The sequence below is a fragment of the Homalodisca vitripennis genome, chromosome 5, assembly GCF_021130785.1.
Source record: "Homalodisca vitripennis isolate AUS2020 chromosome 5, UT_GWSS_2.1, whole genome shotgun sequence".
Taxonomy (NCBI): Eukaryota; Metazoa; Arthropoda; class Insecta; order Hemiptera; family Cicadellidae; genus Homalodisca; species Homalodisca vitripennis.
In genome coordinates this window covers 24,874,322-25,006,484 of record NC_060211.1, presented here as the reverse complement: position 1 = coordinate 25,006,484, position 132,163 = coordinate 24,874,322, and the positions used below count along the sequence as shown (strand labels likewise).

Genomic DNA, 132,163 nt, shown 5'->3' with positions numbered 1-132,163 from the left:
TTCTACAACACCCGAGGCATGGGGATGAGCCCCTCCCCTCCAATTATTTTCAACCATACATTTTCTATTTCTTTAACATTCCTTCTCTATGCCCTTGTCATGTCAAGACACTTGACAGTTTGAGCAGTTCTGATATTACAAAAGTAAATATAATTAATAAAAAATCTCAGAAATATTTTTTAAGAAATAAATATTTGAATTGTTAGGGCAGGTTGATTCAACAAAAAATGTCAAACTAATTGATCTTAACGAATTATTTCTTTTTATAATAGTTTAATTGTACTGTTTATTAACTGTTTTCCCATAACTTTATTTGTGAAAGAAATACACTGGAGAAACTTGTTAAAAACTACTAATGTTTTTGTAGTACCCATACATCATATACATACTAAAACCACTTTATGATGTACTCAAAAACTATTACTTTAACATTAATTCTGTTAGATAAAACAACTCATTTTCAAATCCTAAAATAACTTTACTAACCACTTGAAAAATTTACCACATTTTAAATGTAAATTTGCTCTACTGTATAGCTCGCTTTTTATTCATTTTATTTACACTTTAAATATTACTTTGAGCTAATATTGTACAGTTAAATATATTATCATCATATATTAAAATCAACCATATTTTCAAAAATTTATTTTCCAATGTAGCTGAATAACATTTTATAAAAATAAAAGTAGGATATCTGAAAGACATGTATTGGGTGTAGCAGAATACCTTCTGAAATTATTTATTCTTACATAACAGAGATTAGAATTGGTTTCTTTGATTTCCCATTGCCATGGGAATTTCTTTATCAACATATTTTTTATCAGCCCATCCAGTAAACACAAATTATTAATTACATAGATGCAAATTCATGAAAACAGGCAGGTACTTAAATATAATATATTTTTAACGATTTTCTGTTAATTGAATGAACATAATTACATTTTTTATTTAGGTAAGTATTTCATAACTGGGGCAAAATGGTTCAAATAGAAAAAATGAATACAAAATTAGTTCAATAATGCTAAAAACTTTTACTAGTATTTTTGGAATAACTCTTGTCTATAAGGTTATAAAAGTGGTTCACTGTAACTATAATTTACATTTAAAATGGTTATTTTAGTTAGCATTTACTAGTAAATCATATATTAAAACAAGAATAGATTTAAATTTCCAGGAAGTAAGTATTTAAAGCCACTAATTATAATATTCAATTTTGAGTTCTGAAAAGCAAAGGAAATCACCACACAGCAAGAACCTTTTAGTTAAATTCATACTATTGTCAATAAGCAGAAATATTCTGCAGTCAGTCTTGAACTAAATTTAACTCAATTAAATTAAGATATTCAATTTCAGCATAAAGTTAGGTTAGGATCAGACTAAAGTTGACAGCAACTCTTAGAGCCATATTATAAAATAAATTTTATTTGTATATGTAAAAATAGTATTTATCATTGATATTACATCTCATTTTCTAAGATAGAAATTCATGTGAAATATCTAATTTAAATAATAGTCAGAATAATCCTTGAGGTTATTTACAGATTGTATAACAATTTTTTTTCTACTTTGTCATTTGCATTAAATTATATCACTAAAGATTTTATCCTTTTCAGTCTTAAAATACTCTATTCACACATTTATACAGTAAAGAAAAATTACTTGGCTGTGAAAAGGTGTTGGGATGTCTATTATTCACATGTGTTTATAAACAACATTACCTGCATTGATAACTTATATTTCCTCGATAATCGCTTCTCTTCTTCAAGTATATATACATATGTAAATAATTACAATGTGGTTATATATTGTGTAAATGAATTAGATACTTTGATAGGCTGAATCATATTGATGTAAAGTTGATTTTAATTATATATATACATAGATTTAAACTGACCTCCTCAATGTATATTATCCTGTTTTCAAAGGAAACAGCAAACACATAGCAATCTTTAGGAATCTAAGTGTACTGTACTCATAGCACAAAACTGCTGGTCACTATTAGGCTAAATGCATACAGAAGATACTGTGTAATTGTTATTTAGAGGCATACAAGAGCCTGTCTTAACACTGTGTAAGTCCGCAGTGTTCAACTATGTTCTTTGTTTAAAAAATCAAAATTAGCAATTACACCATCATAATAATAACTGTAAAAGATATTGCAGTGTCTTTAAAAATGTGTTTCTGTTTATCTGTATTAAGCCCAATGGCCACTTTCAATTTATTAATACTATAATGTTTAAACAGTATTGAAAACGGTGTGCCTCGTTCTTAACATGTGTAAATCTCTAATTATTCAACAACGTTTATTAATTTGATTGTAAAACTAAGACGATTTTTTAAATAATTCATTAAAGAAATTTTAATTCTAATATTTCTTGAAGGCATACATTTGTTCTCAGTAAAATACCTGTTTACGCCTAATTGTGCTATAGCCATAACTTCCAAGTTTCTTTCAGGCTTACTTCATTCTGAAAAACCATTGACAAAATGGAATAAATGTTTAATTATTATTCTTCTCAATTAGTATACAGTTCGGTACGAGGGATTTTACTAATTTCAAAACAGTACATGTTTAAGGCACATTTTCAGGATTAATGAATTTCCAGTGTATAATTTAATTTAAGTAAGATTATTATGTCTAGTCAACCATTGATTTATGATATGAACATATAAATATATATATAAATAAGCTCGGCCTGATACCTCATATATCATAAAATACATATTTATGCAGATTTTCAGTTTATCTATTAGAATTAAATAAATAGGAATAAATTGTTATTAATAAATAGATTAAAACTCGTTTTAGTGTGTTTATTTTTTGTGCTAATAAATAAAAATGATGTTGACATTTGGTATGTATGTACTTTTTTTTTCCTCCCATACTTCATCATTTTCCATTACATTTATGTAATATACGACAGGGACGTAGCCAGGAGAGGGCTCCAAGGGGTCCGGACCCCCCAAATTTTCAATTACTTTTTTAGTAAACGATTATTTTTTAATAATTCAGTATTACTGACGTGTACCGCTTAATGATCGTTCTCAACATTGCAACGGGTCAAGAACTTTTTAACAAAATGAGGAATGAGCGGTTGACTGCACTTACCTTACTTTCTGTTCACTACGGAAAACTATCAGTCGTCTTGACCCCCCTCCCCCCAATTTTTTCCTGGCTACGTTCTTGACCATAGACTTTTCTTTCTACCATGATTTGTTGACCTGTATATCTTGGTCAATTTTGGAAACTTATTTATGGAACTTAATCAAGTTTGATTGGCTGATACAGTAATTGGTTTTATAGGACTTTAATATTCAGACTAGAACTAATAACTACTAGAATGGCACATTGTATTGCTAAATGGTCAAATGTAAGGATAAAGAAAATTATCCAATTTTTTCAACACATTGTGGTATAAACTGATCACTGAGAACAATTATCAGTGCTTTATGCAACTAATCAATAGAATTGGCAGATATAAAGAATAATAATGATTGAACCGAGTTAACACCCAGTAAATCCTTCAGTTCTATCAATGACTTAATGATAGTTCTGCCTAATGAGTTTCGTGTATGATATGTTTGCACTAATAGGGAACTATGATATCAATAACATTTAGCAAGTGTTCCTTTACAATGGAACAACAAAAAATGTATTTCAATAATTTGTTTAAAAAATAATTTTGAACAATAAATTAGATAGGTTTTGATGCTTACCAAACAATCTCACTTTTAAAGCTCATAGACACTAACTAACAGATGAACTGAAGCACTTACCGAGTGATCAACAATCTCACTTTTAAAGCTCTTAGACACTTCACTAACAGGTGAACTGAAGCACTTACCGAGTGATCAACAATCTCACTTTTAAAGCTCTTAGACACTAACTAACAGGTGAACTGAAGCACTTACAGAGTGATCAACAATCTCACTTTTAAAGCTCTTAGACACTAACTAACAGGTGAACTGAAGCACTTACAGAGTGATCAACAATCTCACTTTTAAAGCTCTTAGACACTAACTAACAGGTGAACTGAAGCACTTACCGAGTGATCAACAATCTCACTTTTAAAGCTCTTAGACACTAACTTTAACAGGTGAACTGAAGCACTTACAGAGTGATCAACAATCTCACTTTTAAAGCTCATAGACACTAACTAACAGGTGAACTGAGGCATTTACAGAGCAATCAACAATCTCACTTCTAAAGCTCATAGACACTCTCTTTCACAGGAGAACTGAAGCACTTACAGAGCGATCAACAATCTCACTTTTAAAGCTCATAGACACCCTCTTTAACAGGAGAACTGAAGCACTTACAGAGCGATCAACAATCTCACTTTTAAAGCTCATAGACATTCACTTTAACAGGTGAACTGAAGCACTTACAGAGTGATCAACAATCTCAATTTTAAAGCTCATAGACACTAACTAACAGGTGAATTGAAGCACTTACAGATTGATCAACAATCTCACTTTTAAAGCTCATAGACACTAACAGGTGAACTGAATACTTACAGAGTGATCAACAATCTCACTTTTAAAGCTCATAGACGTTCACTTTAACAGGTGAACTGAAGCACTTGCAGAGTGATCAACAAGCTTAATTTTAATATGATACTATTATACCAATCGCTCTGGTATATAGAATAATATTATAAATTAGTATGAATATCGTTAAAGTTGCCTAGCCTGCCAAGGAAGAGAGACAATAAACAAAAAATGAAATTATTAATATATTATGAAATATTTGAATATCTTAGAATTGTATTGATAGTGTGCAATTCTGAAGGCAAGCAGATTTGCTTGATTATATGAAGGATCAAGGAAGTAATTAAAACAGGTAAAAATGAAGCCAACAGGGATTCTTTAGAGTCTGACCTACTGAAATTATGCTTGAACAATTATGTCAATGCTTTGTGTGGAGGCTGACCACATGCTTTAGAACCTATCAGCTGCAATAAGTTGAGGGCCTTTGCTAAATTCAGGAGAAATAGATTAGGATGAGTTCAGGAGTGATTCCAGAAGGACATACATAAAGTAAGTGTTTTCTTGTGATAAGAAGTACAAGCCATCTTACTCTGAACTGAATATTATTTTTCGAAAGTAAGGGAATAACTAAATTCGTTAGAAAATTGTTTATTATGATTTTTATTATTATGGTATATTACATATACCTATATATATCTACGATTGGCTATGTAATACGAGTTGTGTAATCGGTAACTGTACCAAAAAAAAACTCAACCAAACAAGTAGAAACTTGGTAAAATAAGTGATCTTGTAAAATTATCTTGGCTATATCCGTTGGCAAGCTTGGTCTGCCATTTAGTTTCAACATGACACCCATTCAAACTTTTAAATAAATTTACAACTACGTTATTTATTAACAAAGGCAAAAACTAAGTGTTTTGGAATTGAATACATATTTCCTGAACTTTTTGTAATAAACAAGTTTTTTGTATCACAAACAGTTTCTGGGGTATTGATTACATGTAAATTCCATATGAATTTTTCGATAACCAAAATCTGCGGAAAGAAATGCTGAAACAAGTACAAAAATTGATCCTATAAATATCTTGGCTAAGGTCATTAGCCAGCTTGATACATACTTTCGTTCCAATATGGCCGCCTTTTCAATTAAAGAAATTCGTAAATCAGTTATTTACGACAAAATAGAAAAGATGTTTTGGAATGCATATAACATTTCCCAAACTTTATATTATAAGCAATTTTTATGTATCTCAAACGGTTGTCAATATACTGAGTACATGTAAACCCCATCAGAAATAATTAATATTTCAGCTGTCATAAAATCTACCTATTTCTTTCAACTGAGCTGGAAGGACTATTTTGTTAGAAAGCAAAAGATACTATTTCATATACGTACTCAATAGGATATTTACCAAGTACAATATGCTAACAGAGAGAAGAGCACTGAATTTTCAGCCACTTGGATTCTTTATCTGTTCAATATACCGTACAATGTTAACATTTCAGATACAATATATCATTTTCTTCTATCACAATTCGACATTGACATCAATACAAATCTCCAGAATTACCCTTCTGGAGAATAAGTTTATCCTCTTCTATTTCAAGGTGAACATGGGAGTTAAAAATTTTTCTAAAAAAAAAAACGGCACCAAAAAATGAGTAATGCTGGTGGTATGACAGCCTCCTGTTGAGATGCCATGTTATATACCACCACTCTGAAATAGGGGGTACTATAATAGGCAATAGGTAATAGATTTTTATTTCTCAGTCAATACATAATGTACATAGAGAATTGTCATAGATTTCAATATAGTCATAAGGTAATCATTAAACATTTGTTTAAATAGCACAAAGTTGACCAGTTCTTAATATAAAGATTCAGTAAGAAGTTTAAAACATTGTTGACTATAAACTATCATAATCTAAAACTACTATTGCAATTTAAAGTAATTAAAAAAACCCTATTTTATATGAAAGGGTCATAAAAAAATCATTTACCGAATAGTATGCTTTCATTAACAAAGTAATTTTTATTTCTTTTAAAAACCTTTTGCTGGACACCAATTCTTTGTTGCATTTTAATATTTTATTTATTATTTTACAAATCATATAATTTATTGATTTTTCAAATTTGGAAGAGCTATGTTGTTTTATCTATATAAAATTATATTTGGTTTATTGGCGTTTGTATCACAAGAAAAATTATTTTGTGTTTTGTGTAAAGTTTGCATAACTCATACAGGTATAAACTTGATAAAGTCATGATTTTTTATTCCTGAAAGGATCAATGGGGGTTTTTTTTATTAATAATTTTTACAGTTTGTATTAGGAATATTCTGTTAAAACTTAAAACTTACTAAAGTTGTTCATCCCCAGATTCCTATATCATAGTTTACCAAACTTTGAAACAAAGCAAAATACACTTTTATCAATACTTCAAAATTAACGGTGTTTGATAATATTTTTAATGAAAAACAAATTGAATTAAGCTTTTTTGAAATTTGTTAAACGTAACATGAAAAGTTCAAATTAGTGTCAATATGAACACCCAGAAATTTAGCATTAGTGGACTCAACAAAGTTGGCATCAGTGCTATTTATGATTAATCTTCCAAATTTGATTATGTTTGTTTTATTTTCATTTAGCTTCAATGCATTTGTAGAAAACCAGGTTTTCAGGTTTATGATATACTCGTAGTTTGTAATATTGGTATCCAGCAATTGAGAAACCCTCTCCCTGACAATCACTGATGTGTCATCAGCATATTGAACAGTTCTTATGTTATCAGCATTAATACTTTTAGGTAAGTCAGCTACAAACACAAGAAACATTAAAGGGCTTAGTATTGAGCCTTGAGGGCATCCTGTATGACTTACTTCCCAATCAGACTCAAAAACTTTTCCTGAATTTGATAGCTGCACTTTTTGAGGTATCTAATTAAAATAGCTTTGTATGAGGGTGAGTCCTATACCTCTTTGAGTAATTGAGTAAATAATTTTCCATTTTTTTGTTAGTAATAATTTCCGGTCCATTGAGTCAAAAGCCTTTGACACATCACATAATATTCCAGCTGTACAAAATTTAGAATCAACACTTTCATAAATCGTGTTTGTAAAATTTGCTAAGGCGTATTGTTGATAAGCTTTTTCTGGAACCAAATTGTTCTTTATTTATTACTTTATGTTTATCAAAAAATTATAAAAGTCTGTTTAAAATGATTCTTTCATATAAGTTCGAGAATACTGATTGTAAAGAATAACTGTCATGTTACCTTGGAAGAAAAGGAATCTAGTTCTTTTCCAGCCTCCTAAAGTAAATTACACTTATCAACCAACTCTCTCACAATTTGGCACTCCACATCAATAGGGTTGTCCAGATGTAAGTCACAAAGACCTTGTTGTACCCAGTGTCAAGAATGTAGACAGGAAAAAATTTAGGGGGTCAAGACTACCGATATGTTTCCATAATGGACAGAAAGTAAGGCAAGAGCAGTCAAACGTACATTCCCCATTTTGTTCCTTAAAAATTCTTGACAAGTGTCAATGTTGAGAAGAATATTTTAGCAGTGCATTCCAGTAATACTGAATTATTTAAAAAATAATAATCACTTGCTAAAGAAGTAATTGAAAATTTGGGGGGGGGGTCCAGACCCCTTGGACCTCCATGCTGGCTACGTCCTTGCCCAGTGTAGGCTCAACTGGAAGGTGTAAACCAGTGAGAAGTGAACCTTCCTGGAGGAGTACTTCAGAGGTCCTTTAAACCTAAGTATTTTCTGGGATGTGACATAAAGCTATGCTTTACCAGACTTACAGATATCACCAGCAAAAGGCAGAGAATCAACCAAATGGCTCTCACTCTATAAGTTCATCATCTCATGGCAAGTTTTATAAAATTACATCCACTACAAGTGCTGAAGAGTTAAAAGTTGGTTCTAGGGTCACTAACCTGTTGGCCAGCCATTGCATTCAGTTCCAGCAAATTACTCATTCCTTTGAGGAATGGGGTTTCTTTCCTCAGTACTAGAGTGTAACAGTTAACACTACATCTCCAAAATTCTCTAAAGATTCGAACCCTGAGCAGAAATATTCCAGCAAGTGACTGGTACAACTTGGGAGCCAATGGAAAGATTCATGTTTCAGCTTTTCCCTTGTTATTTTAGGCTGTATATGTGTTCCTAGTAGAATAACAGTGTTGGAAACCTAATATTCAACTTAAAAACCATGAAAATAATTATTACTGTAATGGTAGTCTTTTGGTAACTCTATTTTGTGGGTTACCCATACTGTATATCATTTCTGAAATTTAAAGCAGAAAGAAGAAACTTCTTAACCAAAGCATTTTGGGCTGAATCTTGAGATGATTCAAAGAACACAAGTGTTAACACCAGTGCGATATTCAAATATCAGAAATCGCACTGTGAAACCGCACTTCGAATCAGAAACCGTACCATTGAAAATAAAACATACCAGTAATGTTTTATTAAATTTGTAATGTTATGCACGTATACCTTAGAATTTATGTAATTACTAGGCTTGTGTAATCTAGGCTAATGTGCAGTGTTCTGATTACTTTAGTTCATATTAACTTAGTTAATGGCCCTATATTTTATAGAACATGTAGTGTTCTCAAATTTTGTTTAACTTAGACACAATATATTGTATGAAAATTAAATTTATTTATGAATTAATTGAAAAACAATTGTATCTATTGCAACAAATTTGGTTTTTGATTACTACTGTATTTACAATTTTGAAATATTACAAAATTTATTCTACTACAAAAAATGTACAGTACAATACACATTTTCTGAAAATAGATCAAATTTATAATATTTATTATATAATAATATAAACTCATATTTTAAGTTTGGTTGTATTAGCATAATTGTTTATTAGATGCACTTCCATCACTATTGAACAAAAAACAATTTTTATTTAAATCACATATTAGGCCACAGAAATATGTATACAGAGTGTTCACAAAAGGATGTCTCCAAATTCTGTTGCTGATAGTACTTCTATGTAGATCATTCCATGTAGATTTAATTGAAAAAAGTACTGTTGGAATTGTTATAAAATCACCAAATAGTTGGTACCTTGTACATTTTTTTTATAGCTATACTGGTATTTTTTATTTGACTTTAAAAATGTTCAATAGGCACCATTTGTTAGTATTAAATAAAATCACACCATTATTTTTTCCCTCTTTTTATTACTACTTTTGTGCAAAATTAGTATCTGTAGCTTTACTAGTTCTAGTTCAACAGATATTATTTTTTTATGAAACATACAAAATGGTGGCTAGCAGCTAAACGAGTACATGTAGATCTCATGAGAATAAATAAATAATATTTCAGTTGTCACAAAACCTATTAATTTTTCCGGCATGCTGTTTCATTACTGCGGTTTATATCACTACACGAACATTTTGAGACACTTACAGATGTTGGAAAAGCAAAGAAAAATAAACATAGTAATTCAAACATCAAAAGAAGCAAACAATGTACACTTCACTCTCTAAGTGATATTAAATGCTTACGCGATATAAGTATACACAGGTATGTACTGTATTACAGCCTAGATATATAAAGTGATTATTTTAGTTTTACCTAATAATATTAACTGATGCAATTTTAAATTGAGATCTTATTTGGTCTGAGCTTGAATTCTATGTTGTTGCCTATTATTTCGAGGGAAGGTTTTTTCTGCCAAAAGTGTGCATGCCAAAGGTGTCGCTGAAGCCACACTGATGGCCAAGGGCATTTTTTATTGGTGCATTCACATACCGAATCGTTCAAGATGATCTGAGCACGGGAAAGAATCAATCAGAAATGCTCCTGGCCATCAGTGTGGGTTTTGGTTAGCATCACCCCACACTTCTAGCGAAACATGTTGAACATTAGACTTAGACAAAAATATTGTAGTTTTATTCCACTTATTTGTTGTTTTTGAGTTCTAAGTATTAGAATAACCAAGCTATCATGTGTCATATTAATAATCTTAAAATTATAGAAATGTACATAGACTGTAACTGAAATTTTTGAAAGGTAGAAAAGAAATTGAGTAGATAAATAACATTTTATTAACACTAATTAATACCACTGTACAGACCTATTTAGAATGTGATTTAATAATACTTACGAGTCACATTCATAATCTAAGATTACATTAGTTGTTTCAAATTTATGTTCAAGCACTTCTAAAACTTTTTCTTGTATCCAGTCAACATCTTCTGGTGGACAATAGTCATCTTCACTTGATCTGGAAATTGTAACAATAGTTGGTGAGCCAGGTAACAATTGTAAGAAGCTTGAAAAATGTCCTTCAATCATCTTAGTGATCTCTTCCTTACTGGAAACATGCTCGGGCAGCCCTGTATCATCCCAAGTGCAACCAGCATCGTGAATCATTCCCCAGTCGACACTGTTGTAACAATTTTTTATTCTGTCTACTAACATTTCAATCTGAAAAATCGGTACCAAATCTCCACTAAAGCCTTCTAGATTTCCATGTTCCTCAACATACAACCATGCGGATGACAACTGTTCTAATTTAGCTTTTCTGATTTCAAGAGCCTCTTCAACTGCTTGCAAATTGGTTTTATCAGGTATAGACAACTGATATATTGGTTTCAGTTCATCATACAAATCTGCATTTTTATAGAGTTCTTTAAAAGGGTTTCGAGTACTAAAAAAATCTAGATCAATGTCCAAAATGAATTGAGTTCCTTCATCCAAAAATCTTGAAAACAGTGTTTTGATTTGATTTACGCCTGCATTTATTTCAGTGTTAATTTCATTAGTTTCGGCAATCACTTCATCAGTCGGTAAAGTGAAAACTTCAAGCTCTATCTCTTTAATATCACTAAGATTTTCTTCTTTACAAAACAAAGTATCTCCAAGAAAATAATTTTCTAAGCAAGTCACTTTGATTTCGTTACTCTTTATTTCTTTCCCAATTTTAAATCTATGATTTCCTTCTGATAATTGATGCGCCCAAGAAGGTTTTATCCATAATATTTTGCTAAAGTGTCCGGCAAATGCTGCAGGGAGGATCCAATTTTCAATACTTAATGCACTAAATAGTTCATATTTATCAAACACAGTATCCGCATTCATCCCTTGCGGTATCAACATATCTGGGTGAGAATCAAAGTGCAACAATGTGTTTCCCATTAAGGGTAAATGCTTAGACCCTATACACTTATAAATGAATGGAAGCACTTCATTGTGATCTTCTACAACAAATATTGGGATTTCTCTGAAACGTTTTAAACTATAAGTAAGTTTATTATTATCTTCCGACTGTCGTTTACTCATTATTAATGAGTTATTGACACTTTGTGTAAATTAAATGACCACAGCCTTATTACCTGCACTTTCCTAATAAACGAGGCATACACTATTTATTAACTAACTTAAAATTCTACTCTTCGTAAGTCAACAATATCATTGCGAGGTTTGTGCTTTTCTTATCATATTAGTAGAATAAGTACATGAAACATCCAATAACAGTGAAATTACTTTGATAATATTTCACTTGAATCACTACTCAAATGAACGTAACCTCAAACTCATTCCAAAGCTAAAGCTGAAATTTAAAACAGCGGTGTAGCAGACGACAGCATTTGTGTAAATAGTATAACCAGGTATGCCAGCGTCAATACAAAAATTGAATTGACCACAAACCAATTTGACTCATTTAGTTTTCATTCGTTATTTCGGTATGAACATTAACGAAAACTAACGTGGAAAGAAATATAGGTAGAGGATACAAAATTCATGGGATTTCTTATATCCTCTTATAGGTTTTACCTTGTAAATTCAAAATATCAGCCTCGGGGGGTACTTGTGATTATTTCTCTCAATAGTGAGATGTATAACCTAAACTTAATGTTACTATATTTGGGCCATTTGGAGTAAACTTACGTTGTACACATAATTCGTTACTATATAATTTCGGTCCAGTCTTGTTACGTATTGGTAAACAGGTTGTATTTATTAACCAATATGTTTTAGATGATGTATTAATATAATGGAATATGACATACTTCGTTTGAAACAATAACACTTGTTCCTTAATTCTGTGGCCACGCAATACATGGCGATTGTTATGATCTGGATGTGTGTTATTCCATGTAGCTCCTATTGACTATATCAAAGTCTAGGAGCCGAAATCCAATTTACACTATAAGCACACAACCTGGTTGTTCTTGAAATAGATAGTTGAATTTTTCATAAGATAAATCGATCATCAGCCATATTAGTTTTGGCGGAGGTCGAAATGGGAAAGTATAGGAAGGGTGGTAGATATGGACAGATATTGATTTCTCACATTATTTTTTATTTGGATAAAGTGAAGACCAACAACAGTTAGACACATCAATAATAGTTAATATCAGCAACAGACAACTAGATAAAGAGAGTGTAAGTTGCCACTTTTAAGGGTATGTATATATGTAGCTGACGCTTATTTAACATTTACTAACGTGTCTGATAATTGTTGTTAGGTTTAAAACTAAGAAAATACGAGTTTTGCACAAATTTATCCTTTCATACTTATAACCTTTTTGGTACCCTGTTTCGAACACCTAGCATCAAAACTAGCACGGTTGATGATCGATTTCTTCCTTAAGGGAAATGATTCTATCAACTTTTTTCTCTGTTAAACCTCACCGTTAGATACGCCAACTTCGAAGTACACAGTTTTTAAATATTATTATTAGTGATGTACACTATATTTATCATGTCTACACAGGATTTGCCCTCCCCAGGATTTGAACCCGTGATATCTTAGGTAGAGAGCCGAGACTATAACCATTAGTCTAATTTAGTTATGAAAGTTAGCATTGAAAATGTAGAGCTTAGTTATGGTCCTTCTTGTCGTACAGAAAAACTCAATTGAACGATATATGCTGGAAAATGAGTTAACGTCACTATTCAGTGGACAAAAGAATATTCCTTCAGCCTGACAATGACACGTTCCTGGAATCGAACGTATTGCGCAACTCAGCACAAGGACATCAGAGAGGGCACCCAGCCTTACCTGAATCACATCTAGTTCCTTGTATATTCTTGACCTTGACACTGAAAAATGCTAATACCATATGCACGTCTGGACAAAATGGGCCATCTTCCAGACTGAAGAAAATCGAAATAGGAAACTGTTTTAAGAATATAACTTGTAAGAAAATGAATTTTTTGCGAAAAATACAAAGTGCCTTTATGTATAACATGACAATGTAAAAATATTATCTTTTCCGTTAGTGTTGTAAAACTATATGGCTCGAAGATCCGTCTATACGCGCCTCACGGAACGCGTCAATATTGCAACACTCAGTATGTTTGCAATTGGCTCGAACAAGGAGGATAGTGACACGTTAAAGTAGTGCTATCGATTTTAGGTTTGGAAAATATTGTTTATGTACAATTTATAGCTCTTTAAAATAACATCTCCGTATACAGAAAAAGATGAAAAATATTTAGAGCATCATGCACGATATTATAGGCGTTTAAATTATGCAAGTTAGGGCACCCAAATGAAAACTGTTGAAGATGAAATGGGAAATTTTTACAGTAGGTACACGAGTCATAGCTTCTGGGAGTGACAGGGTATTTTTTTATTTGTAATGATGATATATAATTTCCTTAAGTCTTAAATGTATAACCCCTACATGAATACAATTTTTTCTCAATTTTTATTAACATTCAAATCAAATCAAATAATTTATTGCCAAGGACAAAAACATTTTGTATTAGCATAGTCAAGTATTTTTAAAGTGAATATTATCTACATTCTTATGTCATAAAACATTTACAGTATACAAACAATGCTCAATAAGTACATTCTTTACATACAATTGAAATATATTACATTCTAAACTTCTAACATTTAAAGGCAGATGATTGAAAAAATTTAAGAATAACACAAGTAATTCCACCGACCACATGTTGCAGACGGCGCGGCGTGCGCACTATTCTTCTGGCGCCATGAGCACGGCCACACTGTAACAAGGAATCCTTTGTGCGCGGGCTAAAATCCGACACGAAATGGATGACATGGACCTTGTAGAAACCGCTCGTTCGTGATGCGGTTCCTCGTACTAGCGAGAATTCTACGAAACGTTAACTCGGGAGTCTGTCGCCGGCTTTACACGTTCAGTTTTGTGCTTCTGTCTCGAAAAATACTGTAACGGCGCCTCTCTGGTCGTGGTTGATTATTTGCGTGAGTTAAATGGCAATCTTACCGAACAGCAGGAAGTCCAGGCCGTTCTCCATGTGCAAGTCATGCCTCTTCGATTCTCTGGGCTGTCACTCGTAGTTCACGAGGTAAAATGATACACGTTGAAGATGTGGCAGAACAAAGTTAATCCTAGAATGTTCAAAGGACTTCTTCGATCAATTTTACTTTGTACGTCTGTTGAGTTTAGAGTAGCTTTGCATTTACTCCGCTAATATCCAAAAGGCCAAACCACAATATTTGGAGTCATTATTTTCAGCATTGAGTTTGTTTTCTTCACTATCACTGTCTTCAAGAATGGTTGGCACATTTGAATAACAGATATTAAAATCTCTATCATCTAGTAGTCTGTTTATTTTGTGACTCATTTAACGAGTTTTCATATTCAGTCAAATGTTACACACACTAAAGCATAATTATTTTATAAAATATACATAAAATCTTAACACTGAATTTACAGATAAAGTTACTCATCTTGTTTGGTGGGGTCAGTAGTGATCGCAGACACTCACGTAAGGTCGTTTGAAGTTTAATTCTGCAAATTATACTTCCTTTGAGTTAGAGGGAGGTGAAATTATGATTTAGAGCGATCTACATATCAGATAAAACTAGCTGGAATGTAGAGAAGAAATATTACTGAACTTGCAATTCTGGGCAATAAAAGTCAACTAACTTTAGTTATAATATTTTATTAAAGAAATAATAATAATAATTCTAAAATAAAGAGTAAGCAAACTAAAAATTCCTCACAAATACTGTAGATATAAATTAGATAGCCACTTAGGCTATGTTGAAGTAAAAAAAATAGTTAACATCCTTGATTCACTATTTCAAATTATAATAAATATCTAATTGAAATACTGAAAATAAAATAACATGTTTTGCTTTTACTTTTTAGCATTAATGGCATGTAGCCTATCCTCTTTGATAATCTGATTGTAGAAAGTGCCAATCATCTTTCTCCTCAGTACCCTTTACTGGACGTTTTAATGATCTTCACCAAATATTGTCGACATTGTGAATATTGTGCTACTGTAACTCCAGCTTCTTATCTGACAACTACTAGATAAACCATGACGAACTTACATTTTTGTCTGAAACATGTCAAGCAGCCATATTAGACATATCAAGAAATTCTAGATGTAACTGTGTAATAAATAATACACTTGTTATGGTATTTAAAACTTACTATAATTACTAAAACATAGTGATGAATAGCAACATATTTTATCCAAAATAAATGGTGCTATGTAACTGGTGGTATAAACTTTCTCTAATTTACTAAATTTAACACTAAAAAAGTTTCCTGATTCAGTTCTTAGACACCTCCACTATAATCAACCAAACCAAGATTTTTGTTATCAAAAGCTACCTTTCAATTGACAACTTTGAGGTATTATTAAAGAAACATTAGCATTTCAAAGAAATAACTGCCTTCTTCTTCTTCTATGGGGTGGCCTACTGCCATGCACTTAAGCCTCAAGGGCCTTTTGTGCACCCCGGAAGCACACCATGAGGCCTACCAGTCTTTGATTTCAGCAGTTCCACAAACCGCCGAAAACAACCTATCAGGTCCTCCTGGAGAAATTCACCACCCTTGTCCAAACTACCAAAGATGGCATACCGCTCCCTTACTATTGAAGGGCAATCAAAGAACAAGTGTTTGGCAGTTTCATCTTGCTCATCACACATTCTACAGAGCGGATCCTCCTGAAGGATGCCGACTCTGTGAAGATGCTTCCTCAGGTGACCATGCCCGTGATCAGACCTATAACCCGAGAAGACATTGATCTATTTAGGGAGAGGTCAGACGCCACTCGGGAGGAAGGTGACTAGTACCATTCTGCTCATTCTCATGCCAACCACATAATAGACTGATACACCAGCTTTACTAGCAATCATATTAGTTTCATAACATTATTGACAATACAATGATTTCATCAGCAAATCTGATTATCAGCATCAGGATAGTATTGAAAATCTATTTTGGCCAGCAAGCATAACTTGCAATACTCAAAGTAGTAAAAACATATTTCCTCAATAACCCTACCTCTTAATTTTAATCGTATAATGATTAGCTACTTCCCGTAAAGGTACACTAAGAGGAACTCCATGTTGATTGTAGCAGCAGTCCGCTGACCGACAGATGCACCAAATTCCTCTAATAAACTAAGATCCAGTAACAGCGGAGAGACACTCGAGAAAGTGCAGACATTTTGTGCTATTCCTATAGCAATATAATCCAGCGGACGGCAACCACGGAGGGTCTGTTGTGCCTTTAACCATTATGTATAATGATGAATAGTCAAGAATCAGATAGATGAAATCAGGGATAATTAGAAAAAATATGGTCAGTGGAGTCCAAATGCTACCACACAATCACCTCTTAGTTCTTCCTTATAATGCTATGACAAAAACCATACCTTTGAGAGGGATTATCATCTAGAATTGAGTATCAAGAAGGAAAAGAATGGGTCATGGACCAAACTCAGAATTGATAGGTGAATCACTAACTATTTTTCAGGCATAGACGTGAACAATTAAAAAATAAGCACATAGTGAGGCAACGTCACGCGGGCCTGTCCATTATATTGGTTGCCGTCAACTGCACTCTGGTGTTTCCTGGTTTAGTGAGGTGATGTTACATGACTCTTACACTCCCAATGTCTGATAGAATATACATGATAAGCACCATCTCACAGCAATAGTAACTAGAAGCAAAAAGTACTGTAATAAGTAGAAGTACACCATACCACGTATTGTTTAACAGACTTCATTGAGGTTGCATGCAAAATTTCAAGTCTTTGATTCATTTCATTAGGTTACATGTGACATACGTTAAAATTTCATACAATTGTATGCAATTTGTTTTAAAATTTATTAATTCTGAGATTTTCTTGTAACCACTATGGTTACTTATAAAATCAATGTAAAAATGTTTGCTAACACCCTAACAAATCCTATGGAATGGCATGCACCATCATCGAACAATAAAACATTACATATTGTCGAATATGATAATTTTTTAGTGGCAGTCCTTTGCGGTTTTTGTTTTAAGTACTATTTATGCATTCAGTTTCATACACCTGACAAAGAAGGTAGATTTCAATCCTCGAAACGTAATGTTATACATTTTGTAATAAATAATGATGACAATGTCTGAAATCCTATTATTCTTACTAATAATAAGCACACACTATTTCAAATGTAAATTTGAATCTTTTGCAAGGCCCCACAAATAAAACTTTTATTAATGGAGTCACCTGGAAATGAAATCTTTGATTTCAAAAAGCCTCGCACAAAATACAAATACATTAGAAAAAGTATGTGATTGTTATAAGTTGGATTGAAGGCTTGTAGAGTTAAATTGAATTAGATTTTTATGGTGATAACAAAACCCATCTCTTGGTTTGCGATTTTTAGTATATTTTGAATATTGCTTTATACACTTTTTTTCCTTCTTGAAATAAACTTATTAATTTCTTGATAATCTGTATTAGTAATGTTAATAACTGGAAACATGCTGATATTTAGAATCTTAAAAACAAAATACAGTTGGTATAACACAAAATGTATGATATTACTGAGCAGCTTTACCTGGCTAATGCGACGTTGTTCTCATGTGATTGTATTGTTCCAGAATGTATGTTATCCCATCAGTTGTTTGCCATTACCAAGCTCATGGTCCATAGGAGCGGGTTGTCAGTCTCAATGGTAACAATGCCATTGCAGGTCTTGCTGTACGTATTGCAGGAACTTATCAAGCCTCCAAACTCCATCTTGTCTTTTTCAAGATTCCACTTAAGCCCGGTGGAAGATACAACACACGATGCTCCCGAGTGGTATGAGCCCACACTTGGCCTCACACTGTACGAATGACAGTGGCACTTGTATCTCGTGTGACCCAGCAGGCAGTAGCCACGTCAAAGTCTCCGTACTGAACAGGTACAGTCTGACACAACTGTTGCCAAATATTTCTGATGTGGTATACAAAGTATTTAGATTAGACATGATGTGGTCGAGTCGTCCTGAATCTTCTACTATTACGATAACACTGTCAAGTTCATTCCTAGTGACTTTCACTATCTCCTCCAAGGCTTTAGTGAAGTCAGTTTTGTCCTGATCTGGAGTAGGTATTACAGTGACACCATTCTCTTTGCACTTTGCAAGAGTATCTGGTTTAATTGAGTCAAAGTCTCCAGAAACGAAATCTGGATGCATCTGCTTAAGTTCAGATTGGCACTTTAACAGTGAGACGAACTTGTACCACCTGTCTGTTCCCCCATCGGCTGTTGCTCGTAAACAAGCTTTGTTCCAAAGTTCAACAACATATTTGGCAGGAATATTGATGGGGCGATTGAGAATCAAGACGGCAAAGCGTCCAATGACATCGTTTATATGTCCATTAAATAGTTTTGGTACTTTCCAAACAGTTACCACCATGTTGGATATTATTAATTATAACAGTTGACTTCTTTTTCAGCTTAGAGAGTTGTCCAGTCCCTTCTCATTAACTTTCAAGAATACTGCAGGTCTAATTGGTCCCTGAAAAATATTAATAAAACTTTACCTACTGTACCTGTTGTATTAACAGTCAATTGTTGACTGAACACAGATATAACAATTTTTTCATTTAAATTGAGCAGTTTTTTATGTCTATGACCTTTAAAATACAGCAGATAACCAATTATTCCCCAATCATATACAACGAGTGCGCTACAGAGCTTTCATAGCTTATAATAACATTGGATGCACTCTATGTTCATTATTCAAGGGATATTCTGATCTGAACTTAAAAATACAAGTTCAACAATGTTTGTTATTAGGATATAAATAGTAAATTCAGGTTGCATATGTCAGATTATGTATCTTGAGATCTATCTAGAAAAACTCGACAAAACACGATATGACTTTATATATTGCAGTTCATTTATTATAGAACAATGTTCAGCTTAACCCTCGAACTGGCAGTCATTTTTCCTTCAGATGGCTGGCTATTTTAGAGTGTTTTGTACCTGTACTTAAAACATAAACCCACCACACACACCCGCACATAAGTGCATACATTCTTTTTTCAGGAAATGTAGAGATAATGATGGTATAAAAACATGCATAAGCCATTAACTACACTAGAATATTTTGTTAAGGTGGTAGGACTTGCTCTGATAATGTGTTATAATATTATATATATTGTAAAAACCAAAAATAGTACACAAATGGTTAAATTTGTTGCTATAGATACAATTATTTTCAAAATTTACAAAATATGTAATTTTTTACATGTAATGTTTCCAAAATATACAAAAATTTAGAAAATTATATACACTACAAAACAATAAATTAATTTACAGCCAATTAAAATTTTTTTACCTAAATTTATTACTATGGGTACAATAATTTCAAAAATTCCAAAAAATATATAATTTTTACACTAAAAATCTCCAAAAATATACCAAATTTTAGCATAGTATAGTCTAAAAAGTAAACCAGTATAATAAACTACACCAATAAAATATCACTAATTTTCAAAATGGGTGGACGAAGACCATCTTTCTGGGATTTCTGACATCAATGGGACAACACTATTGCCAAAACAGCACAACAAATTTCACCATTCAAATCAGCAATCTTTCTGTTTGAAGTGGTATATAAATAGTGGTGGTTGGTTAGTGTTGATTCCTGTACATTATAATGTAATGTAATCGATTCAAATTGATATTATATTGTCGATTGCCATTACTAGGGTTAAAAAAATAAAACTGTATAATTGAGGTGATTAGTTTATGGTACAACTTAATCCTTGGAGTAAACATTATCCAAAACTAGTTATTGCTGTATTGTTCTAAATTTATAGCTTTTGAGTTTTCTAATTCCTACCAAATACTTTTTTAAACATACACCCAGATTACCAACAAAATATACTACGACCGAATTAAAAAAAGTCAAATTGATTAAAAACGCAAGACACTTTTCATTTATCAATAAAAAATAACAAATTTTGTTATAATGAAGTATTAAAAATGTAGCCTATTTGTTACATATTTTTATTGTTAACTTAAATACCAAAAATATTTAAAAATTAATGAAAATTGACGTACAAACATTTTATAAAGTATAACTTTACTCTTTAGAAAACACTTATTGAATAGTTTTACTTTTAACTGAATAAAAGCTGAAAATTAGAAATAAGCAGAAACATCAAAAGACTAAACATTTACAATACATCATGTTACTTAATTACAACTGATGTTAACCACTATTCTTTAGGACTCAACAGCACGCCATTATAGAATACTTGCTCTTTAGTTTGTTTTGTACTATTGTGAAAGTGTCTAAATACAGTAAAACACAATACCATAAAATTATTACAATTTCGTGTGTTTTATAAGATCATGCAAATATAGCTACCAATATGTAGAATAACAAGTAAGTTAAACACATAATCATAAAATTATTGTACTAATGTTATAAAAATATATATAAAAATATTTAAAATATTGTGCAAACAAAACAATAATAAATAATACACTAATTATTATAAATATTTGGTTACACTTTGATTTATGCTTTTAAAACATTCTTCATAATGAAAAGAATTCTTTAACATTCCATTAGCAACGTGATAGCCAGTCGGACAGCCTGCTAAATGAATATATAATTTCTCCTTCTTCAAAACTATACCACATACTTCACACAGATAATCAAGCAAACACCACAATATCACAAAACGTTTACCTAAATAAGTTACTGGATAATACCAGAGTACCTAAAAATAACTACTAATGTGATGAAAAAACTACAAGATCACAACAAACCAATCACTTTTGTGATGTAGCTCTCGTTCTCTCAGACCGAATATTCCTTCCTTGACAATAGATTTAGAAGTTGGCTTACAGTAAGAGTTCAATCTTAACAAAGTAGTCAGTATAATCTAAACATTAACAATTATGCTTTATTATAATTGACCAGCATCACTTCTTTGAATTATAACTATCTGTTTTTATAGTGATATTTATTAGGAGCACACATGCATGCTATATTTATGCTATATTTATTGGAGTTAATCTATGAATTGATAGTTTAATATGTGATAAAATCAAACACGACATTTCGACTAGATTATAGTTGATGGCTAGGGAAACACGAGGGAATCAGGTTCTCGGTGAGTGATAATCAACAATTTGATGTTAACTAATCTAATAAAAACTCACGCAATCTGAATGACGGATCTACCCTAGGGCCAAATACCCTTCTCGAGGGTGGACCGTCCTACCCAAGGGCTGTCCAGCCTCTCCAAGAGCCAATTGGCCAATCCGAATTAACTGCATTCCTTATTGGTATTAATTACACAAAACTTACTTCACATGTTTTGTAAATTAGGGAGGTGTTAAGTCAACAGGTAGAGCAGTTGGCTCTCAGGTAGAGGGGTAGCCCTTTATATAGGGTGTTAGGTATGGCAGTTAACTAACTGCCATACAATACTACGTACAACAATAACAATAACATTTTTTATTGTACTATATTATTAGTATGAGTATTTGCTATCTTATGAACAAAACATTTTTTATTGTTATTCTCATACTTTTTCGATAATTTTTTAGTTAAGCTATTTTCATTTTACTATCCTTATGTTTTTTCAATAATTTTTCACTCCCAGTATTTTAAGTCTAAGTGAGGAAGATTAAGGAATTCCTTACACTGAGGGATATTCTCCCTCATGGGAAAATTTTTCTTATTAGGTTTTTTCTCTCTTTTTCTTTAATGTCACTATTCTTAACACTTTTTAACACCTTGAGGGAGTACCGACGTCTCATGCTACTTGGCACTATATAAATTTTCCTTATAGTCTCCACAATACACTGACACTATAAGGGTTAACGGCTACAATATAATAAGCAGCCACCAACACAATCATATGATTATCGATTTTAAATTTGATACTATTAAATATGACATTTGACCTATAAATATTTCTAAATAATCATTACCAGCTGTTGCTAGTGACATCATTACCAGCTGTTTTTTGTTTATGTAGAACAAGTCTAGCCACAACGACAAGAACAATGGCTATGAATATGCAAATATTGGCTCAAAATGTTTTTATAAACACTGAGCAATATTTTAAATGGCTGCAAGAAAAGGAGCTAGCTCCTAAAAAAACAAAGTATCCTGTTTTTAGTGAGGAGATGAAAACTAGAATTAAAGGTAGAAAATAAATTGTATTTCGCTACAAGAAAATTCAGAACAAAAAACGCACTTGAGAAGACAGTATTAGAACATTCTAAATTTGGTATTATGAATATCGTAAATCAGTACTATTTTAGTTTAAATCAAACAAACTACAAAATTTTAATGGATGAATGTAGTTTTTACTGCATCAGTACCTGCAGAAATAACATTTCAGATTGACTAAAGTAATCGTAAGTACTAGGATGCTCAAACAGACTTTAAATAAAGTTTAGTTATTTTATGTAATCTGAAACAAATACATTTGTTTTACATATAAAAGTACAGCTTCTTTATATCAACAATGTTGAAGCCTAAAACGTAATTCAGCTCAATATCATTACTCAATATTTATTCAAAGTAAAAACAACGAGGAAAGAAAATCAAAATTCAAATCATATTTTCTGTTATTGACTAATGGCGGCAAGAACAATGACGTACGTGTCTTATTTGTTTCACAAGCAGGGGAGGGTACGATAAGCGGACCTGGTTTTTTTATATCGAAATTGGCAAACGATATTATTTAATCATAACCATCGATATAACCAATCGATACTGATTAATTAATAATAATTAATTATGACCAATTAACTTAATCTATATATCAGCTATAGATTATAGCTGTAAACACTTTTAAACAGTAATCGTATTATTATTATATATACGACTATGTTATGTGTATATATATATATATATATATATATAAAACAATAATAATTATTATTATACATACACGTAATAATATATAATTACATGTGTATAATTATAAACAATTCAATAATTATGACATAACCCATATGAATTGTGGCTCATAATTATCGTTCTGGTTCGTTTATTATTTATGTCATTTCTTTATTATTTATGAGTTTTCCTATATACTCATATTTTAATTTAAAACATATGATTGTTATTAAATTTAGGACTATAGATACTTTCATATCAATTGATAGTCTAGGATTCGAGATGCGAATATTGAGTATCGATGATTATATTCTTCGATATAAAAAACCGGGTCCGCTTATCGTACCCTACCCGAAAATTTTCCTTATACATTTATCCTTGAAAATGCAGAAGGTAAATAAATATTAATATTTATACATTAATTTCTAAGATTGAAAACTAGCCAAACCATATTATTCTTTGAAATACTTATTATGTTATTTGGTCCATCATTTTGTTTTCAGTTTTTGGATGGTCATAAATATCGATGATTCCATATCATCCGATTATGTTGGTGGCCTCTTATTATACTGCAGTCGAGTTAACAATACATAGTACATTTACTTGGTTATCGCTGTATAACACCTTCAATGCCAATCAATATCTCACATTACTTGTCACTATCTAGATGTTATTCGTAGTCTAAAAAAGAATCTGGCACTGTAAAGGATAACTAGTTTCAAAAACAAAAAGAAAAATAAATCATGAAGTGAGATGTAAATATAGACAAATTTACAAAATGTCAAAAAATTTTAACTACAGCCAAAATTAAAATATAGTACTCTCAGTTAGTACAAGAGTAAAATAGGCTTGGTACTTGTGGATTACAATAAAAGGGGCTAAAATATAATATAAATATGATGAATAGACACTAAATATAAATATAAACACTATCCACATGACAATTCTGAAACATATTTACATCAACTTACAATTAGGCAAAGTGAAAAATGAATTAGTGAATAATACTGACCTTTCTACAATAAAACTTATAAGAAAAACCTGATAGATTCAAATTATGTAATGTTTCCTGAAACGTCAGATACAAATCTGATGTAATTAAAATATAGGTTAAGATAGGTTAGTTAGCAACTGTTATTCTCAGTGCAAACCAAAAACAGGTGGGAATGTACAAGAAATAAGCAAATATTATATTTTTATTAGAAGAAAAAATATTGAGATGGAAATAATTATTTAAATGTTCCAAAATAGCCCAGCTGTATCTCTTCCTTTTCCTTCCTTCCCTAAGTCACGTGCGGCCACGCCCAATAATAACAATAACAAAACCCTTTGCCTGGCTTTTCTCTCTTTCCAGGCTTGCTGTTTATACCGTGAAACCGCACACTACCAAGAATCAGACTTTTTTTGTAAGTGATTGAATGGACAAACGTCAGTAAATACTAAAAACTAATGACTAGCTAAGTACAGTCTCACAAATCCTTAACAGTGTAAAGGCACATGGTAGCTAACAACTTTCTATTTTAATTTTGGCTTTAAATTGTTCAAAAGGCAAGTCCTTTATGTCAAGGTGTTAAACATGTGTTGCTTCCTGTAGAAGCTGGAATGGGTTACACTATAACGACACCTCCTGACAACTAGTTTAGTTTTATTCCTAGTTTCATACCTGTGTATATAAGCACCATATGACACAACTGGGAAAACATAAAATTAAGGTAAAGAAAGTACGCCTAATCTAATGAACAGTGTTTACAGTGAGTTTTAAAAGGAACGCTGCTACGTAATAGGCAAATAGATCTCTTCTGTAAAATCTATATTCTACCAGCGTAACGACAATTTGCCCACATAGCAGTTCTGTGGCTAGGTGCTTGCGTATATATGGTAAGGAGAATGTCAAGGTCTACAATGTTGTGTAAGGGTCTTAACATAAAAATGTCCTTAGAGATTTTAGAGGCTATAGTGTCAATGTGATGTTTTCACTTAAGAATGGAGTATACAGTCATACTCAAACATTTAAGCGATGTCACATTTTGCTTTCTGCTAAGACACAGCGATAGGTCATGAACCTTGTTATCATTCAACTCTGTATTTATTTATTCCAACGGTATAGACCATTTTTTACAATAAGGTACAGGTATGCACGTAATATAAGGTAAGCACGTATAGAGCTAAAATAATAGCTTTGAAGTTTAGCCTAAATGGTTGGTACCAGAAGCTGGAACATCCAGATTCCGGTAAATTAGTGAGGATACCACTATGATATTGATATAAGAAGATGCTAGATTGAGATTTGCATTGTATATTTTGTTGGAAAAAAAAACAGTAGCAGTCGTGGGACTGCCGATAGAAGTGAAAACGGAACTATTAAGTTGAGAGTAATTAAAACTATTATGCAAAAATTATATGAAATTTTTTATGTTTTATTTATTAGTTACATATGATGGGTTAAACAAATCATGAACAAAATATAAATACAAAGTGGTTGAAAAAATAATTAATATACAATTATCTTAGCAATATCTTAATAAAAACAATAAATGAACATATTTCATAAAATCTAAAATTATTATAACATTTTTTTAATTTTCTAATTTAAAAATCCACGAAAAAATATTATCAAATAACTAGAAATCTATTTTACCACGCTAGTAAGATAAATCTTATACCGTAATAATACTCATTTCATGATGAAGAGGTTAATATTAATAAACATAGAATACAAGTGAGTAAACACCGAGTGTGAACAACAGTGAGTTGAACACCGTTGTAAATAATACAGTTATTGCTACGGATAAAGTATATAATTGCAATAACAATTAAACCCACAATATTTTTAAAACTAATAAATTAGTTAAGTTAACTTGGTTCTTTCGTAAAGGTATTTTTATTGCACAATAAACTAATTTATTGAGTTAATACGGTATCAGTGAGCCAATGCGCCAACTACAGTTCCGGCAGAAACGTTCACTCATCACTTCATACGCTACTACAGGCTAAACTAAACTTCCAATAAAAAAAATGATAAATTACAAAAAAAAATATTCATCTATTTTCACACAACTTTCTCGCTGACAAATTTTGTCTGACCAAAAAATAAAAAAATCCTCACTTACTACTTTTTTCTTGTCATTGTAAAACGCTATGTAAAATGTAAACAATAATCAAAATTATTTCGAAATTTTTTAATATTTAAAAATGTAACCAATAGATTGCCAATATTAAGAGCGTTAATTTGACGCATCTTACAGAATTGTACGACATTGGCTTCACTTTTAAATCGCGAGAGGAAGCCGTAAAGATCACTGATTTTCGCAGTCTGTTTTCATACTCCGCCGGGACAGTTTTTAACACAGCGAGAGACTGACTTTTTCATGCAGGTTAGTAGTCCGCGGCCAAGTCTACGGTTAAAAAACACAGCGAGACTGACTTTTTCATGCAGGTTAGTATCATTAGCATGTCGGTGACGCGAACCGAGGATTTTACCCTCTACCAAAACGCTCAACGCGCCTAAAGAAGTTTTCACTTCAAAAAAAAATCTATTACCAGACTTTATTAAAACTTCTGGCCTTTTTGGGTCAAAGCACAATATGTATCTACTATGCGAATATTTTTCAGAATAAATTTAAAGCAGATTAATCTACATTTTTGTGTTAAATACAGAACAATACTTGTAGTATATTGTTTCACTCTTTTGTATTACTTGGTAAGCAATTGGTTTAATTCGGGTCTTTGTGAGTAATTTTAGTTCAACATTAGCCACTGGCGACACTGGTTGCAGCAGCTGTTCATCTCTTCTTTTCAGTCTGATACGATTGGTGGCGGTTTGGCTTTAGTTTAGTCTGGTCTTAGACCTTAGACCGAATACAGCAGACGACGGGGACAGAGAGGTTAGTGGCTGTTACCTGTCAACACTGTCAACTTGTATGTGAACATTTTTCATATCTTTGGCGTACTTTAGGGTTAGATTTATTGTTCAGTGATCGCAGTAGTTATCAGTTGTTCAGTCGAATGTGTGGTAGGCTATTCTTTTACAATCTTAGTCATCCTGAACAAACCAAAAGTTGAACGACTTTGAGAATCTTTCATTACTATAAACTACTTAACAATCAAGTATAATATTGTTGTGTTCTGATCTCATGAAGCTGATTGCTGGAAGTCAGATCTCCTCTGTGGTATAAAATTCACTCAGTTTAAATGTATTAGGACTATCTGTGACCCCCCTCCCCAGTTTGGAGAGGTAGTCCATTTATCATTATATGTTTTCTTTTAATTTTGCAGGCGTATAATAGTAAATAAACACAATGTACAGTTTATAAGGGATGTGAGAGTACAAGTAGTGGTACTAATTCCAGAAAAATAAAGATGTACCAATTTGCGGGAGAGGTAGTTAGAAAGAGGTAATGGGTAGGGTACAATAAGCGGACCCGGTTTTTTATATCGAAATTGGCAAACGATATTACTTAATCATAACCATCGATATAATCAATCGATACCGATTAATTATTTTGAACAATTAACTTAAATAATCCATTGGGTAGGGTCCAGTAAGCGGACCCGGTGTTTTATATCGAAATTGGCAAACGATATTACTTAATCATAACCATCGATATAATCAATCGATACTGATTAATTATTTTTAACAATTAACTTAAATAATCTATATGAAACAGCTGTAAACACTTTCAAATAATACAATTAAGGTAATATTTTAAATGTCACATAAGTAACATTGTGCATTAAAAATGGCTGTCAATCTTAGGAAGCTTCACGAAATTGCTTTAAAAAGACAATAAAACATGTTTTTTATGGCTTCAGAATGTTGGGTTAGTACCTAAGAATCCATTATGTGATATTTGTGGAAAGGTAACAAATGTAACTGTCAGAGGAGCTAACATGGTCGTCTTCAGATGCAAAAAAAAAAGGTAATGGTAAAGGTTATTTGTTACATCATTAAATTCACATTTTAATTTAAAACATATGATTGTTATTACTTTTATATCGATTGATAATCTATGATTCGATATGCGAATATTAGGTATCGATGATTATATTCTTCGATATAAAACATCGGGTCCGCTTTATTGGACCCTACCCAATCCATTTCAACAGCTGTAAACACTTAAAATAATACTCGTAATGTAATATTTCAATTTTTATATAAGTAACATTTGATTATTAAAAATGGCAGTCAATTTTAGAAAACTACACGACATTGTTTGGAAAGATGATAAGACATGTTTTTCATGACTTCAACATGTTGGACTCGTGCGGAAAAACCCATTATGTGAAATTTGTGGGAAAGAAACAACTGTAACTGTGAGAGGAGCAAATATGGTCTTCTTCAGTTTTCTTAATTTTGGTTATAATAATTTGTCTGATCACTGTAAATATTAGATTCATATTTTAATTTAAAACATATGATTGTTATTGATAACTATAGATACTTTATATCGATTGATAGTCTAGGATTTGAGATGAGAATATTAGCTATCGATGGTTACATTCGTCGATATAAAAAACCGGGTCCGCTTATCGTACCCTACCCGAGGTAATTAAAAATCGTTCTTGACTAAGTCCAAAGGGTACCACTTTGGGGGCGTTCCATGACCCCTCTTTTACAGAAGTTTTCTGATGTTGACCAAATCGGATGCAATATAATAAGCGGCCACCAACACTATCGGATGATGACTATCGAATGATATGGAATCATCAATATTCATGACCATCCAAAGGACTGAAAGCAAAATGTCAGATCAAATAACTTAATAGATATGTCAAAGAACAATATGGTTTGGTTAGTTTTTTAATTTGAGAAATTAATGTATAAATATTTATTTAATTTACAAATTAAAATATAATATATAATTAATAAAATTAGAACAAAAACGATTTATTTCCAAACATGTTTTTACATAAATGTTGAACGGTGATGTTGAGCTCATAGATGTTTTAGGCTTTAAAAAAAATTTTGGTATCAATTTACAATAACGTGACCATGGAAAGGTATGTTCATTTTTTTTTCCTGAAAACTACAATTTTTCCTGAAAACAATAGTGAAGAAAAAATTCGTTGGCAACAAAAATCAAAGGAGTTACGATTTTTTGAAATCCTCTGAAAACTCTGTTTTTGACAGTACCTCTGGCAATTTTACTGAAATGATGCTGACTAGTACGTTAATCCTGTCAACGATGCCTGCCCGCTGCGCTGCGCACTGCTTGCTCTTTTAGAAAAAAAATTAACTCGAGCTTGCAAAAGTCGAATCCCAGATCACGTGATGCCCCTGATCCTTAACCCTCCAAGTGTTGTTCGACAAAATTTTGTCGGTTATTTTCCATCCTTAACGCAATAATGCCCGAAAGGCATCAATATAATACAATAATATACTTTCCCCCCAGTTTATATGCACCTGTGATAATAATACTTGGCTATAAATGCCCAACCCATGAAAAAAAGTCCATTTTTCATGGTCACGGTATTGTAAATAAATACCAAAATTTTGGTATAGAGAAGCTACATTTCTATATGTTAAAAGAAATATTTTTTTTTTAATTGTATAACATAATTAAATTGTTTTTAAAGTACTCTTGAGCCACATAGTACTAACTATTACCTCACAGGGTAGACATGTTTGGTAGCATTAAAAAAATGCTCCAATTGTTCATCAAGATTTCTTTGTTTATAAAAATATTTTGAGCCAATATACTTGCATATTCATCGCCATTGTTCTTGTCGTTGTCACTAGTGTTTCGCACATAAACGAAGTAATAGATCAATTCAAAATAATCTTTATTCATTCATTTGTATACCGAATCGTGTCAATTTAATGAAAAAAGTACTCAAATTACAATATATAATTATAATGTAATGTTTATAATTTAATTTTTAACAGATAATTAACAAGTATTAAACACTGTGCACTTTCGATTACAAAAATTAATATTAAGATCTTAAGGGAAAGTGCTCAAATTCTTCTAAAGAATATAAAATTAACCCTATCAAAAACTCTTTTAACTTTCTTGTAAAACAAGTAAATTTACTCTCACTTTTTATATATTCAGGAATGTTTCTTAAAAATTTATTTCCTACATATAATGTATTTTTTATATAATTTCAAACAATGACAACGGATACAAATTAATTTTTATATATGGTGTCATAGTGATGCACCACATTACTGCTACTGATGGATGTTTGATGTTTAACATACATGATGGCTTCAAAAATATAAAGTCTATACATAGTTAATATATTTAATTCTCTGAAACGTTCTTTGACAGATTCAAATTTTTAATTTTAAAATGTTTCTGATAGCTTTTTTTATCTTTTCTTTTCTTTAGCTTTTTTTAGTATTGCATCGAAATTTTCTTTTTTAGTAGCCCCGTATACGCACAGTCTTTATGCAATGTGAGACTGAATGTGAGAAAAATAGATAAGTTTTAAGGTGTCAGTACTGCATTAATCAGACATTCTCCTTATTGCGTACAAGCCAGAATTAATCTTATTTATAATAATTTTGGTGTGAGCATCCCATGTCAACAGCTGGTAATGATGTCACTAGTCTAAATAAAGAAAGCTGGCAATGATTAATTATGAGTGCCTTTATGTCAAATGTTGTATGCAATAGTATTGATATTTTAAAATCGATATTCATCATTCAATTGTGTTGGTGGTCGCTTATTATACTGTAGCCACTAATTTTCTTTTTCAAAAATGTGTTTTAATGTTTTTTTTTTTTTTTTTTTTTTTGAATAGGGAGGGAGGTTATGGCATACCCTTTCTCAATTGGTGGTAGTTAGAGAATAAAATGTACACAATGTATTTGATTACTATTGGGCATAGGGAAAATTGGGAAATGGGCCAAACCCAACAGTCTGGGGGTTAACCTGAATATGAAAAAAAGAGAGAAATTCTCAGATTAGCTATCTTTGAGCAATGGTGGGAAGGGTTGATTGAATAAGAATGTTAAGTTCAGCTCAGTTCACCCTTCACTTACTGCAGCGTTTGAAGTCTATTTGTGTACCTGATGAGACAACGAGAACACCACTTCATCTTGATTACATCTGTTTGTAGTCCAGGTGTCTCTGATGTCAAAACAATGTAGAGAGTTCGTTTTGAGCTTCTTCGTCGCCAACTGTTTTGGACCTCTTCAGACAGTGATGTTGAGTCCAGATTCCAGGAGTCAAATCTGTCACAGCGTTAGACTTCAAACGCTGCAATAAGTGGAAAATGTACTGGAGCTGAACTTAACATTCTTATAAGCTAGCTATTGATCACAGATAATGTGATATGATTCTTAGCATACAAGTATAACAGCAAAACGTTAGTTCCATTTTCAATAATAATATAAAAATATTTATGATCAGCACGCTATTTAACCATTTGTAGTTTTTTTTTTTTTCAGGATAAACATCGAAATAATGGATTTCATTTCCAGATTCTAAATCAATAATATAACCTAGGGGTACATTTCAAAAATAAAATTTTAGATTTTTTTTACTTTTGTCAGTGGGAAATTTTAAGAAAAGAGCCAAATGGTTTGTTGATATTTTGTTTCATGTCAAACTAATTAATCCAAAACTCATCATCCATAGTCAAATGATATCTTCCACTCGCCAAGAGTCACCATTGATAAATTTGTTCAACATTTCCTGATACCCATTTTACACATGATTGTTTCTGTGATACCTTTTACACTGAAGGACCTTTCCTTATACAGAAGGTGAAGGATGAGTGAGAAGGCTTAGTATAACCTCAGCATCTTGATACTTTGATTGTAGATAATACTTTATCATTTTCTCAATAGCAGCTATGTTTCTCGCAGCACTTGATGATCTAAAACTGCACTCTTTTTTTTATAGTGAAAACATTCCACATTTAAATCCCGAAACCAATAAAAACTAGAAGTAAGTTTGTATTCTGAATGAGCAATATCCGTAAAAAACTGCTGACAACCGATTTTCTTCTTTCTAATTCTATGCCTTGAACAAAAACATGGCACTGTTATCTAAATTTTCTATCAAAGATGATAAGGCATCAACCACATTATATTCCAAACTAAGCCTGCAGTCTTTTAATTGTTCTACCTATAGTAACGTTTTCATCTTTTTGCTTGGTTTTAAATATAGTTGTATCTGAAAACATCTTGTTACCATCATATCAGATATTTAATGAAAAAAAAACTGTAGAGGGTATAAACAAGAATACCTTTGGTCATTAGTAAAGGCTACAGTAACACAATAAATGTTTTTTTTTTTTTTGTGATTTGTAAGCCGTGAATTAGACAATTTTATTCATTATAAGTTTGAATAAAATGCATTACGGTACTAAACAACCACATGTACACAAAAATTGACTTTAGAAGTAATTGATTTTAATTTTATACAATCAAATAATAAAACTGATATCATGAGGATCTGTATCTCAACCTCCACCTTCCAGAATTCTCTTATAGCGTGGTAAAGTAAAATTCATTGTGTAGTACATATTAAAACAGAATATCTGTCTCACTCTTTGGCTTTTAATAATATAATATGCAAATATTTATCTGGTAATAATTATTTTTTACCATACTGATTTTTAAGCAAAATGTAAAAACATTTATTTTTCAACTCTATTTGCAATCTTTTTTTAAGAGGTTGGCACAACTTCAGGATATGATAGTAGGACTAAAACCAAGCAAAAAGTTTATATGAACATACGCCCTATCTCAATTCGTTTAGTGTCTATATATACATATGTGATTTTTACTAAAAAATGTGTATCTCAGCACTCATTTAAGTAAATAACTTGAAACTTGGCATTTATGTTAAGCTAATAAAAGGAATGATAACAAAAATTGAAATACCTATTATCACTTTCCATTTCAAAATGGTGGCATTTAAAATTGTCGAACTTTAATATCTAAAAAAATGTTAATCCCACTAAAAAAGCAGGAATAACTAACTATTTGTTGCAAATTTAATTATAAAACTAACAATACCAACTTGTTTAAAACCGGTTGAGAAATAAAATAACTACATCAATTTTAGTTGGTGAGTGCTTGTGCTTTCTTACATGTGGAAAGTATATTCTTAGGTCCAAGTTGTAATTGTTTGTTATTCATTGGTCATTGCATTTCAACAGCTGTTTTTAAATAAAATAAAACATGTATATACAAAAGATATTTTATTTTTTAGATAGAATTTGCATTAAGATTTAAAGTCACAAATGCTGCTCAATTTGGTGACATCTTTCAACAATTTATGCTTCACTTTGGAGGTTTAAGGAATTTCTTGGTCTTTCAAAGACCCCAGGAGTAGCCCTGATACTGTTATATCCTCCTTGCACCTGTCAGAGAAATTCTTATAAAAAAAAAAAAATAGGAGGCAATACTTTAGTATGATAAGGACAGGATTTGAAGTTCTGCTATAGATCTCAATAATGTTCTTATCAACAAGTTTATGTCAGAAGAAAGTTCTAATAAAATAATTAAATATGAGTTTAAATTACATATATCTATTGCTTCTAAGTATAATGAGTAGACATGTGTATACGTCCATTACACACAATGCTGGTTCAGACACGACTATTGCCATAAGAATCTTAGGGTTGAGTAGGAATAACAAACATTTATAAATCGGTATTTATTTAATTTTTAAACTTGAAAATGTATGAAGTTTAAATTTGATGTAATACTGAAATTATATATAAAAGTACAATCTTGTTAAAGGGTATTATTATTTCTCTTAAATGGTGTAGGGCCTGTTTGTTATAATAAAAAAACTAGGATAAAAGTACAGTATGTGATTTCGTGCGACTCCAAATACTCAGAAGTTGTGTTTATGTTAAATCTGAAGGTTTCTTTCTAATTGTATACTTCCAATAACATTTATCATATTTTTTAATTGATTATATTCTGTTTCAGATAAATTATCTCACAAAGCGAGAGATGGCGTTAAAAGCTCTATCAAGTTTATCGTCAAATGAATATGAGACATTTTTAAACTCATTTGATACTGTATTGTCGGACTGTGATGGTAAGTTTTAAGTTAAAAGTATGTACACACTGTTTAGCTTTTGATGAATAAAGATGGAGGGATGGAATTCGGGACACCTTTCTAGGAAATAGAATGAACTTTTTAGTCACTGTTACAACTTTGCCCTTTCCCCAAAATGGGATTTTACATATATAAAATAATTATTATTATTTTGTGTCACAGTAGGACAGAGTGTTCAATTTTGTATGTATCTTACAGGGTTAACGCAAAAGAACGTTAAGATTTGTTTTAACCTGTGAAAAGATAAGGTAACTAATCAAAATAAACTTTATGCAATTAATTATTAGAGATAAATAAAAGGTTATTTATTCCTATCAGTAGATAATGATGTGAAAGCCATTCTACAAATATTGAAGCAATAATCTATCACTCCTGCAAGTATGACCAATAGTTTGGAGGTTTCTAATTCTTACAATAGCAGTTGTTAGTCTTTAATGTGAATGGAATCCAGAATATCACATCAGAGTTGATGAAAATATAATTATTCACATGTAATCAACACTTGCATCGCATTTCATTCTGACAATTTCATTCCAGTATTTGTCTGTTTGGTTATTTTGTTCATTAAATGCATCAAAAGTGGAAAGTTTCCAGTGTCATATTAGTACTATAGAATGTTTCAATTTGTTTTGCATTAATCCTCTGCAGTAATTTTTAAATCTATGTAAATTAAATAAGCAGGATAACTTTCTGTAGCCTCACAAGAATCCTGTTATACATTGATGTTTTTGGCAGAGAATCGTAGCTGGTATTACAACTTCAGCTATACAAGTTTTAGCAGTGATTCAGGAATAAGAGGTAAACAGATTGTCTTTTCATTTTTTGTACATGAAGAAATGAATGTGATAATGGAACATGTTAATTGGATAAAAACTGTTCAATATAAAAATTGATCATGTCATAAGGTGGTACTCTACCACAAGTGTGAAACAGCTATTCGTCATGCAATGTCCACATGTGCCATTGAGTTCACGGTTTCAGACTTTGACAGATAATTGATAAGTGTATCACTAGTGGTCGTATCCATACTCAATTCATGGTATTTATTGCTATAGAAATTGTGTTTAGAAGCATGATGTGTCTAACGCTTTGCTTAAATCTCCACAGTTTGGTTTTTAATACTTTTTACTAAAAACCTAGATGGGATATGTAATAAATATACCAATATTAGGAGCAAATCTGAATCAGTTTGCTGGACATTGATTTGCCTACTAACTATCAACATATGTTTTCACATTTTGGTGCAAGGTAGAGTCAAATTGTAGCCAATCATTGTATTGTGTCAAAATAAAATTATTATTAAAATATGTCAATTCTGAAGGAAACAGGATTTTTCCGGACATTTACCATCGTTCAGTGAAACATGAAATCAGTAACACTACGTTTTGAGATCTGCAATCTGATCTCTTCTTCAGGTAAAGAACTAACCTAATACATAATTATTACAAACTAGGTTAAAATAAACAAATCATACCAAAGCGTTGTGGCACGCCTAAGTCAGGAATCACAACCACCATGTTGTTTGTCAACTTCACTAACTCTAAAAACATGCACTTAATAAATAATTATACACAACACTAATCATTAAAACTGAACTACAGAATACAGGTCACAATACGTCTGCATTCGTCTACTAACCTCCTACGACTGATAGAGGGCACTAGCCAATGGCAATCGTCACGGCAGACGAAACCAAGATGGTGGAAATAAAAAGGAAGGGGGACAGGAATGGGCCCTTTCGTTATTATTGGTTCATGCTAGATGAACTTCTTAAAACCATATTGAGTCGTAGGTGGTGAGTAGACGAATGCAGATGTATTGTGACCTGTATTCTGTAGTTCAGTTTTAATGATTAGTGTTGTGTATAGTTTTTTTATTAAATACATGTTTTTAGAGTTAGTGAAGTGGACAAACAACACGGTGGTTGTGATTCCTGACTTATGCGTGCCACAACGCTTTAGTATGATTTGTTTATTTTAACCTAGTTTGTAATTATGTAATTAGGTCTTTACCTGAAGAAGAGATCAGAGTGTAGATCTTGAAACGTAGTGTTACTGATTTCTTGTTTCACTGAACGATGGCAAATGTCCGGAAAAATCCTGTTTCCTTCACAATCCTTCCATCGTCAAAAATAACCTTCAAACAAAGAATGTCAATTCTGTTTCGATGATTTATACAAGTAACACGTATGTTTCAGTGCTTTATCAGTTTGCACAAACAATTGTGCATTAAATACAGTTTATTAACTAATAAATGTAGCATGGTTTTTAAAGTTTTATATTGTCTAATTTATCATAAATTATCTGAATAAAGTTAATCCATTGATCAAAAGTTATCCAATTTTATTTAATATTCAGCCGAAACCAACCTACATAACAAAGTTTGCTACTCCAGTAATAAATCAAGCATTAAAAATTTTGGAGAAACACTGCTCCAGGAATACATTCAGTGGTAGAATATGAATAACAGTACTTTAAATTTAAGCATCTGTAAGGAACAACAGCTCTGTTTAAAATTATAAGTTCAAAGTATCAAATAAGGATGAGTTCCTCCAGGTAGAATATGAATAACAGTACTTTAAATTTAAGCATCTGTAAGGAACAACAGCTCTGTTTAAAATTATAAGTTCAAAGTATCAAATAAGGATGAGTTCCTCCAGGTAGAATATGAATAACAGTACTTTAAATTTAAGCATCTGTAAGGAACAGCAGTTCTGTTTAAAATTATAAGTTCAAAGTTTCAAATAAGGATGAGTTCCTCCAGCATTTAATTTTTTTATTGCTTTAGGTGTGTTGTGGCTGGAGAGTGAAGTGATAAAAGGTTCTCCAGAAGTGATTAATAAATTTAAAACGTCGGGTAAAAAGATATTTTACGTAACCAATAACAGCACCAAAACGAGAGATCAGTTTCTTGATAAATTCAAAAAGCTTGGATTCAATGCAACAAAAGGTAAGTTGAAAAATATAATAGATACAATGCAATACAATAGATACCAGATTTCATGCCTACAATGGTATTAATTGCTCAACAATGGTGATGAAGTCACAAAACACCATGCAAAATGCAAAACATAATGGGAACAATTCAAGAAAAATGAATTATATATATTTATAGACACAAAAGCATAGATAAATTAATTGTGTTTAAACTTTATTTAGTACTTTAATTTTGGCTATACTATCTGAACTGCAAAATAAAACTCAGTCTGGCCTCACTGAATAATTATTATTTGCAGAATTTGTTATGTTTTCTCCTTTATTCCCTCTTTCTCTCTCTACACATGTGTAGCTGTTTTAGTTTATCTGTAATTTTTAATTGATGCTGAATAAATTAAATTTCTCTGAGATCTTGGAAATCATTTAAAATACTTTTCAAATATCCTCTTTGGTGTAAGACAGTTTGATTGTATGGCGGCTTAAATGTTGAAAAATCATATTAAACATTATATCAATACAAACATGAAGAATTTAGAAAATAGTATACACTGTTATGTGACAAACAAAAAGGATACCATTTTAAAACTTATTTATTAGGTTGTTTTTGATTTAAAACTTTTCCAAAATCATGCAGGTATCATTGTACCATGTTGAGTTAGAAAAATTCAAAATATTAATAGTATGTTTTGTATTTACTTATAAAGATATTTGTTATTGTGATTATTGGCATTTGGTGATTGTGTTTCAAATTCCATTGACCAATCATAACCTCTCAAACCTCCTAGTTACTTTCAAAAAAAGAATACACACAACTTGTTACGTAACGCTTCACTGAGGTTGCATGCAAATTTTAAATTATATTGTTATATTCATTTTTTTGTTTATCGTATTGTTATTATGGTACACGTTGAAATGTTGTATTATAGTACTCAGTTTGTCTATAAATTTATTTATTATGTGATTTTCACGTGGTCACCATGGTTACCCATAAGACTACCAATGTTAATATTTTCACAAATCCCATAGAGTGATTTGCGCTATCGTCGAGCTTGGTGTTGCCTATATAGAAATGAAACTTCGTTTACAATTTCAAATATATAAATTTGTCCGTTCTCGATATATTGTGCGGACACACAAAGAGACAAAAAATGAAATTTTTCCAGCTCCTCAAGTGATAAGTTCCCGTAACACTCAACAAATTAAATATATCAACAATTAATTGTTGTAGGAATAATCTGCTAATCAACTAAACATAAAGTTTAATGCTAAACATCAATAAATTGATGCATGTTATCAAAAATGAATAAAGAACACATACTAAGTTTTATTGGCTATTCAGAAAAAATATCGTATGTGTTTGATTGATTAAATATTCAAAAAGTATACACGAAGAAAATTGAACAGTGTTTGTGTAATAATCATATCTCATCTCTCAGGATTCCATAATTAATAATAAGGGCTTAAAATTGTTTTTAGGTTTAACATTGTTCTTACAGGGTAAAGTGTTGTTTCACTACATCCGATTCTTAATCCCTTAACGGTTTTCTTTTTTTTACCTTAAACTATGTTGTTTTGCTGAATACTTTTGCTGTTTTTTACAGAGCCGGGTTTTTTAGAGCTTAGATAAATAGTGTTTTATGAAGCAAGTGCTTGAAATCAGCTGTTTAAACTTTTAGGGGTGATATTAATACTTTGATGGAAAACCTTATCTAATAAGCTCAAAATAATGTTTACTAATTACATAATCAATTTTTTAATCTGCATACAGATTCCTAACAACAGAATAAAAGGCATGAGTGAAATGGTTTTATAAACATGGAATTCAGAGACATTACTGTGAGAAATTTCTTTTTCTTAATTTAGATCGGTTACTTCAAATGAATGAGAATGAGAATGTCTTTATTTACGAAGTTTAATTTTATAAACAGTGTTACAGAGATAGAATTCAATTAAGTATACAGTTATAATCAAAATGTACAAAGAATTTTAAACGTCCTTTGTATAACTCTTCTATGGAGTAATAAGATCCAGGAATTTGTAGGTCGGTGTAAAGCCATCTTGAAATTTGTGCCTCTTTTGGTTGAATTAAAACATTGTTAATGGATTTTAATATCCTATTAAAATAAATCATTGTTGGCCTATTCGTGCACAAGCATCCTGTAAATAGGATACTAAACTGAATTATTCTATAAAATTATATGTTAATGAACACAAACTGTTTCTGTCTGAGATCAGTAAGAAGATTGACATTGTTATCAATGGCCTTGACTTTAGTTAATAGTTGATCAGTTTGTACTACTGACACAATTTGTAAACGCTGATGTTCTGTGTGTCATATAATATGACAGTTTCTAATTTATTTGATTTTCAATGATATTGACACTTCAAAGGCTCTATTACTCTGAACAAGAGTGTATTTTTTCTCAATATCATAACAAACATTCGCATGTCTGGTCTTACTCAAGTATTCCCATAGACAGTGTGCTTGAAAAGTCTTGTAACGGTTTAATAATTTTTGAACCATTTCTTCTAAAGCAATGAGACTTAGTATATCAATATTACCTATAAAATCTAAATTTTTTTATATGATTATCAAGTTTTTATCTCATCAGGGGATGGCCCAAAAGGAGTCAGAAGGAAATCTTAAATTAGAATATACATTGAGATATACATTAAATTAAAGATCTTTTTTAGTAAAATACAATGCTGCAAACTGGATCTCAAAAGGTTAATATATCCAGAGGTATTTCCTGAATTTCTTCATTGGTGTGATATTTCCAAAAACACTGTATGCAATCAGTAACCCAAATATAGGCAATTGGTGGGTGGGGGGGGGGGGGGGTGGGGGGGGGGGGGGGTGGGGGGGGGGGGGGGTGGGGGGGGGGGGGGGTGGGGGGGGGGGGGGGTGGGGGGGGGGGGGGGAAATACTATAGTACTGATGTCCACATGGCATCACTAGACTGTTATGGTTCCACTATTAATATACCAGCTAATGTAACTCTTGTGAGCTCAGATTATGAAGTAATAGTACCACACTCTGAGTAAATACTATAGTACTGATGTCCACATGGCATCACTAGACTGTTATGGTTCCACTATTAATATACCAGCTAATGTAACTCTTGTGAGCTCAGATTATGAAGTAATAGTACCACACTCTGAGTAAATACTATAGTACTGATGTCCACATGGCATCACTAGACTGTTATGGTTCCACTATTAATATACCAGCTAATGTAACTCTTGTGAGCTCAGATTATGAAGTAATAGTACCACACTCTGAGTAAATACTATAGTACTGATGTCCACATGGCATCACTAGACTGTTATGGTTCCACTATTAATATACCAGCTAATGTAACTCTTGTGAGCTCAGATTATGAAGTAATAGTACCACACTCTGAGTAAATACTATAGTATTGATGTCCACATGGCATCACTAGACTGTTATGGTTCCACTATTAATATACCAGCTAATGTAACTCTTGTGAGCTCAGATTATGAAGTAATAGTACCACACTCTGAGTAAATACTATAGTACTGATGTCCACATGGCATCACTAGACTGTTATGGTTCCACTATTAATATACCAGCTAATGTAAACTCTTGTGAGCTCAGATTATGAAGTAATAGTACCACACTCTGTGTAAATACTATAGTACTGATGTCCACATGGCATCACTAGACTGTTATGGTTTCCACTATTAATATACCAGCTAATGTAACTCTTGTGAGCTCAGATTATGAAGTAATAGTACCACACTCTGAGTAAATACTATAGTACTGATGTCCACATGGCATCACTAGACTGTTATGGTTCCACTATTAATATACCAGCTAATGTAACTCTTGTGAGCTCAGATAATGAAGTAATAGTATCACACTCTGAGTAAATACTATAGTACTGATGTCCACATGGCATCACTAGACTGTTATGGTTCCACTATTAATATACCAGCTAATGTAACTCTTGTGAGCTCAGATTATGAAGTAATAGTACCACACTCTGAGTAAATACTATAGTACTGATGTCCACATGGCATCACTAGACTGTTATGGTTCCACTATTAATATACCAGCTAATGTAACTCTTGTGAGCTCAGATTATGAAGTAATAGTACCACACTCTGAGTAAATACTATAGTACTGATGTCCACATGGCATCACTAGACTGTTATGGTTCCAATATTAATATACCAGCTAATGTAACTCTTGTGAGCTCAGATTATGAAGTAATAGTACCACACTCTGAGTAAATACTATAGTACTGATGTCCACATAGCATCACTAGACTGTTATGGTTCCACTATTAATATACCAGCTAATGTAACTCTTGTGACCCCAGATAATGAAGTAAGAGTACCACACTCTGAGTAAATACTATAGTACAGATGTCCAAATGGCATCACTAGACTGTTATGGTTCCACTATTAGTATACCAGCTAATGTAAATCTTGTGACCCTAGATAATGAAGTAAGAGTACCACACTCTGAGTAAATACTATAGTACTGATGTCCACATGGCATCACTAGACTGTTACGGTTCCACTATTAATATAACAACTAATGTAACTCTCATGAGCCCAGATAATGGAGTAAGAGTACCACACTCTGAGTAAATACTATAGTACAGATGTCCAAATGGCATCACTAGACTGTTATGGTTCCACTATTAGTATACCAGCTAATGTAACTCTTGTGACCCTAGATAATGAAGTAAGAGTACCACACTCTGAGTAAATACTATAGTACTGATGTCCACATGGCATCAATAGACTGTTACGGTTCCACTATTAATATACCAGCTAGTGTAACTCTTGTGACCCCAGATAATGAAGTAAGAGTACCACACTCTGAGTAAATACTATAGTACTGATGTCCATATGGCATCACTAGACTGTTACGGTTCCACTATTAATATAACAACTAATGTAACTCTTGTGAGCTCAGATTATGAAGTAATAGTACCACACTCTGAGTAAATACTATAGTACTGATGTCCACATAGCATCACTAGACTGTTACGGTTCCACTATTAATATACCAACTAATGTAACTCTTGTGAGCTCAGATAATGAAGTAATAGTACCACACTCTGAGTAAATACTATAGTACTGATGTCCACATAGCATCACTAGACTGTTATGGTTCCACTATTAATATACCAGCTAATGTAACTCTTGTGAGCTCAGATTATGAAGTAATAGTACCACACTCTGAGTAAATACTATAGTACTGATGTCCACATGGCATCACTAGACTGTTATGGTTCCACTATTAGTATACCAGCTAATGTAACTCTTGTGACCCTAGATAATGAAGTAAGAGTACCACACTCTGAGTAAATACTATAGTACTGATGTCCACATAGCATCACTAGACTGTTACGGTTCCACTATTAATATACCAACTAATGTAACTCTTGTGAGCTCAGATAATGAAGTAATAGTACCACACTCTGAGTAAATACTATAGTACTGATGTCCACATAGCATCACTAGACTGTTACGGTTCCACTATTAATATACCAACTAATGTAACTCTTGTGAGCTCAGATAATGAAGTAAGAGTACCACACTCTGAGTAAATACTATAGTACTGATGTCCACATAGCATCACTAGACTGTTACGGTTCCACTATTAATATACCAGCTAATGTAACTCTTGTGAGCTCAGATTATGAAGTAATAGTACCACACTCTGAGTAAATACTATAGTGCTGATGTCCACATGGCATCACTAGACAAGTTTTTCAGCACAATAATATTCTTTATAAAGTATTGCATTGTATTATTCATAATAATTAAATATTTTTTATAACCAGTACTATTATATATTTTTGAAGATTAACCTTTATTATTCATATATTTTTCAGACAGCTCACACATTCTTTTGGAAAAATCCATTTCAATTTGCAACATAAATTTAAAAAAAGCTATACAAATGGACTTTTAAAGGATACAGCACTAAAAATGTTATTTAGTTTTAATTTTTAAAGAATTTGAATTCTTAAAATACATTGATAGACGCACGTTGTCGGACAAAGTCCCGCCGCGTTGCAACTCGTCGCGTAATCTTGTGATGTTCATTCAGACATTCCCTTTAATCAATACCGCCACCTAGTGTCAGTAATTGAATTGAACGATCTTTTATCTCCCTTCGTGAGGGTGTTTTCTTTCAATCAAGCTCCCAGTGAATCTTCCTTTGCTAGTAGCTAGGAGCTATTATCATTTAAATTGTCGAAACCTTTACGTTCAATTTTATTTAAACTGTTTAGTTAGACCTTTTTATGCAGCTATTACATAAATCATTTTCTTATATCCAAAAACAACTCAAAATGGTAAAAAAATATTTCTTGAAATTAAATTGCTAATTATACATCTAGCTCATCATCACCCAATCTAAACCAATAATTTATTAATTTATATGTGCGGCTAATAAACGAATTCGAAATATTTTATTAAAAAGTTTTCCCCTGCAATCGAACATAATGGTATTACAGTCTAAATATTATGATGGTAAAGTATAATTTTGATTTATCTTACAATTTCTTACTGTATTTTCGCAATCTCTGAAAGAATGCTTCTAATTTTATTCCACCGAAATTATTATAGTGGCATATTTAGCCAAGTAATTTGAATATTCGGTTGGAAAACTAGAGAACAGATGGTACATACTAATTTTCCTTTATTGATATCAGTAAATGTCTCATAACTATTTATAGACATGAAAACAATACATGAAATAAGAAACATTTGAATTCATAAAAAAATGTTACAGAGCTGTAGCACAAAACTTTTTATATCATATTTATCTTTATGTCCATTGTATGCTACTGAACTATGTCGATACAGAATTTTTGACGTGACAACGTCTTAAATTAGGTTGCGGCTCGGAGTCACTCATGAAAAAGTGTAACGCCCGGTAACGTTACGATGCCCGTCCAGTGGGTTCGCCGCACGGGATAAAGCAGATAACTGTGGGTCCGCCGCACGGGATAAAGCAGATAACTATGTTTATTCGTGAAAATGTGGAGTGCTTAGATTCGTCATTTACAACAGCTACAACAATAAAGGTAAATAATTGTACACTGATATTTCATTATCGTAAACTATGATTGATTGATTAATTGTTAGATTGACACAAAAGTTGAGAAACTGAGTTTATAGGTTATGTCATACTATTGACAAATGTTGATAGTGTTAAGTAAATTATTAGTTTAAATCACTCTGCAATCAATCGTAATTCAGTCGATTGAGAAGAAACAGCGCTATTGCTAGTCAAACATTTAAAATAACAAATTATAACCTCTAACCTGTCATAACAGTGCGACCAAACAAACGAACTAAACCGACCAATCACCACACGCGGAGTTAGAATTTAACTGTGTTTAGCAAGAATTTCAAATTCCAATTTTAGTAAATGTTTTATTCAACTTTACCATTTACAATAACAAATTTTAATTAATTTCAAATTATGTACAATGTTTTAATAAACAAAATATATTTCTATAGTTAAAATTTGTGCAATTCTTATTTTCATTCAATTCCTTGTTCCTATTGTGCAATTTAATAATATTCATATCAATAAATATTCTTCCGAGAAAAAGACGTTGTCACGTAAAATCTTCGCCCGTAAAACCGACATTACAGGCAACCATAATTTTTTATCTTTATGTCCAATTTATGCTATTAAACTATGTCGATAATGAATTTTTTAAATTAATTTAAATTGAACCTATTGGGTGAGTTCAATGAATTATATAAAATTGAGTAGAGCTTCAATGTATGTTATTTATATAACTTTATGTCTCTACTCTTAGTTTATTCTTAATTGTGTGCTACAAAGGGCGCATCTAGATTTTGCTATCTAACAACTAAAGATTTTTTGCGTGTTAAATTATTCGTGGAAAAATGTACTCCATAACAACTTGATGACGTTTTTTAAGTGTGATCTTTGTTTCAGATTATTCATAAGAAAAACGTCAGATTTTTTTCAAAACCATTTTGATCTTATTTCTTGTTTAATTAGATTTTTATTTTACAATACCTCTTGGGAAATAAATTAAAATGATACTGCGTATAAATATAACAATTATTTATCTAAATTAGCATTTAGTAAACAAACAGTAGGACAGCCAATATAATTAAACACCGTTTCAGCTCTTTTCTAAACAAAAACACTATTAAAATTCATGAAACATTTTATCACCACAACACTTTTACATGTCGGTGGAGCAATGCTAATTCCATAGTGATAAGCATGCGGCAAAATATCAAGGAATTTTAATATACGATGTAATAAAAATTAATAAAATGAGGTTAAGAAATAAATAATAACCGTCGTTTTAACATCCAAATACTAAGGTAAAAAATATATTAAAAATGTCTTCGATACAACATTGAACAATGTACAGAACATTCTTGAGGCTCAAGAAGCAACTGAAACACTCGACAGCGTCTTGAAATGATCTCACAAAGCCTCTTAGTATTCTTGACTAAATTATCCGCGTAATAATGCTCCCCACATTGATGAATAATTTCACTTCTCGTCAGCATAACGTGAATGAGGAGTCATTGAGGGGTACAGGCAGGAAGTGAGTGAAGAGTCTACAGACATTTAGCCGCGAGGGGTCTGACAATAGCGAAACACTTGAGCACTTGTTTTAATGTCTGAATATACTCAGTACTATAGAACGTACTGGTTGTGTTCTTGGGTAAATATAACTTGTGCGAATTAAAACGGAATTTAAATAGTTTGGAGGGTTTTTAAACTTAGATGATCAAATACCCTTATTGTTAAATTTAGGTTTATCTTTACAAAAAAGAAATTTTTAAAACAAATAAAAATCAGAGAGATGGACCAACATCACGAGAATACGCTTTAGTTCGATCCTTTATTTGCTATTTCTCTCTTTCCTTTTAGAAGAGCAAACTCTTTGAAGGGTCCATGACGTCTACGCTATGGGTTAACTATACAACAAACGGGGTTTTACTAGGCTCAAGGTACTTTAACCAATTGTACTAAACTTTGTTGAAGGAATACACTCCTGAAATTTTAGTAACCTCTCAAGGAATCGAACCCGTGAACTTTAGAGAGTCGCAGCCTTACCTCTGAGCTACCAACCTCTGGTTATCATTCCAGTCACGAAAGGATAAAGTCGTAGTCAAAGTCTCAAATACAGAACTACAAAGGTTTGATAAGACCGCCTTGCTTTCATAGGCGGGACAATTTTCATAGGGTAGGGGCCGCTTCCTGTCGAGGAAGAATTTAGGGCACTAATGTCAAGTCATGTCCCTCCGGAAGAAGTGGAAGCCAGCTCTGAACCAGTCTCTCCAGTCAAAGCAGGCAGGGGGTGGCACACCTAATGTTGAGGCAAACAAAAACCTCTTGACACTTAGGGAATGAACCCCACCAACTCCAACAGTCATCTCCTGCAGTAGACTTTCTAGTAGGTCTACTATCTAATTACACTTGCACCCTAGAATCTCAACATGTGCGGTTAGTGATGTGCCGCTCCTGGACATCCGTAAGGTTGCCCAGATTGAAGTGACACATCGGTTTTTGCTGTGCCCAGTGTGGGTTCAACTGTAAGGTATAAACCAGATAGAAGTAACCCCTGCAGGGTTAGTAACCCACTTAGTTTAACCTTGCAACAGTAAACTAGTTTTATTTAATTAAATCATTCAATTTAAATCCGTATCGATTTTTAATAACCCTTCGTATGACTATCTTCACTTTATGAGAATTTTACTTGAACGCACAGCCGCAAAGGCAGAGTTAGATACAGGTCCTTTATATTGATCTGAGCAGTTTAATTACCAATGTACACAGAACAGAAAGGCTGCCAAGTCAATAAAAGATCAGTTTAATTTGTCCAGAGAACGGTCTTGGCTCTCTGACCGAATGATGTTGGCGTTGCTAGAGTTCATAACCTACATTTTCACACAATTGTGTCGGATAGGTGTGTATACTGGCAAATTATTATCTTAGATTTCAGATTGCTTTGTCACTTATCTTGGTTATCAATCATAGGCCCCACTCAATAACAATTTAAATTAATAAGCTAGTAATTTTTAGACAAATAGCCTTTCCTAAAATAGCTTCAAACCACAATAACTTGATCATATTGCTTTCAACCTGCAGTTTCAAATTAAATATATATATATATATATATAATACAATACAAAACCTTATGCCTTATACCCTTAAGTACAATCTACTCCATTTATTTCAAGAACATATTTTATTTTAACATTTACAGTTTATGTGACAGCATATGTCCTTAATTGCTCCTAAGAACACATTCATAGCGTGTCTACATCTACTCTCGGATCTAAAGTTTTAGATACCCGAGTTTACAAGTTACCCACAATCTAACCAATCGAACAATAATAGGAATAAACCATGAAAATTGAATTTGTTTATTTCTTCAAGGGTATTTGTATTTAGTGTGATAAATTGAACCGAACTCAATGATAACACCTACACTAATTTAAAGATGTGGAAGTATAAAAAATCCTATTTTTGAATATATGTAGCCACCAATTTGAACAGTATAAAGATAAAAACTAAAATTGAAATACTTGACTAAAAAGCAAATTTTATAATTATTTCTCACTTGGTCTATGTTTTCATTTAAAATTTTTCAGGTTTAAACCCATGACCTCTATTTTAGGAACATTCTGTCCATTTTTACAAGTACACAAATATTTTTTCAAATAGCCAGTAGCTTATTTAGTGGGTTCTTAATCACCCTTTATGGTTGTAGCTCTTTCTGTTCTGCTACTACAAACAGTGCTTAGTTGAATGATGTCTATCTTTTCCAACCTTGTCAGCAACTGCTTTATGATTCTTTAATACTGGTAAAATAATATAATCAGTATTTGATTCTTGTAATTGGTCAATAATTTCACAAAACTTATTCTAAAATAATGGGTATTTATCGCCTAATGTTACACTACAACAGTTAAGGTTTGTGTAAAATATATACTATCAAGAACAAATATGCTGGATCAGACTTGCCTGTGGCGCCCTCCAACTGTTCGTATGAAATTTGTTAAAATTAATTTTGATTGACTTGATAAAAGTGGAAACCACGTATTTACAAACATTTAACGACAAAACGTTTAAAACAAAAATTAGAAATGTATTGCAGGAATAAAAATTTACGGTTCAAATTGTGACTAACAATTAATTGATTAGTTTTGACAAAACATATGCAATTTTGATGTATCTTTAGATTGTGGTTTGCGATATTTTTGGCTTAACTAAGCCAACGATTTATGATTTTTACTGTCACATTTATATTTATTAACTCCTCGGCAACTCAGCTATACTCTGAGTTACAATAGCCTTGAATAGCCCGTAATAATGCCACGTCTATCCATATCGTCACATTATCTCGTCTTAAACCCTCTCCTTCCCCTCCCCTAAACCGTCTTAACCGCTCTTACCCCAGTCAATGAATAATTCCATATTTCATCAAGTTTATTTGCACAACGGCAGGAACTACTCACGCATTCAATATTAAACCATCCAAACGTCTTAACTCAAACCTTCTATAAATAAAGGGTTGCCTTGAAAATTATCATTTTATTTATTCTTAAAACAGTGATAGCCCACTTATATAAATTTAATTTAAAAATTACCTATATTTCTTTCTCCATACCGGTTACTATAAAAAATTAATGCTTAGTGAAAAGTTAAATGAAACTTCGTAACAACATAAATAATTTGTAAAATTTATATAGTTAATTTATAATATTTATATAATAATTTCTAATATAAAAACTAACGAAAAATAGTAGAGAACAAACAAAAAAAACTTCCACATAAACATAAGCTCTATCTCAGTTCGTTTACTGTCTATCTATTCATATATCTTCTTATTTAAAATGTTAAATCTCTAACATGATTGGTGGGAATAACTTGAAACCAACTAAAAGGAAATTAACAAATAATTAAATGAATTGTTTCACTCACTGTTTCCAAATACTATATTAAAGTATTTTTATTTAAATATCATGAAACCTGTTAATTCTACAATAAATTTTCAAACACTGTCTTATGTTATAAATTTGGCGAAAAAGCAAAGCTATCCTAGTTGTATAAATTGGGTTTTAAATAAAAGAATTACGGATATGTTGGCTAATTATTATGTATTATGTGCAAAACCAAATTTTATAGTGTATATAAATAGTGTATTTAATTAAAAGCAGCAGTTAATGATGCAAAATTGAATAATTTACAAAATTAGCTCTTGGATCTAGAAGTACCCTATCCGCGATAAGGAAAGCATAAACATCCAAACAATACAATTCTTTTATGTTTTAAAGTTTGTACGACTTTTCTTGTATTATACACTTTTAGTCATATTACATTTAAAAATAAGTTTACGAGTATTAAATAGTACACTCAATCATTGTTCATAACATTTTTTTCCAAAGTGTTAGTATTATAATGTTTCGAAACTATCAGCATGTTTTGTGGATTTTATCGTAATTTTTGGATTTTATTATAATTTACATTCATACCGATTTGTAATTAAAGAATTTAGAGAACAAAATATAATATTTTGCATACTCACCTAATTAAACTCACCACTTTCTCAATGATTGCAAATTGAAATTCAGTATATTTCTACAGAAATGTTGTATAATATAATTGTTTTCTGTAAATAATGATAATATGTATTTCAAAACAAACTTTATTATAACTAACCCGTCCCTCCTTCATATTCCTACTTATTTTGAATTGTTGAGCTTAACCATGAATAATTCATCCAAAGAAGAAACTTTGATAAGACATTCTGACTTAAGTTATTTAAAAGTTGCAAAGTAAGGCAATTGTAATAAACTTCGTTTAAACGTTACTGTCCTTAATTTTACATTACACTCTGAACGCTTGTGGGTTTTTATTGTGTATATTTCCTAAATAATATCGGTATTATCAATTTTTAAGAAATCACTACATTTAAATTGTTGCTACACTGAGATACTATAATATCAATTGTGGAAAAGAGACTTGGTTTTTTGTCACTATATTTGGTTTTTAATGGTTTTTGGTTTTTAATGTCTGAGTAAGACCTGCGATTTTCTCTTTTTATTCCGACTATATTTTGAAAATTAATACAATGGAATGTTAATTTCACATCCCATTCACACAGCTATAGCTTATTTTAATATCTAACGAGTTATTTTTAACTTGTGTCTGAAGTGTTTATACATTATAGGGGCAATTTTACAATCATAATTTATTATGTTATACTGTCCAACATGACTTAACTCCAATTCCTTTTAGAAGCTTAGTCAATAATATACTACTATATTGATTTAAAAGATTTTTTATTAGAGCTGGCTTTAGATTATCAAAATTAAAACTGTGTTTTCACGTTTCACGTTTACCTGAATGTATAATTACCATAGTATAATAATCATCATCTATTCGATTTAAACAAAATATTTATAGTCGTACATAAGGAAAAAACTTTCAAATGTTCAATCAAGCTTATCATAATTTTGAATTTTAAGTAATGCCTTTACCTCTTGTATCATATTAAGACTATACGGAGGCTTCAAATATGCGATAGGCTAATATAAATCACCTTCAAAATTAAAGAAACTCTAGTATCTTCAATAAAAGAATCACTAAGTGCCAAGTCAGAATCAAGCTATCACAATAAACGTAAACACTAGAACACACATGGGAAATGCCACTTTAACATTGTTAAAACATTGGTCATGGAAACATTGCATAGTGTTAAATAAATGTGATAATAGCATGACTTTTTATCACTTTTTATCATCAAACTGAGAGATTAATTCAATTGACCTATCTGAAATTTGTTTATTATTTGACGATTTTATTATATTCCTGTAAAATACGTCTCTTCTACTTGGTTTTATATAAGAATAAACACACTGGTTACAAAAGGTCCTCTCATTCATTTGTAAAAATACCTGACAGTCTATTGAGCGCTTCGATCACTGTAGAAGTAATGGTTCCCATAGCACTAAATAGTTCAAATTGTCAATTACTTATAAACTTAAGTTACAATCACACCACGCTATTTTATTAACTTTCGTTTTCGCAATCATTTGTTACCTAATAATATTGCTGAAGCATTTAAAGTTATGTCCAAGTTAAAAAAGAATATGTTAAAGTTGAATCTTGAACTCCTCCAGTATTTAATATTTTAAATATGTCTCATTTGCCTCGTTAGATTCTTTAGTTAAATTTCAAGTGATCAAATTCAAGTTATTACACGTTTCCTCAATGATGATTTAATAGTTTTTAACCTCTGGGTATGCATTTTTATTGTAAAATAACTTTATAACTGATTTTCGTATTACGATCGAAAGTTCAACGCAATTTCTTACTTCACCGGAACTCATTGAAGTCCTTATTTCACAGGAAGTATTTTATGAGCCACTATGCCGGAAGTGTCATATGCTGTGTAGAACCGGAAGTGAATATAAGAGGAAACTTTTTCATGGAATTCTGTCGTCATAATTATTATGCAACTCTTTGAGATGAACAATATGAACATGTTATGTTATACAGGGTGTCCAGTAACAATAAATAACTGATTTAGAGCTAATTTACTGTGACAAGACATGGTCCAACCCACATTGAGGTTCTCAGCGAATAGCCAACAATACAAAACCTGAATAAACGGCAGCTCTCAATGTGGGCGATGTCTTGTCACAGTAAATACTCGTATGCTCTAAATCAATTAGTTATTATTTGATTTAAATAATTTTCGTGTCATTAGATTTTTTATAATGTCCTCTAAAAACTTTTACTCTTGTATTTTTTGAGAAAACTGCTTTTAATTTTTAAGATATTTTAACAGTTTTAAATTAAAATACTAAAAATAATTTCATGATATTTTGTTCAGTAACTAAGGCTAGTTACTGTCAAAAGGCTATTATCATAAACATTTGACCCAAATTTGGTATAACTTTATGAGTTTATTTTTGAGATATTTAAATACGAAACACATACAGAGAGGCAGATGGAAAACTGAGCATCTGAGACCCATGTTCATATGGTGAAATATTATTTTCTTGACATGACCAATAGCGTGTTATACCTTTGTCCAGAGAGTTACGGGACACCCTATATATCACCGGAAGTATACTTACAGTGTTTACTAAAAGAACATTAATAATGTAAACAGCTAAACACATTCTGCTGCAAGGTTTATCTTAGAAGGTATCTTTATTAGGAATCATCACAGTTTTAAGACAATTCCTCATCAGGTTTTACGCAAAAGTGAATATCAATTAAATGTACTGATAATATAACACACATACGAGATGAAGATAATGAGTGATAATATGAAGGTCGTGGATATCGAATACATGTTCTGAAACAGTGGTACAGGATAGAGAGTAGAGGTTACGCAGATTTTTCCACATTATCATAACTTATTTCAAACTTTCTGGGTGAGAGTTTAGCAGTTTTTTTGTTTTTACATATTGATTATTTCGCTTTCTCTTTATTTTAATATCTTATTATTGTAAATTACTATTGTTCTTAGCTAGATGCTCGACTTCCTAGGGTTATAGTAAGCCATTCATCGGTTATTTATAACTGTCAACTTTATAAAAAAAGTAGCTGTCTTTGTCATGGTGAAGAAGATTTGATTTCTTTTTTCACATGTACATTTTTCTAATGTGGGAACATTTAGATTTATATCCAAATCAACCTTATTTTAGTTACGTTTTGTCATTTAAAATTGTTCCAAATCTCTTGCAAATAGTTGTCAGCAAAGACAGGTACATAATGGGAATGGCACTGTAGGTCTATCTATTCTGGAGATGCTGTATGGAATAGTCAGACATACCGGCATGTTGTAAGTGTAGATTCTCCAAGTCTCATATTATGCTGGCAGATTTATTTGCTAGGATGCTGACTGCAATCAAGCACCCTTACATAGTCCCTTCAGCAGGGGATGATGGCGGTGTCTCCTCCCTTCTTTGTAAGGGCTCAATATAAATTGATTTGGTAATAAAAAGCGGCTGCAAGGTTTTCAATGCTGGCTAACAAAATTTAGTTATCTAACCAACCACAACTTAAGGGTTTCTCACAGTATCGCAATTTTCACCAATAATATTATGCCTTTGATATTTAAGTTCCTCATCTTTTTCAAACCAAATCTAGTCTGGTAATTTTCCTAACATTAATATTATAATAACAATATGTTTAAAAAAAACTGTGGTGTGTTGATTAAAGTAGTATACACAGTTTAAAATTTGTAACTGAAAATTTTCAACCTAACAACAGACAATATTTGTTATATTGTTCATAAAACCTGTCATTCCCTTTAAGGTGGTTGGACCTGAAAAATAGGATTTTCAATGTAACATAAAATGTTGTCAAGCCAGATTTTACGTTCGGTTAGTTTTATGGCTCGCCGCTGCCGAATGGCCGTGATCTCAACCGGAAGTTACTTGTGTAGTGTAGGGACAAGGCCGATAGTTACATTTGATATAACATAACATATACTACGAGGACACCGACATGTGTGTGTGTAGAGTATCCAACAGTCTTCTGCTACTAAATCATAGGAAATAAACCTTCATTTGGTAGTTCAGTGTTCTTCCTAGTAATTTATGATTGAAATTGTTTTAATTTTTTTTACCCACGAGAGCGCTAAAGCTCAGCTTTAGAAAACTGCATCCTTGAGTCTAACCTTCTGGATTTAAGTTAATTTGTGCAAAAGATAGTTTATTTGAAAAGTATATTTAAAAAGTCAAGGAATTCTAAAGTAAAATTTGAAAAAACATTCCCAAAGGAAAATGTACAGGGAAACGCTGGTATCTAGTCAACAAATAAATCGGTAATTTATCCAGCATCCAGAAAAAGATCAACAAATTAAAGCTCCTGCAATTGTCATGGTACTATTGTCCTTCTCAGTAAAGTACAACCTTGTTGAGATTTAAGTTCTATGATCAAAATAAAACACGTCGAATTTTATCTGATTTATTTCCAACATGTAACAATGAACATATACAATGTCCTAGCTGAGCTTTGGGCTAAAACAAATTGTTATTGCACTTGCAAAAACTGGATATATTACTCTATTATAATTGCCTTTAATCCAATTAGCTATTCTTTACTTCAATCGTCATAAATAAAACTATAAATGCAGAAAATACAGAATTTTATCATTGTAAGCTTTGTTTTTTCCCAAGTCATTAAATATATTCGAAGTGGTTTTCGGTAACTTTCTAATGAATGGAAGAATTTCCTTCTTTATTTAATTTTACATACGGATTATTAAACTAAATAAGAAGAAACAGATTTACTTTGGTCTAAATACTTAATGCAAATTGTTATTTATTTCTCTGCTACCTCAATTTTATAACGTAAAACATGCAGAGATCATAGCTCGTAACAACGTTTAACAATAGTACTTACAATAACTTAACCCCTTCATGAATGCGGGACCAAACAATTACGTAAGTTCCAAAAAGTTTAATTATAAACATAATTTTTCTAAATATTGTTCATTTATCATTGTGAGTAATGAATAGCCTTGATTAGGTTGTAAATTGCATAATTTTCTTATATACCTATATAATACAATTATAAGATTAAATTTACAATGACAAATAGCTCAAAACAGGATACACAAAGAGAGCTGTGGTGTAATAAATAACTTGGAACTATGTAATAAAATATTTTTTATACACCCATGTTAATAGTTTTCGACAAAAAAAGGCTATGACAAAGAATGTAGGAGTTAATACAAAACATCAGTTTTGAGGTACTTATGGATTCGTGAAAACAACCATAAACTTGTTCATGTTTAAACATAATGTTGAACTTTCCACCTGTTTTAAATTACGCAACATGAACTGACCCTCTCGTCTGCGCATTAAATAATAATCGAGAAGCAGATGTTCAAACATTGCTAGGTTTCGTTAATAGGTTACCACGTACATATTCGTACAAAACCAACCCTTGCTATAAAATGTCATAAATACAGTAGGGTGTGTATTAAATATGTAAATACGTATACATATGTGCGTATTGGAGTCATATTTATTGATGTAATAAAACCAATACACGTCCACAAACCAGAGCGAGTTATTTTGAAAATGATAACATTTTGTTCTATGGTCTATCACAACAAGTGCCTAACAAAATAGGAACATTAGGATTAGTATCATAATAATTTATAGTACTTTACCGTAAAGTGTTAATTTAGAAGAGCATTCTACGTAAAATCATTTAATTTACATATCTCTAAATGTTTTTCAAATGTTGAACTGTCTACATATTGCATAATAAATACGGTTTATATAAAAACTTATAAAAAAACTAGTACTCCATTTGTAACGGAAGGATGAGTAATAGGTACCTAAGAAAAAACACCTTTACTGAAAAAATATATGTATTAATCAATAATCAGGAATCTTAAAAAGTAAGGTCTCTGTGTTGTACAACCTTGAGTAGCGCACTCGCCCGGCAAGTGAGAGAGATCTGGGTTTGAATTCCGACGGAGAAAGTAGTTATTTAAATTACATCAGGCTAATGCTATTTACACAAACTCAATTCATGTAAATATATAAAATTCGTTGGACATGTATTTGGTTTTTCGTACATGTGTTACTTTGGTTATTTAAACGCATATGTGACATATACGGCCAAATACAATATAACTGAATTGTAAAAGGTAAGGGGCTCTGTGTTGTAATGGTAGCGCACTCGCCCGGCAAGTGAGAGGTCTGGGTTCAAGTCCGGCGGAGCAAGTAATTTTTTTGATTCAATGTATATATGTATTTATGTATATATTGAAATGTAGCTTTTAATTATGTATTTTCCCCTTTAATTCTCAATAGATCGTCACAAATGACGTACTAAACGTTTTCTTTTTTGAGTGTTTTTATTCATTTTCCTTGACAATTTGTTTGTTCTTGCATCGGTTTTCGTGAAATATGGCATGAAAGTTTCCAAACGGACTCAGTTTCGAAACAAAGCTTTAGTTTATAAGCTAATATTCATTTTTATAAGTTATACCGTTATTAGGGTTAAACATCTTCAAACACAGTCACGCTTTCAGTCGAGTGGAGAATAATTGTCAGAGACTCATGATCATACCCGATTTTTTTTCTCGGCCAATTTCTAGAAAATGTGTACGGACAGTTACGAGGCATCCTGTACCTAACACTTGTAATAATCGATCAACTGAACTGTTTTTTTTTTTTTTTTTTTTTTTTTTTTTTTTTTTATGAATGTAATCGCCTGCTGATCATGCACTAAAATCTTCACATTACCCAATGCATATATCCCAGTGCAGCCCGATGTGTAAATACTCAGTGACATCCCCTCTGAAGGACCAGATGGGATACCGGGGTGATTATTCGCAGCCCCCCCCCCCCCTCGAGTAAATCGCGTTACGATAAAGTTATTCTGAGAAGTAAAAATCAGTAACACCGCCCCCTTGTCAGAGCCTAACGACATTGTGGCCGTCTAATCATATGGGGTTTGTCAAACTTAATATCGTCCTAAGCAGTGAGCCGGGGCTCAGTTTGGACATTTATTTTTGTCTTTTATTTTGCCCACCTCGGCCACTCTTGTCAGTCGGTGGGGGAGTCACTCCGTCAGAGTATTGATTTTCTGCCTGGTTGGACTGATTGGTTGAGGTCAGCTGGTTGACCTTGACTAGTTTACCGACCAGCTGTTCACCGGCACCGGCACCGGCTACTGTTCGGAGCGGTGAGACTGTTCGGAGACACGTTCGGAGAAGCTACTGCGTTTGCTGTCTGTTCGCTGCTCGTCCCGTTCCACATGGCTGGCTAATTCTCCGACTTTCGGCAGGTCCCCGTGAGTGCCGTCAGCGGGACTGGTGCGGCGAGTCTGCCCGAACAACTAAAAAATGGAATGCCCGCGCCCTGCCAGCGCTATTGGACCGGCATCCAACCGGAGGTAGTGCTCCCATTCATTTCTTCTGGAACAAGGTTGGATTAAAAAATGTGTTTCTTTACTTCTTATACTGAACTTGCGAGGACTGGGGTGCAGGGAGCGCTGCCAGATGTTAGATCTGGAGGGAGGGCCAGTACCTAGCCCAGTATTTATTTAGTTAGTTACATGACCTGAAGGGAGGATTTTCATCTTTAATTCGGATTCGTGGAGGCAACTAAGCCCCCGCCTCCTTCGAAAATTGGCTTTAAATATATTTTTTTTTTAATTTCGGCTCTACAAACTTTGAAACAAAATTACTTTTCAAAAATAGTGGGCCTAGAAATTCTACAACCTTTTCCTCCCCTCAGTTCATAAAAATTAACCAGTTAAAATTTTGCTACTGCCGTACCTGATATATGTTATTTATAGACCAAATTTCTATTTATTGTGTTATTATTATATTATTTATTTATTATGTTATTGTCATTATTGGAATTATATATTATTGTTGTTATTTAGTTTTTAAGTTACGCGGTGCACCGTGGTGCTGCATAATTGTATTTTGCATGGAAATGTTTGCCACCTACTAATTATATTTCTTGTACTCGAAATCTTGTCTCGTTTTTTGTCTCTTCCCACTAGTGGCATGTGATTGTTTTTTTTTTTTTTTTTTATGATTTGCTCCGAGTTTGGGAGGGGCACGCTTCCGAGGCCTCCTGTATTTTTCACTAACTCGGAACAAAATGGTAGCAGAGCGTGTTACGTGTTTTTACCCTCTGCGGGCCCGGGGTTTTGTTTTGCCACTGGTGGTGAGAGGGATGAGTTGAAGTTAGTTTGTGACTTCCTGCGCCTGTGCCGTCTCGCTGAGCTATTTATCGCCGATCTACAGGAAGTGTGTAAACTTGTTTTATTATTTTCGGATTCTTGTTACTTGTGTGTTTTTGTTATATCTTGTCTTCGTGTTTTTTTTTCTGGTTTTGTTCTGGTACGGCGTAGTGTTTTGTTGCGGTATTTTGGTTTCGCTGCCGTGTTTCGTGGACGGCAGGAATTCTGGGGACCCTGCTGAGAGTGTTGTCTCACTAAGTTATTCTCTTGTCGCCTTACTAATTTTGATTTGTTAGTTGTTTGACTTCGAGTCAGTGTGTTGCTTGTTACTCTTTGTTATCATGCCTGTCTCTCTGGTGCCTGAATACTTGCTGAAGGAGGATCTCCATTTTTGAGTTTGTTGGCTCGTGGGCTTACTCCGGGTTCCGACTGCTAGTCCATGCGGAAGCAACTGCGTGATAATATGGAACTGGACACGACCTGGCCTAGAGATTTGACGTTCCAGAAGCAGAGGCCTATTTTGGAGGCTAAGTTGGAGACTTTTGAAAATAGTCAGGAGGACTGGTTGGAGTCGCCGCCTACTGGCCGAGAGAGGGCTAGGTATTTGTCCCGGCTTACCCATCTACATATGAGGCTGTCGCTACTTAGATCCAAGCTTACCAGTTCTGGTGATAGGGAGTGGTTGGAGGAACGCATCACCTTGGTGGACAGCCTGCTGACTGTACTCGAGAGGGACGAGGGAGCAAAGGCTCCTGAAAAAACCTTGACTGCGGTTGACTCTGCTGCGGCTGTTAAGGGTGAATGCCGGATCCCTAGGTCAGTTGTTGCAGACTTTGATGTGGGCGTGGCGTCGGGGTGTCTGGTGTGGACGGGACCCTGCCTGCTGGATCTGGAGGACTGGGAGCTGTGATGACGGGATCCTTTGTTCAGTATCACAAGCTCCCAAACCCACTTACCCCGTTGCTGCAGCGACTACCAACGGTGGATGGTCTAGATACTGAAGCCTTGCTGCGGTTTTCTTTCTGAGATCCTGCGACTGCATGACTTGCCTGGTCTTCAGGGAGCGAGCTTCCTGCATGTCATCTCTCCGTTTTGTAGGCCACCTTTGGGTGACTGTCTGGTTCGAGTTCTCCAGAGGGTGGTACCCTGGATGATTTTCATAGGGAGGCATTGGATTTCCTTTGTTCCTGGTCAGTTGAGGGAACGTCTCCGTGTGGAAAATTTCTTTAGGCCTCAGGGCAACGGAGAGAGTTTGGCTAAGTTTGTGGCCGAGGTGAGGGACACTGATAGGGTGTTAAGGCTCAATATCCCCGAAAGTACTGTGGTCACCACCATTCTTGAGGGTCTCAATCCTGAAGAGAGGTCCCGTCTAGTTTTTGCTGGTCGTCCTTCCACCTTTTCTGAACTGGACCGTCCTGTGCATTGCTTCGCGCAGCGTGCAGTTTTGCTGACCGGCAGAGGGCGGAGAGGAACAATCATCGTTCCATCCAGCCCTCCAGGGCTGTCACGGGCCGTACAGAATCCCGTGGATGGGCCACATCACTCTGGTGGGCTTCATCCACCCAACTGCTATGCCTGTGGTGAACGAGGTCATACTCGTCGGGAGTGTCCTAGGAGATATCGCACTGGTCCAAAAAACTAGATCAAAGGGGGGTTTTCTCTGAAGTTCCCCCGAGGTCTAAGAAAAAATTTCAAAAAAAATAGTACCTGTGCGAAAAATTTGATTAATAGTTTGGACACTATGAGCCTAGCAGAAAAGGGAAACCTTACGGCTTAGGACAGCATCTTCGGTGTGCCCTTATATCAATATCTTAGTGGGAGACTCAGTGCATAAGGCCCTAGTTGATTCCGGGTCAGCCTGTAGCCTCATCTCTTCCCGTTTTTTTGAAGCCATTTCAAGTTAGGTTTGGTGAAGCACACCGAGGAGTCTTCTTTAACTTGCTGGACTGCTTCTAATTCACCTCTTCCAATTTTCGAAGAAGGCTTCAATCAAGTTTAAGGTTTGAATATTTTTCATGGGTGTGGAGCTTCCTTGTGGCCCAGGACCTGAGTATGGATTGTATTTTGGGGGCGGATTTATTCAAAAGACTGGTTTGGTGCTGGAATCTTCAGGCGGGCCAGTCTTATTTCAAATTCAATAGGCGAGTGTCAGTCCCCTTTTCTGATAAATGCAAATCGACGCCGCAGGTTGTGGAGGTGGAGTGTGAGGAAGGTTCTGCCCCTGGGGACCCGTTTCGGTCACTTGGATGAGGAGCAAGCTGGGGTTCTCCGTGAGCTTTGCTCAAGATTTCCGGAGGTCCTCACACCCAAGCTCGGTTTCTACCCATCTCATTGAATATGAAATTCGTCTGACTGACACTCAGCCAGTACGCTCCCACCCATACAAGTTGGCTCCTCCAAAGATGGAGGTTATGCGTGGTATCATCAAGGATCTCTTGGATCAAGGAGTTATTGAGCCCTCAAACTCATCGTATGCCAGTCCAGCGTTCTTGGTTCCAAAGCCTAATGGAAAACATCGTATGGTGGTTGACCTAAGAAAAACTTAAATGCCAAAATTGAAATAGACTCAGTGCCTCTCCCCGATCTCCATATCTGCTTTTGATTGGTTCGGTAAGGCCAAATTTTTCACTATATTTGATTTGAACCAAGCATATCATCAGATTCCGTTGAAGAAGGAATCACGTCCTCTCACGGCCTTCTGTGTTCCGTGGAATTTGTATCAGTACCGATCTGTGCCTATGGGGCTAGCTGTGGGGGCCCAAACGTTTAACTAGGTTGCTCGACTCCATCTTCCACGATGTGAAGTTCAGGTATGTCTTTAATTATCTTGATGACCTTCTGGTCTACAGTGAGTCTTTCACGGAACACGTTAAACATCTTGAGGAGGTCTTGGTTAGGTTGGGTAGGGCTGGCCTTACAGTCAATCCGGAGAAGGTGTCTTACGCCAAGTCTGAAATATCGTTTCTCGGTCACCTCGTGTCGTCTAGGGGTGTATCTATAGACCCTGCCAGGACCCAAGGCATTCGGGATTTCCCTCCTCCGAAGGATGCCAAGGGTGTTGCCAGATTCATCGGCATGGTTAATTTCTACCGTAGGTTTATTCCTGACTTTGCCGAGGTGGCCGCCCCTCTGAACGCCTTAAGAAGGAAAGACGCAAAGTTCGTTTTGGGGTGAAGATCAAGAACGTGCTTTTCAACTGCTTAGGGAGGCCATTATCCAACCTCCTGTGCTGCGAATACCGGACTTTAGTAGCCCTTCATCTTGCAGACTGACTCCTCATCCTGTGCTGTAGGAGCTGTGCTTTCTCAAGAATTCGACGGCGCTCGGCAACCTATCGCTTTTGCATCTAGGACTTTTGACCCTTCAGGAAAAGAAATCTTCTATTTATGAGCTGGAGTGTCTGGCGGTCGTTTTCGGCATGGATAAGTTTCGGAGGTTCCTAGAGCATTCCGAAATTTCTGCTGGAAACTGACAATCAGGCTCTTTCCTGGCTATTGGCCCATCCTCGACAACTCGGGAAGATTGGTCGCTGGGGTTTGTCAAAATTGCGGCCTTTAAATTCAGGGTGCAGCACATTCGCGGCACCCAAAACGTCGTCGCCGATGCTCTTTCCTAGAATGTATCATCTACCCAGCGATCCTGTTGATTCTCAAGCACCGTTGTGTGGGACTGTGATGTTGGATTTCCCTGCTGCCTTTGAGAGTTTTGGCTCTCACCAACTTCAAGACCCCGAGTTGTCAAACATCATTAGTGAGCTCCAGAGGGAGAAGCCCACTCTCCTTACTTCTTGTCCAAGGGTGTCCTCTGCTGTCGTGCCCGACGCGGAGGTGTGGTCCCAAGATTGTTCTGCCGAGTGCCCTCATACCGATGGTCTTTTCCTATTTTTCATGTTTCTCCCGTGGGCGGTCATTTTAGGGATTCACAAGACCATCGCTAAAATCAGAGATAAGTTCATCTGGAAGAGTATGGACAGAGACATTGCTGGTAGAGTACGAGCTTGTCATCTTTGCTCGGTCAGTAAACCATCACAAAAATACCAAATTAGGACTTCTTTCCTCCGAGGTGGCGGAGCGGCCTCTTGAGAAAGTGTTCATTGACTATGTGGGACCCTTTCCCCGTAGCAAGTCAGGGAACACCTCCCTGCTTGTTGCTGTGGATGCTTTCTCTAAGTTTTGCTGGTTGATTCCTCTTAGGAGTGCCACGGCGTCGCTCACCGTCAAGGCACTCAAGTCCTCCTTCTACAGAATTTTGGAGTGCCCGCCACCTTCGTCTCGGATAACAGCACACAATTCGTGTCGAGGGAGTTTCATCGCTTCTGTTTTGGGCATGGAATCAAACATGTTACTACATCTCCTTACTACCCCCCAGCCTTCTCATGCTGAGCGGTTCAACCGCAATCTCAGAGCCGCCCTCATCGCTTATCACGCTGAGAAACAAACTACCTGGGATGAAAACCTGAGCTGGCTTCAGTTAGCCTTCAATTCTGCTCTTCACGAAAGTCATGATTCCACGCCTTTTCAGGTCATGTTTAGTCGTCCTCCTTCTGATCCCTTGTCTAATCTCTGGGAGTCTGGATAGTCCTTCTACCAGTACCTGGTACTCCCCAATGTAAGTGACCACTTGGGAAGCAGTCAGGGTTAAGCTCCTACAGTCTAGGGAAAGGGTGGGGAGGAAATTCAATAAGGGACGTATTGCTAACCCCTTCCAGGTGGGGGATCTTGTCTTTTGTAAAGGCCCATCCGGTCAGTTCGGCCGTGGATAAACGGGCAGCCAAACTTTGCTATCGGTGGACAGGTCCTCACCGATTCTTCGTTTTTCTCTCCCCAGTTCCTGCTGAGTTGGTTGATCCCGTATCGGGGAGGTTGTGGCGGAAGGCCCATGTTTCTCATCTGAAGGCCTTCCGTGGTGATACCTCTGGTCATGCTCTGGATACTGGTGCGGCTGCGGGGGTGTCCGGGGACTGATCACCCCTGGTTTTCTCTCTGTGGTGTCGTTTTTACTCTCTTTCTGTTTTCTTCTTTCTCCAAGAGAGGCGCCTCTCAAAATTTCAGGAGGATCGTGTTTTGTCTGCCTCCTGCTCAGGACTTCGTTTCCTGTTAGGGTTCTCGACTTCCCGTTTCCTGTGCCAGAGCTTGTTGGTTCTTCTTTCAGTGGGGAGAGGTTTTTGTTTGGGGTTGCACCCTTTTTAGTGGGGAGGTTGAGCCGGGGCTCAGTTTTGGACATTTATTTTTGTCTTTTATTTTGCCCACCTCGGCCACTCTTGTCAGTCGGTGGGGGAGTCACTCCGTCAGAGTATTGATTTTCTGCCTGGTTGGACTGATTGGTTGAGGTCAGCTGGTTGACCTTGACTAGTTTACCGACCAGCTGTTCACCGGCACCGGCACCGGCTACTGTTCGGAGCGGTGAGACTGTTCGGAGACACGTTCGGAGAAGCTACTGCTGTTTGCTGTCTGTTCGCTGCTCGTCCCGTTCCACATGGCTGGCTAATTCTCCGACTTTCGGCAGGGTCCCCGTGAGTGCCGTCAGCGGGACGGTGCGGCGAGTCTGCCCGAACAACTAAAAAATGGAATGCCCGCGCCCTGCCAGCGCTATTGGACCGGCATCCAACCGGAGTGTAGTGCTCCCATTCATTTCTTCTGGAACAAGGTTGGATTAAAAATGTGTTTCTTTACTTCTTATACTGAACTTGCGAGGACTGGGGTGCAGGGAGCGCTGCCAGATGTTAGATCTGGAGGAGGGCCAGTACCTAGCCAGTATTTATTTAGTTAGTTACATGACCTGAAGGGGAGGATTTTCATCTTTAATTCGGATTCGTGGAGGCAACTAAGCCCCCGCCTCCTTCGAAAATTGGCTTTTAAATATATTTTTTTTTAATTTCGGCTACAAACTTGAAACAAAATTACTTTTCAAAAATAGTGGGCCTAGAAATTCTACAACCTTTTCCTCCCCTCAGTTCATAAAAAATTACCAGTTAAAATTTTGCTACTGCCGTACCTGATATATGTTATTTATAGACCAAATTTCTATTTATTGTGTTATTATTATATTATTTATTTATTATGTTATTGTCATTTATTGGAATTATATTTATTGTTGTTTATTTAGTTTTTAAGTTACGCGGTGCACCGTGGTGCTGCATAATTGTATTTTGCATGGAAATGTTTGCCACCTACTAATTATATTTCTTGTACTCGAAATCTTGTCTCGTTTTTGTCTCTTCCCACTAGTGGCATGTGATTGTTTTTTTTTTTTTTTATGATTTGCTCCGAGTTTGGGAGGGGCACGCTTCCGAGGCCTCCTGTATTTTCACTAACTCGGAACAGCAGATACTCCCGATCACAAATTATAGATAACAGAGTTCGACCAATTTTTGCCGAAAATAGATGCAACTGTGTTGGTTTTGAGTATTAAATTTTAGATTTTAGATCGTATGAAATAATTGGTTCTTAAAATTACCGTATAAATATTTAATCTTGACCGGACATTTCAAAATAATCGGCTTTGGTCTACTTATGGAGCTTTATAAGTCATTAACTGTGGCGTTTAGTTTTGTAAACCACTATTCGTGCAGCACCGCCCTGGGCGATTGAAGTCGCCTGAAAGCCTGATTGTGTGTGAAGGTGTTTAAGACTAATAACCGTATAATTTATAAAAAATTAATATCAGCTTATAAACTAAAGCTTGGTTTCACAACTGAGTCCATTTACAAATGTTCATATTATTAAAATATTAAAACCTAAATAACTTGAAAATCAACCTTTTTTTTAATGGCCGCCATTTTGAAAATACACATAAGATTTTTTTTAAATATTTTTTTACAACTTATGTTCATGTTTATTTGTGCCAAGTTTCAACAAAATCGGTAAACCCGTGTTAAAAATAAAATTAATTGTATGTAAAAAACAAAATGGCCGATCTAAGGTAAACGAAGCAAGATAGGACTATACATTATATCACATTTTTCGTTCAGTTTGACCTCCTGAACAATTTGGTGAAGTTTGGTCGTGTAATTTTGGTTTTATATATATATATATATATATATATTGTATTGTTTTATATATATATATATATATATATATATATATATATATATATATATAATTTAATTAAACATTTATGCACAAAAAGTTCTTGCTCCGCCGGGACTCGAACCCGGATCCCTCACTTGCCGGACGAGTGCGCTACCACTACACCACAGAGCCCTTACTTTTTACGATTCAATTACATAAATATTAATCAGTAGAGGTGTTTTGTAGCTGTTACAAATGAAGTACAAGTCTTTTTATCATTATATAAGCCGCATTCCTCATTTCCTGTTTAGGCGTTCAAACGAGCATGCGCTCCGCCAACCGCAGCTAACGAAACCTACTCAGTAAAATTTCTGTTTAAAAATTAAACTTTATTTTTTGCAATTTTCAAAAGTTCACAAACTAGATTTCCTATTAGATCACAAACTTATATCGTATAGAATCTCACCTATTATTGTTTTAGCCGCTTCTAAATAATTTAAGAGGATTATTTTGTTTTATGGACATACAACCCATACATAATTTTCTCAGAAGGAAATACAAAATTTATCTTTCCCTTTGCGTTGCCACCACGTTTCCAGAGCAAGAAGAATCCAAACAAGTTCCTGAGCAAGTTTGTGTAGTGGTAGCTGTAGTCATTATCATCTGTATATTTCATAGACGTTAAAGCGAGTACGCTGCGTGTACCGCAATAGGCTTCGCGGAGGTTCAATGCAAAATTTAAGTTCCATAGATCAGTTCATTATTTACAGTTAGATCGGTAATCATACGGAAAATAAATGTTTAAACCCACCTACAAACAAAAAGCCAATTGTATAGGTTAGTAGACTTCAACTACACTCAGCCAAATTCCATGATTGGGCATGCACCATTTAAGTTCATTCCGATCTATTTAGAAATGAAATCTCATGCTAATTTTCAAATCTACAGATGAAATCTTTCTCGAGTTGTCTTCCTACATGATACATTTATATTTTTTGTTCACTAAATTGGGTTTAATACCAGTGTTTTAATAATAAAAGTCTGTAAACTATGATGTGTGATTAGGATAGTTAGGCTACGTAGGTTAATATACCACAATGTTAAAATCTCATTACTTTTTGAGTTTTTTTACACGCTTTTTACATTACGGTTAACCATAACACCGATGTAAAAATATTTACTAACGCTCAGCCAACTCCCATGAAGTTAAATGCGCCATTATCGAATTCAGTGTTTTTCATATAAAATGAAGTGTGAAGCAAAATTTCAAGTCTAGAGGTCAGTTCTTTTCGAGAATCGTGCAGATAGAGATAAAAAATGAAATGTTCCAGTCCCTCGAATTACAGGCTTCGCTAAAGCTCAGCCAATAACAAGACAGTCGTTCGTTCTCTAAGATTTCTTGGATTTATCAAACAACTTAAGCAACTTTTGTGGTTCAACATCAACAGTAATAACTTGATTTTATTTATATTTTATACATTTTGTGGTTTAAAGAGTACTCAACATTAAGACCGATATAACTTTTTGTGTCTTGTGGTACCGTATCAGTGAATAAGAAGAACGTTGATTAATCGACTACATCAAGATTATCAACTACCTTACCAGTAATAAATCATGTTGGAACTCTATCATAAACCAGGGTTTAAAATGTCAAACTTACAGCACAATAAATTAATAGTACAGCTTGTAGTCTATACTAACGCCGACAAACGAAACAACAACCCCCCTCCCCCCACCGCACCCAGTCACCCTCCTGTCCGAGCTGATCTGTCGTTCCTGATTGGGACACCAGATGGCGAAACTTTCGATTAAACCCTCGATTGCTAACAGACCGAGTCAAACTTTGAACAATTGAGTCCTCGAAATATCCGCTACATATGAATGAAATCTATTTATAGAAGATTTGGCGATTGATGTGTATATTTACAATCGAGATGTTGTGCTCTTCAAAAACATTTGGGATTAGTGTATCTTTAACTACAATGGTTAACCGTGGTAATACATTTAATTGCACAGATTCTTTATAACTTCATTCAACTGGATTCATGAAACTATATGCTACTGACTAATCATATATGACCTACAATCTAAAAATTCATATATTTGACTATGTTGCTTAGAAACGGCTACCCTTACTTTGTTTTTTTATCTTGAATATTTTTATTTCATTAAGGTAAATATTGTATGTTTGAAATGTACCCATTGTTTTTAAACTTGTTCATTTGCATGTAAATGTTGTGAAAAATGATTATTAACGCGAATGTTAAGTTTAGAACGTGAGAATAAAAGTCACGTAAGAACGTGCAGCATCTGAAATCTGACTCCTGACATCTGAAGTCATGTTCGTCTGGAGGGATCCAAAAATTGTCGGCGACGAAGAACGAAGAAGCTCAAAACGTAAGAGGAAGGTGAACTGGAGCCAAACTCAACATTCGCATTGAATTAAACTTCGCACTATATCTGTGTTGTATGGTTCTGTAAGTACCGAATTAACAATATGTAAAAATGTATAATTATGTTACATTTTTACTTACCAACATTTTATGTTTTTTAATTTATTCAGCCTGTGTTTTAGTATGAATTCACTAAAACGATTATATTTCTTTTTTAATTTCATCACCTTTATTTATTAAATTCAGTGACTATTTAAATCTTACTTATTATATTGTCTCAATGCTACACATAAAACAAGTCAATACATTTGTTCTTTGTTTGAAGTTATTTGTCGTAGGTGGTTGGTCGAAAATGCAGACGTATGGTCACCTGTATTCTGTAGTTCAGTTTTAATAATTAGTATTGTGTTTAGATTTTTATTAAGTGCATGTTTTAGAGTTAGTGAAGGCACAACTAAAACACCACACGTTGTCAGGTAACAACATGGTGGTTGTGATTCCTGAAATAGGCGTGTCCCAACGCTCTGGTATGATTTGTTTATTTTACCCTAGTTTGTAATTATGTTAGGTTAGTTATTTACCTGAAGCAGAGATCGGATTGCAGATCTTGAAACGAAGTGTTACTGATTTCTTGTATCACTGAACGATGGAAAATTTCCGGAAAATCCTGTTTCCTTCAATTATATTTGGTTGTTTCTTCTTACAAAAAAAGTCGTGTTGGCCAATTGCATTTACAAAATAGCAATACAATAAAATAGTGTCTATCTTACTATTATACTGCTTACGTTGATTTCGATTATCTCCTATTTCATCACTACATTTTAAACTCAATTTCACCTCTATGTAATAAAAAGTTAAATACTTTAACAATACCTACCACAGAAAACTAAACAATTAATGAACAAAGTGTTTCCACGACAAGAATGCCAGCCAATAAAGCACATCCGAACGTGTATCGGAGCACACAGAGCCTTTAATGAAGGGTGAGTCACGAACCCCTGCTAGACCTCGAGCTCCTGCTATCATTGGATTGACACAATACTGTTAGTCTCTATTGAGGTTCGGGTTTTTTGTCACAAAGCAAATCACTTCGTAGACCAACATAAGCCGATTATTGGGATGGGGTGCGAGAGGTTCGTCACCCGCCCTCTAGGGGAGTGTCTCGGGGATAAACAACTTTGAAACTGTTCTTCTGTAAGTCACAACTTTAAAATATCAATCAAGTTTCTTTTAATATGTTCTAGGATTTTACTAAGATACTTTTGAATTTATTGGATTGAAACTTTTTCCATTAGGTCCAGGTCATTGGACGCTGACATTATAACGACCATTACATAGCTGGAGTGGATAATTAATTATTTTTTAAAGATTTCCCCATTTGGTAGTTCCTAAGTAGATTTCACAAATACGAACATATGTAATGTATGTGAAACATTCACCTGTATAAATCGTCCGTACTGTAATGATGTATATAAGAAATTACCATTAGAAAAGTAACCGTAACTTTAGTGATTAGTGATGTGGTGAAAGGGTTTTAAAATTCAGATTTCATTCCAGCTACCACAGGTCTACCTCAAGGGTCGATTATTGGTCCCTTATTTTTAATTTCATTGTATACGATCTTTGTGAAAGTAACAGGATTTTAGAACATTTTTATTGTATTTTCTACCACCAGTGATATTTTTGTATCAACGAAAGGACCTGCTACCTATACAAATATTGTACTCCATTTTGAAGACCAAACTTTAATGACTGATCTCATTTTACCATTATATATAATCCAATATAAGCACAGCACTAAGTATCCTCTAAATTAATAACTTAGAAACAAACAGTTTTACAAATCGTATATCATAGACTCCCATTCAAAGATCCCTTACATAAAGTTATTGGTGTAATTTATGATTTAGGATTGTTTGTTTTTCTTCATTTGTTTTCTGGACCATATCATGGATTCTTCTCTTATCTAGTGCAATCACATTTACATAATGTTTCTAAACTCAGTAAGTGCTTGTAATTTGTGTGCAAAATTTTTGAAATCCTAAATATTGAATCCCTTAAATTTTTTATTGCAACTTTTGGTTTTGGCAACCATTCCACTGACTTTAATCAACTTTGGTTTAGTTATTCAACTTCTCTCTTTATTTATATATATTAGTATGTACTAATATTGAATCTTTTCTATTAAGGAATAATAAGTATTTTACCCATCGTAATCAAGTCTTGCAGTTACACAACACAATGCAAGTGAATTTCAGAGTCTATTGACTATTTAGGCCCTAAAATAATGTTTAAATATTCTTGCATCAGGTAGGTACAGTACCAGTGAACCTTTAACTGTAAATTGAAGTTAAAGATATTCTTTTTAGTAAAAGGGTTTTTTGTTATGTGAGTTTTTGAGCAAAACCCAAAGTGAGTAGAGATAGTAATATTTATTTTAACTACTTAAGACAGGCTATGATTTTAATGTTCGTTGTATTATTTTTTTTTTTTCAATAGAATATAACATGTCTACGAGATAAAGAGGTTTATAATTTTGATTTTGTATAGAAAAATAACCATGATTCACTTAAATGCACATATAAAAGAATACATAATGTTTTTACTCCCGAAATTTTGCTTTTCGCTTTTATATTTTAAGACTTAGAAAAACTTGACATATAAAAAACGTAAAGATTATATTCAGCATATATATTGCTCAAAGATTACTCATCCACTCATACAATGTTTACAGAATAAACTAGTAAGACAGATAAATAATATTTTGTAAAAGTTGAAATTCATAGCACACACAACTGTGCAAGTATCATAAACATTGGAAGTAATAAAAGAAGGTCAGGAACACAAGAAGCAGGGAGAGCTTGCAGAGTTGCTGCACTGCGCCTCTGCAATGTTGTGCCGGAGCCAGCTGCCTTTCTGTAATCCAGATTTATTGAAAGTAAGCGATAAGCACTAAAGGCTTTAAGCAAATATAGTTCGTGGGGAGGGGGTGCACATGAATAACAACCAGCACGGCTATTAACGATATCGTACTTTTGTTTAGCTGCCATAAACAGAGTTAAATCACTTTTTGGCGTCTCAAAAACGTACTACAATATTAATTGCTTTGTTACTTTTGAAGTGACCGAACTAAAATTGTTTAATGATTATTAAGGAAACACACTTGAGCTTAAACATTACCTCAGAAATACGATGTAATTAAACATATACTGGGTGAGTCAGAAATATGGTAAAATATTTTAAGACGTGATTTTAGAACTAAAAATAAGAAAAAAATATAAAGGTAGGTCCGGAAACGCTCCATTAGTGAGTAATGGCTGGCGAAAGATTTTACTTTGTTTTCAGTTCACCTGTTGAAATTAAGTGATTCTGAAATGTTTTGTTCTCACTTTTTAACTCAAATAAGGTGGATTTATAAGGAAAATCATCTGAAAAATCAAATAAAAACCACTGTAGAGGTTGTAGTGTGAACAGTTTCTGAGAAAAAGTATAAAATTTGCCAAAACTCTCAGAACAAAAATACCGTCTTAAATTTTTGATGTCCAATAACATTGTTAAATGACCAATAAACAACTTGTTTTTCCTAATCCGGATTGTAGAAAATTTAATTCTGAAAACAACCATAATAAGCAAAGTTAACTAAATGTGTAAAAATGTTATGAAATTGACTTCTCACGTATTACCTTTATATAACATATTTTTCTTATTTTTATGTCTACAATCACGTCTTAAAATATTTTACCATATTTCTGACTCTCCCTGAATAAAACAAGGAACAAGGAAAATTCCTTCCTATTCAGCAACACTTTAACTATGGCCGATCCGAGTGGTTCATTGTCCAGGTCAAATACAATCCAAATTTTACGCTTCACTGTGCTTAGTAACTAGGTTCTGTCAAAGGTAATAGTAGGCCTTGCCTTCAGATTGCGCTGTAGTTTAGTGATATTTCTGTTTTTCATCTTGTCTATGGTCCAGAGATATAAGCACCGTGTGTTTAAAATAACACTATTGGATATTGTATTCCCTTTATTTAAACAAAGGCTCTAATTATGGTCGTCAAATCCTAAAATTGTATTTAGGCCTAAGTAAATTATGCTAAAAGGTTTTTATTCAATGCCTTCACTAGTTATAGCAAGTAGTGCTAAATCCCGCTCCAACTTCCAGATAATGGACATGTGTTAAATGTGATTTATGTTCCAACCACCATGCAATGTGGTTAATTCAGGGAAAAGTACATAATAAAATAGATATAAAAAGTATTATTCTCAATTATTATGAACAAACTTAATTTGAGTAACTAGAATACACGTCATTTGATTAATTAGAATAAACGTTCTTTGAGTAATTAGAATAAACGTACTTTGAGTAATTGGAATAAACGTACTTTGAGTAATTGGAATAAACGTACTTTGAGTAATTGGAATAAACATACTTTGAGTAATTGGAATAAAAGTGCAGTTTGAGTAACTAGAATAAACGTACTTTTAGTAACTAAAATAAACGTACTTTGAGTAATTAGAATAAACGTACTTTGAGTAATTGGAATAAACGTACTTTGAGTAATTGGAATAAACGTACTTTGAGTAATTGGAATAAACGTACTTTGAGTAATTGGAATAAACGTACTTTGAGTAACTAGAATAAACGTACTTTTGAGTAACTAGAATAAACGTACTTTGAGTAATTAGAATAAACTTACTTTGAGTAATTGGAATAAACGTACTTTGGGTAATTGGAATAAACGTACTTTGAGTAATTGGAATAAACATACTTTGAGTAAATAGAATAAATGCAGTTTGAGTAACTAGAATAACGTACTTTTAGTAACTAAAATAAAAGTACTTTGAGTAACCAGAACAAACGTACTATGAGTAATTAGAATAAACGTACTTTGGGTATTTGGAATAAACGTACTTTGAGTAATTATAATAACCGTACTTTGGGTATTTGGAATAAACGTACTTTTAGTAACTAAAATAAACGTACGTTGAGTAACCAGAACAAACGTACTATGAGTAATTAGAATAAACGTACAGAAATAACATCAAACCTTCACATGAAAAAACTTGAACACCACGAATAAGTTATGTCCAAATTAAACTTATAAAATATACGTTTTACAGTTCTCTAAGGGTATTTTCCTGAGCGGCACACATTGTCTTGTTTACATGTAACCTTGCTATGCTACACTACAAACATCCCTGTCGTGACAGTATCAGATATGCCGAGGAAGCCAGACGCGTGCCCCACTTATCCATATAATCCCTTATCAACAACAACGATAACGCGATCATCTGGTGGTGTTTGTAGGGTTCTTCGTGCAGTATATCCGTCGCAACTTTCACTTCTTCGCTTTGCCACAGTACAGTGAGGCTAGTCTAGTTACACAATCGTATCTTACTACATATTGTGTAGTATCTGCAATCAAAGTAACACAGTGGCACTTGTTTGAGAAATCTTTTACAAACTTTATATCTGTAACAATTTTCACTTCTTCACTTTGCCACAGTATATTGAGGTTATACGTGTTCCACAATAGTATATTACTTCAAATTATGTATTATCTGCAATCATAGTAAAACAGTAGCATTTATTTGTGATACCTTTTGCAAACTTTATATCCGTCACAACTTTCACTTCTTCGCTTTGTCACAGTATAGTGAGGCTATTCTAGTTACACGATCGTATATTACTGCAGATTGTGTAGTGTCTGCAATCAAAGTAAAACAGTGGCACTTGTTCGTGAAACCTTTATATACCTGGATGTAATATCCTGAACATCTACAAAGAACTTTGGAAACGCCATTTAAATGAAAAATCTATTTTTTTTTTTTTTTATAATTCAGATCACTTATACTGGATTTACATGTATAATTTGTTATAGTTTTAGTTTTAATATTATTAGATGAGGTTATTGTTATTCTAGGTGAGGCGTCTACTTTCATGTAATGTTATGGCAGACGATGTTTTATTACACAATTTTCCTTTGTAAAAGTACGACTTGGTCAGAGTAAATTGAGAATTGCGTAAAATATATTTATCTATACTTGACACAATATTAAAACATTTTGCCTGCCCTTCACAGACACTGAAGTAAAATATTTTTTGTGACTTTAAGTTGCCCTATTATTACGTATAGAAAAACGTATCATCAAAGCAATCGTGAAGTTTTCTAAAATTGTTTCTTTAATAAGTGAAGTAGGCTATTTATAAACACATAATTGTTTATTATAGTTTATTCAAATAATAGTTTATTTGAGTAACAATCTTTTCTCTTTATCCCCAAATTTAATATCTTGAACTTTAATCTTCGTGTTTTAGCCATTTTACCGAAATAAAAACCAGGTCTTACATTTGACGTTTAGAAATGCCGCGGAAGATGTCTACTTTCGCTTTTATGCGATCTGACTAAGGTCAACATTCTTTATTTTGACTATTTCTAGAAAAGTAAATACATTTAACCAGACAGAAATGTTCCCAACGCACTTATAATACTGCTTCATTTCTATCCACTTTTCCTTATGACCTCGGCTATTGAGTACATGGAATTTCCTACGTACCGTCTTGACCTGTCTATATTAGATATTGTTCAAATAAATACATACCTATTCAAAATTGTTACGTTTTACTTTATTTCGGTCGTATATTCCTCAGTGTTAACTAGTATTTTATTTTATATCAAGTTATATTGTTAAAAATACTTTTGTTGTACCATGATTACTTTAGACGAAATCTGATTATAACTTGGACGAGGAGATAGTACTATAATTACAGTTTGCGCTTAAAAATCCAAACGGTGTGAAATTCGAAGCGAAGAATGCACTGTATCTAGATGGAGGCCGAGACTGTTAATTAAATTAGTTGTTTGTGAGAGTGGTGGGTAAAGAATTTAATTAAACCGGTCAGGTTATTTCATTAACCAGATAATAAATATTCAATGCGATGCGTGTCCGACTTTCTAGCAATATTATCGCTATATACCCCGGCAATATTGTGGCTGTTTTGTTCTATTAAGCAATCAATTATCCACTGAATGACGGGAATATTAGTCTGCAATTGGAAATTTATATTTCCACTACAAATAATTGCAAGTTTAACTTTTACAGTTACACTCTTTATATAATTATTTAATGGGTTTTAATATGTAATAAATTATAATTACTGTACAGAAGTAATAAATGCATTTCATAACTTCATAATATTAGTTTTTGTACAGACATAACTAATTTAAATAGGGAACAAATTGAGTAATACCCTATGTAATTAAAATAAAATCATTTAAAAATCCTAAAATCATTTAAATTAAATATTAACCAACACTAATAATTAAAATACAATACATATTTGGAGTATGTGTTTTCCAAAATTTAGTCAACAACCTATATTACTTTAGTCATTTTTTATTTACCTGAAGAAGAGATCAGATTGCAAATCTTGAAACGAAGTGCTACTGGTTGTGTTGTATCACTGAACGCTGGTAAATCTCCGGAAAATCCTGTTTCCTTCACAATCCTTCTATCGTCAAAAACAAAACTTTAAACAAAGAAATGTATATTATTTAGTCCACATCACTATATTCTTTTTCCATTACATTTCTATTTCTTTAGCCATGTTTGACTAATAAGATTAGAAATCATCTTGACCTTATTTGGTTTCTATAACTGTGAAGCAGTGTCCTCTTTATTGATTTTTCAATCCAGGCACGACAATATTGTTTTGATTTATTTTCTTTCAAGTTATAATCTTTTACATACCGGATGTGAAAGTGAATTAAACATCATGACAATATTTCTAACCACAAATCAATTAAGGAAAAGATGGAATTTGTAGTATTGTCTAGTAGAAGTACCTGTCTGTTCTCAGAAGAATCATAAAAATACAAATTAAGAAGACTAAACTATTTGTAAATCTTTATTGATATTCATTGATTCTGTATATAAGAGTTTTCAAGGGAGTAAACAAATTATGTTCAAAAATTTGCCTATTGAATTAAAACAATTACTTTAATTGAACAATTTCTATAATTCCGGATTATAGAGTTAGACATTCCCTTCTCTCTTACATCTTACCGTTGAATTCAATGAAGAATCTCAATCAAAATCTTAAATTTGAATATACATGTAACAGTACAACAGTTAAGCAATATCAGAATGATGTACTCGCAATTCCTGTGGGATATTCCTAGGCATGGCAAGCGAATTGGACAATAAACTAATTAAGCGTCTCAAGGGATATCCGCCCTTGGAATTGATCGTAAGGAGAGAATATACGCGATCTCATGTTATACCCTACTACATATATGCATATTATCAATCATTAGCGTAATTTCTGCATTATTAGTTGAGCTTTAGCGAAGTCTAACACTTTTGGAGCTGTAAAATTTTTTTGTGTGTGTCTGTCTGTCTATGTGTCTGTCTGTCCACACAATGTCTCAAAACATAATCGACCTATGGACTTGAAACTTTGCATGAAGCTTCATTGATGTATTAGCAACACTGAGTTCGATGATGGTGCACGTCACTATATAGGATTTGTCTGAGCGTTAGTGAATATTTTTACATTGGTCTTATGGGTAACTATGATTGAAAACTGGTAGTGTCATTAAAGCCTATGATTCAGTAAACTGACTCTATTTTGCCTACCGGAGGGGTTACAAAAATTGCTTTAAGATTATCCGTCTCTCTATCTTTCCACAGGGTCTCTCGGGAGGTAAATGAATTATATATCTCAGAGTTTGTACCTAATCAGAGCTAAGTATGATACGCGATACGTGGTGCGGTGTACTTCTTCATTGTTGTACGTAACCTACTTTTTATTTAATACATAAACTGTCTGATTTTCCAATGATTTCTGGCTTTTCTCAGAGACCAGAAAATATTCCCCCTGTAATAACTCTCGGAATTTGTGACATTTTCAATATTCAATGAATACTTCAAATCTCAAATTAATATTTGTTAATCTTTGTATGTTTGTGTTAGTCATTTAAACCTATTGATTTGATCACAAAAGCTAACACAATCGCACATTTTTACATTTAATCATTGTATAGCAATTGCCAAATTATATTAAATTAAATAGTAATATTGTAAGCAACTTCCGAATAATAATTGAAACCGTGACTTAAAGCTTTGTACATATCATCTACATATTTAAAGTTAAATTAAAATGGCCAATATTCTTTTAAAAAATACTCACTTAGACATTCAATGGTTTGAAAATTATGTATTAAAATAAAATAAAATTTTGTATTGTTCATTAACAATACAAAACTGCATGGAACATTGTCATAATCGTGTACGTATATTTATAAAAACTATATTACATATTATATTATTTATAAATGCCGTTTCAAATTTAATCACATCTCAAAAATTCACAATAACATGTCTATTGAAAAATACTATTTATAAACTTACACCGTCAAAGATAAGCATTCCAAGAATTCTTCCAAGGTATAACATACTCTGTGCATGAGATAAATTATTGTCTTTTGATAATATTAAAAGGGTTTCAGTAGTTTTATATAGTCTGGTAGAGCATTAAAATATTTTGGCCCAGAATATGTGGTTGTTTTCTTAAAGAATTCATGGTGATGCTTTGGAACAATTGTTCCCTCATTCTTATTTCTAATTTTTATTCCCAAGCTCGCACCTATGAATGATTTAATTCTGCACAAACATATATCTGCGTACAGCGATCGTAGTACGTAAAATAATATCTGTGTTGCCAGGAATATTTTAAATCATGATGACGATGGTGATGGTGGTATTGATGTTAGCAAGTTTTTAATCATGCTGTTGAAACTGCCACATTTTTGCTGTTTTGTATTACGCTAGCGAAAATTTATCAATTATTTACAACAAGGTTACACGAACAGTTGTAAACCAACAGTCAAATAACAATAGTACTAATTGAAAGGGCCAATTATAGGGGGTGATCAGCAAATCAACACATTCCAACAGCCCCCTCTTGATGCGTTACTCACTTTCATCCTATGTGTAGCACTTACGCAACGCGTTCTGCCTGGATTTTAGAATTTTTTTACTCAGTGGTAACTTATTATTATACTTATCTTTTACGCAGTTTAATTTGACTTTTTAAGTTCACTATTATGAATGGCACAAAATTTCTCTCGCGTCGTGCATACTGTGGTAGGCATTCCTGCAGATATTTCCTGCTTCTAGGCATTCTTGCTTTCCTCTTGCAGAATCAGATGTAACAGGGATTTCTCGTAATTAGGAATTTGGTCGAAACTTTATTTAATCTCAATTCCCAGAGCCGTTGATTTCTGATGTTTTTATCGATGCAATATACTTTTTAAATCCTACCGATCTTCCTCCTTCTAGATTCTTTCAAAACTTCAAACTTCTAGCTCTGTACGAACCTCTTGATGGCATAGTTCAACAATTAAAGTATTCTTTTAATGATAGGCTTGTCTATGTAGAACCGGGCTTAAAATATCATCACAATTAGTATTCCTTTAAGTAAATATAAGTATATTTATTTGAGGCAAATACACATGTACACTTGTCATTTTTAAATGTTACCTTGCTAAAGCGATCATCATGCGCCCCTACGCGCAGTGGCGTCACACCGACTTTACCATTATAATTACAGGCCTGTACAATTAGAATACAAGGCTTTTTAAAACTCTTTGCACAGGACTATAGTAGCAGTCTCTGGTATAGATCAATGCCCAAAAATATTTAGGCTGTATATCAAACATAAAAATTAAACAACTTATACAGGCACGTTGCTTTTGTTCAGTGTGTTTCACATCTTAAGATTGTTTGAAGCCGAAGATAAAAGACTGATTCATAAGTGGAAGTTGACGTCAGTGTTGATAGTTTAATAGTACATTAAAGAGGTCATAGTGTTTAATATTTTAATATTGTAAATGTACAATTAAAATGTATTGATATTTTAAACAATTGTAATTAACGTTTTTATGCAGCATGACTTTTGTATTTTATGTCTTACATAAGCATTTTTATTTATATATTAAAATATAATTATATAATTTTTATTATAATTTTTGTTAATTCGAAACAAAAAATACTGTATACGTCTATTTTTACTGATTATTTTACTGATATACTGACTTTTACTAATTTTTCGTTTATTTTCCTTATGTGATTTTCAGACGCAACACATTTCTTAGAGAGCTGCTGTTATTTTGGTTTTCAATTGTTAAAACACACCATATATTTACGAAAAGTGTATGTACTTATAAAGCACGTCAAAACACATAACACGTATTGTTGTGTACGTCTACCGGCAGAGCAGTTTACAGGAAGGAGTAGCTGCGAGCTGAGCGTAAACAAAGTGAAATGTAACGCAAACAAGCGGCTTAACCGAATGAAAACAGCATTAGGCCTAAAACTGCGGTGACTGTGTTGACTAAGCCTTAAAGTAGCGCCTGGAGCGTCAAAAGGGCTGCTCTTCGAAACGCCATTAGTACAATTTTGGCATCTGCTGTGCTAGAAGTGGTCGGTGAGAGGGGGGGCTGTCCTGTTGGACACATATTATACTTAAAACAAGTGCTGGAAGTATCTTAAGATGTGCTCAATAATGCCACAAATGCTTCATGCTGAAATGTATTTCTTCGGGATCAAAATTTTATACAAGTTAACAACGAAACACGGTAAAGTATATATTTTACCGTGAAATAGAGATGAATATGGCGGTAAAATAATTAACTACTAGAAAGAGCACATCTAAGGTTGTCACAATATAAAAATTAAAAGCACAAGAATATCGTTACACAGTGCTTTCATACAGCATCTGTTACTACTACTTTTATCTGATCAAAGTGCATTATTAGTGGATTATATTAACTCCGTTATACTCTTTGGAAAGTTATACGAATAACACTTATTTCGTTAAAATAAAATTTTAAAATTATACATGCTAGTAGACGTGCTCGTTTTCCAGCATTTACACGTTTACTTGGTATCCGTTTGAAACAAATGAAATTTAAACGTAGTAGAATATTAAAAATCAGAACATTGGTAGCGGTTTATATTAGTACAGTACAGATGTTGACCAAGAGGAAAGTTCGCGGTGGGTTCTTGGAAATCTGCCGCCACGCACGAGTCCAATACAATTTCTGCAAAGCGTCTTAATGTATTCAAATTCCAAAATAGATTTAGTGTAGAAAATGTTAAGGTTTTCGACATAAATAGATTAAGCTGATTATCATGTTGTTGCAAGTGAATGCAGTAATCTGGATTAAAATGTAATGTTTTAGGGATTTTTATAGTCTTTTCAATTCAATTATCAAAGTGTGCCAGAACAGCATGTGGGCGAGATGTCATGACATTTAAATTATACAGAATTTAACAGAGCTAATTAATTATTTTCTTGTGTAATGGAACACCCCTGATAATATCTTTAAATTAACAATAAATCGTCCTTCTTACTAAAAAACAATAAAATTACCGAGTGAGTATTATACAATGTGAGTTAAAAGTATGGATACACTCTGTTTAGTTTTTTATGGATAAAGATGGAGGGATGGTACACGGGACACCTTTCTAGGAAATAGAAGTGAACGTTTTAGTCACCGTTACAACTTTGCCCATTTCTTCAAAATGGGATTTTGAGGGAGCGGCTTAAAAACTTGTAAGTGTAGATGGGTTAAATGGAAAATTAGAGCATTCTATTCCAACTCAGTACAAAATGGCAGCTCATTGAAATTAAGTTTAAAGCATTAATGGGTTCTATCATGTTCAACATTCAATGGACAAAGATAGAAAAATGAAACTTCCATCCCTCAATCTTTATCCATCAAAAACTAAACCGAGTGTATCCATATTTTCAAACCACACTGTATAAAGCGAAAAAGTTGAAAACTATATAATATAAGCAGGATAATTCAAATGTCCTAACAGTCTAACTTATTCATTGTTCAATACAACATCCCAGAGACTTCTTGAGACACAATTTTAAAATTAAATTGATACACACTGATTTTCAATCCTTTTCTTAACCGAAAGAGAAACACGTGTAGTATGTTCTATATAGAATCACGTGTTTTTTTTTAATACTAGTCCATATTTTATTTTTAACAGTTAATTTTTTTTAATGTTAAGTTTTGTTAGAACTTTCATATTACCTCTATTTCAAAAGTCTAAAATTGCGAACTTTGTTTCATTTGAATTATTTAATCAAAATAATATTCGTTTTATTGAGAAAAAATAAAAAAGTATTTCGTTATTAGATTTAGTTATTTAAGATTTAATTTAGTTATTTAAGATTTAATTTAGTTATTTAATTATTTAATTTAGTTATTTAGATTTAATATATTTGCATTGTCTTTGACACCGATATTAACAGAAAAATCCACTTGTTTCACATAATATTGAATAGCTTAACACGTACAATATTAAAAAATAAATTATTTATTTTTTCAAGCATAAATCTTGTATTTAAAGAAGGGAGTATTAATTGAGCAATTGCCAACTACAATTTTATTATTAACTACATAGAAGTGTAATATACACGAAAGTGTCAGAGACTGTTTGCCAGAAAGAAAAGAGTGATAATAAAGCTTTCAATCGATTATTTCTAAATTGCACTCAAGCAGAGAGTTATAAAGACTGTGTTTTTCTGAAGGGAATGTTTCCAAAATACACTAAGCGAATGGGGGGGGGGGGTGAAGAAAGGTTTTCTCTCTCAATGTTGCCTCGAGCTCTTAGTTCAATCCATCACTCATAGAGTTCAGTGAGGGCGGCTTATGCTGACACAAAACATACAGCGGGTAATAAATGGATACCTCGCAGGAGACATGTCCTGGCCCGAACTTATATTCCGGGAATACAGAAAATCTGCTAGCTTTTATTCTCCATCCAGGATATTGTTTCACTTTTGCAGTTATTGGGCGAAACACGTGTCAGTAAACATTTGAAGTTGTAGCTTTCAAATTAGACAATACTTGCTAGCTACTTCAATCTCGGTGAATCATGTATTTAATATAGTTCAAAAGCATTATAAAATAACTAGGACTTGTTTAATAGCTCTAAAGTTAAAAAAAAACCATAAAAGCAGATCAGTCCACATATCTATACAGTATATCCGTTGGTCAGTCCGTCCGTCAATAGAGTATATCCGTTGCTTAGTACGTTTGTCTATACAGAATATCCTTTGATCAGTCCATCCGTCTAACCGGTTATCCGTTGCTTAGTACATTTTTTTCCATAATATCCTTTGATCAGTCCATCCGTCTAACCGGTTATCCGTTGCTTAGTACGTTTGTCTATACAGAATATCCTTTGATCAGTCCATCCGTCTAACCGGTTATCCGTTGCTTAGTACGTTTGTCTATACAGAATATCCTTTGATCAGTCCATCCGTCTAACCGGTTATCCGTTGCTTAGTACATTGTCTATACATAATATCCTTTGATCAGTCCATCCGTCTAACCGGTTATCCGTTGCTTAGTACGTTTGTCTATACAGAATATCCTTTGATCAGTCCATCCGTCTAACCGGTTATCCGTTGCTTAGTACGTTTGTCTATACAGAATATCCTTTGATCAGTCCATCCGTCTAACCGGTTATCCGTTGCTTAGTACGTTTGTCTATACATAATATCCTTTGATCAGTCCATCCGTCTAACCGGTTATCCGTTGCTTAGTAAATTTTTTTCCATATAATATCCTTTGATCAGTCCATCCGTCTAACCGGTTATCCGTTGCTTAGTACGTTTGTCTATACATAATATTCTTTGATCAGTCCATCCGTCTAACCGGTTATCCGTTGCTTAGTACGTTTGTCTATACATAATATCCTTTGATCAGTCCATCCGTCTAACCGGTTATCCGTTGCTTAGTACGATTGTCTATACAGAATATCCTTTGATCAGTCCATCCGTCTAACCGGTTATCCGTTGCTTAGTACGTTTGTCTATACATAATATTCTTTGATCAGTCCATCCGTCTAACCGGTTATCCGTTGCTTAGTACGTTTGTCTATACAGAATATCCTTTGATCAGTCCATTCGTCTAATCGGTTATCCGTTGGTAGGTCCGTCTGTTGGTAAGTACTTTTTTTCATAAGTACTTCACGATAAGTTTGAAAACCTTTAAAGTAATGCACAACCATTTCATAATACTGCATAGCACTAAAGCACTATTTTGCTCTATATTAAACAAAAAACTTTTGCTCGTTAAAAATGTAATCAACTAATCTTGATGCAAAAGAGCGAGTACAGTTTATTTAACTGTATCTGAATAAAAACGTATATTGATTGAAATCAAGCATATTTCCCTAAATTATGGAATTAATGAACTTTCATGTTATTCTGTCCTTAAAAGTTTGAATATTTTCATTAGGATCAAGTCACGTTTGAATTAAGCGTCTCGGAATTAGCTAATGTTTCAACATAATATATTTGCTTATTATTAGATTTGAATAGAAATAGTTCATTTATTATTGAAAATCATGTGATATAATTCCCAATATACATATATTAGCAAACATCTAGGCTTCTTTCAAAGTACTTCGTATAGACTATGTGCTGGTGACGAATTTTATGTCAGTTGTAACCAAACAAACTTATTGAAAGATTTATTGAGCCTTGATAATGAATTCAGAAAAGGTCTTCGTGGTTAGTAATGCAAAGGAATGTTCCCTGACGAAAAGGTCAGAACTATTGACAAAGTACATTCAAACGACTTCATTTAAACTTGGCCTGAACTTCGGGGCAGGTTACAACTTCTGAACTTTTCAGATTTGGCGAAGTTGTTTGTTGTTTTATAGCTTACGGAACTGACCAAGTTATATGTTTATATCTTTAGAGTGTTTTTGTACTATTGTAACGTACCACAGAGTCACATATCGTTATATTTGTCCTTTTTGTAATAACACATACTGTGTACTATATTAACGTACCTCAAAATCAAATATCGTTTTATTTCTGCCTTGTTTTGTGACACATAGTGTGTACTAGTATCTGCTACTAAAGGCTGAATGTTAATGAATCGTGGTTTGCATGTAACGCTGCATAAAATAAATCTCATACACATCCAATTTTTAATTGCTGTATTAAAAGATACCATAATACCATACCTATGGTCATTAGAATATATTCTCATATCTTGATTTAATTTCCTTTATTGAATATTTATGCCAGCTACACTGAAACGACCTTACCCCAAGATTTTTTCCCCTCCTCCCTCCCAAAAACACCACTGCCTTAAGCATTAAACTTAATTAATCGGATATTTTGATTTTTTTTTAGTATATAGCTTTTAAAGTTAAGTCTATATTATTAATAGTACAACTGTTTATTAAATGGTATTGTATATAATTTAAGAAAAAAACATCCATGCCAAGTATACAACTAATGTAAATATCTCAAATCTACTGTTCCTATAATATTTTCAGGAAACATGTTTGGGGTAGTGAAATGGGTACTTTCGGGTGCAAGTGTTGTTTTACTAATAAACTGTGCTTGACTCTAGTGTGGTGTGAATTGGTAATAGATGCTACCCTCGGCTTACTTCTGTCAACCTATTTCAAACGCCATCATGAACAGTCCTGGGGTAAGCTATTGTTATTAAAGGATAATTCCGTCCTCGAAGGTATATTCACATTGGAATGAGCCTGTATGTTTGAACCGTGGAGTGTGAAATCTGGTGAGCACCTGTGAACTAACATGAATGCCTACCATAACCGTAAAACTCTACGAGTCATTTCCAGCATGAACATAAATAACAACACAACACACATAAAACGCAACACAAGAACATAAAATAAATACTACAAGTTTTAAACATAACTCCTCTCTTCTGATCATGTTAAACTCAAAACTTCTCCATTAAGATAAAACAATATCCAATAAAATCTCACCTTTGAATAAGATAACTTTTTGCATACATAATTACACTTAATGCTACTATCATTTGTTATGATTGCAGTAGTATTTTAAAATTGTTCCTGCACTTGACAAACATGGCTTTTCGTTTTGTCATGCTTATTCTTGATATTTCTATTAGTGCAGACATCCACAGTTATTCTACTGTTCTGATGAAAGCAGACATGTCCTTGAGCGTGAATAATACGCCTTCTTGCTACTACCAGCTGGTCTGAGGATACGCCTTCTGTACTGCTTCTATTAGCTGGTCTGAGGATACGCCTTCTGTATTGTTACTACCAGTTGGTCTGAGGATACGCCTTCTGTATTGCTTCTATTAGCTGGTCTGAGGATACGCCTTATCTCTTGCTACTAGCTGCTGGTCTGAGGATACGCCTTCTGTCTTGCTACTACCAGCTGGTCTGAGGATACGCCTTCTGTATTGTTACTACCAGCTGGTCTGAGGATACGCCTTCTGTACTGCTTATATTAGCTGGTCTGAGGATACGCCTTCTGTACTGCTTCTATTAGCTGGTCTGAGGATACGCCTTCTGTATTGCTTCTATTAGCTGGTCTGAGGATACGCCTTCTGTATTGTTACTACCAGCTGGTCTGAGGATACGCCTTCTGTATTGCTACTAGCTGCTGGTCTGAGGATACGCCTTCTGTCTTGCTACTAGCAGCTGGTCTGAGGATACGCCTTCTGTATTGTTACTACCAGCTGGTCTGAGGATACGCCTTCTGTACTGCTTCTATTAGCTGATCTGATGATACGCCTTCTGTATTGCTACTATTAACTGGTCTGAGGATACGCCTTCTGTATTGCTTCTATTAGCTGTTCTGAGGATACGCCTTCTGTATTGTTCTATTAGCTGGTCTGAGGATACGCCTTCTTGCTACTACCAGCTGGTCTGAGGATACGCCTTCTGTATTGCTTCTATTAGCTGGTCTGAGGATACGCCTTCTGTCTTGCTACTAGCTGCTGGTCTGAGGATACGCCTTCTGTCTTGCTACTACCAGCTGGTCTGAGGATACGCCTTCTGTATTGCTTCTATTAGCTGGTCTGAGGATACGACTTCTGTATTGCTTCTATTAGCTGGTCTGAGGATACGCCTTCTTTATTGCTTCTATTAGCTGGTCTGAGGATACGCCTTCTGTATTGTTACTACCAGCTGGTCTGAGGATACGACTTCTGTATTGCTTCTATTAGCTGGTCTGAGGATACGACTTCTGTATTGCTTCCATTAGCTGGTCTGTGGATGCGCCTTCTGTCTTGTTACTACGAATACGCCTTCTGTATTGCTTCTATTAGCTGGTCTGAGGATACGACTTCTGTATTGCTTCTATTAGCTGGTCTGAGGATACGCCTTCTGTATTGCTTCTATTAGCTGGTCTGAGGATACGCCTTCTGTATTGCTTCTATTAGCTGGTATGTGGATGCGCCTTCTGTCTTGTTACTACGAATACGCCTTCTGTATTGCTTCTATTAGCTGGTCTGAGGATACGACTTCTGTATTGCTTCTATTAGCTGGTCTGAGGATACGCCTTCTGTATTGCTTCTATTAGCTGGTATGTGGATGCGCCTTCTGTCTTGTTACTACGAATATGCCTTCTGTATTGCTTCTATTAGCTGGTCTGAGGATACGACTTCTGTATTGCTTCTATTAGCTGGTCTGAGGATACGCCTTCTGTATTGCTTCTATTAGCTGGTATGTGGATGCGCCTTCTGTCTTGTTACTACGAATACGCCTTCTGTATTGCTTCTATTAGCTGGTCTGAGGATACGACTTCTGTATTGCTTCTATTAGCTGGTCTGAGGATACGCCTTCTGTATTGCTTCTATTAGCTGGTATGTGGATGCGCCTTCTGTCTTGTTACTACGAATACGCCTTCTGTATTGCTTCTATTAGCTGGTCTGAGGATACGACTTCTGTATTGCTTCTATTAGCTGGTCTGAGGATACGCCTTCTGTATTGCTTCTATTAGCTGGTATGTGGATGCGCCTTCTGTCTTGTTACTACGAATACGCCTTCTGTATTGCTTCTATTAGCTGGTCTGAGGATACGACTTCTGTATTGCTTCTATTAGCTGGTCTGAGGATACGCCTTCTGTATTGCTTCTATTAGCTGGTATGTGGATGCGCCTTCTGTCTTGTTACTACGAATACGCCTTCTGTATTGCTTTCTATTAGCTGGTCTAGAGATGACGCCTTCCCTCTTGCTACTACCAGCTAGTTTGAAGAATAAGTTTTCTGCCTTGCTACAACCAGCTGGTCTGAAGATTACACCTCTTTTCTTGTTAATTTTCTTGGTTTGGCTAATCACTTTGCTATATGGGGTGGATGACGAGATACAATCGAACGCCTTTATTGCGGCGATGGCTGTGGTTGTCTAATTCTGTGCCTTGTGGTTTTCCACACTCACACAACCTGTGTGTTTCCTCTACCACTTTCACAATACTCAGTTTGGAGTTTTGGTAGTTTCAAAATCTTTTACTAGCTGACGTCACCGCTCATATCAACGATGTTTGGTTTTGATCGTACCCAAACTTAGAGAAGTGGATTCTTTGAGCTCAAATGTGTGTTATTTGATATGGTGGATAACAGCGTAAACGTAATCTTCAAAATTCGATTTATAGTCTTTAAATAAGTGGCATCGGGATACAATTAATTGTTCTATCTCACAAGGGATGCCACAAACCCAACAGATTCAGTAATCGACACGACGATCAGAGTGTGGTGATAGACATTCGTGTAAAAGTAAAGTATCTGCGTTTGTTGGTTTGTAGCTACAAAGGTAGCTAAATTTGTATAACACAATGTGAATTAACCTTTTAACACTTTTTTAAACTTTTATTTTTCTTACAATGTACATTTCGAAATCTGGTATTTCAGCTAAATTTATATTTTTACCTTGATACTTTAGATAGTCAACCGCTGAGATTGACTGTTCAAGATACAGTCATAAAGCCAAATATATCGTCTTCAAATAGTGATAAATCGCTTGACATAGGGTATTGTGGTTTCGGATCTCAGAGTGATTTGGAAAATTTCCCCCTAAATGAGGAACATGACTACTGCATGTCCACCGCAGCTGAATGAAGAGTTAAATCTTAGGAAATATCCACACTGAGGTTCCAATATTATGGTAATTCGATCAGTTTTTGGTAGGGATTATGTTTACTTTAAAATCATAGCCTTTTTAAATATCGGAAAATATAGAATGTTTTTTTTATCCACAAGGAATTACAAGTATTTAAATTATGATATTATGGTACTTTTGTTAACATAAAATTAAACATTTTTACATGATATGTAGCCTAATGAAATTCACTTCATGTTAATGACTCCAGAAATTTACATTTTGTAATAAACCATAATTACGTAATAAAATTATATTTTGCTAATAAAAACTTGTCATTGCCTTCAACCATCTTTCAAATCCATTCTGATAAACTTCCGTCCTTATCTTTAACAGTTTTCCTTTAAGCCTGATATAACAAATTCCTATATTCTCCTTTAAAAGCATACAACTCTTTGCGGAATCAACAAAAACATCGTAATATATATATATATATATATATATATATATATATATATATAAAAGAAATTTAATTTAATTTTTCGTCTAACTGGAAATCTTTTGCACCACTTTAAAAGGTGGGAAATATAGTCAGATCAAGGTTGTAGGAAAAAATTAGATAGTTCCTCCTATCGAATGTGGGAAAATTTCAATTTATTACGCTAATGCACATTTAATATTATTGCATATTTTATCATTTCTTTCTTCTCCTGTTTTCGGTCCTTTTCGTATAGGTTAATATTAATTATAATCAATGTTAATATTTACTGATATTTTGAAAACAATTTAAAAAATTATACTGATAAATAATATTTCCATCAAACCAGAGCACCGAAATGCGTAAATAGGTTCAGTTTTAAATGCGCAAAAATTCAATGGCATTAGCCTATTTAATTTGCAGATGTTGTTAAAAATATAAATAACTTGTCTACCATTATGAGTTGTTTAAGGATTAAATGTTAAGTTTATTTCCACATTTATTGCTTTTATATGTTGATCCTTGACTTATTTAGATATTTACTTATTTATATTTACTTATATTTTATCCTAATCATATTTAAAATGGCTAAAATTTGAATACAATTGATAAAAAGTAAATTCTTATATCATTATAAAATATAGTATGCTGTTATTTATAAAATATCCAAACGGATATTTTAGCTTACCAATTACCTGCTATTAAGCAATTGTCTATTAGTTCTTGAAGCAATAGTATGAGCACTGGACCAATTCGTGGTGAGATTCAATCTCAGTTTCTAAGAAGACAGGCTGAGGGCCAAACAAGTTTCTGAGAACAAGTTAATTTAAAGTTCCCCACAGCTTTTGGTTCCTATGGCTGAGACTTGATTAGTCTTCTGGGAGATTAAACCATTTGTAGCCAGCTACTTTATTTTTTTATTTCTTAATTTTCCGCCTAGTTTCTATAGTTTAAGAATTAAGCAACTCTTTGTTTAGATAGCAAGAAGATTTTGTTAAGTCATTGTTACTGAATGTATTAAACACAATAGTAAACTTAAAACTGTTTAGAATCTATCCACGGCGTTCTGTAAATATGTGAACACTGTCTAATTCTAATATCAATTGAAACTTTTACACAACTATTAGTATTTTTCATAGCCGCTTTTCTTTATATAACTGTTTTTAGTGCGATGGAAAGAAAGTTATGTAGAACGTTCCATAAAGTTCCATTACACAAATATCTGGTTTTAAGACAAATATCATAAAATTGGTCCAAATTAAGTATTCATATTAAACTTTTACTATTTAAAAAGGATATTCCACTGACTTATAAGTAAAAGTACTCGCAGATGCGTTTTTATCTTATAAGTGCGTTAAGATAAAATAAAACATCCGAAAATAAAGAGTATATAGGACATTCTCCAACCAAAAAGGAGCGTTAGTTACAGAGGTTAATGATCTCATATTTTCTTTTAAAATTACTAAGGGATTCTTTAATGAATTATAAACACTTTTAATATAGTTGTATTTGTAGGTTAATGGCAATACTACTTTATTATTTATTAACTTTTAACTACCTTTTACTAGATAAAGCATGCTTAATTTTACTTAGGATCACAAAATATGAATCTTGTGATGGTAATTATGAACCATCAAAGGGACAAGAGCCCTTCGCAAAGAGCTTTGATTAAATGAAAATAGCTGACTAAAGAGATCAAACTGATAATGATTAATTTATTTCCAACTGAAGACATTCAGAGTCCACTGGTTTCTTTACGACAGCCATGAGTACCAAATAAATGACGATATTTTCATACAACTTGCGTACTTTCTACTTATCAAGATGATTTATAAACCCTGATTCAAGATCAATCAGTTACCTTACTTATTGCCCATTTTTAATTAACTGGACATTATTTGGTGATTTCTCTTTTTGAAAATTCTATTCTTTATGATTCTACTACAAAGTGCAGTATGTGTTTTTAAAAGGAAGTAGCATAGACTCTTCAGTAATTCCGAGTTGAAAATTATAAATAATAAGTTTGGATTTAAAAAACTAAGACGGGATATTTAATTATTTGTATCATAGCTGTTCTTCATCCACCATTCCCAATGTGGATTAATGTCACTGTCAATGGCATAAATATATTTTCATGAGTTTTCCTATATGCGGAGTTCCACAAGAGTCTACTTTGAGTCCGTTCTTTTTCACATACACCTAGGAAGCATTACAGGGAATCTTTAGTGCAGATTTTTGTTCTTCACAGATATTTTGAAAGCTTGTTAATAAAAAGGTATATTGGCTTTTACTACATGATCCTTAACAGTATCATGTTAAGGAGAAATAAATGTTCTGCGGAAAACATCGTTGAGTTACTGGACAAATCTACTTGTATTGTCTTTAACCTGTTCAGTGATATCCTGTCATAAATTACTCACTAGGTATTAAGCAGGTCTCGATTTAAAAGACCAAGGAAATCGAATAAACCCTTGTAATCTTAAGATCTTCAAGTACGGGTTGATTGCGGCAAGGCAATCTTGGGCCTACGAGCATCTATCGCTTAAACAATATCCATAGTTCTGATTATTAGTACGGTTTGTCTCTACAGTACATTCACCTGCCTTCCTTCCACCACAATATCATACCCAATCTTTACCCTTACTTCTCAAAATATAAATACAATATACCACTTTTAAAATCACCTTCATTAATAAGATATAATATTAATGACTGAACTATGGATGGGTGCATTTATACAAACGCGACAATATAGGTCCTTACATACTAACCTATGAGCACTTGAAAAATGTATTGATTTCATTGAGCCTTGTAGTTTTAATTATTTTATACTGCTATATATTTCTCGCCATTCTTTGTTATGTTTCATCGTTTGACGTTATTTATTATCACAACAACATTCCTTTTCAAATATACTTATTATACATATATTATTGTAATACGTGACCTATACTTAAAGATTCTTAGTGAGGAACGTTAATTATTTGTTATCCTTGCATGCAACCAATCCTATAAATATATTTATTTATTTTACAATGTATGTGTGTTGAAAAACAATTGCCGTTAAACCATTATTATTAATCCCTAAGTTTGAACTACGCAAATGAATTTTTATTTGATACTACAGTATAATAATGTATGCAGATATACAAATTTATCTTCTTGCTCCTTGCACTTATATAAAAAGATAAATTATAATTGACATTCTATTCATTATTATGAAGTATATTTTATTTGTTTTATAACATTACATATTATTCTGTATATATTACTAATGATTATTATTAATATTAGTATTTTAATTGTTATAAAATAACTATACTGTTTGAAATTAAGAAGCCTTGACATTCTTACACAAAAAATAATACTTCAACACTAAACCTGTACTACTTTCAATTTTTTATAAAATAGTTTTGTGATAGCATTTATTTCGTTTAATAGCCTAAAATAAATATACGTTTTGTGTATACCATAAGTTGTAATTCTACACTTCCCGATTGTTCGTGAATGTAATAAATCGTTTGGAAATAAAAGAAATGAATGGTAAACATTAGTAGGCTATAAATGTTTAAATAATGAAAAACCAATAACCGCTTTAGCATGGCTATTAATTAGCAAAGGATTAAATTCCCTGCTAATTGTGTTTATGGAGGATTTAAAGCAGGTATTTGATTACTGCTATATTTATTTGTTTATTATTTGCTCACTGTGTCTTTATGTGAGGTTGGGCTTTATAACGAATTGAACTGAATCAATGAAGTGTTAATATTTTTGATAAGTCACTATTATCATATATTTTCATATTTTACTCCAACTTTACGGACCTGTTGTTGTTTGTTTGATGTAATGTTATTTAAAAATGAGATATTTGTATATACCATTTACTCCATTTTAAGGCTAGTGTTGTATTTTAAATTATAAATCTTTATTGTTTCAAAGACTATTTGGTTTCTTATGAATAAAATAAATAACGTCTTAGCAACCCGTAAAAACAAAATTCTACTATCAATATGAGGAATTTAGTATTTAATCGCTTATCATCCAGCTACATAACTGTTATACTTGGGCTACATATATTCTTCTTGTAAAAGGCTGAACATGTGTCTGATTCGTTTATGTCGTATATGGTCGTAACTCAAATAATAACAATATGAGTCTATATAAAATAATAATATTTGTTATGGGTCCATATAACATGTATGATATGTATTAGACAAGGCTTAAAAGATTTGGTATGTCGGTTTTCTAAAATCTTCTGTCAAATTTTCTCATGAAGAAATAATATACTTTGGATATTATTTTTAACAAATTTGCTTTGCATACATGTATATACAACAGAAACATAGACTCTTGCTACCATGTATTTGAATGAAGTAGTGATTTAAGGAATGTCTCCATTCAAATTTAAACAATACACTCTTTGAGGCGTATTGTTAATTTAAACAATACATAATGAGGCGTAATCAAGCACTTTATTTGGTATTCAAGCATTCTTGAGGTTATTAATAAGCATGTGAAACCCCACTTTGAATCTTTGAATGACTGCATCCCTCCTTCTTGTATGGTAAAATTTGCCCGAGCATCCTTTATGTACTTTATGGTGGACACTTAGTTTCCACTTTAAAGTTTCCTATTTTAGTTTCCTTTACAGACTCTTGGACTATAGCTGAGGTTTCATCGAGCATCTTTGATTGTATTACAAAATATCCATTGCATCTGATGAGAGTTATGATAGTTAAGTGAAATACTAACCTCCATACCTCCATCTCATATTGTTGCACTAGACTCAAAAGCTTTAGATCTCCAAGAAGGGTGTCTGCGCATCCTGAAATAGATAACAAGATGTCTGCTATCCTCCCTAAGAGAAATATATATATATATAAAACTTTAAAATTTTAGGGTTATTATTTACTGTATAATTTTAATACTTTATCGTCAAAGTCAAAGGTTGTTTGTTATAGGTATGTAAAATCATTTGTTCTCTATTATTAAACATTATTTTTACTAGAGTACTAAATTTAAATAAAACAATACTTTTCCAGTTTTTTTTTTAGTCGCCTGATGCTGAAACCTTTGGTTTCAAAAGGCCTCGTCCGAAAAATAAACCATTATCATTTAGTACTATTTTTATTTTTTCTAATTGCTCCATGAGTTTTCAAATTCTGTTTACTATTTACTTTCCTTATTTATTCATTTATCCTTTTTTGAGTTTACTTTTATTTTTAATTTCCTACCTTTTATTTTCATAACTTGCTAACAAATGTGGTTAAGTTCTCGAAATTTGTCAGTTGAACCAGAAAAAATGCCGTTTTACACATCTACATGAATCCGGTCCAATTATTAATTCTATTCTATTTAAAAAATAAACTACAGCAATTCTTTTTTGAATGACCTGTATCACTAAAAATTACTTTTATGAAGTAGGACTACTTAGCATCCCAGTTGTTATGGTTGGAAACATAATTTTGGAAAATGCAACTTATAAAAAACGTTACATCCGCACACCCCAAACTACGATAACATTTTCTGACGATGGGGAAACAAATTAAGGGTCTGTCTCGTAGGGGGATGATGTACGGCTAAGGGAGAGAGCTCTAAGCGAATAGGGTCATGGAGTGAGCAGCGATGGTACTCATTAAAGTGTTAAATTAATTGTCTTAAGATATTAATTACAGGAAATTTTATTAAACATCTCATATTATCCATAGCGTACTGTATGAGGTGTTAGATTTTTAAAGTAATAATAAAGAACCGTGAAATAGACACATAGGAAATAAAATAATTACATTTTTTAATTATTTAATTACATTATTAAAGAAGATTAATTATTTTGAAACTAAGTGACTAAAACATTTAAGAAAATTAATATTTGATTGTTATAATTCAATTATTGGATTCTAACTGAATTACTACAATACTTCCTCACATTTATTTAAACTTCGGACGGGTCAGACTAAAGGGTGGATTCATCGTTTGATGTTGAGGAATGTTTGTTGTTCAAGTGAATTAAATAGTTGAATAGTCATCCAAAAGAGACCCCTTTCATTCAAACGAGTATATTGTTTGCAATGTTTGACTCTGCTGTCTTTGATGCTATATTGATTTCCGAACTTCAAGCAAGGGTCTGACAAGACCAAATACAAACTCTGTGAATAAGCTCACAGCTATAGTCTTTGACACTAAAATGTTATTACAGACATTATTCGGTGTCATTAGCCGATATCACTTTGTTTTATTTAATAAAATGGGCTTTTTTAGTTAGTTATAAATTATTATGTTTATTTAGTAAAAATAGCAATGAGATAAAGTTTTCTGAATCTAAATTAGTACGACGGAATTTTATTTATTATTTTTCAACAATTTTAGTACTTTTATAATTTTTTTTACCTCCGATTCCTCATTCTAATTATTAATTTAAAATCTACAATTTTGTGTCAGACGATTGCGCACGATATATGAACAGATTGTTTTATTATAATACAATGTGTATAGTATTGATATTCAATTTCAATGTTTAATTATAACACATTTAAGACTTTAATTTTGTATGTACTCTTAAAACATATGAAGAAGCAATACACTCTTTACTGTTCATTGCTACGTACAAACAAGTTTGCTTATGACAGAATGTAACTTCTTAATATATGCAGTAAATTATAAAAAATATGCATCTTACCATACTCGTATTACAGTTTATTGTAAACAATAGAGTGTAAAACTTAAACTAAGTCAAATGTTTTAATTTGTACTGAGTAAACTAAACTAAAATAATAAAATTGTCTAAAAATTAATTATTATTTAAATGATGTTAATTTACTAAAAGCCAACTTTAAAGAAAGTAAATCATTCTTAAAGTCCAACAAATACATCTTTTAATACCCTAATTAGGATATTTTATTTCAATATTAATCCCAATCAATTCAATGCCATCCCACAAAAATTACTTAAGATTTGTATTAACATCAGCATACATTTCTCACAGTAATGGCCTATAAATATCAATATAACAGTAGTCTATAACAAAATACACTATCAATTTGTTGGTCTATAGTTTTAAAGTAGATATATTCGGTAACATTGTATTTTAATTTTAATTTAACTAATTTGTAAATTAAACTAGCAGTACAGATGCATTACTTTCTACATGTAAAAAATGTTATTTAGACGCCTAAAAACTCAAGTTTCTTGTTAGTGCCGTTGAAAATAGTCTGATAATGCAGAAAAACACAACATTCGTAGTCGATTGTATTTATTGTAATGTATGATTGTATTCAAAATTAAAATAAATAAACGCAAATTTTTTCAACAATAAATTAGTATGAAATCATTCTTGAATTTCCAATCAAGTCAGTATCTACTTCATAAAAACATCAATTCAGAATGGTCAAGTAATCCAAAAACTTCCATCAAGTCTGTGAGACATTTTTTTGTATTTACTTCAGAATCTTACTGATCTAGATTACTTCTTCATAATGGTTACTTATTAAATGTAACGAGAGATCTTACTTTATACTTGATAGCAGTTGTATGCAGTTCAGGTTATTTTCACTGAGTTATTAAATATGGTTCAGTTCAGATAAACTATTCTAAATTCATTGTTCCCTCAAAATATACCTTTATTGATTTATCATTGCCTATCAAATTCTCTAAACTAATCTGAAAAATCTTTTGATTCTTGGAATATTTTTATATTCTACTCACACCAGTCATATTCATATAATCAATCGTCTGTGTGATTCGTGTTTCTAAGAAAACGTGTTATCGTTTCACTTCATTTTGCAAGTTTTTTTAAGGATAAACTAATCCCCTTTTAAGTCTTATTCTGCCCCCCCCCAGGGGGCACTGGCCTGTGCGAGGATCGTATCAAACAGAATAAGGGGGAGATTCGATACAGTTTAAGGTCAATGGTACTGATAAAAAGTGAACGGTCACAGACAGGATTCGAACCTGCGCCATCTCTAACTCAGGCTCAAAGTTCAACGTCTTAGACCACTCGGCCATCGGCACTCCCGCGAGAAGTGTTCAATTAAATGCTGTAAGTGCTGCCTGTCCCAGCTAAGTGAAGGTGCTTATGCTGATGTCACTATTGTCGTCAGCACCACCTCAGTTATAGACTGGCTCGGCCTAAGTTATAACGAGCGCTGCCCTCGGCATCTTCCGTAACTAACTGCTATAATTGTGGCAGTTCAGTGTAACTGCTTGGCCTCATGGGGAACTTTCTATGTCCACCCATTAATGAGTCTCCAAAGTTAGGTACATGCCTGTTACTGTTAATCAATCTTTATGATCTTAACCTAAAACTTTTCTGTCTATTAAACTCTTCATACTGTCTTGTTAGACTTTTTTTTTATTTCTAGTCTTGAACAATAAGACACTGAGTTTAATTTCAAGATTTCGCATGCTTTTCGGAAATTTAAACTATCACCATTTTCGAACCTTAAGAGATTCAAAGACTCAAAGACTGGTAAGAACCAAAATGTACAAATGACTAACAATTTTTGAAAAGTAGTACATGTTGGCTCCTACTGTATTGAATAAGATAAATCTTCTGTTCAGATATAAATTGTATCCACTTTCAATCGTGAGTATTTTTAGTGAATCGTACTGTGTGAAAACCATGTCCAAAATGAAACTGCGTCTGTCGGGCATCCGACAAGATTAATGCAGTTGTCTTATTCACATACGACCTTACGAACCATAGCTAAACCTGAGTTTCAGATCAGGATTTCTTGATGAAACAATAGTCTTTCCGGTTCAGTCGGAAGAAGCAGACAGATTTTTTGACAATAATAAATAGTTAAATTATTCTAATGGGATTTACATGTACTCTTTATCTCGAAACTGTTCAACATAAAAATATTGTTCATGAAAAGTGCAGGCGGTTGTAATGAAACGAAATGGTCTACTTAGTTCACCAACGATCTAAGCAAAGATATTGATGATATCAATTCTTGTACCAAGTTTAAACTTGATTGTGTTTTTTTGGACAGTTATCGTTTCTAGAAGTTGCGTTATATAACCACTATATATAGCATATGGGTGGTTTTGGGCTCTGCGTATCATGTTTCGTGAAGTTAAGCTGAAATTTTCGGTAAGTACTAAAAATTTCAATACACTATTTTTTTATTCAACATTTTACTCAAATTTTAAAACCTTTTTAGAAAATGAGAGCGGCGGTAATATACAATGACATCTGTATAAGGCTATTTTATATTTTAATGTTTTATATTATATATATATATATATATATATATATATATATATATATTGGAAAAAGTGGCGGACCAAGTACTTTTTGCGATTCAATATTTATTGAAATTAAATAAGGCTATTGCCATTTATACAAATTTAATGTAAATAAAAGTCATTTGACAGGTATTTGGTCTTCCGATCATATGTTAGTTTGGTTATTTAAACGCATATGTGACAGATACGGCCAAATACAAAATAGTTGAATCGTAAAAAGTGAAGCGCTCTGTGGTGTAATGGTAGCACATTCACCCGGCAAGTGAGAGATCCGGATTCGAGTCCCGGCGGAGCAAGTATTTTTTGCGATTCAATATTTATTGAATATAATATATAAATATATATATATATATATATATATGTGTGTGTGTGTCCCATAAATTATAATTTATACCCATTTCTATGGTCAAAGTCGTATTAACATAATTAACAAACCTTTCCCAAATCTTGCAGACATTCATTACCTATCCAAAAATGTACCAATGATAGCACCAAGTTGATTGAAATATTCTTTGCTTATTATTATGAAATACTTACTGTATTTTGAATTTGCAAAGAATAAAAACAACAGCAAGCAGTCTGTACTGTTATATTTACAACCTTGTTACTCGTTACTGGTTACTTATTACTTTTCTCCGATGTTCTTGGAACTAAATTCTCGGTAGAATAGTAAACCTAATTGGCACGCGTAGTATTTTTTTCTCCTTTGAACTTTGTAGCCCTTGTAGGTTACCACCCCGCGTGCCTTTTCCGTAAGTAAAATTTACATTTTTCGTATTATTAGTTGGCCCTTTCATGCAAGAATACAATATTATATTTTGAATATAATGTAAAGGAAATTTGTAAATAGTAAAGTAACTTACTTATGATGATTTTGTTTGCCAGATTAATACAGATATAAGTTTTTGTGATGCCCTTCTACGAGGCCACATTGTCGTGATTGTAAGTTGTCTCGATATATGGTCGTTGCGATTTCGTTTTAGGCGAGTTTAGTTCTTCATCGAGTTCTTGAGCCCTAGAATGATTCTTCTTTGAGGACTACTTTGATTCAATCTTCCTTTTCGTGACTACAGCTGCATTTTCGAGCCAAGATGCTGACACCGCGTGTGTAAGTGACATCAACGTGAAGAGAAGTCATTTTAAAGTGTTATTAAGTGATTAAGATCGCAGGCAAAATTCCAAAGAATACTGAAACCACCAGGCCCACCTCCAAGATATAATTTTAGTTCATAATTAAACTTAATTATTAGTCTAGTTATTTCAACATATTAAAGTGGTGCTTGTACGTTTTGTTTTCCATGATTAGAATTATATGTAAACATTGCAATAACGATTATTTATTACTACGACCACAGAGATCTCTAACCCCTATGTATTTCGTCCATTCGGTACAACTCTGAAAATTTTTTATGTTAAAAATTAAAATTTGTATTTATTTATATAATTGCTAGAGTATTTCTAATCAGGTGATACAGTTCAACACTTGGACTTAGGGTAAATTGAAATACGAGTACGTCGCTGCATTTTAGCTTTACTCAGATAACCAAATTAGCTTTGTTTAAGTTCACAAGAGGCGGACTGGCGTTATTTATTCACCAGCCGCTGTAGAAGTTATTATAAACTTTCGATTCATCTTGATTATTCAGAGTGTGCAAGCTCACTGAATAAATTATGCTTAGCGATTTCAAATTAAGTGTGGATTTAAAATGAGGACCTAACCTCGCCTATGTGGGCATTACCACGTTGTAATTCACTTAGTGAGTTAATATGAATTTAAAAATTATAATTCTCAGTCATACATTACTATATTAATTTAAGAAGGTCAAAATAATGTAGATCTTTTAGTAATAAGTTTCATAACATAATTATGTTTAATAATATCACCCTCGAAACAGGTTTTTGTGATAGTACCTAAAGTTCAGCTATTGTTTCAGTAGAGAAGTAAAAAAATAAAAAAGTAAAAAATACACAAATTTAGAGGTATAGGGCTTTCTATAGCATTGCTTAGAAATAGAAATATGATTATTTTTACAGTAGAGAAGATAAACTAAAAACACACAAATGTAGGGATATTCATTCCTGTATTAATGTTAAGTAATATTAATGTATTTAATTCATAAATAAATAAAATGTGTTGGTAGATGTAAGATTTGATTGCAATCCTGGGTTCACATAAACCCCTACATACCCTGGTTATAGGCTAGTAGTAAATAAACAGAGTGGTGGATTTATTATTATAGCGTATTTAGCCTATATAAATCACATTAAATGCAATCACATTAAGTAAAGTTACACGATTGGCTGTGCGTTAGCGAAGGCTATCACTCGAGGTGCTAGAAAAAGCGACGCTGGTGCTTGTCATCCATGGAATTTGGTTGAGCTTTAGCGAAAAGTTTTGCCTAGGTAACCACATGTATAACCATAATGATAATTATTATAAAATCACATGAGGAATAATTTTCTGGCCAAGCTGAATATACATATAACATAATAACATATGACATAAAACATATTATTATTATGTCATATGTTATATTATGTCATATGACATAATAACAGCTGATTATTTAAATTTTGACTTCTTAATGTTTTCAAGTCTAATTTACAATGTAAACTGATTAGATAAAGAATACTACACAAAAATTATTTTAGGAAAGTATATATTATTAAACACGGCAGGAAAAAGGTCTTTTGTAAGTAAACAATGAAGTGAAAGTAGTGAGCAGGAATTCCCAGCTGATGGAGAAAGTATCCCTTATGACTTGACTTCCAGCGCCTTAAGAATAAATAAATAAATATAAAATGTTTTTACTGTAATTTGATGTTTAAAATATTTCATGTTACCGTTGTATTTTCTCTCACTGATTATATGAAAAAATACAAAAGCTTATACTAGCAATGTTTTGAAACTTTTGAAGTCGAATTTTCGGCTCTGTATTCTACTAATGATGTCTTTAAATTTATATGTTACTCGACCAATGCTCCCTTAAAACCTTTCCTCCGACTCCTTACGGGCCGTTCCCCAGGGGTATAGCAGTCCGCTGAATACGTGTTAAATAGTTATTCATGTCCACTAACAATATGTCAAGTTGTGTAGCTCTATTTTTAATGGTTAAAATAACATTAAGCCTTTACGATACTTAACTGACACCTTTATTTTTATTTTACATTAATTAATAATGATAATAAAACTACTCAATACGTTATAAAAAAGATTCCCTTGAAATATTAAAGATAAAGAAAACTACCACATATGTAGCATCACACGTTTAAACTTCCTCGTAATTAAAAGCTACAGTTCAACAAGAAACAAGGAACAGGCAGAAATACTCGTATGTTAATAACACGTATTCATGGAAAGTCAGCTGTTCGCGCGTGTCTCCAGCTGTTTCAATTTGTAGTTTGTGGCTTTCTTTGGAACTTGTCAACATCTGTTTCACTCACTTCGTATTTCACGTGTCACGAAACAAAAGGAACATGCCACACGTTTGGTGAAGGCGTCATGCAAAATAAGACCGGTTCAAGTTTAATTTGCAGTATTGTTTTTTATACTTTTAAGGAATACCGGCAATGTTGCTACACCCGTCAATATTGCTTTTGTGAACTAGTCAAAACTTTCTTGACAAATTCATATATCACCTTAATTATCATAATTATGTGAGAACTATTTTTTATTCGTTAATATATTCGATTAATCTTTCATCCGTTCCACACTTGATCCATATCCTTTCCGCATTAGTCTATGGTTGAATCCTATCACTAGCCCAGTCTATATTACAAGTTCCAAATCTGCTCCGCTTGCCCCGGGGTTACTAACACAAATACGTCATTGAGCGAAATTTCAATAAACACAATTAATACAGGTACTAATAGCTATAATGTATGTCCTTTTAATTTGGCACTAAATTCAAAAGTTTTTCCAGTTGGCTTTGATTAAATTAACTTTTGTTCAAAAACAAATTATTGTTTTTATTTTATAGTTCTTGTTACTGACATTTCTTATAGTTTTTGAAGTCTGTTGAATTTGTATATTTGTATTACTTTGTTTGGTTCAGATAATTTAAGGCGGAATTCATAAGATGTCCCATCGCTGTCAATTACATAAACACATGGAACAGACCCATCTAGATTGTTCCGTTGGATCTTCACGCAGCCTATATGTCGAAGGGGTTACTGGTAGGGCTGGTGTATTTGAGCCCAATGTTCGGTTTTAAGCTCGACTCTTGGGATTCACGTCGAGACATTTGTAGACAATGCCCTGTTTTTGTGCTCTCTAGGCACCCCTATGTTTAATAATAGGCATGAATGCAAAATTTAGGATGATCGCAAGTCGCTCACAGTGAAATTTTACCACTCAAACAGTATTTGAACACTCAAAAATCAGAAATTCTTTATTGATAACCTTTAAGATTACAAGTAGCGTCAATTATTGAACGTTTACATTGTTATAAAATATAAAAGTTTATGTTGGTCTGGGCTAAGTTGTCTGTCTCCACAAGTAAAATTGTTCCACTGCGTAGGTGGTTCTTTACAAGAGCCAGTTCTTTATTTCTGTATTTTATTGTTCATCTAGCCGTCTTTATTTTTCTTAATTTTATCTGGTAGAGCATTAAAGAATTTCTTCCCGGCATAGGTAGGTTTTTTTCTCAAATACAGCTGTTCTGGGAGGGGGTAGTGAGAAGTCTTGAACGTGTCTTTAATTAAGCTCATGAAGATCACCATTACGAAAAAAGGTCTTTTGGTCAGTTGGATCAAGTTTTATTTACTCAGAACCCAAGAATAATAAATTGTATTATATTACGTTATTTTGGCGTTTTACAATTTATTATTAGTCTCAAAGGTGACCTGTTGGGAGGCGAGGTTAGGAAATTCCATCAAGCCCCGCAATAGAACTTTCAAAACGAGTATTGAACGATACCTTTAATCACATTCAAAAAATCCCACGAAATCTCATTACTTTACAACATAAATCATAGTGCTCCAGTTCAATTTCATTCATGTTCGTTCGTTCATTTGTTCATTCATTAATGCAAAACCGGGAATTTAAGGAAAGAATTGTTTACATAAGGAAAGTAATGTTTAGGATAGGAGAAATCAGCTTACTTGGCTACGAGAGAGACGATGACTAATCGCAGAGCACTTTAATTTACCATTGAAAATTATTTATAAAAATTATTTATCCTATAGGTATTGGCATATCGAAAAGATTATTACAGAGCTTTATCAAGCAGCGCCTTTCTTAATATGAGAGCAATATAGCAGAGTTTATTTTAGTGACACAAAGCATAAGCCGCTACTTAACTTCGTCTAGAACCAAGTCTGCCAACTTTTAAGACGAGACAATCCCTGTTACATATTGCTGTTGTTAGTTCTGAGCTATGGTACACCCATACAGAATACAGTTTTGTTGCTGTTGTTAGTTCTGACCTATGTTAGTTCTGACCTATGTTACACCCATACAGAATACAGTTGTTAGTTCTGACCTATGTTACACCCATACAGAATACAGTTTTGTTGCTGTTGTTAGTTCTGACCTATGTTACAGTTTTGTTTAGTTCTGACCTATGTTACATACAGAATACAGTTTTTTTGCTGTTGTTAGTTCTGAGCTATGGTACACCCATACAGAATACAGTTTTTTTTGCTGTTGTTAGTTCTGAGCTATGGTACACCCATACAGAATACAGTTTTGTTGCTGTTGTTAGTTCTGACCTATGTTACACCCATACAGAATACAGTTTTGTTTGCTGTTGTTAGTTCTGAGCCTATGTTACACCCATACAGAATACAGTTTTGTTTGCTGTTGTTAGTTCTGACCTATGTTACACCCATACAGAATACAGTTTTTGTTGCTGTTGTTAGTTCTGACCTATGTTACACCCATACAGAATACAGTTTTGTTTGCTGTTGTTAGTTTCTGACCTATGTTACACCCATACAGAATACAGTTTGTTTGCTGTTGTTAGTTCTGACCTATGTTACACCCATACAGAATACAGTTTTGTTTGCTGTTGTTAGTTCTGACCTATGTTACACCCATACAGAATACAGTTTGTTTGCTGTTGTTAGTTCTGAGCTATGTTACACCCATACAGAATACAGTTTTGTTGCTGTTGAAAATCTTTTTTTCATACATAAGTGCTTAGTAGTGCTAAATAAAAAGGAGTTTAAAATTTTAAAATCTTTTAATTATGTACAGAGAGCCCTTTAAGTGGCTGAGCGTTAGCGAAGGCTATCACTCGAGAAACTGAAAAATTTCCATTTCTGTCTGTCTGGTCGAACGATACTCACAAAAGAAAACCAACCTATAAACTTGAATCTTTGCATGCAACTTATAAGACATACTGAGATCGATGATGATGGAAGCACTTAATGGGATTTGGCTGAGCGTTAGCGAATATTTTTACGTTCGCCTTATGACTGCAACAATAAAATAGCAGAATAAATAAATTTTAAAACAAACCAAGTCCAATCATGTCAGATTTAAACATGTGACTTTATTCATAAAGTAAAATAAAAACTAATAGAGTGGAAGTTAATGTTAAAAATAGTTGATAAGCTTGATTTCGGCGCCATGTTGCCTTCTGGTGCTGCTCTAGTTCACCCGAACTTATTATCCAAATACTCTGTTATAGAAATGAATTAATGAAAAATAATATGTCTTTTCTACAATGGTTGATGTCCAACCATGGAATATGGCTGAGTGTCATTGAAGCTTATACTCAGCTCACCTAAACAGGCGGACACAATTCCTCTATTGTCTGTCTGCTGATTTTTTTGTATGGTTTTTTTAGGTCTGCCTATTTTTCAGCAGGACGTCCTGAGAATGAAATGAACTACAAACTTGAAACTGCACATACAACCTCGGCCAAGCCTGTTACGTGACACGTGGTATGGCGTACTCTAACTTCAATATAGAGTAATGAAAGTTGATGGAAAATCACAGTACTTAGCCAATCCATTAATTTCATAAGCTTGCGAGGTTTTTTGAACGTAGTTAAATAAAATGGTTTCTTTACGACAAGAGTTTGGGCGTTTGGGTCGAGCCCTATAACATTCCCGACAGCTAAAATCAATGTAAAATTACACGTAGATGTTTTGCAAGTGGGTAATAGAAAATAATTATGGTAAGTCATCATCAAAAATTAAACATCTTTTATGATCGCCTGTTCATTGCGAAGTTGCCTGAGTTGGTTCTGGAGGTTGAAAAACTTAGCGGTGATTCTAAAAGAACAGGTCAAACTGTAAACTAAAAAAAACCCGGTAAGTTTTTTACAGAAAATGGAAAGTATTACGCGCTATATATAACGGCAGATAACACTGGTAACAGGCCAAGGTAATACCATCAAGGTAAGAGCCTATAGGTCCTCACTGTACATTTGTTGCCCAATTGTTTATATCAACTACCAGCTTAAGTGTATTGGCAATCATGTTTACCACGGAGTCTGTGAAACATTACCTCAACAATACTCTGTCTGAGATATCTCTCTCTTATGAGTTATTGGAAGAAAAGAGGAGGGTGGAATATTGTCATTAAACATTTCCTTAAATGTATCATCGTTAAACAAAGTAACACTTTTCAAAGTTAGGAAAACGAAAACTGCAACTCTAAAGTCTAATCTATGATCTATTGTACTATTTTATGAACAACCCAAAGGACTATTGCAATGATTATGTTATGAAAAGAGTTTGGACGTTTGGGTCGATCCCTAAAAAATTCCCGACAGCGAAAATCAATGTAAAAATACACGTAGATGTTTTGCAAGTGGGTAAGAGAAAATAATTATGTTAAGTCATCATCAAAAATAAAACATCCATTGCGCAATTGCCTGAGTTGGTTCTGGCAGTTGAAAAGCTTAGCAGTGATTCTAAAAGAACAAGCCCTAATGTGAGGCAAAAATGTAAACTAAAAAAACCCAGTTTTATTACAGAAAATGGTAAGAATTACTCCCTATAAATAACGGCAGATAACACTGGTAACAGGCCAAGGTAATACCATCAAGGTAAGAGCCTATAGGTCCTCACTGTACATTTGTTGCCCAATTGTTTATATCCACTACCAGCTTAAGTGTATTGGCAATCATGTTTACCACAGAGTCTGTGAAACACCACCTCAACAATACTCTTCCTGAGATGTGGCAGCCTCTTCATTGTTGGGATAAACAAGGAGCGTGGAAAATTTTCGTTAATATGTCTTTAAATGTATCATCGTTCAATAAAATAACACTTTTCAAAGTTAGGAAAAGAAACACTGCAACTCTAAAGTCTAAGCTATAATCTATTATACCACATTTATGAAGATAATCAACCCAAAACATTTTATTGTAATGAGTATGTTTCGAACACATTTTATTGTTGAATATTATTATTGTTGTAATAAATACGGGCTTAAATTTAAATCGAGTTCCAAACTTTACAACACATTGCAAAGCCCACGCTTTGCTCTGGAGCTTCATAGCATTTAGATATCTTTGCCAAGAATAAGTTTTTTTTTAATTTCCATAAATTCTAAAATTGTATAGTGTTATGTTATATTCAGCTATTGTTAATTTTTCATGACTATTGATGATAAGTGAAGATCATATTGATTGCACTTTATATAACGACATATTCAAATGCAATAAAGTTTGAAACACAGACTGTCATTTTTTTCAAACACACACACACACACACACACACATACACACGTATATATATATATATATATATATATATATATATATATATATATATATATATATATAATACAATATATATATATATAATATATATATAATATAATATATATATATATAATAATTGAATGTATATATATATATATATATATACATTCAATGTTTATTGAAATTAAATAAGGCTATTGCCATTTATACAGTTTAAACACTTTCAGCCCCAAGCAAAAAGTAGACTAGTTTACTCCCAGCCCACGATATTTTTATTACTGTGAGCCCAGCCCCATGTGTATATATTTGATTCACACTATGTTTTGCACTGAGCCCCGTGTGCATCATATTGCTTCACAAAAAAACTACTGTTTTAATCAAGCTGTGAGCCTTTTTTATGCACACTTACATTAAAACTGCATAGCATACTGTGTTGTGTGGGACTGTGGGACCACAGGGCAGTGATGGGTCATAAATTGGTTGGCGGTTGGCAACACTGCATTGTTTACAAAAACAGCTGTTTTGCCCAGATCTTGGCTTGGAGTGTTTGTGTGACATGACAATTTACGTTTTGATCATGTACTGAAAACCGTTGAAGACAGGCCTAGGGGGAGATGTACATCTTGCTACGAACATTACCAATCCCGTGTGGGTCGGTTACAAGCTGCAAAGATAACTCCCTCAAGTTAGAACAAAGTGTCCTGGTTGTCCAGAACAGAACATGTGTATGGACTGCTTTTTCAAAAAACATTGATGTGTAAAAAAATAAGAAATAAGATGTAGTAGCCTACCTGAATAGTAATATGCAGATTGTAAAATAAAATATGTTCATAGTAAATCTATGTTGTTTTGCCCGATCGACGTTTGCCCAATCAAACAAATTTGTTAGCAGCTTATCTAATATTAGGCTATATCATACAATCCATCCTTTATGTTAGGGTACATTATGTAAATAGGTTAGGTAAATATGGAACTTTATGGGATTATTCATATCCTAACATAACTTTAGATGGAAGCCGTATAATGGACAAACCATTTTTATGTATTTCTATTGAGACATAACCTAACCTAATATATATTACCAAACAAACTTTACCTGGCCTAACCTACCAAAAACACTTACTGTCAAAGAAAGTTGATTTTAATTAGCTAGAAATAAAAGAATAGGCCAGATAATAGGATTTTTTATACTTTTCAGCTCCGTGAGCCAAAATGATGCACATGTTGAAATTTGAAAATGTGCATCATATTGACTCACAGTGGGCCATTGTGGTAAAAAAAGAAAACAAAAACATACATTATGGCCCATATGCATCATAATGGTGCACAGTCTAAAAAAAATGCCCTAAGAATGTTATTATTCAGTTGTTTTGATTTTTTTTATGCATGAAAGCAATCAGAGGAATGATTCCACACGTTAGTAAGCCTTGGGCTGGGGATAAACTTTTACACTTTTTGGCTGGGTTTTACAGTGTATCAAAATGATGCACGTGGGCGTGAGCTCATAGTGCAACGTGTATCATATTTATACATATGGGGCTGAAAGTGTTAATGTAAATAAAAGTCGTTTAACAGGTAATTGGTCTTCCGATCATATGTTTGTTTGCTTATTTAAACGCATATGTGACAGATATGGCCAAATACAAAATAATTGAATCGGAAAAAGTGTGCGCTCTGTGGTGTAATGGTAGCACATTCACCCGGCAAGTGAGAGATCCGGGTTCGACTCCCGGCGGAGCGAGTACTTTTTGCGCTTCAATGTTTATTGAAATTAAATAAGGCTATTGCCATTTATACAGTTTAATGTATATATATATAATATATATATATATATATATATATATATATATATTGAGTACTCACTAATTCTTAAATTCGTGTTTTTTTAATATTTTCAGAGTCTAGAAGTACATAGATATCATATATTCATATTATATATATATATTTCATGTCATACATATTCATATTCAAATCATATCACATATTCATCATATATTCATTCATTGCTTGTAATGCAATATGTTGTAAACACGTTTTTCATACTTCAATTATACAAGATTAAAATAAAAATAAATAAACTATATCGAGTATAAGAGTAAATGATTGGTGCTAAATGAGCACAACTGACTGAAGAGCCATCTGCTCAATGGTTTGTCAGCCATTAGTAGACGAGGAGCTCTTCTCGATATTCTGCAATCTGCTTGTGATTATCTCTCACCAGCATGGTTCATTTATTCACTCGTAACAACTCCACTTCCAGGAGAAATTGGAAGTAAGGAATGTAATTATAGCCATTTCTGAAAAAAATTAGGTATTTTTTACTACGCTAAATATGGACTCTACTCTGGTGGATTCAAAGTACATAACTCTCTAGTACTATTAAGCTGAAAAGGTACTTATATTATCTTACTACTTTTCATACGCCACTATCTTAGTTATTATAGTGTCTATTGGTATTGGTATATTCCTGTATTATGTGTGTGTCAAGGACATCATTTATTGTGTATACACCAGTATTGGTGATACTAGTGTTGTTGTACAGGCTAAATCACCCGTAGCCTTTGCAAGTAAAATTATTGTCGCCATTGAGAAGCCTAAGCCATTAGTTTACGAATATAATAAGTTAAATCACATGCTGACAAAACCAAAGTAATTATATTTCATCCGTAGTTTGAGCAGTCTGGGGTAATTGCGATCGTTGAATGTGAGTTGATCAAATAATAAAAAACTTTGTGTTTTGGGGTTTTCGCATAGATTCCTCATTGAGATGGGAGCTGTAACAACAATGGGATTCTTCACCCATTGTTAGTCCTTGTCCATAATTGCGATGTTGTATATTTTTACTTGAGATATCTTGCATCCTTTCGAATCACATGTTCTAAAGTCAGTCTACCAGAGTTATTTTATATATTTTATTTTACACGCGATGCTAATGGAGAACGGCATCAAATAGAAACATACAAAAAGTTTTTCAACTGCAGAAGAAAGCTGTGAAGTTTATATGTGGATTGGGGTACAGAGACAGCTGTTGTCGGGAGGTCTTTTACACATAACTTTTTTTAACTTTACCATCACTGTTTATCTACTTTGAATGCTTGTCTACCTTCAAATACTTGTGTATTTTTCCAGTTCATCAACATCAATATCCAACCAGACATAGGAATCTTATCATACCAAATCATAACACCAACATGTTTAGAAAATCCATTGCTTTCCTCGGTCCAAAATATTTTAATAATCTTCCGGACAGGATTAACAACTGCCCCAGTAGTACTTCATTTAAAAGTCATCTCAACACATTTTTATTAAAACTATGATTTTTTACTAGACCAAATTTTAAATTATTATATTAAACTTATATAAATTATTATATTCAGGTCTCTAGGACCTATATATCAAGAGTTTATTATACAGATGGACGAACATACCAGAAGAACGGACTTCCCTTTGATCATTTAACCCCAAAATCAATTGGGGATTTCTTTTGACCAAGAGGAAACTATTTACCAATTTTAAGTTCTCTAGGATCGATACATAAAGAGAATATATTATACAGTCGGAAGGACAGATAGACAAACCGATAAACGGACTGCCCTTTGATCTACTGACGCTAAAATAAATAGTTATCTTCCTTTGATCTATGTACCATGTTCTAAGACTCTCGAATCTTTTTATCGAGAGTTTTCGCACAGACAGATGGTCGGAGAATATGATTTCAAGAACGTCTTGAAAGATATTGATGTTAAATAATTTAGTTATTCATATTCATTCGTGTTATTCCTCAATATTATTATCTTAAAGACAAGACAAAACAAGGAAGATAATTTAAAGAATTATCTTAAATTTTAAGATTATTTAGATAATGTTTAGATTTTTTGATAATTTAAACTTAAAGAAGATAGGAACGAAATTTCAGTGAAATATAGTAGTTATATATTTCAAATAATATAAAATAATGCAGTTATATTGCGCGACGATGACTTAATCATCAGTTAATGTTTACAAATATAAAATACACCAAGTTACCGAAGCACGGCAGATAATAATTTGATGTATTCGATTAATTATTATACAGGTACAAAGGATGTGAAAAAGAGATCACTTTCCAACAAAATTAATAAGAAACTATAAATAATAATCCTTTGAGGAAAAAGTTATACTAATGTGTGTGAACATAAAGCCGGATTATCCTCAGTTATGAAGGTAACGCTTTTCTGCAGAATTCATTGTGCTCTTGTACCTTTCATAATCGATTATAGGACTGAATATAGTAAACAATTATCGTTTCATTGAGGAAACTAAGTGATAGTAAGTTTATCTGAAGGCCGTTCACAAGCGAATGACGACCGTAAAGCCGGATTATCCTGAGTTATGAAGGCTTCTCTGCAGAACTCACTGGGCTCTTGTACCTTCCATAACCGATTATAGGACTGAATATAGTAAATATTTACTGTTCTATTGAGGAAACTAAGTGATAGTAAGTTTATCTGAAGGCCGTTATAAAGCGAGTGGCGACCGTAAATCCGGATTATCCCCAGTTATGAAGGCTGCGCTTCTCTGTAGAATTTACTGGGCCTCCCAATAATCGATCATCAGAATTTAATTTTTAAATTAAAAGCTTATTTAACTATTAAACAGGAATAAGCATAGCGTCTAAAGACCTGTAAGATTTATAATATTTCCATTCACGAAATCTGGGATGTATTAGGATATGCAAGTAAACCATGAATATTTTCCAATCTTACAGGTCAAGAAGGGTTGCTTGATTGTATCTTCACTTTCAGCTAAACAAAATTTAATAAATATTGGAACAAAAAACAGAAAACTTGTTATTAAAATATCTGAGTGAAGATTTAGGTTCAGTAATTGAATTCTATTTTTAGATTGCGAAGTGAAGCTGCTTCTTTAACGGTTGTTGAAACAAATACCGTTTAAAATATTTTAGACGTGATTTTTAATTTCATTTGATGTATTAGCCATGCAATATTAATTTAAGGAATACTGCTCTTGCGCAATTAAACTAATTACATTAAATTGTTTTTAGCCTCATGTTTTTATTAGTCAGTCAAGAAAGGAGAATATATTTCTTAAACTCAAATTAAAGAGTATTATACCACTAAAGAGCATGGTTATGACCACATGATTCGTGTTCTTGAATACTGATAATGTATTTTTTACAGTATAGAACACTGTAAATACTGAAGATGGGATGTATTTTAATATTTTTAAAGTTATTTTAAAGTTGACTCATTTGTAAAGAAATTAATACGATTTTGTTTTTTTTTTTATTATTACAAAACAACAGAATTAACTCATTCTGGAAATATTTAGATTAAATCAAGAAACGAGAAAAGCTGTTATTAAGTAGAGGGCTGAAGTAGTTACAGTTGTCGAGAGCACCCATTAACACCTTTGTGCTCTGTCTTCGATTTTCTCTAATTCGAAATATTTTATAAAAATAATTACGAATATTTCATTAAAGTATTTAGATTAAATCACGAAACGTGAAGAGCTGTTATCAAGTGAGGACTGGAGTAGTTACAGTTGTCGAGAGCTCCCATTAACACCTTTGTTGCTCTGTCTTCGATTTTCTCTAATTCGAAATATTTCATAAAAATAATTCCGAATATTTTATAAAAGTATTTAGATTAAATGTCGAAACGAGAAAGAGCTGTTATCAAGTGAGGACTGGAGTAGTTGCAGTTGTCGAGAGCTCCCATTAACACCTCTACTGCTCTGTTACCGATTTTCTCTATTTCCGAATATTTCATAAAAATAATTCCGAATATTTCATAAAAGTATTTAGATTGAATCACGAAACGTGAAGAGCTGTTATCAAGTGAGGACTGGAGTAGTTGCAGATGTCGAGAGCTCCCATTAACACCTCTACTGCTCTGTTACTGATTTTCTCTAACACCGAACATTTCATCAAATTATTTAGATTACATCACGAAACGAGAAGAGGTTTTATCAAGCAGTGGACTGGAGTAGTTACAGTTATCGAACTAATTCGCCTAAAACGCCTAAAGTTATCCCGTCTAAAAAATTAAAGTCCAAAATTCGATAATATTTTATATTATTAACTCCAGATACTTATTAGCCAAATATAAAACACAATTTAAATTTAATCAATACATTTTTATTTATAACACGGTTAACAATTATTGCCCACGAGGGTCTCTACTGGGAAACATCATAGTAATTATATTTTCCATAGATAGACTGACATAGAATTATTAATCAAAAATTAGTTAAAAATATAATACACTCTTAATGATACTGTTACTAAGTAAATAAAATTACGCCATAGTCTGTTTTCTATACGATAAGATAAATAAATAATATGATTAAAAAGTATCATATAATGTCAATTTTCCAATATTTAGCAAATGTGCCGTATATAAGTCATGTTTGTATTTTTTTTAGATAATGTTTAAGTAAAATTTGAATGTTCTTTCCATTTGGATAAAACAGAGATTTTTATGTACAATGAAAGCTACGAATTGTGATAAAATTTGTGAAGTGTGACAAAAGAATTAATATTAAAACATTTACCTAGAAGTAATGTTCTAAATGAACAGTTGAGATTGAAGGGAGGAGATGAGAGACTCTGTTGTTGAGAGCACAGACTCCTCTGCAATCCCTCTCGAGTTTATAATAATCACAGACAAAGTGATTTTGTTAATTTTGACTTGGTTTTGTTGCATTCTCAGTAGTAGTAGTATAATTGAGTGAAAATTCAAGGTAATCTTAAAAGATTAGATTATACGAGTACAAAACGGATTGTAATCCTATAGTTAAAGTTTATTGTTCTTTTATTGATTTTAACTTAATCTATTACAGTTCATTAGAGTTATTCCTAATTTTAAAATTTTAAAGTCAATGATATATATAATAAAGAGCGTATTTTGGCTGAGCGTTAGTGAATTTCAGACAAAAACTGAGGGGCTGGCAAAATTTGCTTTTACATCTCTTTCCGCCGCTTATCTCGAAAACGAATGGACCTATAGATCTGAAATTTTGTATGAACCTTCATCTCTACTAGAGACAATCGGATTCAATGATGGTGCATCGCTCTCCTTTGGTTGTCCCTCATTCAGCCCTTAACTGAGTCTTATGTAACACGTTGTTTGGCATACTTACTTATATCATGTCTTTCTTTTAGGAACGGGAACTCTCTACACTTTTACATATTTATCTGATCATACTATTCCTTTGGCCACAAACCGGATCTGTGTTTTAGCCCTATTCAAGTGTTTATTCGGTCTTAGGATTCGAAAATTAGGTTCCCTTACTCAAAATAATTTAAGTATGAACTTTCTGATGGATTTCGTTTCTATCTCGTTCATTTATTTTTTAAATAGGTTTACGTTAATTTTACTAAAATCTAATGTTATTTTTGAGTTATAAATGGAATCCCTTTCATTTCATACCCAATTCGAGTACTTTTTAAGACTGATTTATATTGAATAATAGTCTGAGTAAACGATATCTCAAATCATATTTTTAACAATTTCTGAGTGCAATATGCATAGATTTCAATTGCCTTATCAAGGCAATTCGACATAGAGTGTAAGATATGGTAACGTATATAAGACAGGGTATTTTCTTAATTAAAATAAAGTTGATTTTTACTGTTTGTAAAAATACCATATGTGTTATACTTTCCTTGTCGTTTTATATAAATAAATAATAAAACCCCATTTTTATGGTCGTTTGAATAGAAATCTTATTCTATTATTCGGATGGTTGGTAAACCTGCCTGATCATCTGATATTACCTTGCACTTATTGTTGGGACAAGCTGTTACAAAATACTCTGTTATTTTTTTAATAAAAAGGATTTTTTATTCTAATAATTTTAGAGTTGGTAAACTTGTAAAGTTTAACGAATCAGCTGTTTAACAATGTTGTAACAATTATGTACATTGTAAATTTTATCTTCAAACTACCATATACAAAAATCTGGTACCATATAACATAATCTGTATGTAAAAAATGGATCTTTGCATTAATAAAAATTAATTCTAACGCTACAACCCATGCTTGCTTGTCTTAAAAAGGTTTTCATTATAATATTTAAAAACTAGAAGAAATTTCATGCCGATTTCATATAAAACATGTTATAATAAAGGTACTAATACGAGAACTGTGACAGTTTGAAGATTTTTTTCCTTTTATCCATTTAATGTTTGCTTGGTTCCAAGATTCCTTCAGTGTTTATAACATTTGGAATACACTGCATATCACAAAATATATACAAATGTTGGAATCTTGCGGGCGGCTGACAGAATCCAATCAAATAGTTTATACATTAATCGTACAAGTGTTCTCACTTGGTAATTGTCAGAAACTGACTTTTGGGACACCCTGTATGATGAGTCATTGTGCCTTGTGTAAGTAAGTGCCAGTGGTAAGATGTAACATCTTCATAAAGCAGGATTATCCAGCTTTTCGGCCAACCAACTCGCCTGAGCTTGTGTTCACAGTACTCGATAACTTACGTTAATCCTTTCTGTTGTTCCAATCGATGTCTACCAGTCCTGTCCTTACTGTGAAATATATTCAGTTTAACAAACTTTAAAATATGTTCTTATAAGCATTACAATGTGCTGACGCTCAGCAAAGTTTACAAAATATGCCCACATATACATATGAATGCCTGTAAGAGTTAAATTTCCTATGTACTAATTATACACCTGTACCACTGTTATCTCAAAAATGACTAAATTTCAGAAAATTTTAAACTAAGAATTTAAAAACCACCATATTCCGAAAGAGAGTATATAGTATTGTAATCGTTAATTACGCTACAGTTTTGTTACCGTACTGATCTTGTATATGATACTAATACAGAAGTTCTTTTAACAATAACGACCTTTGCTAATTTATTATTTTATTTAGTCATTTTGAAAGGTTCCATAAATGTGTAAAAGCTTGGAGTTTATTAAAATTGTATGGGATGTGGCTAATAAAACAGTAAGTTAAAATGAATATTGTGAAGAATGACGAGTTTTTAAATATTGGAAAATGGCGGCGAAATCCTGCTTTTTAAAAACATACTTTTTAATTATCACTGCAAAAGTTAGGTGAAGTGCACCATTTAATCTTGAAACAGTGCATTGGAAACTCACTGAAGCGTATTTAAAAAGTTTCTTCCCCTGTTTATAGTAAGCTCTATTTTAGTCCAGTAAGTGATAAAAACCTTTTTTCGTAAAATTTCCTCAAAAAATGAAATTTTCATCGTTCTGCTATTTTCGGTATTGGGTAGTAATGTGGGTAAAATATTCAATAGGTCTCACAGTTTTCTCGCGTTATATTTTGGTAGCTTGATACATTTAAAACTAAACATGATAAACGTACTTACGGTTATTTAATTGTATTGCTAATATGGTTACATCACTTGAAACTTTTAATGAAACTGTTATCTGTATAATGTAAACTTTGATTGTATTCAGTCACAATTTTGAGAGGAAAACAATTAAATGGATGGGAAACGATAAACTGAGATGAGTTATGGAAACAAGTGAGAGGTGTTAAATGAACACGAATAATTGAAGAGGTTTGCTTCTTGTTGATTTGTCAGCCATTAGTAGACGAAAAGTATTTTGTAGTCTTCTTGTGAATATTGCTCTCGTGCAAATGGTGTATCTTTTTGGATACTATTAAATAACATGTATATTTATTATCAATTCAATGTTGAAAATCTAACTTGGTATACATCTTATATATATAAAAATCTTGAGTCACGATGTATGTTGCCAATAAACTCCAAAACGACTGAACCAATTTCAATCAAATTTCACATGTATCCGTAATTTAGTCTAACTTAGAAGATAGGATAGTTATTATCTGAATTATTCGCTTATGTCGTGAATATAAACGAATAAAATGAAGAAAAGTTTTCAAAGCGCCTGCACATTATAACCTGCAATTACGAGATAGATACGTATATTAAACAGTGAAACACTATTTGAAGGCGCTAAGTTATGATGTATAATTGTCTAAACTAAATTTTTGGTTGGTTGAACTTAAAGGTTGAGTGGTAGACCACTTTGTAATAAAATACATTATGCATGTACAATAAATTTTTGACATATTTTCTTGATCGTGACATCAAGGTAAAATCTACATCGGGGTTGGAAATATAATTTACTTCAACCAGAAATGCTCATACGCGGGCAAAACTTACGAAAAGCGTGCGAAGCCGCGGGAAACAGCTAGTATTTTATAAATAACGTTGCGCTTTTATCAATCATTTTTCGGACCAGTGATTAGAAACATAGCAAAGATTTAATTTGTTAAACTCTTTCCTTTTATACAAAGGATTATAAAGCTAGTTTATTCTTGAACTAATCCACCATTTTACGACTAAAAATATAGGAGGAAAACAACCTCCAACCCATATGATTTTAGATAAAGGATCAAACAAACAAATAAATCAATTTTCACTAATTAGGTACTACGCAACAATAATTATTGTATTCTCTAGGGGGCTGTGGAGATTGCTCATTTATTTTATAAAGATTTGATCTTTTTATCAAATTTATATCAAATGTCTTACAAAAGTATTTTAAACCAATTTCATTCTTATAAAGAAATTCTACTAAAATTGAGTAGTTACTTTGTAAAGTAATGATAATTTAGTTTAGTATTCGGCTAAATTAATCTTGTATCGAAAACAGTGCACATTACAAGGCAATAACATTAAGACAATTTCACGAAATCGGTTTGAAGATAGTGCAACTTAGCAAATCATCAGAACTCTATTCGCACTATCGACATGCATGGCAACACGAAAGTGTCCCAAAGTCATCAACTAATGTTCTTTAAAATAAAATAAAAAAAAAATAAATAAAAAAAAAAGAAAAAAAACAGGATTGACGGTTATGTTGGTTTAAATAAGGTTTTCCCAAGCAATTATAAATTCATTGCGTTGGGTCACCAGTTTAGTATTGAAATAAAATTATAAATTTTAATCTATTCCTCTCAGACGTTTATGGATACAACAAAATAAAAACTGTCATCCAGCCTATTCTACAATCCAGTCTGTGTGTTGTACAAGGAAATTCCAAAGAAAAAATTAAAAAAAAGCTTTTCTCATTCTATCCTCTGTGAATTAAAGCAATTAAACTGTTAACCTAATCTTGGCTTAGTGCAGTACATCATTTAAACTATTTACTGGATACTGTTATAACTAAACCTCAGAAAAGGCTCCTTAACGTACAGTAGTATCCACTAATCTAATGTAACAGCACCTAATCTAGACTTAGTGCAGTAAAACAATTAACCAATAAACTGGCTACTGTTATAACTAAACCTCAGAATAGGCTCTTGGACATACAGTAGTGTCCACTAATCCATGTAACAGCACCTAATCTTAATCTTGGCTTAGTGCAGTAAATAATTTAAACACTTCACTGGGTACTGCTATTAATAAACATCAGCATAGGCTCTTGAACGCATGGTAGTGTCCACTAATCTAATGTAAAAGCATCTAATCTTGGCTTAGTGCCAAGATTGCAGTAAAACAATTAAACAATTCACTGTGTACTGCTATTAATAAACATCAGCATAGGCTCTTGAACGCACAGTAGTGTCCACTAATCTAATGTAAAAGCAACTAATCTTGGCTTAGTGCAGTAAAACAATTACACTATTAATTAATATTACGTAACCTGATTTACAGTCACCGACTCTTGCATTTGTGCAATAAAGCAATCAAACTAATTAATAATTAGTAGTACAGAGCATGAGCCGCTACTTAACTCGGTCTAGACCCAAAGTCTGCCAACTTTTAAGACGAGAAAATCGTCCTGTAATATATCGCTGTTGTTAGTTGGAAGTAGTGGTACTCCACAGGGACTATAGTTAGTTTATATTCGGGATTAATTTATCTACTGAGTTTACTATTGGATATAAAATAAATACCTTATTGTGTCAATTTTATTATTATACTCTTTTGAAAATGTGAGGTGCACCAGCTTGAATAATATTTAACTGCAAATTAGTTTTTGTGTTTGGTGTTCATGAAGAATTTCTGTGAATTGAGTGGTGCAAACAAAGATGTAAGTTGACTTTGGAAGACTTTGAATTTTAATGTTTTTTACAGAGTTTGGTTTCACATTTAAAAAGTTTGTTAGCAGATTGCCTATTTTAGGGCTGGAAATGCGTTACCATATATTAAAATACCCAGATACAAATGATAGCACTTGTCTTGTAAGAATAAAAAGTCTAATATTTCCACCAACACATCTTAGATCTAATAACTAACTTATAACATCCAATAAAAATGGCAACAAGCAATACCATCAAAGTGAACGCCCATAGTGTTGTAGTTCCTTACTGTACATTTGCTGCCCAATTGTTTACACCAAATTCCAGCTTAAGTGTATTGGCAATACATTTCCTTCCTTTTAAGGAGTCCATAAAAAAGACACCTCACCAATACATTCCAGACGTGTGTTTTCTATCGGAGTGAGATAGTCAGAGATTGACGAATTTTCCATGACAAACACACACAACAAAACACCAATGTATGATAAAAAGCTAACTTGGTAAAAGCACATACTAATTGGCTGAGCTTTAGCGAAGCCTATCACTCGTGAGGCTTGAAAATTGGATTTCTGTATGTCTATCTGTCTGCATATCTCAAAAAAGGGGTTGACCTATAGTTTTGAAATTGAGCACGAAGCCACATTTACGGATGAGGAACACTGAGTTCGATGATGTTGCATGCTACTCCATGGGATTTGGCTGAGCGTTAACAAAACTTTTTACTTTGGACTAATGGGAAACCATATTGGCAGTATAGGATGGAAAGTAGCAGGATAAATGAATTTGTGAACAAACTCAAAAAACATCTGACATATAAATACATGTAACCTAACTATCCCAACGCATACAAAACTTTGAGTTACTTGGTATGGACTTTTACTATTTAGGCACTTATGTAAAAACCAATTCAATGAGCAAAAATTTGAATGTATCGTGAAGCATGATACGTTGAGGATGATTTCAAATATAGACTTTCAATCTCTCACGAAACTTTTCTACTTGAAGGAGTTGTATGACTGTGCCATTTTCGTGTAAACATCTTTTTTATGATTGCCTGTCTGTCTATATGTCCACAAGACATCTCGAGAAAGTCAAGGATGGAATTACTTTCCGGGATATTTTGCAACATAATAAATTCAAATTTGTATTCACTAAGTAAGATTACGTTGCAATGTTTAAAATAATAATAATAAAGTTCCGGTGGGGTCGGGACTGTACTATAACGCAAGATTGAGCTGAAATCAAATAGTTTCACCTACTTATTTCCAATCCATTAGTATTCGTTTTACATAGTTTTGCTCAGCTAATTTAAAAGTACATTTTTTCTATTTTTTTCTTTGCCATTATTGTTAACCATTAGCACAATATATTCACTGAAGCTCAGCCAAACCCCATAGAGTGAATGTACCATCATCAAGCTCAGTATTGCTGATATATATAAAACTTAAGACAACATTTTCAGCTTACAGATCAGCTCAGATCAGTATTCGAGATATCGTGCGGAAAGAGGAAAATAGACACAGATGAAATGAAATATTTCCAGCCTCACGAGTTGGCTACGCTAATGCTCAGCTAAAAAAATGGTGAGCCCTTTGTTGCTGCTTTAATAAATTCGTGATATCGTAACAGATATAGTCAAACAGAGAGAGACAGAGAGTCGGAAATTAAATTTGTCAGCCTCTCGAGCCTTCGCTAATGCTCAATCAACAAGTGAACATAAAATTAAATTATAAAATTGACTCCATCTTTATCACTTAATTTGGGGACTAAAGGTGACTTCGAACCACCACCAATGGCCGGGCAGACGGGTTGCTTGCCGTCCTCGCTCAGCGGTCACCCATCCTAGGAGCAGCCAACTTGTTAATTTTTTGAAAACATTGTAAACGCAATACTGAGCCATTGATTGTAGAAGACTAGTTCCAGTTACTGCAATTAGCACTGTCGAAATCGAGATGCATTCGATCCTAGAAGTGTTGAAATATTCCAGAATTGTCATTATCATTGAATTAAAAGTGAACTTACTTTATATGATAAGTAAAGGTCGAGTGGATAAAATATTAATGTCACTAAGCAAAATTACATAATTTCTAAAACTAAATAGCAATAAACAAAGCTACTATAGATAAAAAGCTAAGTAGGCCTACATCTTGAACAATGTACTTAGGGAACAAAAATACTCGATATTGCAAATTGAATAAAAAATAACATGACAAAATGGGGGACAAAAAGCAATAAATTCAATTGAAAATTTAACAATTAGATATAATTAGGAATGAAAAGTTCTTGTTCGTTTACTTACTTGAACAAACTCTGTAATAACTTATTCTGCAAAGAATTAGAAAATATAAATTATGTTTTAATGAGGTAACTAAGTGATATTAAGTTTATCTGGAGGCCGTTCACAAGCGAGTGGCGACCGTAAAGCCAGATTATCCTCAGTTATGAAGGCAGCGCTTCTCTGTAGAATTCACTGGGCTTTTGTGCCTTCAATAATCGATTATAGGACTGAATATAGTAAATAATTATTGTTTCATTGATGAAACAAAATAATATTAAGTTTATCTGAAGGCCGCTATAAAGCGAGTGGCGACCGTAAAGCCGGATTATCCTCAGTTATGAAGGCAGTGCTTCTCTGCAGAATTTACTGGGCTCTTGTACCTTCCATAATCGATTGTCAATATTGAGTATTCACAGTTAACAATTAATTATAACATATAGGAACACCTACTCCGAGAAATCTTGTCACAACTTGTATATTATGAAATGTCAAATCAATTATGTAGTAGTTGAATCGAACATACCTTCCATCCTTAAATAAAAAGCATTAACTTACACACAAACAAACACTCTATTACAGATTACAATTAATTGTTGCAAGAAATTAAGTACGTCGAAAAATAAGACAAATTCCATAAAATAGTGGTAAATAATAAAAGTTCGGTGTTACAGAAAATTGTTATCAGAGCAGCAGAGGTGTTAATGATCAGACAACTGTACCTACTCTGATCTTCCATTTGAAAAAAGTCCATCTTGTTTAGTAATTTAAAAGAAATATTTGTATAAAGTGTTCGGAGTAACAGAAAACTGGTAACAGAGGAGCTCTCCACAGCTGTAACTACTAGAGTCCTCAACGTGATAACAGCTCTTCACGTTTCGTGATTTAATCAAAATATTGTAATGAATGTTCGGTGTTAGAGGACATTTTTCACAGACCGGCAGATGTGTTAATGGGAGGTCTCGACAACTGTAACTACTCCAGTCCTCCACTTCTTAACAGCTCGTCAATTTTAGTGATTTAATCGAAATATTTTTATAAAATGTTCGGAATTAGAGAAAATCTGCAACGGAGCAGCAGAGGTGTTAATGGGAGCTCTCAAGAAGTGTAACTACTCCAATCCTCCACTTCTTAACAGCTCGTCAAGTTTAGTGATTTACACGAAATATTTTTATAAAATGTTCGGAATTAGAGAAAATCTGTAACGGAGCAGCAGAGATGTTAACGGGAGCTTTCAATAACTGAAACTACTCCAGTTATCCACTTGATAACAGCTCTTCTCGTTTCGTGATTTAATCAAAATATTTTAATGAAATATTCGGTGTTAGAGAATTGGTAACAAAGCAGCAGAGGTTTTAACGGGAGCTCTCCACAACTGTAACTACTCTAGTCCTCCACTTGATAACAGACAGCTCTTCTCGTTTCGTGATTTATATTTTATCTAAATATTTTAATGAAATATTCGGTGTTAGAGAATTGGTAACAAAGCAGCAGAGGTTTTAACGGGAGCTCTCCACAACTGTAACTACTCTAGTCCTCCACTTGATAACAGACAGCTCTTCTCGTTTCGTGATTTAATCAAAATATTTTAATGAAATATTCGGTGTTAGAGAATTGGTAACAAAGCAGCAGAGGTTTTAACGGGAGCTCTCCACAACTGTAACTACTCTAGTCCTCCACTTGATAACAGACAGCTCTTCTCGTTTCGTGATTTAATCAAAATATTTTAATGAAATGTTCGGTGTTAGAGAGTATTGGTAACAAAGCAGCAGAGGTGTTAACGGGAGCTCTCCACAACTGTAACTACTCCAGTCCTCCACTTGATAACAGACAGCTCTTCTCGTTTCGTGATTTAATCAAAATATTTTAATGAAATGTTCGGTGTTAGAGAATTGGTAACAAAGCAGCAGAGGTGTTAACGGGAGCTCTCCACAACTGTAACTACTCCAGTCCTCCACTTGATAACAGACAGCTCTTCTCGTTTCGTGATTTTATCGGTTATTCCCAGGATAACTAAGGACATACTGCTTTATTTGTTTAGTATTAAGTTCACCCTACATACATTTTTAAAATATTTAGTAAAATTTCTCTTTACTAATTTGTTGTAAATTTAATCAAAAGATAACAAAGTTTTTTTCTTCTTCGCTTTTATTGTCAAGCATAATTTTTGACATGTATATTTGAAGTGCCAAGCCTTTACACACGTATCAACATTGCGAGCCACTTGTGCCAAAAATTATGTTTCTAAAAAGAATGATTTACTTTACGTCTTAAGTAACATTTATGGTTCTTTTTATACTACAGATATTGTTATTTTTTAAACTAAAATGTATTATTGAACCAAATCTGTTCATTACTTGAAAATGAAAATTATTTTTTTTAGTTTGTCTTAAAATACTTAGTGATATATCGTGAGTTACATAACTCAATTTTCCTCTTATAAATCTGCACAAATCTCAAACTTTCAAAATATTTAATTTTAATTTTCTGGGCAACGTTCCCTATTTTAGTTTAACGAAACAAAACAAAACAAACAGTGAAGCCAACTTGAAAATCGAAATACGGATATATTAATCGTATAAACTACCCAAACAAAGTATAATATAGATAAAGAGGAGTTCTCATTGTCTCATGAAGTGCACAACTTAGTGATATACGATGTTTTAGGTACGATCCCAAAGCACGGCGGGACAAACGAGTTTTCAACCATAGACAGCTGAGCTTGAAGAGTCGATTCAATCCGAATGTAAAATTTAGCACTATTTTACCATCCGCTTAGTGCACCTGATTGCATTAGGACAACTGCGAGAATCTCACATTTATACATAATTAAAAATACATTATCACTTGTAATGGACAGATTTATTTACTTAAGGTATTTGTAAGAAATACCACCATAATATAAAATATTTTATTTATTTTGAAGCATTTCTTTATAGCAATTAAATTGTTCAGATATTTCAATCCTTGATGAATGTTCCAGCAAGTTAAAATTCCAACCTTATAATCTATAAGTAAATAACTGGCAGCTGTTCTGATCTCATGATCTTCTTATGATGTTAGTAGTCAAATGACTGGGAGCCATAAGACTTACCGGATCATAATTTTACTGATAAGCTCGCAATATTCTCGACTAGTTACTCGAGAGTGGAGCTTGGAAGGGATTTAAAACTTGGCCTTCATAACGGAGGATCATCATCTTACACCGTATTAGAACATCGTGCCGGTATAATCAAGAATATTTTTCTCTTTTAAGTTGATTTTCAATGCTCTCGAATACATTAATTTTAATAAAGGGATCTTTAATTAGCTGTTACAATTATTACTACTGAACTCGTGTAAGGTCAAACTTATTGGAACAAGGAACAACATTTTCTAAGGTCAACTGTTACTATTCCAATAATTCATCAGATGGCAAAACTTAATTAAGGTGATGCGTTTTATTCTGGTTTTGGAAAAAATCTGTTATGTTTGATTCATTCATAGCCCTTTGAGATAACTTCCCTGAATATTGAAAAAGCAAAACAGTTCTACCACTCTACGTGAAATTATTATTAGCGTATGTGAAATGCATCTATTTTTTAATTTTTTAAAAGTTAATAATTTAAAATTTTTACATTATGTACATGAGTTATTTCTACAAGGAACGATTTGCATTTTGTATCAAATTATGATCTAATTATTATACGAGTATTTTTTAATTTAATCTAATTTAAGAATATTACACAAATTTTTATTATTTCTTTTTAATGCGTTTTTATAAATAAAAGCTGGTGTGCTAAAAGTCATGTAAATAGTGTACAATATATTTACCTTCAGTTGTATTTATTTGAGCCTTATTAAAACATTTTCGGAATTTTCTGCTTTAAATACGTGTAAATTTAAGTGGAATGATCAAACACAGTATCTACTGTTTCTGTATTCAAGGAATTTCACTTAAAAGATTATGAATTTAAGAAAGAAATATCTTCCAAACCAAAAAACGGTTACATCGTCTTAATTGGACGATCGATTAAGAATATCCGATTTTTCAATTGGAAAAGTTGATGATACTTACTTTACTTTTGTCTCTTGTAATCCCTGTAAGAACTTAAGACAGACTGAACGATAATCACAATCAAATACATAAAGTTGACAATAGCTCTTCTCTACTAATGGCTTCACATCGAGAGGCAAGCCTCTTCAATTATTATTTGTTTCGTTTAAACACTCTCCTCTTACCAGCTCTTCTTATCTGTCATCATTTTACTTTCACACAAATAATCAAATTTTCATTATAATTTATCCTTCACCATTCTGTATATTTTCTGTGTCTTTGTCTTCTCGAAAAACTGCTGAATTGATTGAGTTGAAATTTTGTATGGATTAGTTTAAAACTGGAATAACTTATGGTCCTATTTACGTTTCGAATTACTATAGGGTTCCACCCTGACGGTATATCCCATTGAAATACACAGTAATATTAAAGATTAAATAAGTGACTGAAATATTTGTTCCCAGTTTAAATCCAAAGAAATACATTTTAATCAATTATGTAATTATTTACTTTGATTATAGGTTGTGCAGTAGTATATTTCAGATTGCAATAATAAATTTACTATCTTATTTTTTACTGTTGATGATTATTGATTAAAAACATCAATGCATTAAGGTTATTACGAGAACAAAGCAATAAAAATGAACGTAATAAACAACGTTGTGAATGATTGCACATAAAATACTCAATATTTATTTCTCTGGCATTATAGCACGGCATATTCGCAGTAGCTGAGTAAAATACAGACTGGCGCAGTGGCACATATATTAAGTTATTTCGGGAGCAAAACACTGAGTGGTTTAGGAGGTATAAAATACCCTTCCTGCGAAATTTTTGAGCTTTAAGAACTCATAAATTTTCTAGCTTAAAACTCACGACTGTGGTGCAATTTTAATATTCGTCCTTTAAAATTTTGGGGGACTTGAACCTCTTAGCCCCCCTCTTATATACGGCCATGGACAGATATGAAGGAGCGAAACATGGGGCATTAAGGGAATTACACTTGGCATAACGAGGTTTTCTCCAATAATACAGTCCGAGGAACAAGCGAACGCAGCGAGCCCATGTTTATTGAAAAAGGTCATAATAATGCACCAGTCATAAATGTAATATTTCTGAGAAAAAAATCGAGACCGTGAACCCGTTCACATTTACAAGAAAAACGACACTGATTATGCAAGTTTTTTATAGTCCTAGGCTGTATGTCAAGAGAATTGAAGAAACATTGACTGTGATAGGATAGCTATACGCTGTACTGGATCAGGTTAATGCATACTTGCAGTGAATTCTGAGAGCATTGAAAGCTGAAATGGCCCTATGAACTAGGCAGGGATGACCTTTAGAGAATCCAAAACACTATAAATGTGATAGTTAGTAGTTTGAGTGGCTGCTCAGAAGGACAGAAAAACGCTTAGAAACCACACAATAAAAATACAAAGACGGTTTTGCTGTAATCTTGCAAGAACGTTTGAATATTAAACGAAATGCACCTATGAATTATGGTATATCTCCAGCCTGACTATGGCAGGTGCCCAATTAGAAAGAACAATCACCCCGACTTCAATCCTCTGCCGTCAGATTTATTAGTGGAAAGCTATAAACCATTTATTAGCAACTACGAGTATTTCAAGCTATTCAACCAACCATGTAATTTTGAATGAAAATTCGACCTATTTCATGGATGTACATAGCAACTGCTTTGCTCCCCAACTTATGGCCTCCAATTCATTGTCCTTAAAACTGAAATAGCCATATTCAAAAATAAATCCGGAAATGGGATTCATGACTATCGCAGGTATCATAAGTGCACGGTATGTCATTTAAAACTATATATGACGCCCTTGTTTTACTGTAATCGGTTGTAAAACCACATATAACAGTTACTTGTGTCAAAAATATTTAATAAAAAGATATCAGAAGGTCAAGCTGTAAAAATGAATATCCCAAATTATTCTTAAGTTGGTGTATGCTGTATTTATTTTTTCATGCCTTTATGAAAGTCAAACTTTAAAATCGGCGTAGTTCTAAATGGGAAGAATAAAGACGAGAAGAAAGATAATACTAAAAATCTTTGTTTAAAATTTACTCGCCAAAATATTACATGCCAAAACTTTTACCCGAAATGTAAAATGTTTGTCTATTATCTTCTATGTTTCTTCTAACTAATGTAGCAATGATAAAAATTGTAGCCAGCATTATTTACACTCTATTGCTATACGATAAAAATCATGTCAAAAGAATATTCGTGTATTGGTGATAATTTAATAAAATGTATTTTAAATTAAAATATTAATGTAATTTACAAACTGTTCCACGATTTTTATGTTATTTTTGATACAACATAGCGTACAAAATTATTCTATACGGAAATCATCCTTATGGAGTCCTGCAGTAAAAACATTATTTGAAAGCCTTATTTCAAGCACATTTATCGGAATTTTATTTCGAGATACGAATGATCTTGCAATGTTGATGTGATAAACATTTATGAACATTTTCAAGAATAAAAGTACACATTACTTTGTTATTTAATTAAAAAAAATATATGAGTAAAGGTTATTAAAAAGTATATTTTATTATTATTATAGACATGATTTTAAACACCAGTGGTTTTCATAAAACATTTTAGACGTTTGTCACCATTAGATTAGTGAATTATTAAACAATCAATTTACCACCTCACCACAGTCAGTGTCCGGATATGTTGCTAACGGCGACAAGCCGCTGCTTTAGAGTATCCAGGATCAGTCACGGCCAGGATAAGACAGATGAGTCCATTATCCTATTGTGTTACTGTGGGGAGCGTCCCTCACACTTTGTGTGTAGTCTGTGATGGATCGTAGCTTTGTTACGTGGCTCTTCGTCCCTGGCCACTTTCACATTCCTCAACTTTGGTAATGTCACATAAAGCCTCGTAAGTGGGGCACTGCTATAACCTTTTTGACATTCCCCAACTTTAGTAATGTCAAATAAAGCCTCGTAAGTGGGGCACTGCTATAACCTTCTTGAAATTCCTAAACTTTAGTAATGTCACACAAATCCTCGTCAGTTGCATTACTATAACCTCTTTCACATAACTCAACTTTGGTAATGTCACATAACGTCTCGTCAGTGGCATTACTATAACTTCTTTGACATTCCTCAACTTTGGTAATGTCACATAAAGCCTCGTAAGTGGGGCACTGCTATAACCTTCTTGACATTCCTAAACTTTAGTAATGTCACACAAATCCTCGTCAGTTGCATTACTATAACCTCTTTCACGTAACTCAACTTTGGTAATGTCACATAAAGCCTCGTAAGTGGGGCACTGCTATAACCTTCTTGACATTCCTAAACTGTAGTAATGTCACACAAATCCTCGTCAGTTGCATTACTATAACCTCTTTCACATAACTCAACTTTGGTAATGTCACATAAAGCCTCGTAAGTGGGGCACTGCTATAACCTTCTTGACATTCCTAAACTGTAGTAATGTCACACAAATCCTCGTCAGTTGCATTACTATAACCTCTTTCACATAACTCAACTTTGGTAATGTCACATAACGTCTCGTCAGTGGCATTACTATAACTTCTTTGACATTCCTCAACTTTTTAATGTCACATAAAGCCTCTCGTAAGAGGAATTACTATAACTACTTTGACATTCCTCAACTTTATTAATCTCACATAAAACCTTGTATGTGGCTTTACTGTAACCTCTTTGACATTCCTCAACTTTAGTAATGTCACATAAAGCCTCTAGTAAGAGGCATTACTATAACCACTTTGACATTCCTCAACTTTATTAATGTCACACAAAACCTTGTAAGTGGCATTACTAATAACCACTTTGAACATAATTATATTACAGTTTGAACTTTAAGTCTGTACCTACAGTTATGACAACAGGTTATGACATAAGTGGTACGGAGAAGTTTTCTGGAAGTTCTTAGTTATGTATTATTTAGGCTCGTTTATAGTAGAGAAAAGTACATTTTATTTTAAGTTAAAATGTAATCTTTATTTTATTTGAGTTTTATAAGTTAAATTTTTGGTTCGATTAAATTTTTGAAACAAGAAGTTAATTTTAATTTAATTTATCTTATTTGAAAGAAGAAAACCTTTTCTTGAAAAAACTTTTACAAGACAAGTGATTGTGTAAGCTTTTGGGAAATAAGATTTAAATATCTAATAAGTACAAGGATTGTTATTTTAAGTCCAAATTAATGAACTGCTAATAAATAAACAATATTTTAAAATGATTAGAGAAAGGTATTCTACTGGCTTCTACCCTTATTAATAAAATTAATTAATTATTAAACTATATAATATAGTAGCTGTCACGTATATATAAGTAGCTGCCCTTGGAACCCATATCCTCGCTAAGAAACTAGAGCTTCGCAGCCTAACCGCTAAAAATCGCGAAAACCCGCGAAACTTTTAATACAAATCTTTATCACATTCAAATTTTTTTCTAACATTAAAATTTCCATTAGTCTCTCATATTAATCCTATAGATACGCTTAAGACGAGGTTTGTGCCCGTTTTCATAACCAACCATAGGAACTCGTAAAACCGCGATGTCGCTCGTGTGAGCCCATCACCCCTCGAACATAAAGGATACTGAGGATGAAGTATGGATTCAAAATGGAAAACAATGAGGAATGTATTATAATGAATAAAATCCATTATTGAGCATACGCGATTACAAACATGTTGCAGTGGGAGAGAGTTAGTGAGCGAATAGCAGACCTATTCTAATAACTATCACAGATTTTAGCGGTGTTCGGAAAAAATCGGCACCAACGTAAAGTTTGCTGCCAATACTATGGTTAAATCCACAATAGGTGAAGCCGCAAAAGTCTAAAGGCTTGTTTATACAAGTAGTAGGGTTGACTTCCATAAACAGGAAATCTTTAAGTTTACAAAATAAACTTAAAACATTTACATTATAATTGATTGTACTATAATAACGTGTGATAATTCAGTCCGAGATAAATCTAAAGAATTCACAACCAGGAATGCAGTCTGACCGCGTACAAAGATATCATATGAGTTAGTGACAATGTAAAGTTGACTCCTGACGTAGATGGGTTTTTTACGTGATGTCATCACTAGCCTTTTGGTTAGTCGCCAGTTTTATGAATTAGTTCTATCGCCTTAAAAGGTGACGTCATCATTTTTACTTTCTTGTTCGTCGCCAGTTTTATGAATTAGTTCTGTCGCTTTAAAAGGTGACGTCATCACTCACCCTTTCATTAGTCGCAAGTTGTATGAATTAGTTCTGTCGCCTTAAAAAGTGACTTCATCACTTACCTACTGGTTACTTTGCCAGTTTTATAAATTATTTCTATCGTTTTACAAAGTGACGTCATCACTCACTTTCTGATTAGTTGCCAGATGTACGAATTAGTTCTGTCGCTTTACAACATGGCGTCATCACTCCCGTCTGGTTAGTTGGCCAGTTTTATGAATTAGTTCTCTCGCTTTACAACGTGACGTCATCACTCACTATCTTGTTAGTCGCAAACCTTAATAAATTAATTCTGTTGATTTACAACGTGACGTCATCACTCACTTTCTGGTTAGTTGCCAGTTTTATGAATTACTTCTGTCTCTTTACAACCTGAAATATCTTATGAATTATAGAAGTAACTAGAAAGGATGTTCTGTTTGGTTCAGTGCGGTAGCTAAACTTAATAAGTGTAGAAGTTGCAAAAGCAATAGAGAGATAATAGTTACAATAAATAAGTAGTAACAGTAGATAACGCCGGTAATTGGGCAATACCATCAAGGTAAGAGGTTGTAGTGTGCCATAGTACCTTACTATACAGTTGTTGTTCATTGTTTACTCCCTTCTTGGGTCTATTGCCAATAAACTTTGGACGTAAACTCACCACGTCATAAATTACGCTAGACTACCCTTACTACTTGTAGTATCAATAGAATAAATACACACGGTTGGAAGCTTGTTTGTTTATTTACAAAAATATAAAAATACAATAAAAAATTATTTATTTAGGCTCGAGCCGCTTCAAGTCACCTGAAACAAAAAGAATAAAAAAGACGTTATCAGTATTTTGTTATCTATGCGGAATATATTTAAGAGCCTACTGTTATAAAAACTATCGTGTATACCATGTATAATTAGATTAATGAAAATATGTTTTGCTTATACAACCAAGAAAAATGCTGTTGAAGTTAGTTCATTTTTAATTTTTTATAATTTTTTTATTTGAAAACGAGGTAAGCAAACGTTAATACCTTCTTAGAAACTAGGCAGTCCGTAAGTGGAAGCTGGTGCACCTGGTGCAGAAGCAGATGCTGGGGGAGGAGGTGGTGGTGGTGGGGGAGGTGGGGGTGGTGGTGGTGGAGGGGGTGGAGGTGGAGGGGGTGGGGGTGGAGGTGGTGGAGGTGGAGGTGGAGGAGGAGCAGGAGCTGGTGGAGCATATGAAACAGAAGGAGGAGCTACTTGAGATGGAATAAACGCGGGAGGTGGTGGAGCGAATGCTGGGGGAGGTGGGCTAAATGCTGGGGGAGGTGGGCCAAAAGCTGGTGGAGGAGGTGCAAACGCTGAAGGTGGGGGAGCAAATGCTGTAGGAGAAGGACCAAATGCTGGAGGAGGTGGACCAAAAGCTGGTGGAGGGGGAGCAAAAGCTGAAGGTGGGGGAGCAAATGCTGTAGGAGGAGGGCCAAATGCTGGGGGAGGTGGGCCAAAAGCTGGTGGAGGAGGTGCAAATGCTGAAGTTGGAGGTGCAAATGCTGGTGGTGCATACGGAGCTGAAGCCGGAGGTGGGGCAAATGCTGGTGCTGGAGGAGACGATTGAGGTGAGCCTAGAAGCGTCGCTGGTGCAGTGGGGGAGAAGTCAATGGGCTGGGCAGGAGCTGGTGGAGCAGCAGCACCTTGTGGGACCGATGGGGGGTAGATACCATCCCCGAGGACTCCGGCGACCGCCAAACAGGTGGCGATAAATACCTGCATTGTACAATTTTACATTCAATAAAAGAAGTACATGTTACAACTATGGTTACTAATAATAAATGTGATCATGAACGAATTATTCTTATTATTGGAGTTCATACTAAGAAGTTACCTTTGTTATTTTATATTTGTAATTAGAAAATATATAATGTGTAACATGTAAAAAAAGTATCTATACAGGCAAGTCTGAGTATGGATACAAGTTGTAACAATATAGATCGGCCTGGGCGACGGGAAAGGTAAAAAATAACCATAAAGCACTTATGAAACAAAATTGCTTGTTTATTCAAAGCTAATATATCTATTAAAATAAGAAATTTTGCAAAGACTCATTTCTGCACTAATAAATAGTAACCCGGTATAATGTTACGCAGATGCTTTAATAATCCGATAAAAATTACTGACCAGATAAAAACTTGGCACCAATTGGTTCTGCAGAATCTATAAACTGATGTCTCATGAGGTAAAACGAGTCCTTGGAAAATAATACATTGATGAACACTCAAAGCTAAGTGCTTAGTTTGTTGTCATTTGTTTAACGCTGTTCCTAAGAAATCAAATAAAAATGCTTATAAGCACAACCGGAAGATTTACCACTAATTTATAAAACTATTTATATAACCGGAGCAAATAAGTGTTATATAATAAGTATAAGAAATATAATAATAAGTATAATAAATATAATAAGTGTTATGTAAGTGTTTTTCATTAAATTATAGTTTGTTTGATATACAGGTATAGACTTA

The 132,163-nt window shown here is 33.2% G+C and overlaps 3 protein-coding genes across 3 annotated transcripts; 1 reads left to right on the top strand and 2 right to left on the bottom strand.

Annotated features, from left to right (window-relative positions):
* Positions 1-10,560: 10,560 nt before the first annotated feature.
* On the bottom strand, positions 10,561-12,117 carry LOC124361870 (UPF0489 protein C5orf22 homolog). The gene has a single exon (XM_046815914.1). It carries the CDS (start codon positions 11,813-11,815, stop codon positions 10,634-10,636), a length of 1,182 nt encoding a protein of 393 aa, XP_046671870.1. The 5' UTR covers positions 11,816-12,117; the 3' UTR covers positions 10,561-10,633.
* Positions 12,118-15,408: 3,291 nt separating this feature from the next.
* On the bottom strand, positions 15,409-24,963 carry LOC124361869 (thiamin pyrophosphokinase 1). The gene is given in 4 exon segments (XM_046815913.1): positions 15,409-15,829; positions 18,333-18,565; positions 18,567-19,280; positions 24,655-24,963. Coding segments are annotated over 2 exon segments (786 nt in total). The 5' UTR covers positions 19,179-19,280; positions 24,655-24,963; the 3' UTR covers positions 15,409-15,829; positions 18,333-18,391.
* A 2,609-nt stretch (positions 24,964-27,572) lies between these two features.
* LOC124363388 (phosphoglycolate phosphatase 1A, chloroplastic-like) lies at positions 27,573-96,234 on the top strand. The gene is made up of 4 exons (XM_046818639.1): positions 27,573-27,811; positions 34,543-34,654; positions 37,463-37,624; positions 96,110-96,234. The coding sequence occupies exons 1-4, from the start codon at positions 27,776-27,778 to the stop codon at positions 96,232-96,234; spliced, it is 435 nt and encodes a 144-aa protein (XP_046674595.1). The 5' UTR covers positions 27,573-27,775.
* Positions 96,235-132,163: the final 35,929 nt, after the last annotated feature.

Bases quoted from the DNA above. Each gene is read 5' to 3' on its own strand.
- LOC124363388 (XM_046818639.1), top strand. From the start codon at position 27,776: ATGAAGCTGATTGCTGGAAGTCAGATCTCCTCTGTG. The intron at 34,655-37,462 runs GTAAGTTTTAAG...TTATTGCTTTAG, and splicing joins TGTATTGTCGGACTGTGATG to GTGTGTTGTGGCTGGAGAGT. The intron at 37,625-96,109 runs GTAAGTTGAAAA...GAACGGTCACAG, and splicing joins TGGATTCAATGCAACAAAAG to ACAGGATTCGAACCTGCGCC.
- LOC124361870 (XM_046815914.1), bottom strand. From the start codon at position 11,815: ATGAGTAAACGACAGTCGGAAGATAATAATAAACTTACTTATAGTTTA.